The sequence below is a fragment of the Protopterus annectens genome, chromosome 4.part0 (assembly GCF_019279795.1).
Source record: "Protopterus annectens isolate FY-2018-M chromosome 4.part0, PAN1.0, whole genome shotgun sequence".
Lineage (NCBI taxonomy): Eukaryota > Metazoa > Chordata > Ceratodontiformes > Protopteridae > Protopterus > Protopterus annectens.
Window position 1 is genome coordinate 1,532,977,411 of NC_056733.1, and position 144,179 is coordinate 1,533,121,589.

Below are 144,179 nucleotides of genomic sequence, written 5' to 3' on the forward strand. Positions count from 1 at the left end.
CAAACAAAACTCACACACACATCTTACTGTACCTCAAACACACACATAGCAGACACAACACACACTTACACACACTAAACACCTAACCAACATACTTACACACACAAACTTTCCAAAACTAAACACAAATATCCACATTCCATACCACCGGAAGCAGAAATTCAAAATATCTGTGCTTCGATATTTTGAATTTCGCACTTCTGCTGGTTTCGGAAATGTAAGTATTCGGCTTTGTGATTTCGAAATACTGAAATTCGAGATTTCAGTATTTTGAAATTACAAAGTGGACCCATATATATATATATATATATATATATATATATATATATATAAATATATATATGGTTCCCTATCAGAAGCCTGAAACACTATAAGCCTGAAAATCAAAATCCTGAAACCAATAGCCTGAAAATTCAAAATCCCGAAAACCCCAAATCCTGAAACTCAAAATCCTGAAAACACAAATAATGCTAATATTTCACTATAAAGACACTAATATCTACCAACTGACCCTGACCCTAACCCTAACCCTAAGGTCTGTCACTATCGCACACTCACCTGACCCTGACCCTAACTCACTTAAACCGCCCCTAACCCCAATATTTGTCACTATTGCATACATGCCTAACCTGCGCCCTAACCCTAACTTACTTAAACCGCTCCTAACCCTAACATAAAACCAACCGCACTCTTACCTGAACCCAACGCATGACCTAACACCACAGGGCTAACAATAGCAAAGCCACAATGACGTCAGTATGTCCATTTTGTGTTTTCAGGATTTTGAGTTTCAGGATTTTGGGTTTTCGGGATTTTGAATTTTCAGGCTTTTGGTTTCAGGATTTTGATTTTCAGGCTTATAGTGTTTCAGACTTCTGATAGGGAACCATATATATATATATATATATATATATATATATATATATATATATGTGTGTGTGTGTGTATATATATATATATATATATATATATATATATATATATATATATATATATATATATATATATTAAGGAGTTGATGCAAGTACTTATCTAGTAATACTAGTATTATCATATAAACTAGGAAAATTATTTTTTTTTTGGCCAAGACATTTGACTTCTTTATTATCTTTCTATCTCTGTGGATATTTTAGATATCATGTCAAGTGAATTTCTGCATTATCCATTCCTCTCACATTAAATCCATCCATCCTCAACCCCTTTTACTATTTTGCACATGAGATCAGGGTGTTACTTCCACAGTGAGAATCATCTTGAGCCACGGTTTACACCACTGGGTGGCTAGCCCTGCCACAGTAGTCCAGTCACACCACTTACTCGCGCACACACTCACCTACGGTCAATTTAGAGTTTCCAATCCACCTACTGCATGTCTTTGGAATGTGGGAGGAAAATGGAACACCAAGAGGAAACCCACATGACTGCAGGTAAGACATGTAGACTATGCACAGAAGGCATGCCAGCCAAGAATCGAACCTGAGAACCTTTTGCTGTAATGCGGCAATGCTAACCGCTGCACCACCGCAGCCACTCACCTTCTCTCACATTAAATATCACACTGGAATGACCTGAAGGGATATTCATTCACTCTGGAGTCATAGATAGACTTATTGAATTAGACATAAACCCCTACATTATCAGATGGATAGCAAACATACTCACTGACAGGACACTTGTTGTCCAAATAGGCAAATCCACTCCCATAAGAAAACTATTACTAGTCATGTCCCACAGGGTTCAGTATTACATGTCCTTCTTTTTGGCATATACTTCTCTGAAGTGAAGGCCAATGTTTGGAGCCTCTTCCTCACAAATTTCACTGACAACTGTAAGCTGGCAGCAATCACTGAATCCACAAATGATTCTGACATCTTACAAACAGGCCTAAAAGTGACAAAAAAACCTGACAAAACCATGGTCTGAGACTAAATGGTAAATAATGTGTGCTCATACATTTCGGTAATCAAACATCCCTGAAAATTATGATATTGATAGCACACCTGTAAAGATGTAGTGGTGAGGGATCTGGGAACACAGACAGTAACCTAAACTTTGACCACCAGGTAGCTACAATAGTGAGTAAATATTTCTCTGTGGCTCAACTTATAAGTAAAGGCATGGCATCAAGATCAAAGGAAGTCATAGTGCCATTGTACTTGGCCGTCAACAGGCCCATTATCAAGTATAATATTCCCTTCTGCATGTACCTAACCAGGCACTTACACCAATTGGAGGAGCCCCAGAGGTTTCAAACTAAAAAATACAAAGTGTAAAACACATGTCTTATACAGACTGACTAAAGGCCCTATCCCTTTACTCCAGCTCGTATTGTTTATTGAGAGTTGGTTTATGCCTGACCTACAAGGCATTCTCTGATCTACCCCTGATGAAAATGTTACATATTTGCAAGAAAAAATATATGAGGGTTATGCATTCCATGGACATGAACCTTATTTGTGACTCTAACAGAACTTGCTGGAGAGACAGATTTGTATCCCAAAAGTTACCTCATCTATGGAATAAACTTCCCATCTTCATAAAAAAAAGCCTGTCCCTCACTCTCTTTAAAAATAATTTGGGTAAATTGGTTGGAAACTATTAATTCACTCCTACTGCCTATGTCCTTTATGAACAGAGGCAGTCTGTGTAACAACTCAGGGCTCCAACACCTAAAGACCCACTACACTGATACTACCCAATTCTGTATCTGGGGAATTAAGATGTAATATCTTTGGTATTATTGGCTAGGCTTCTAAATGCTCTTGTGTCATTAGCCTACTAATCAGCTATACACCTTTGAATATACTGACTGATTCTATTTTAAAGACACATTTTATGTGAGGTGTTTAGATGCAGCCTTTTTTCGTTGGTGTCATTTTTGTCAAGAGTTTTCAGGTAATTTTTATTTCAGCAATTCAGAAACATAAATATTGAATTTCAGTCTAATGGTTGTTCATTAGAACATTGATTAATTTTATTTTTTCTATCCTGATGTAGGAATAAAGCAAAGTCAGTGCTTGTGATGTACTTTGTTTACTTGAATGGATCAGCCATACTGCCAAATGACATTAGCAGGTATGTTAACTAATTTGTTTATCTCTTTGCTTACACCTTATGAATGAACAATGAAATGAGGATAGAAGTCATTATTCTTAATTACTTTATCTGAAAAAATCTGACAGAGCTGTATGTCACGTTGTATTTGTATTGGTAATGTTTGAATGGATATAGCTCAAGCATGCGTACTCTTTTCTGGCAAAGGATATATATTGCTTTCATGCTTTGTAGAATAGATGATTGTATTTCTTTTCTTTTGCAATTGACTTAAAAGTATATAATTCTTAAATTGTTATTACTGATGTAGTAGCAATCTCTATTTCTTTGAACAATGACAGATAATATACTCGTATTGCAAAAGTTGATAAATTTGCTGTGAAATGATATTTTCAAATCATATTGGGTAAAGTATGAAGTAACCTTTCTTGGGCTAAAATTCAGCTGAACATCTTGTGCCCTTGTATTCCCTGCTGTTCTTCAGTGGGTTCTACTATGGATCACTGACCAGCAGAACTGTGAACATCAGAAGTACCAAAAAACAATGGAGGTGGTCATTCCTTCCTGTATCACCTGATATGGGATGAAAGCCTCTGTTACTCTCTAAACCTATATATATATATATATATATATATATATATATATATATATATATATATATATATATATATATATATATATATATTAGTTCAGTGTTCACGGGTCTATATTATATGAACAAAGTTTTATATCTTCGAACACCATATGATCGACACCATATGGTTGAAGGTATAAAACTTCGAACTGTGAAAAAAAAAAGAAAAGAATAAACCATAAACTAAGGGTTGTAGGCAGGCAGGCAAGCCCCACTGCACCCCCTCCACAGCCCCCGTCATTTAAATATAACAACTCCGAGACTGCACTATAATGCGATAAAGAGAAGACTTACTTTTATTGCACTGTAGTGCGATCTTGGACTTGGTATATTTAAAGAGCGTGGGGTGTGTTGGGTTCACGGTGGCTTGCCCCCCTGCTTTAACCTGTTAGGTTACTTTTGTGTTTTCTCTTTTTTTTTTTTTTTAAGTCTTCAAAGTTTTATAACTTCGACCATATGGTATCGGTCATATGGTATTCGAAGTTATAGAACTTCGTTCATATAATATAGATCCATGTTCACAACATCTTAAAGAAGGGAGAACAATCCCACCACCACCAAAAAAGTGAATTACTACTGGTGCTCTCTTAGAAATCACAATGGCAATGATTTCCTCTGGAAATCAGTGACTGACTTTATGTTCCTTAGCATTTTTTATGTTGGGCAATTGACATTCAAGGAATTTCACTTTGACATTCTGTACTATAAACTCTTCATTGATACACTACCAAAAGGGCAATGACATCTCATTCTATAGCTCAAAATTTAACAGCTGAAACGGTACCCCAACCTCATGTAGAAAATGGGAAAAAAGGGGTTGCTGACAATGACAGCAATGATGATATTGTTGAGGAACAGCTAGTGTTCACAAGTGTTGGTCACATATGGTCTAGTCTCCGTCTCTAATCTCAGACTTTTGTCCTCTCCTCCAGATTGTCTGTGTTGTGTTTCTCCTGAGTCTGCATTTTTTTGCTGTATATATTACAGCTGCACTGTTCCTCACCAAAGATGTTCACAGTAGCATACTCATGTGGAGCACACCACTGCATAATGGTTGTGCTCATAATGATATATTTTATCACTGGTCCTTCTTTCCTTGGCCACCACTCATCTTTCTGAATCTGTAAATAACGTAGCTATGCAGACCAACTGACTTCAGCTATCACAGGGGTTTTTGTCCAACTGATTGCACTCCCAGTCACAATTCCCCAACTACACCATGAATTAACATGTTTACTTAGTCTGCTACCTGCATTGATATCTTCATGTACTCCCACCATCTGTGGGACATATCTCCTGCCAGGGGCTTCTGTTTATACAACTACCTCTTACTCCACTGTACCTTGTAATACCTCCACTAAAACCTCAATTCCATATGCAAACTAACCCCCTTACACAGTACTATCCTGCTCATCTGTTATTCCCCCACAGAGAAATTATTATCTCACAGTAATTTCATGTGTTATACTACACCACCATTCTAGTCATCTGGGCTCTCTCCCTCACTGATTTGCTCCTTCCCAACCTACCATGCCTGTAATCATTAAAGATTTAAACTCCACACATATCAATCTACCTGTTCTACCTCACCTTTATTCTGTACAATCTGGGTCAGGTCATACAAGTCTATTCTGTTTTTACAGCATCCATAGTTTAACTGCTCAGTGTATTTCACTCCTTTGCAATCCTGTGAACTCTACACTGCTCTTTCTATCTCTACAATTTTATTAACATAACTATTCTGCATTTTATACCATTTCTCCATACTCCTACTCTTTGTAATATCATTTTGTCCTATCCACTTCCACACCCTCCACATATTCATAGTACCTACCTACCTAAACCAAAAAATACTACCCCATTTTGTTCTTCCTGCATCAATTGCTAACCCACCAGAACCCACCCACCAGAACCCATCACTGTATAGCACTAAAAAGCCTAAATTGGTTAGAACTACACAATCAACTAACAAGTACACAATTTCTTACCACCTATAAAATTATCCAGAATCTATTTGTTTGTCCAGCACTAAATAATATTTTACACAACTATGTTCTCAGTCAGTCATTACAATCCAATAACCAAAAACTCCTGTTTGTCAACAAAACTTTCAAATCTGCTGGGCATTGTCTGCACTCAAACCATGTTGCTAAGACCTGAAATTCCTTATCTCTGTCCAGCAGGTCAATAGCCTCCCTCCCATCCTCCAAAACCATCCTGAATGACTTCCTAGCCAAAAGCTGGTTCTGTACTAGCTCAGCACCAGGATAAAGTACATCCTTAAATGTGAAAAATTACCTATTCATATCACACATCTCTTTGCTCTAACATTTTCCCGCACTTCCTTACTCCTATCAATTTCTCTCCCCATTTTTCTCTTTAAATATATTGTAAGCCTGCTTTTCTCTCACTTTGTATATATTGCAATTCCTGTTTCTGTTATACTAACTTACCTCTATTAAGTCATTAATGTATAACTTGCATCTATTCTTAACTTATGTTTACATTTTATGTCTAATTTGGTATAAATATTTAAAATGCAGTTGTTTTCTTGTATTTTTTTTAAAGCCTGTAAAATTATTGTTCTTAAAGTATTTTGTAATACTTTGGGGATTTTCTCCCTGGACTTATGACAATTCTTTGGATGATAAACTTCTTGTGATCCATTTTTTAACTGTAGTACACTTCTTATAGAACATCTTCAGCCACTTTTTGAAGGAGACAATGTCTGAAACTCAAACTCTAATAAGACAGTATATTTGAATTCTTTATCTGTTATTTGAGCTTTTTCTTTTCCATTAAGAAGTCCTTATCCCCTTGTAGTTTTTTGTTAGCGATTTTTTCTACCACATGAAATAAGAAGTTGGAATTTCTGCATCTCTGTTAATGTTTTGCAAGTGAGTTATCCTTACCTTTGAGCTTAATTTTTGACAGGTATTGTATGATTCTTAGTATTTAGTGTTTTTTTTTTATGTAGAAAAGTCTTACTTTGTGGTCAAAGGTTCATGAGTAAGTAGTAGGCTCCAGCTTTCATAGGTGAGAATCAAACCTTGAGTCAAACCCTGTTCCTTGTGTTTGTAAGGTAAACACCTTAACCATTATGCCAACCCCAACCCCTACAGGGTAAAGTTTGCCCTGTAGATAACATTTTACCGTTGAATTGCTTAAGAACTTCTTTTTTGTGTGTTGGGGTACTGGAAATGTGTTTTCTTGTTTGTAAAAATGCAGAATTTCAAATTTTTCTTTTGCGGGGGATGTGCCATTGTATAGATATATTGAGGTGGTTTGCTGTTGTTCTCAGTAAATCTCTAATATATATTTTGTTGTTGTTGTTGTTGTCCTTTTAAGAACAAAGTTTGGCCTAGAACCTCATACTTCGTAGATGGGGAGGCTACTTGTAAGAATACTTTAAGCTGTTTAGGATAATGTCCTTTATGGCACTGACATGCTTGGTGAAAGTTAAAATCATGCTCTATTACATCCATTCATTGTTGGGCTCTTTACAAATGCTTCTGTATCTACTGAGTTCTCTTCTGGGTTCAAATGTGAGATTTCACAAAATTTGACACTTCAATTCAGAACATGCTTTTGCCATAATTTTTGTTTATTTATTTTTTCTTATATTTATTACTTGCAAAAGTGCTTTGGTATTCAGAATAATTTTTATTTTTGCTTATATGCAGATACACATATAGTAGTCTTTTGTCTATCTGTCTGTCTGTCAGACTACACTCCCATCCCATCAGCACTATTAATCTTCTGTCAGCTTGGTTTACTGTTATGGCACTGAATGCCTTACAGAATTCAGTACCTTCTTACAAGCCATAGCTCTGTTTTACCTAGAGGACCTACCACCTGTGGAGAACAGGTCCTGTCTCTCTGTCACTTGAGGGTCCTGGCCTTCCAGACAAATGTGCAAGGGCTGTGCAATGTTCAAGCAACTGGACAGTGGAGTAGCTGGAGAGTGGTCATCACACTTTATTTGGACCTGGTCTTGCCTAATGTATTGAAGGAGGTAATGCAGCCATGTGATGGTACTCACTATAGGCTCTGTATACAGTAAGGAGTCATCTAGGAGCATCTCCATTGCATCCACAAAGGGCAACACAATCCAAATCCTATTCTTATACTGGCATTCTACCTTTCTCCTAATCCCAGCAGTGACTGAGAAAGAGGAAATAACCACCCTCTCCTGCATGTCACCCCTATCTTTTCTCAAAGACAAGGAAAAGACAAAGCCCCAATGCTCCTCTCCCCCTTCATGCCACGTCCTACAGGTAACTGTGTTACTGATTAAATTGAAATTACCTTGTTGGTGTTTTGTAATTAGAGCTTTATCCCTCTGTGCCATATTTGTTACTGGACTTTTTTTACAAGGCCCAAAATCAGACAAATCACAAATGCCCTTTAAAGACTGTTGAGGCAAGAGAAGCTGCATTTGCTGATAGTCCACAGCACCAGGACAGAATGAAGTGGACAGAATAGTCTGTACCTAGCCAATCCACCTGTGGCAGTGCCTATGGCACACATCTGTTTTTATTTCTTAGTATTTCAGTATACTCCCTAGAAGTTACAGTATAAAGTTTTAACTGGTGCTGTTCTCCACATATCCTTGTTAAGCAATTGTTCCTTTTGTAGGGACACATCTGTAACATCTCCTGTTATTAAAAATTTGATACAAATTCATCAATGTTAAAGATTTGCCAAACAATATGACTCAAGTAGTCATAATGACTGACTCCTGATATTTTCTTAGGGCAAGAGTTTTGTCAGTCAGCTCCTAGTCCAGTGTTACCGCCATCAGTGAGTCTGTTACAGTGGCAGTTGCATTCACTGAAGTGGACATATAGTCCCATCTTAGCAGGTAGTCTGATGTTTACTAACCTACAGTAACACTGATGCTAAAATAGTTAAGCCGTGTACCAAATCTGAAGACCCTTAATTTGATACTTACAGAACTTTCCCTCCCTCATAAAAATTATCTGTTTTTTGCATTATTATAAGATATCAGTGCCGGCAGCTGCAAATAAGTTCACTGACAGAACTGCAACATCTCAAACCTGCACTATATTTAGTATTCATAACCTATTGATTAATTGTGTTATAAGTATGAGGGATTAAGTTCTGCTATTAGACTGCACATTTGATAATAACACGGTTTATACATCGTTATTGCAGATAGTTTGTCAGATATTGAACAAGAAATTATCAGTATACATATAATTGTTAAATGAAGGGTTATCAGATCAGTTGTTATATAACATGTTGTTAAAAAAAAAGCTGTGCAAAAACTGCAACATCAACAGTTTGTTTTTCAGAGGTACCAAACTCCTGTCATATTGCATTGAATGTGCTAGAGACAGTGACCGGTAAATGAATATGCAGAGTAGTATAAAGTAAGATGGGAGATGAGCAGTTCAGATTTAGATCAGATGTTTGCTATGAGCAAGTAGCTGAGAAGTTAGCACTAAAGAAAGAGTCCAACTGGGCATTACTAGACTTTAAAAAAGCATATGACAAAGTCTCAAGAGAGCTGATATGGGTAGTCCTGCTTTGGTTTGAAGTTTAGGAAACATAATTAGTGCAGGCTATGCACAAGGACCCAATAACCTTTGCAAAAACAGTGCTCTGGCATACAGTAGATTTACCAGTGGGAGTGAGTGTGTATCAGGATTCAGCTTTGAGCCCACTGCAGTTCATACTGATTATTAGCTACATTAGCAAACAGGCTGGAGGGAACAGATCAATAAAGCCACTGTATGCAGATGATGAGGCATTACAAACAGACTCTGAACAAGAACCATCATGGCAGCAAATGGGCAACCTGGGTTCAGTTAGCAGCTCTGGTAAGTGAAGTGATGACAGGGAGGGATGGGCCTAAACATCCAAGGTGGGAGGGTATTCATCTAGGCTTTTCGTTTTGGGAGGCATATTACATATGGGTGTAGTCCTTGGATGGAAACATGGGATTGCAGTGGAGAGGAGGGATCCAAGAGGTAGATCATAAATGTAAAATATTCTTGTGGAATCAATCAGCAGTTTAACCCTCCAGGCCATCCTTGGGGTTTGTATCACCCTAGCCTTGGAATGGAGATAGTCAGGCTTTGTAGGAAAGGCTAGTAGACCTGATGATGAATGGGGACACAGAGCTAAACCAGAGGGAATGAACCAGAAGGGAATACAAAAATAAAATCAAACCTACCAACTTGTGTTTTCCAAGATCACATGTTTAGGTTTCTACTTTTTATTACTCTTTTTAATTTGGGCTGCAAAGATATATGAATTCCATCTTGATAGTAATAAAATGGTTGTATTCTGAAGTTCTGGATTAAAAAGATTTAGTGGATCATATAATTCTTTTCAACTCAAATCCCTCTTTTTAAAATGTCTCATACTGACCTTGTCTGTTTTGTGTAATTTTTATGTATTTTTTTATTTCCATTATTAAGTAACGATTGAGTCTCAACCATTCACACCCAACTGTCTCATTTGCCCTTCCCTAGATATGACAACTGTGTGGACCATTTATTCCTCTTAGGCCTGAGGTTTGAATAGTACGAGAAGTGCAAGATTCCTTCCTCAGAAACTTAGGGGATTTTATTTATAGCCAACCAGTTTCCTTGTATATATCACCATATTTCTGGAACCAAATGTGGCCTTTGAAACAGTAAATCGTGACCTTCCTTTCTAAAATCTTTCCTTGTATGGCTTTTCATAAGACATTACTACATGGTTTAAGAATAACCTGTATAATTGAACCTTTATAGTTTCAGGCAACAATTATTTCTCACCAATTTTCCACTTTATTAAAGAAGTGCCACATGACTCAGTGGTAGGACCACTCCTCGCTCTATATAAACAGTCTTGTGCATTGTTGAACAGACTCCAGTTGTTCCTAGCTGTAGGGTATGCATTAAGTGAGAAAGAATCATATCCTGCTTAAAACAACTGAGTAATACCTTATGTGGTTGGAACAACATGACTGTATTCCGAAGACTGGATTTTAATTTCTAGTGAGTGGCTTATTTTTTTCTTGCTTGAGGCCTGTAGTTTGGTATTAATGCACAGTGGTTGACACTGCTTTTAAAAAGCAAATACTATTGCTGCTTTTCATTAAGTTCTTTGATGTTCTGCGCTGTGCTATAGTAAATATTCTAGAACAAGGCAGAAATAGCAAAATATGAATGTTCATTATTAAATTAATAGAAAATTTGCACCTTATCATCCATTTTCTTGGGGGTATTTGGGTTGGAATTCCGTTCCAGAAGAAAAAAATTCAGCATACACAGGTAATTATAACAGACCTATGGTAATCAGTAGTTAAGTTAGTTCTTTGTAATATATACATATTTTTGTAAAAAGGTGTTATATTCTGTGTAATATGAATTATAAAATGTAATTACCTCTCTTGCTTTAATGTTAATAATGTTTATAGCATCCATGACTACTTCAAGTGCATAGTTAATCCCTTTGGAAATAAAGTACAATGTTTTTCATTTGTTTTTCTAAAGCTTGCAGTATTAGTTCAACATCTCCCTTTCAAGAATTTTGGTGCTTCAACACACAGTTTCATATCCAATGCAGTACTTTGATGAATGCTGTTACAGTTAAATGCAACTGAATTAAGCTCATCTTTTGCTATTATGTCCAACAAGTGCTTCTTGTTCATAGGTTAGTACTAGGCTAATTGCCCCTTGTGGGCTATTTTAAGCCTAGCCAATTACCCCACATGAGAATCAAACCCTGCACCTTGTGTTTGGCAGGTAAACACCTTAACCATTATGCCATCCTCCTACCCTTGTAGACTCATTTGCTCTGTGTTGAGGTGATTCTGCCATTCATTTAGGTCAAACTCTCCACCTTAGAAAATATAAAGTAACATTGACAAGGGAAGGTGCCTTTTTACTGTCATGCACTCTTAGTTTAGTAAAGTACTTATTAATGACGCCGATGCATGTAGAAATTTGGCAGCACAGATGGTTTGTATTCTTCAGAGACATGCATATAAGTAGTTATAAAAAATATTTCTTACTCATTTTACTTCTCTGTCTAAAGTCAAAGTTTTCTCTTTCAAAACTCCAGATCCTTCTCAAAAAAACTTTTCCCCCATGATCCAACTCTATAAAGTTATTGAATATTAATAAAGTTTCTCTGATCACTACTCTGGCCATCTCAAAATACTTGTCATTCCTGTTGTTTCACCTTTCACCTCAAACTTCCTGTAGAATAAGGCATCCAACCAAGAAATGAGGAGGCTGCTGGCTTGCATTAACTGTTGTTTGATAAGCAATCTCACATATAATCTGTTGTCCCTGTCACTCTTACAAAGTAACATCCAAGTATTACACTTTGTGATTATTTAACTTAAGAGAATTCCAAAAGACATTAATTTATGTTTTCAAATGCTGGAAGAAAGTGACATTCCTGTGATTATACCTTATGGTTAGTGGCCCATAAATCTATAAAAATATAATTATTACAAAAGGCAGTATACAAATATTGTTCATTTAAAAATATCCATACAATAGTTGCATATGGTTATATTTAAAAATATTCCCTATAATAAATAAGCTATATTCAGTTAGGCAAGATTGGAAAAATCAATGCTTCATATGTAGGTACTAGGCTATTGGCCCAAGGGCTTATACAAGCCTAGCCAAAAAAGTATCCTAGCTTTCACCACCCAAGAAAATTATTTTCCTGTGCCCCCGTCAAGCAGAACAACAAAGGGGGTTGGGAGGGTGGCCTAATGGTTAAGGTGTTTGCTACCCTAATGGTTAAGGTGTTTGCCTTACAAACACAAGGTACAGGGTTTGACTCTCACAGGGGATAATTGGCTAGGCCTAAAATGGCTCGCAAGGGCAATTAGCCTAGTACTAGTCTATAAACCTAAGAAGTGATCACTGGGGTGAATTTCCTATCTCCCATCCAATCATCAAGATTTTTCTTGAAGAGTGCTAATGAGGAGCTCTATTTGACATAAATAGGTAAAAGAAATCGACCAGGTTTAAGGGTCAGGATCTGCCCTTAACAAAGCCGAACTGGGTAGGATCCAGTGTCTGTAGGTCCCCAGTATTTTATTTATGAGGTCCATGATGATCCTTTCCATAGCTTTGCAGACCAAGCTAGTCAGGCTTATGGGGCAATAGTTTCCAGGATCCGTTGAGGCACCACCTTTGTGGAGAGGGACCACTGTTGCTGTACGGCACTCTTTGGGTACATATCCTGTAGTAAGGCTGAGATTGAACAGCAGTTTTATGTTTGGGTATAGCTCTTCTTGGAGTTCATGTAGGACACAGCCCGGGACACCGCCTGGTCCCATTGATGCTGTGTTTTTTGCTTTGGAGAGGGTGGCTCTTACCTGAGCATCTGAGATGTCAGGGGGGAAGCACTCTGCTGGGATAGATATTTGCCCTTTTGGTGGGGAGGGAGGGGTAGTCTGAGCTGAACCTGTCAGCTAGGATGTTGGCACTGTCTGTGGGTTTGGTGTATTTTTTGTCATTTTGGACTAATTCTGAGCATATCTGGGAATTCTCACCCAGGTTCCTAACATAACTAAAGAAAGTCTTGTGATTAACCTTAGTGTCCTGTGCAATTTTTCTCTCGAAGCTGGCCTTAGACGATTTTATGAGTGCCCGTAGTTTTTTGCTAATACTGATCAGAGATGCCTTCCCTTTTTGGGATTTTGCTCTATCATGTAGTAGCTTCCTCCTTCTATTGTATAGTTTGTTTATGGCTGGGGTCTACCAGACAGGACATCTGCCTTTGGAGGATTTGGTCTTGGTTTTATTTGGGATTGCATGATCCATGCATTCCTGAAGGTGTTCATAGAATACGTTTATAAAAGATTCTGCGGTCTGGGCGGTATTTTCCACAGGCCCGGGGGCTTTGAAGGATTCCACCTCGGTTTTGAGGAGTGTGAAATTTGCTTTCGAGAAGTTTTTCACTGTGGTTTTCTGGGCAGGGGGTGGGGTCAGGATGTGAATATCCAGTGAGATTAGTTTATGGTCTGATCTTCCCAGTGAGGGATACACTTCTGGTCTGGAGCGTAGAGTCCCCATGTTGGTGATGATCAGGTCCAGTATGTTTTCCGCTTTTGTGGGAGTGGTAACAAGTTGTTCCATAGCATTTGAGTTTATAAATTCTAGGAACCTTTGGGCTAGGGTGTTGGAGCTAGAGTAATGCTGCCAGTCTATGTTTGGGTAGTTGAAGTCGCCCAACATAATGGTGTTTGGAGAGACCTTCATATTTTCCAGTGTTCTCAGGAAGGCCAAGTGGGGTTCCTGGGTTTGGGAGAGTGGTCTGCAGCAGGCTATAAACTGGAAGGCAGTTTTACCCACTGTTAGTTGCACATGGATAGTCTCTGATGCTTCGTGCTGTGCCACCAACCTGGAGGTGTGGGTATCTTTGACGAATATTGATACTCCCCCTCCTTTTGTGGTTTGGTCCAAGTTTTGGGGCCGAAAAGCATGGTATAAGGTATAACCTGGTAGTGCTGGGGTGCTCTCGGGAGCCTTGAACCAGGTTTCTGTTACTGCACAGATATCAATGTTCTCCATGTTAAGGAGAGTTTCAAGTGCGTGCATCTTGAGGTTTAGACTTTTGGCGTTGAGGAGCATTACTCTTAGTTTCTTATCCCTTGTGATACCTATGGAGGTGGGTTTGTCTTAAAGGCACTATGGGGGTAGCAAGAGCCTTTGCCAATATCCGAAAGCCCAGAGGTGACAGGTGCAAGCCGTCCCTAGCAAAGCATCGTGGCTTGTCGAGCATGTCATCCTAGGCTGACAGGCATTGGATCCCCTTTGAATGACACCAATACTTAAGCCAGTTGTTGAAATTGATCATCTTGTCTTCATATTGTGGCATCATTCTTGGTGACGGTAAGATGCTACTCAAGGTCAGGGTCATACCGGCCTGAGCTACATGCTCAGAGAGCTCCTCTATGTCTCTTTTCATGTAGTCCAGGGAGGTACGTCTCAGGTCATTCACACCAGCATGGACAATGACTGAGTCATATTTGTACTTGCCTTGGAGTGACCTGAGTGCTTGTGTTATGTGGTGGATCCTAGCACCTGACAGGCAGCTCACCGTGACCTTCTCCTTGTTCAGCCTGGTGAGCGGGACGTCAGTGTGCCTGACGATAGAGTCACCTATTACAAGTGTATCAGCTGTGTTGTTTAGCCTTAAGGGCTGTGACTGTTTGGCACACTGGCTTTGTGAGCTATGTGTTGCACGTGTTTTGTTTTGGGGTAGCGGTTGCTTGGGTGTCTGCTTTGGAGGTCTCTGCTGCTTAGGCAGATTTTTATTTAGAGCCTCCGAGTATGTTTTTGTGCATTTATGTGTTTGGTTTGCTATCGTGGTAGGTCTATGTGAGACTGGAATTGTAGTGAGTGTGGTTTCCTTCTCCTCCTGACTGGTTACGCCAGTACTGAGTTGAGAGAGCTTAGCCTTCAGTTTGGCTATATGGTTGCATCTCTCACATGTGTTGGAATTTGTTGGGAGGAGGAGAGGGTTGTCTGTGTACATGAGGCAGTTGTAACATTGCCTCAAGATTCCCAGATTCTCTAGCTGGACTGGAGAGGAGATTGACAACTGACCTTTGGACATGCTAGAATAGTATTAGGAATTCTAGGAAAGGAAAGGAGAGACTACTGTCCACCTGTGTCTCAAGGTCTCTTATCAGACTTTTGGTGTTAAGTAGACTACTGCTTATGTGGTAGTTCATGGGTACAGAGTTTTTATCAAAGGGGATGACAATGCACTTTATGTCATTGAGCTTGAGACCATGGCTTTGACACCAGGCATCTGTCTCAGTGTGGCCCTTTTGTAGGATGTCCACATCGTTAGGCATTTAAATTATGGCTCCTAGTTTTTGTCATCTGCGAATGTAGTTAGCCAAAGACCTTCTGTGTTAGCCTGTACTTTAGAGAAGTAAATACCAAACAGGAGAGGACCCAGGACTGAACCCTGTGGTACTCCACTTGTCACTGGTCTGAAGTCTGATTTGGAGTCTGCTACTTTTACAATGTGGGTTCTGTTAGTAAGCCAGTTAGCAACCCATCTTGTGACATAGGGATTTATACCTAGTTTAGTGAGTTTATCTATAATTCGAGAGTGTGGGATGGTGTCGAACGCCTTGGAGAGATTTAGATAGACTGTGTGAACCACCTTACCCTTATCTATGACTTTGGTGACTGCTTCAGAGAAGTCTGTCAGGTTTAGGAGACATGATCTGCCTTTTACAATCTCAAACTGTGTGGGGTCCAGAATTTGGAGATCTCCATTGTCTTTGTTTATGAGTTCCATGCATGGCCTCGCAGACCAGGCTTTTCAGGCTAATGGGGCGATAGTTCACGGGGTCTATTGTGCCCCCCCCCCCATTTGCGGAGTGGGATAACCATCGTGGTGCGCCATTCAATGGGCTCAAAGCCTTAGGTGAGGCTATGATTGAACATGGTACTTAGGTGGGGTGCCAGTTCATTCTGTAGTTCATGTAGAAGGCAGCCTGGGATGTTGTCAGGTCCCATGATGCTGTGATCTTGGCTTTGCAGAGTGAGGTTTTTACCTGTGCAGCCGTGATTACAGGAACTTTGCATTACTCCGGTATAAAGATGGGCCCTTTAGGGGGCGAGGGGGGTAAAGTTAGCACTGAACCTATCTGCCAGGATGTTGGCAATATCAGTTGATTCTGTATATTTAGTGTCATTGTGCTGTAACTCAGAGCAGATCTGATTGTTGCCATTGAGATTCTTGACATAGCTATAAAATTCTTTGTGGTTGTCTTTAGAATCAGTGGCAATTTTGTTTTCATAACTAGCTTTGGAGGATTTTATGAGGGATCTCAGCTTCTTACTGAGGCTGACTAGGGAGCTTCCCCAATCGTGGGATTTTACTCTTTTTTTCCAACAGTTTCTTTCCTCTGTTGTAGAGTTTGTTTATGGCAGAAGACCACCAGATTGGCTTCCTTTTTTGGAGGATAGCATCTTGGTTCTGTTAGGGATAGCACTATCCATGCACTCGTGTAAGTGCTTATAAAGTGCATTTGTGTAGGAATCAGCAGTCGTACCTCTATTGTCCATCTGCATGGGTGTCGTGAAGTTTGCCACTTCTGTCTTAAGAAGCATGAAGTTGCCTTTGGAGAAATTCTTTTATGGTTGTTTTCCAAATGGGGGGTGGGAGCGGGATGTGGATATCGAGGATGACTAGCTTGTGGTTGGATCTGACCAACAAGGAGTTGACCTCTGGTGTGGAACACCGGTCACCCATGTTGATGATGACCAGGTCTAGGATATCGCTGCCCCTGGTGGGGGTGTGAATAAGTTGATCCAAGACATTGGAATTGATAATTTCCAGAAAACATTGAGCAAAAGAGTTGGTACACGAGTAGTTTTCCCAGCTAATGGTGGGGTAGTTGAAATCACCCATTATTAGGATGTTGGGTTGTACCTTAATATTTTCCAGTGTATCAAGAAAAGAGGAGTGGGAATCCTGGGGAATGGTGGGTGGTCTGTAGCAAGCTACAATCTGGATTGCGGTTTTGCCTAGAATTAGTTGAACTTGGATAATCTCAGATGCATTATGCTGAGCAACTAGTTTGGAGTTGTGGATATCCTTAATGAATATGGACACGCCTCCACCTTTAGTGTTTCGGTCTGGGTTTGGTGGCCGAAAGGTATGGTATGAATATAGCCTGGTAATGCAGGGGTGCTCTCTGGAGCTTTGAACCAGGTCTCTGTGACTGCACAGATGTCGATGTTCTCCATTTTAAGGAGGCCTCGAGTGAGTGCATTTTGAGGTTTAGATTTCTAGCATTGAGTAGCATTACCCTCAGATTTTGCTTGCTTGTACCTGTTATGGTGGTGAATTTGTCATTTGAACCTTGCCTAAAAAAGGCACTATAGAAGTGGCAAGAGCCTTTGCCAGTATCCAGAATCCCAAGGGAGACAGGTGCAGGCCATCTCTGGCAAAGCAGCGTGGTCTGTCGATCATGTCATTCCAGGCAGACAGATACTGGTTTCCCTTAGAATGACACCAGAAGCTTAGCCAATTGTTGAAGTCAATGATTTTGTCCTTGTACTGTGGTATCATTCTGGATGATGGCAGGATGCTACTCAGGGCTAAGGTCATACCTGCCTGGACTACAAGATCGGAGAGCTCCTCCATGTCTCTTTTCATGTAGTCCAGGGAGGTATGTCTCAGGTCATTCACACCCACGTGGACAATAACAGAGTCATATTTGTACTTATTGTGGAGTGACCTGAGTGAGTGCATTATGTGGCAGATCCTGGCACCTACTGGCAACTGACAGTAACTTTCTTCTCATTTAGCCTGGTGAATGGAACATCAGTGTGCCTGACTATAGAGTCATTTATGACTAGAGTGTTGGGTACATTACGCCTTATGGGCTGTAGTTGACTGACACACTGAGTATGTGGGCTATGTGTCATTTTGGTTGTGCTGGGGGGTGGAGGTTGCTTGCATTTCTGCTTTGCAGGTCTCGGTTGTTTGGGCAGATTTTTACTGAGAGCTTCCGTGAATGAAGGTGTGTATTTTGTGCTTCTGTGTGTGTGCTTTGGTGGTGAAGGTTTTGAGGGACTATGTGATGAGTGTGGTGGGTGCAAGTGTTTACCTTCTCCTCTTGTCTGTCTAGTCCAGTCTTTGGTGAAGAGAGCTTAGCTTCCAGTTTAGCTGTGTAAGTGCATCTCTCACAGGTCGTAGTGTTGGGTGGTAGGAGGAGAGGGTTGTCTGTGCATATGAGGCAATTGCTGCATTGTCCAAGATGCCCAGATTCATCAGGTAGACAGGAGAAAACACCAGGAGCTTACCTTTAGACATGCCTGGATAGGTGCTTATTTATTAAGTACTAAAACTGTTTTCCTCTAGACAAATGAGGAAAGTTGAGTGCTGTAGTAATTTGTAGCTTATTTAGTGCTTACAACGAGTTTTGAACAAGTGCTGAGCTCAAAGACACAGATTTGAGTGCTAAAACTAAAAAGCTGGCTTGCTGCAAGGGAAAATTTGAAAAGCAGACTTTATGGTGCTAGGAATCGTTAAACCCTAGTTAAGTTGGGGGGGGGGGGCTCAGGAGCTCACAAATAGTCCTGGACACAGCAAATCCGCACCTGGACAAGACCTGCCACAGGAAAGGGGGGAAGCAAGCTTGGAATTTTTTTTTCAGTAAATTTTTTTTTTTTTCAGTAAAGTGGAAATGGAGAAAGCTGGAACAGAAGTTAATTCAACGTTAAGAATCTGAGTGGGTTGGCCTTCACAAATGTTCTCTATTAAATTGAATGAACTAATGACACTAGACTGGGAGGAGCATCATATATCAAATATACAGTATGGGCGGGCAACTGCAAAGCCACCAAGTATAAGAACAACACAACACTAGGGACAGTGGGTGGGAAAAATTACAGTTCCTAGCTGTAGCCACTAAATGAAAGTTTTAAACAGATCAATGAGCAAGCAGACTCTAGAGAATGCTTTTAACTGTAAACAGTCAGTTATAGTAATGTACACTATTACAGTTCCTAGCTGTAATAGCATGCAATAAAGTCTATGCTTAAACCTCACTCCCTCCACCAAAAAAAAAAATCCTATTTCTGCAAGTCCACTTTGGATTTCTCTGCAGTAATGCTTAATAGCCAATATCACAGTTTTGAATGAACCACACAGGTAAGACAGCTATGTAGCTTGTGCCTTTTGTCTAGGAATTTGCATTTCTTTTAGTGCTGTTTGACTCATTAAGATAATGCAAACTGAATGGAAAATTTCTGCAGAGAGCTAGACTAGTATATGCAGCTGTGTATAATGCATACAGAAAAGTGTTCCTATTTCATTGATTATTTTTTATTTGTAGAATAATCCAAAATGATGTTCAAACTCAGGTGATGCTGTCAAATTTGGGGCTGCTATTGATTGTAAGTATAGCTATTTAAGCACTCTTTGGTACTGTTCTGTAAAATAGCACTAGCTTCTGTATGTAATGACTACTACATATAGAGTCACTTCCAAACAGTGATACAAATAATTCCTTTTTCAGCTATATTTTGATAGTTCAGGTGATAAATTCTAGAATAACACAATTTAGAAATAAGATGCCTACAATGATATTTGTCAATGCAGTATATAGTTGTTTGCCTTAACTTCCATGAGCTTTTTATAGATAAACAGAGAGTGCATGACTGGATGCTGGTATATACTTTGTGTTGCCTTACATTTTGTTGTGCTGTCTTCTGGCTGAGATGGACATTTCCAGCTGTATTGATTAATTTTTGGCTGTATAGCTGAGCACTGTAATAGTTTGCAGAAAATGTTTTGGTGTGAGATCATTGAACAATGACGTGAGGAAGTTTCCCCTTTTTCTTACTGTTGTGCAGTCTCAAGTTGGTATATAAAATTTACTTTTCAACTTTTCATGTTGTTTCTCATGCTATATTCCGTTGATGCTTTTATTTGAGTACTTGACACTCTTGTGCTCCTTTTCACTTCTATCCCTTCAAGAAGAATCGTGACTCCTCCTTATAGTGCCTCATCTGCGAACACCCACACCAACAGTCAGCAATTATACACATTCCAACTTTAAACCCAACCACATCTCACAAAACTAACCCTAACATCCACTCCCAACCCTCTTTTACTTACATTTGTCTCAATCAATGTTATTACTGGAAACCAGTACATTTTAAGTACTACTTTACTCTAACTTAAACTATGGAATTTTGTTAAAACTTGTGACTACCAATGAATATTGTACTTTATAACTTTAAAACTATGGAATCTTGTTAAATCATGTGTTTTCCTATGAATACTCACTTGCTATGTAGAAATCTCATAGTTGTTTGTTCCCCAGACCTCCTCTGAAAATGGACATGTATCCAGTTGGACTCTCCCGGTCAACAAATGTAAAATAAAGCAAATAAATAAATGAAATTGATGGGCTGTATATTGGTTGTTTGCTCTCATGATAGTAGATACTATATTCACATTTTGCACATGACATAAGAGGAGCTAACAATCGACAATCAATTAATGAACTTTGAAAGTTTTGTGCTGCCATTTGGTATATTAAAAGTATAAATAGATACATAATGTTAAAGCACATTTGGAAGTTAAAAGGAATATGTTTGCAAATGTGACAGCACCCAGCCCTTGGTTTAAGAACTCTTGGTGCCATTTCCCTTTATGGATGTCCAATTCCAACATATAGCAACAAACATTTTGGGTCCATAAGGACAATCAGAAAATAATTATTTGTTATGCAATCAAATTTCCTAAAGTAGCACCCGTATAAAGAGCCAGTTAAGGAATGTAGCAAAATAACTTATACTGTTTTTTTCCTAGATTAAGTCTGCCCTGAGAAAGTCTTACTGAGCAAGGCATCCCATTCATATCCTATACTGTGTAAGGTTATAGCAGTACATGGTAGAAACTAGGACCAATTCCTTCCATAGCTTTTATTTGTTCTAACGGAAGTTCCTTACATGGATTTACGTGGTTTGAACTGCTGAATGTCAGACACCTCCAGTGTATGTTAGCTATATCAAAAGAAAGCATTATAGGTTCATAGGTAGGTACTAGGCTATCTGCCCAAAGGCATTTATAAGCCTAGCCAGAATGTGTTGTCTTTTGCTGCCCCTTAGATTAGTTCCCTGTGCCTCTGTCCAGCAGAGCCATTGAAGTGATCCCTGGGGTAAACTTTCTGTTTCCTATCCACTCGTCAAGGTTTCTGTTGAAGAGGGTTAGCGAGGAGCTCTGCCTAATGTAGATTGGAATCTTGTTCCAGAGCATGGGAAGTCTCTGGGACAGGAATCTATCCCTTCAGCACGTCCTAGTTATTGTTGTGGTGAGGTTTATATCCCTGGAGCAAATGGCTTGAGGGGATATGGTTTTCTTTAGGTGGAGCATGTCCATCAATTCTGGGTTGGACATGGCCTTGTATGTCAGGCACAGATCACCTCTGAGTAGGCAGTATGCAACCGAGTACAGCTGAAGTTTCTTCAGTCGAGCTACATAGGGCATCTGCTTGAAGCCAGTGATCCTCTTGGTGAGGTACTTTTGTGGTCTTTCCAGTTGTTGCAGGTGTCTTGTATGGTACATCCCAAATGGGGCATTGTACTTTATGATGGGTCTGATGAATGATGCGTAGAGGGGCCAAATGACCTCTTTCAATCTGGATGCAAACCCTTTTGTGATTAGGTGGGCCACATAGAAGGATTTTCTAATCACTTTGGCAATGTGATTATCAAAGGAGAGGTTACTATCTACTTGGGTCCCCAGATCCCTTATTATGACTTCCGTATTTAGGGGGATACCACCTATGTGGTAGTTTGTGGGTACTTTGTTTTTTCCAAAGGGGATGACTATGCACTTTTTGGCATTTAGCTTGAGGCTATGGTTTTGACACCAGGTATCTGTCTCAGTGAGACCCTTTTGGAGGCTGTTTGTGTCAGCTGGAGAGTCAATTATAGCCCCTAGTTTGCAGTTGTCTGTGAACTTGGTCAGCTGCAGTCCTCCTGTGCTTGCCTGCTATGCTGAATAGGAGGGGTCCTAGGATTGAGCCCAGGGAAATGCCACTTGTAACCAGTTTAGAGTCAGACCTAGCTCCCACAACACTTATCATGTGGGTTCTGTCCATGAGCCAGTTGGCAACCCATCTCATTGCGTAGGGGGTTTATGTTCAGGCTGGTGAGCTTGTCTATAATACCTGAGTGGGGAATGGTGTTGAAGGCCTTTGTGAGGTCTAGGTAGGCTGTGTGGACCACCTTTCCCTCATCTATAGCCTTGGTAACTGTCTCAAAGAAGTCCACCAGGTTTAGGAGGCATGATCTGTCCTTAACAAAGCCAAACTGGGTAGGGCCCAGTGTTTGGAGGTTCCCAATGTCTCTGTTAATGAGATCCATGATGATGTGCTCCATAGTTTTGCAGATAAAGCTAGTAAGGCTTATGGGGTGATAGTTCCCAGGGTCCATTGGGGCTCCACCTTTGTGGAGCAGAATAACCGTTGCTGTGCACCACTCTGTGAGCATGTAGCCTGTGGAGATGCTGAGTTTAAACAGTGTGTTTAGGTGAATGGTTAGTTCATCTTTGAGCTCATGTAGGACGCAGCCTGGGACACCATCCAGTCCCATTGATGCTCTGTTTTTGGCTTTGGAGAGGGCTGTTTTAACCAGAGTGTCTGTGATTTCAAGGGCACTACATTCTTCTGGTATAATTATGGGCCCTTTTGGGGGTGAAAGGGGGCTGAAATTTGCACTCAACCTGTCTGCCAGGATGTTGGCTATATCGGTTGGTTCAGTGTATTTTGTGCCATTCTGCACTAACTCTGAGCAGATATGAGAATTGCCACTTAGAGTCTTGACATAGCTAAAGAATGCCTTGTGGTTTTCTTTGGAGTCCATGGCAATTTTTCTTTCAAAGCTAGCCTTGGATGATTTTATGAGGGAACGTAGTTTCTTGCTGATACTGATCAGGGATGTCTTCCCTTCTTGGGATTTTACTCTTTTCTGTACTAGACTCCTCCTTCTGTCATATAGCTTGTTTATGGCAGGGGTCCATCAGTCTGGTTTCCTTTTCTTGGAGGAGTGAGTCTTGGTTTTGTTTGGGATAGCACAATCCATGCATTCTTGTAAGTGCCTGTAGAGTGCATTAGTAAAGGATTTTGCGGCTTGGACTGCATGGGGGCTTTGAAACTTCCCACCTCGGTCTTAAGTAATGTGAAGTTTGCTTTTAAAAAGTTTTTCACAGTGATTTCTTTGACTGGGGGTGGTGGTGGAATGTGGATATCCAGAGTGATTAGTTTATGGTCAGAACTAACCAGCGAGGGGTTGACCTTTGTTGTGGAACACCGGTCACCCATGTTGGTGATTAACAGGTCCATTATGTTGTCACCTCTGGTGGGGGTGTTGACCAGTTGATCCAGGATGTTTGAGTTTATAAATTCTAGGAAATGTTGGGCAAAGGAGTTTGTACTTGAGTAGTTCTCCCAGTTAATTTTTGGGTAATTGAAATCACCCAATATCAGGATGTTTGATAGGACCTTTATATTTCCCAGTGTTTCCAGGAATGCAGAGAAGGAAAATACCACCTAAAAATTGTGACAGAACATTTTTCAGACCTGAAAGATGGGTTATATAATTACCAACAGCCTATAAAAAATATTCTTGGCTCACAGAACTCAAACCAGCAGATGAAGTACTAAAGCACCTCTACTGAAAATAAACTACTCAAAAAGTGGCAAGAACCTGTTGATGTTGTAGACAATATAAGTGAAGTGAATTATAAGGTGAGATGTGTAAAAAGTACCATCAGTTATACCACATAAATGTTCTGAAATGTTGGATAAAAAGTGGAATTTCTTTACTAGGTAAGTTTGCTTGAAGTTAATGCTTTCCACAGCCTGTCCTGGGGTCAAAACATGGGCAAAATTATCCATGTTTTAAAAATAGGAATTAAAATATTTTGCACTCAGGAATAAGGACAGATTGTCTGAGTTGCTTGGTAGAACCATTTTATGCCAGCACAATGAAGAAATTATCTCTGGTGAGAAACTATGTTTCAAACCATACTGGATACCATAATCCCAATACCAAGTAGTCAAGGGAAAGGAACATAAAATTGCTTAAAGTTGAAGTCCCAGACAGATCTGAAAATTAGTCCCTTTATACTGCTTCCCAAGCCTGATAGTTCAATAAAGTTTGTTAAAACTTCAGAAAGTGAAATAGCATAGTTTAAATGTGATCTATAACCCCTGACAAAAGTCTGCCAATTGATTGAAACATTGGGCAAGGTTAGCTTTATATTGAGTTTGTACCTAAACAAAGACTATTGGCAAGTTCTTCTATCACCAGAAGATTAGAAAATGGCAGCAATTTTTACATCTAATGGCCTCTTCCACCACAGAATCCAGTTTTTAGAATTCCATAGTGGCTGGCAACATTCTAGAAGCTGATGGGCATGTTAAGGACTCCATATTAGATAGGCCACAGCCTACCTAGATAGCATTGTCATATTCTCTGAAGATTAGAAAATCATTCTTACTAAAATACATGCATTCCTTCTTCAATCTTGATTGACCATTAACCCAGCTAAGAGCAAGTGAGGCATCGGAGAAGGCTACAGTTTTTGATATGTATAATAGGCCAAGGTATAGATAAGCCACAGGGTGAAAAAGTTGAGGAAGTTCAGAAACGATCACCACTGACCACAGAAAAAACAATTATGTGTTTTTGTAGACCAGGTGATGTATTATTACTAGTTCAGTCTTCAGGGGGAAGGCATGCCCGAAGAAGAAGAGGAGGGGGAAGGCATGCCCGAAGGCAGGAAGAGAGGAGGAAGGTTAGGAGTGTAGTACTGAGGGTAGGAACTTTGAATGTTGGCAGTATGACTGGTATAGGGAGAGAGCTAGCTGATATGATGGAGAGAAGGAAGATTGATATATTGTGCGAGCAAGACACCAGATGGAAGGGAAGTAAGGCCAAGTGTATAGGAGGCGGATTCAAATTATTCTATCATGGTGTGGATGGCAGAAGAAATGGGGTAGGGGTTATCCTAATGGAACAGTATGCCAATAGTGTTTTGGAGGTGAATAGAGTGTCTGATAGATTGATGTTTATGAAGCTTGAAATTGATGGTGTAATGATGAATGTTGTTAGTGCATATGCTCCACAAGTTGGGTGTGCGATAGATGAGAAAGAAAAATTTTGGAGTGAGTTGGATGAAGTGGTGGTGAGTGTACCCAAGGGTGAGAGACTAGTGATTGGAGCGGACTTCAATGGGCATGTTGGTGAAGTGAACAGAGGGGATGAGGAAGTGATGGGTAGGTATGGTGTTAAGGAGAGGAATGCAGGAGGTCAGATGACTGTGGATTTTGTGTAAAGGATGGATGTGGCTGTGGTGAATACGTATTATAAGAAGAGCGAGGAGCATAGGGTGACATACAAGAGTGGAAGAAGATGCACACAGGTGGATTATATCCTATGTAGGAGGGCCAGTCTGAAGGAGACTGGAGACTGTAAAGTGGTGACTGGGGAAAGTGTAGTTAAGCAGTATAGAATGGTGGTCTGCAGGATGATGTTGGTGATCAAGAAGCGGAGGAGGAGTGTGAAAGCAGTGCCAATGATTAAATTGTGGAAGTTAAAAAAGGGTGATTGCGAGGTGGAGTTCAGGGAAGAGTTAAGACAGGCACTGGGAGGCAATGAAGAGTTACCGAATAGCTGGGTAACTACAGCAGAGCTAGTAAGGGAGACTGCTAGGAAGGTGCTTGTTGTGACATCTGGAAAGAGGAAGGAGGACAAGGAGACATGGTGGTGGAATGAGAAAGTACAGGAGAGTATACAGAGGAAGAGGCTGGCGAAGAAGAAGTGGGATTGTCAAAGAGATGAAGAAAGTAGACATGAGTATAAGAAGATGAGGTGCATGGCAAAGAGAGAGGTGGCGAAGGCTAAGGATAAGGCATATAGAGAGTTGTATGAGAGATTGGACACTAAAGAGGGAGAAAAGGACCTGTACCGATTGGCTAGACAGAGGGATAGAGCTGGGAAAGATGTGCAGCAGGTAAGGGTGATAAAGGACAGTGAGGGGAACATATTCACAAGTGAGGAGAGTGTGTTGAGTAGATGGAAAGAGTACTTTGAAGGGCTGATGAATGAAGAGAATAAGAGAGAGAGAAGGTCGGATGATGTGGGGATAGTGAATCAGGAAGTGAAGCAGATTAGCAAGGAGGAAGTAAGGACAGCTATGAAGAGGATGAAGAATGGAAAGGCTGTTGGCCCAGATGACATACCAGTGGAAGCATGGAGGTGCTTAGGAGAAATGGCAGTGGAATTTTTAACTAGACTGTTTAATGAAATTTTGGAAAGTCAGAGGATGCCTGAGGAGTGGAGAAAAAGTGTTTTGGTACCTATCTTTAAGAATAAGGGTGATGTGCAGAGCTGCAGTAACTACAGAGGGATAAAATTGATCAGTCACAGCTTGAAGTTATGGGAAAGAGTAGTGGAAGCTAGGTTAAGAAGGGAGGTGATGATTAGTGATCAGCGGTATGGTTTCATGTCAGGAAAGAGCACTACAAATGCAATATTTGCTCTGACAGTGTTGTTGGAGAAATACAGAAAATGTCAGAAGGAGTTGCATTGTGTTTTTGTGGACTTAGAGAAAGCATATGACAGGGTGCCTAGAGAGGAGTTGTGGTATTGTATGAGGAAGTCGGGAGTGGCAGAGAAGTATGTAAGAGTGGTACAGGATATGTATAAGGGTAGTGTGACATTGGTGAGGACTGCAGTGGGAGTGACAGATTCATTTAAGGTGGAGGTGGGATTACATCAAGGATCAGCTCTGAGCCCTTTCTTATTTGCAGTGGTGATGAACAGGTTGACAGATGAGATTAGACAGGAGGCCCTGTGGACTATTATGTTTGCAGATAACATTGTGATATGTAGTGAGAGTAGGGACCAGGTTGAGGAGACCCTGGAGAGGTGGAGATATGCTTTGGAGAGGAAAGGAATGAAGATCAGCAGGGCTAAAACAGAATATATGTGTGTAAATGAGAGGGAGGGTAGAGGAATGGTGAGGATGTAGGGAGTATAGTTGGTAAAGGTGGATGAGTTTAAGTACTTGGGATCAACAGTTCAGAGTAATGGTGAGTGTGGAAGAGAGGTGAAGAAGAGAGTACATGCAGGGTGGAATGGGTGGAGAAGAGTGTCAGGCGTGATTTGTGACAGACGGGTACCAATAAGAGTGAAAGGGAAGGTCTACAAGAGGGTAGTGAGACCAGCTATGTTATATGGGTTGGAGACGGTAGCATTGTTGAAAAGGCAGGAGTCAGAGCTGGATGTGGCAGAGTTAAAGATGTTAAGATTTGCACTGGGTGTGACTAGGATGGACAGGATTAGGAATCAGTATATTAGAGGGTCAGCTCAGGTTGGACAGTTTGGAGACAAAGCAAGAGAGGTGAGATTGCGTTGGTTTGGACATGTGCTGAGGAGGGATGCTGGGTATATTGGGAAAAGGATGCTAAGGATGGAGCTGCCAGGTAAGAGGAAAAGAGGAAGGCCTAAGATGAGGTTTATGGATGTCGTGAGAGAGGACATGCAGGTGGTTGGTGTGAAAGAGCATGATGCAGAGGACAGGAAGAAATGGAAACAGATGATCTGCTGTGGCGACCCCTAACGGGAACAGCTGAAAGAAGATTTATTTTTATTCTATTTATTTATCATTTGTTGACCGGGAAAATTCGACTAGGTTCCACAGAGCCTGTTTTCAGCGGAGGCCCGGGGAGAAATGCTCCAGATGCATGTCTTTGGAATGATGATGATGATGATGATGACTCTTCACTATGCTGTCACTTCTTGACCCCTGACTGACCTAAGGGTTAGATGGCACTGAAAGTTCAATGGACAGATGAAGCTACAAACCTATATGAAACTGAAGTCTGATATGTTTGCAACCTATAATTATAGCTCCTGATTCTCCATCCAGTTACTGGTATACATCAGTGTGGTAGAAGTGTGCATCTATGCAGAATAATTTCAGATAGCAGAGGTGAGGAACACCCATGTATTACACTAGAAGACAGCTCAGCAATGCTGAAAAATGCCACTCAGCAATAGAGATTGTCTGCCAATCCAATGGACCCACAAAACAGTTAAGTATTACTTGTTAAGAAAGGTTTATACTTTTTACAGACTTAACATGTCTTCAATGTCTTTATAGACAGAAAGCCAGCAGCTCTAAACGGTATGATTGGGTATTGAACCTTTAGCCCAATAATTTTAAAATTAAACACCTTAATTCAGGATGAGATGTCTCTGGCATACAGCCCATCACCTGGAGCTCAAACTTATGACTCTACACTGTTGACTGCTGAGCCTAGAGAACACTGTGTCTTTAGTCTGAAGGCAGGCAGACAGCCAGATTTAGAACAGGAAGGTAATTGGAAAAAGCTGCAAGGAGAGGTATTTCTAGCCCATTGGCCTGATAGACCTCCATTTATTATATCTGAACATTGAAGAAAAATGAGAAGAAGCCACAAGGTTAGTGAGAGGGCAAGCTGAAAGGTGTTCCTGAAGGAAAGAATAAACACATATATATCTGAAGCTAAGAGAAATGAGGAATGGTGTCCTGTATGTTAAGATTTGCAAACCCAAAGTTAGACATGCTCGTTTTGTTTTTGGATTATGGAAATATTGTATTGAAGCACTTATTTTGTTTAGTCATTTCCCTGATTTTGTTTTGCAAGAAGATGAACTTCTGCTTATACTGCTTATATTCTCAGTTCTACTTATAACTACTCTCTACTCAACCTACCTCATTACCTTGATAGAGTACCCACTCCAGTGGCGGCTGGTGACTTCAAATCACAGGGGGGCTGCAGGAGACGCTGAATGGGTGGGGTCAAATGGAAGGGGTGTGGTCAACCATAAAGGGGAGGAGCTATGCACAAAACCACAAAAAACTAATTTTAATTAAATACGCTGCCCTGGGTGGCAAACCATCATTATGAAAGTCCAATCAAGACAAAAATAAGTGTAGAAGAATAAAAATATTTCAATGCATTGGCTGCATGACAGCTTACTTAATATCTAGATGGAAACAAAAGGTTGTGAGGCATGAAAAAATAAATTACTTTTTAAATACATTACTGGAATGCCAGTCAAAATCAAGTATAAGAAAAACCAGAAGCACTCAACTCAAACCACTTCTCCTTGCACTGCAGTTCTAATAATATATTCAGCTTTATTAAAGTACCAAGCAACATGCTGAAAGTAGAAATCTATGTGATGCCCCCACTTGTAAAAATGTTTCTTATCCAAAAAAGACCTACTGCCTGACAACTTGTTTCATGGGGAAAACATGATAAAAGTAAAAAATGAAAAGCAAACAAGAAACAAGCTCAAGATACATTGCTTAAAGGATTACTGTACAGGTTATGGACCACACATGATTGGCATTCTGTTTAGTTTACGGGTAAAGTCTGTAGAGATGACTGGAAGTCTCCAACAAGTGTAATGAGCTTTAAAATAATGGAATCCTGTCCTTTAATACCCAAGGCTTATACATTATCTAGTCAAGTATTCTCTGCATGGCAACAACAGAAAGGCTTTCAATGTTGGCAATTCTTTAACGGTATGCTTATTAAAGCTTACTTGCATCTTACGATGTCAGACAAGCTTACCTTATGGTTATTAAAGCATTGCTACTTAAACACAGAGCAACAGGCACTTTGAGTAATAAGCATAAATCAACAGTACAAAAATAGGACAGAAAACAGACCATTCTGCAAAATCAAGGACAGATGAAAAGCCACTGTAGTACTTATGCAGTGTGTCCTCCCCATCCAAGGTAGATACAACTACTCCTTGCCTTGCTTGGACACATCCAGAGTCACTACATGGGGAGTGGGGTGCAACAAGCATATCACAATTTGAAATCTCTCTGGCTGACTGTGATGGCCCTGACACATTTGTCATACCTCTCAACCTCAAGAGCAAGAAATCTGGACAAAGCCATACACAGAAGTGGGACAAAGGCACAACAATAAGGACAATTTTTAAATATTGCTCTAATAAACTTAGAAATATAATAGAATAGGTCTTGCATTAGTATGAAATTTCTGAAGGGTATAAAATCTGAAACTCAAATGTCTGTCATTTTCTAACTTCAGTCTTTAGTGATTTGTCACTAATTTGCCAAAAAACACAATTTTATGAAAAATGGACCAAAAATGTGATGCAAAAATATAAAATAGACACACAATACAGCTGCTACCTGTCAAAGAAGGGACACTTTAATATTAGTACTGCTACCTTGAGCAGCTGACAAAATAAAAGAATCTACATGTATTTCAAGTAATCTATAACTTTGATTATTACAGTTATTTCTTAATTGTAAACCCTCCATGTTTTCTTCCAAAATTGCTATTTTGGGAGGGATTATTAGGGGAAGAGCAACATTTTGAGCCAAAAATTGGGGACAGTTGAGAGGTTGGCTATGCCTAATTCTATAAAGCAATTTATTTGCATGTACCTCTCAACCTGTTAATGCAGTAAATCTGAACAAGGCCAAATATATTGGTGGCACATATAAACAGTACTAAAATTGCTCTTGTATAAATTGAGACAGTTGATAGAACGGCTCTTACTTTAACATGCATTTTTATGAAGGTTATGAAGTCTGAAACTTATTATTTAGTGACTTCTGGCAAATCATTTAGGAATTAAAACTACAAATTTTATGAACAACAAACCAAAAATAAGAAGCAAAAATCTATTCATTCTTTGAAAATCTGGACAGTTGGGAGGTATAGTTCAGCTGGGCCTGTCTGAGTTTGCTGCCCCGACAAAATAATGGTTGAATGGAGCCTCTGCAGCCATTCCAATGAACCATTACTTGGCTATTTCACTCCATTTACCATAAACACTAATGTGCATACTGCTTTACTTCAATGATGAGTTGGACTTCATTTGAAAGTTTTATTTTGTATTTTACAGCACAAACATTAAGTCATCTGTTAAACAAAGCAATGCAGTCTCACAATGAAAACTTAGCATTAAAACTTCTCTGCCCTTGAAACTCACATTCATTGAAACAGTATTGAAACCCACATTCAAAGAAAATACATTTTGCCAGTGGCAGATAAAGATGAATTTTGGGCTGTTTTCGAATCATAGGCCCCTTGCATATGAAACATACATGTGCTCTTTGATACACCTTCCTCATTGTACTAAAATTATATTCCTTGTACAATACAGTACACTTGTTAGAGGGTGTTTTAAATTTGTTTTGAACATTTTTCCAGTAAGCAATGAAACAAAACATATGCACCCATAATGGCAAAACTGCCCAGTTGAGAACATTTATCATAAAAAGTGTACTCAGACTTCCACAGTCCACCATTATTAGTAAATATACACAATTCTACAGTCCACCATTATTAGTAAATATGCACAATTCCACAGTCCACCATTATTAGTAAATATGCACAATTCTACAGTGCACCTTTATCAGTAAATATGCACAATTCTACAGTCCATATTCAGTGAATTCAGTTCTTGCCATAGCTGTCAACCTTAGCACAAAAACCTGGAGAAGCCAATAATGGGGAATACAGTCCCAAAAATAGGGACAAATTTAAAATATTAATCTTATAAACTTAGAAAATTGCTAGAAATTAGGTTGTGCTACTATGTATTCTGAAGAACATGAAGTTTGAAATTCAAATGCCGGTCAATTTTACTGCGGACAGAACAAAAACAATTTTCAGCAGAGACGAAGGGATTAATACTGCAGACACGTCTTTGTAAAATGGCAGGGCACCAGAGCAAATCCACACAAACACAGGGAGGAGATGCAGACTCCACACAGAAGCCACCCCAACCAAGAATCAAACCAGAAAACCTATAGCTGTGAGGCAACAATACTACCACTGCACCATGAAATCTGCAAGGAATTAAACATTCAGAAACCTGAAGTCTGAAATTCAAATGCCGGTCAATTTTACTGGACAGAACAAAACAATTTTCAGCAGAGACGAGGGATTAATACTGCAGACACGTCTTTGTAAAATGGCAGGGCACCAGAGCAAATCCACACAAACACAGGGAGGAGATGCAGACTCCACACAGAAGCCACCCCAACCAAGAATCAAACCAGAAAACCTATAGCTGTGAGGCAACAATACTACCACTGCACCATGAAATCTGCAAGGAATTAAACATTCAGAAACCTGAAGTCTGAAATTCAAATGCGGTCAATTTTACTGCGGACAGAACAAAACAATTTTCAGCTGAGACAGGGATTAATACTGCAGACACGTCTTTGTAAAATGGCAGGGCACCAGAGCAAATCCACACAAACACAGGAGGAGATGCAGACTCCACACAGAAGCCACCCCAACCAAGAATCAAACCAGAAAACCTATAGCTGTGAGGCAACAATACTACCACTGCACCATGAAATCTGCAAGGAATTAAACATTCAGAAACCTGAAGTCTGAAATTCAAATGCCTGTCAATTTTATTTAACATTTGTTAATCAGGACAGTCTGACTTGGAACAAAAAAACAATTTTCAGCAGAGGCCCAGGAAGAAATAACGCAGACATGTCTTTGTAACATGGGAGGACACAAAAGCAAACCCACACAAACACAGGGAGAAGATACGGACCCCACAAAGAAGGAACCCCAGCCAAGAATCAAACCTGAGAACCTGCAGCTGTGAGGCAACAATGCTACTACTAGACCATCAAATATCAAGCAATGTAACATTTACAAACCACAGATATTATGAGGAACAGATCAGATCAAATATGAGGCAAAAATCTGCAATTTTTTTACAAATGGTGGTGGGTAGGGAACTCAAGTCTTTAACACCTGCATACAGGGTACAGGGTTCAAGCCTGAGGTATTCCCTACCACACCACCATGAGCACCTGGGGCATTTTCACACACACACACACACACACACACACACGTTAAAAGCACCAACTAACACACACACACAAGTTAAAAGCACCAACTAACACACACACACACAAGTTAAAAGCACCAACTAACACACACACACACACAAGTTAAAAGCACCAACTAACACACACACACACACAAGTTAAAAGCACCAACTAACACACACACACACACAAGTTAAAAGCACCAACTAACACACACACACACACAAGTTAAAAGCACCAACTAACACACACACACACACAAGTTAAAAGCACCAACTAACACACACACACACACACAAGTTAAAAGCACCAACTAACACACACACACACACAAGTTAAAAGCACCAACTAACACACACACACACACAAGTTAAAAGCACCAACTAACACACACACACACACACAAGTTAAAAGCACCAACTAACACACACACACACACACACACAAGTTAAAAGCACCAACTAACACACACACACAAGTTAAAAGCACCAACTAACACACACACACAAGTTAAAAGCACCAACTAACACACACAAGTTAAAAGCACCAACTAACACACACAAGTTAAAAGCACCAACTAACACACACAAGTTAAAAGCACCAACTAACACACACACACACAAGTTAAAAGCACCAACTAACACACACAAGTTAAAAGCACCAACTAACACACACACACACAAGTTAAAAGCACCAACTAACACACACACACACAAGTTAAAAGCACCAACTAACACACACACACACAAGTTAAAAGCACCAACTAACACACACACACACACACAAGTTAAAAGCACCAACTAACACACACACACACACACACAAGTTAAAAGCACCAACTAACACACACACACACACACACACAAGTTAAAAGCACCAACTAACACACACACACACACAAGTTAAAAGCACCAACTAACACACACACATAAGTTAAAAGCACCAACTAACACACACACACACAAGTTAAAAGCACCAACTAACACACACAAGTTAAAAGCACCAACTAACACACACAAGTTAAAAGCACCAACTAACACACACAAGTTAAAAGCACCAACTAACACACACACACAAGTTAAAAGCACCAACTAACACACACACAAGTTAAAAGCACCAACTAACACACACAAGTTAAAAGCACCAACTAACACACACAAGTTAAAAGCACCAACTAACACACACACACACACACACAAGTTAAAAGCACCAACTAACACACACACACACACACACAAGTTAAAAGCACCAACTAACACACACACACACACACACAAGTTAAAAGCACCAACTAACACACACACACACACAAGTTAAAAGCACCAACTAACACACACACACATAAGTTAAAAGCACCAACTAACACACACAAGTTAAAAGCACCAACTAACACACACAAGTTAAAAGCACCAACTAACACACACAACTCTATCCAGTTAAAAGCACATAAAGTAAAATACACTTACCTGTCTGTTCTCCATATGCCCGCGCAATACTAGACCCGCGAGATCCCAGCAAAGCTCCTACCCGACGAGATCCCAAGCTCCCTCCCGAGAGTGTTCTGACTGCTGCTGTTGCAGTCCGGACGCGATCTATCCTTCCAGCATGTCTGTGCACTTTAAAGTGCACAGACGTCTCCTTGTGTCCTTCTACGGGTCCTGCCGGGCTGCGCCTTGCGCATGCGCATAGACCGACGGTAGTCGGGTCTACTGCGCATGCGCAAAGTCCGCGAAATTTAAAAACATAATTTTTTTTTGTTTTTCTTGTTTTTCTTTTTACTTTTAAGTTTGAGGGGGCTGCAGTCCGGCAGCCCGATGCCACGAGCCGCCCCTGACCCACTCCATTTTCAGCCTAAACATTCACAAACACTTACATCTTCCTTTTATACTACTCTCACTACTTTCTCTAATGTCAGTTCCACCCCTAATTACTACCTACCCAAATACCATAGGTGCTCTCACCTCACCTATACCCTACCCTCAGATAAAAAAATAAGAACTCCAACCCTTCTCAGAATTAAACTCACATCTAAGCCTAATGACCCTACCTTACAAGATGGTGACATTCACCCCAACCCAGGCCCCATATATCCTTCCTCTCAAGCATCTAAACCTTCCACCAAAAACACCCTCCTCATAGGACATCTAAACATACGAAGCATAAACAACAAAGTACCCTACCTACACACCCTCCTAGATACTCACTGTTTTGACATTCTCTGTCTCTCTGAAACCTGGCTAAAACCAGCCACTAAAGATACTGAAATTATACCACAAGGTTATAATATACTTAGGCTTGACAGGGTCTAAACGGAAAGGTGGTGGAGTAGCAATACTGTTTAAAAAATCATCTTAACATCTCTACCCTTTCAACCTGTCCAACCCAAGATAGTAAGGTAGAAGCCATCATCACTAAACTTCAACTTAATGCTAAGAAATCCCTTTACCTCATCTGCATATATATACCTCCTGGAAACAATATACCAATTGTAGAAGACTTTCTCAGTTGGGTTTCCATTAACTACCCCCAAGAAACAATAATTCTTGGTGACTTAAATATCGACTGGAATACTATCAATACTGACAATCCCACCTCTCACATTAACCTAAACGGTTTTATCCAAACCATTACCTCTACAACTAGGCTTAATATGTCAAGTATGAAACAAACTATTTTAGATTGGATTCTCATAAACAATGTTAACATCACCTACAAAGTCGGCACTATGCCTGATGACCTCAGTGATCATTGCTTAACTTACATTACAAGGGAGAAGACGGACTATCTCCATCTCCCTAATATAAGAAAAATACGGTCCACTAAACACTTTAAAATCGACCTATTTCAAAATGAACTCAGAGCTTGTAACTGGAACCCCTTAAAAACTCTTCCACTTAATGAAGCAGTATCATTCTTTAATTCTACTTTCCTTTCTATTTTGGATATACATGCTCCTGAGCGTACTATTAGAATGAAATCTAAAACAGCCCCTTGGCTCTCAAATGAAACTAAAAAACTAATCCTCTCCAAAAATAAGGCTTGGAACAAATGGAGATCCCATAGAATTAACTCTGACTTTTTTCACTTTCGCCAACTTAGAAATCTTACCAAAAAAGCTATACTCACCGACAAAAGAAAGTTCTACTATGAACTACAAGAAACCAACTTAAATAAACCCAAACAGTTCTGGTCCTCAATCAATAGACTCCTTTCACCAGGAACAGCTAAAACTCCCTCCCCACTAAATGCTGACCCAGACACCCCTCTCCAAACTGCAAACAATTTTAATTCATTCTTTACTGAAACTATTCAAACTCTCGCTAGACAACTTAACAATAATAACTTCTATCCTCCAAATAATCTAGTAAACTCTTCTTACAACTTCTCTCTACAACCTATCCCTACCTCTTTCATCTATAAACTTATTCACAAACTGAAACCTTGTACCCCCTCTGCTGACAAACTCCCTTCCCTTTTTTTTCAAAAGGCAGCCAAAGAAATTGCTTACCCAATTACTATACTCATAAACAGGACCATCCAAGAAGGTACCATCCCTGATATTTGGAAAATCTCTCATATTATCCCACTACACAAAGGCGGTGACTCTATTGACTACTCCAACTTTAGACCTATTGCTCTTCTTTCTCCTTTAGCAAAAATTATGGAGAAATGTATTCATCAGCAACTTCTACAGTACCTCTCTCTTCACAATATTATAGCTAACTGTCAACATGGCTTTAGACCTCACCATAGCACCACCACTGCCCTCCTTTCCTTTGTAGATACCATTAACAACAATCGCAACAATAATCTTCTCTCTTCTGCCCTATTCATTGACCTCTCCAAAGCTTTTGACATGGTCAACCACTCTTCTTTAATTAGCATTCTTGAATCACTCTCATTTGATAGCCTTGCCATCAAATGGTTTACATCATACCTCAGTAACAGACAACAAGCCATTCTTTGGGAAAACCACATCTCCTCCTTACTGCCCATTACCATTGGAGTCCCTCAGGGCTCCATTCTTGGTCCTCTCCTCTTCTCCCTCTACATAAATGATCTCCACTCTGTAATTCCTCAAGCTACCTGCATTCAATATGCCGATGATTCCACCATCATTTGCTCAGCATCCTCCTCCTCCTCAGATCTCATCTCACTAACTCAAACTATGTTCAACACAGTAGAAACATGGTTCACTAGACAGTACCTACTTCTCAACGCTAAAAAAAACAAACTTCTCCTCTTTACCCCCACCACTCGCACCCCTCCACTAAACTTCACCATCTCTTCAAACAACAACACTGTTATCTCTTCTGACACTACAACTAAACTGCTAGGAATAACCATTGATAACAATCTCTCATTTGACCAACATATAAACAATACTATCAAATCAGTTAACAGAAAAATAGGGTCTTTATACCACATTAAACCATTTCTCACCCCTTCTACAAGAGCTACTATTGCTCACTCCCATCTAATATCTACTCTCTTTTACGCCTCTCCTATCTTCACCAACCTCAAGAAAACTAACCTAAACAAACTAGCAACCTGCTACAATAACATTGCCCGCTTCGCCACTGGTAAACCTTTTAGAACCCATCACTGCCTTAATTTGAAACACTTAGGCTGGCTGGAACTACAAAACTATCTTATTATCTCACAACTCACAATTGCCCACAAACTGCTGTACCAACCTAATAACACCCCTATTCTATCACAACTTATACTCCCTTATAACAATCTCACCTCTTCGTTCCTCCTGTAAACTTATGACCAAACCCATAAAGGCCCATAACGTAGCTGGTGACTCCCTTTTCACAAACACTGTTGGCAGGGCATGGAATTTGCTGCCCAAAGACTTAACTTTAATCTCATCCCTACCTCTCTTCAAAACAAATCAAACTGTACTTCCATAACCACTGGCTTTGTTCCTGTACTACTCCAGGGTAACTTCCCTCTCCCCACCCACTCTGTACCTTTAACCCTTCTGTTTGCTTAATATTTAGCATCTACCCTGCTTCTTCACCCTTGCTGTCCTACTATGCTCTCTCACCTCCTCTTGACTGTCTTCCTTCTTTTCCTCTCTCATTTCCTGACTCCTGTCCCATCGCTATTATTTATCTCACATTCTCCTTCTACTTCTCTACCCCTCTGAGCTTTAACCATTATCTCTATGGCAAATGCCATATTGCACATCCTTTATGTACTAGGTAAAATTGTTTTCAATCTGATCGAACTTATGTATGATCTCTAACTGTTTGAGTTCCATAATGTATGTTGATTTTATTAACAAGTTGATGTTTATTTCTATTTTATTGTATGTTTTTATTAACAAGTCTGTTCATTTATGTTTTGTGTGGAGCTTTTCTCCCCGGGCCTCTACTGAAAATGGACATATATCCAGCTAGACTAGCCCGGTCAACAAATGTAAAATAAAAATAAAAATAAATAAAATAAACCAGCATAAACTGAAGAACAGAATAAATGCTAAGTACTGCTTCTTTTGAAGAATGCAACACATGCACATACCATATGTGCATCTATCTATCTATCTATCTATCTATCTATCTATCTATCTATCTATCTATCTATATATCTATCTACCAATCTATCTGTCTATCTATAGATAGCTAGACAGGCAGGTAGTGATAGATAGATAGATAGATAGATAGATAGATAGATAGATAGATAGATAGATAGATAGACAGATAGATAGATAGACAGACAGACAGACAGACAGACAGACAGATAGATAGATAGGTTCATGCTGAAGTACTGGGCAATCTATCACCAGGCTGTTACAAGCCTAGTCAATAATCTACATGTAAAGCTGGCTCCAGCTTCAAGCAGTGCAGAATGAAACAAACCTGGGAAGAATTTGCAGCTGCCCATCCAATTATCTAGTTTTACCTTGAAAAGGACAAAGGTGTTTATCTGTTTGACATGCAGCTGAAGTTTGTTCCAGAGGAGGCAGATACCCTGGGATATGAATCTCTCATGCCAACCTGTGAAGATTTAATCCCTTTAACCTGGTAATTGAAGGACCATTTGTTCTGTGAAGTAATAGAAGGTACATTTCAGTAGTGCTCGCCCCCATTATCAGAAACATGCTGTTATTAAGGGTCAGTTGGTTAGAGCGGCCCGAATGACTACTCTAATTGATGATTTTTAGGAAGAATGTTACTAACTTAAAGGAATGTTCATAGCACGGGGATACCCAGCTACTTTGATTGACAATCTTATATCTGAAGTTAGTAACAAACGTAATACGGGTTGGTTTAAACCCATTCTTGGTAAAACTGAAGTCACTAGTAGTGTTAATGTTGACCACTGTGGTAATGGATGTCCGAGTATGAATCCCTCTAATATAAATATTCTATCTAATGATGGTAACACATTTAATGCCTCATTGCACTTTATTACATCCTTTTGTACTGAGGCTGAAATTCTGCATGGTATTCTGTATAAGAACTGGGTGGTGTTGAAAGAGGACACCTTTATTAGAAATAGGATACCAGATATGCCTCAAATGGTTTATAAAAGAGGACGGAACCTTAAAAATATAATTGAGACTGTAATGCCTCCATTACAAAGAGATAGAGATATGTACAAATGTGGTTCCTGTAAAATTTGTAAACATATTAAAGTGACTAATAGTTTTACCATAGGTAGAAATAAATATAGAGTTAAGAGGAGATATAATTGTAATCTCACTGGTGTATTATATTTAGCCCAATGTCAAAACTGCCCCACATTTCTACATTGGTAAAACTGATAGGCATATTAGAAGGAGGTTATATGAACATTTATATAGTATTAAAAGGAAAGATGTAAGTAACGCTTTAGTGAAGCATATTATTGAATGTCCTGAACGTTCATTTTTGTTTCTTGTCATTGAACAAATACATATCAACATTAGAGGTGGGCCAGTATCTATTGAATTAGAAAAAAGAGAATTATGGTGGCAAATATTAAGTAATGCTTATACCTATCCAGGTTTAAATTAATACAGTTCCATTAAATGCTGAAGCTGAAGGCTCTAATTAGATGTTAAATGATAAATTGTGCACTAGTTTTAACACAGTTATATGTTTTATTATATTTGAATTTACATATTTAAATATTTTAAATAATTATAGTGAATTTAGGATTGCTTGAAGGTAAAATTAATTTTATTCAGGTTGATTATGTCTGTGATTATACTATGATTTAATGAAACACTATCCTTTTAAATGTTTTACAGGATATGATGTCATTGATGTGAAGGGTTATTTAAACTTGGTCAGTTATTAATTACATGTTTGTCTGAAGAAGTTTGCAAATTTCTACATTCGAAAGCGCTTACAATTAAATTAATTCTAGTCTGGTGAATGCCTATTGCCTGTTTGTTTCTTTTAGACCAATACATGCTAAAGGGGGCATTATATTCAGTAATGGGTCTGAAGAGATATGAATTAAGGGGAATTAAGATTTCTTTGGACCAGAAGATGTCTTTGGAAATTAGATAGCCAAATAAAATGCTTTCCTACCTATTGCAATTACATGTTGATCAAATTATAAGGAGTTGTCAACAAGAGAGTCTATGTATCTTAGAACAGTGTATGACTGGAGGAGTGTGCTACATGTATGGTATGGGAAAATGCTTGTTTACCAAAATTAACAAAACTGTTTTTTCATATTTAATTTGAGACCATTTTTAACATAGTAGTCTAAGCTATTTTTGAACAATTTTGAGTCACAGAAAGATCAAATGATATCTCCCAATTTACAGTAGTCTGCAGACTTGGATAACTTTAGGCAAGGTTTGTTAACATGATGGCCTGTGAAATAATGTCCATATAGGAGAGGACTCAGAACTGAGCCCTGTGATACACCACTGAGATTTCAATATTTCTTTTGCTTTGAAAAATGATGCCTGCAACTCTAACCACAATGGTTCTGTCAGACAAACAATTATTTATCTTTCCTATACACAACAAAAGAATTTATGTCTAGATTAACAAGTTTGTCAATAATGCCTGAATGGGAAGTAGTGTCAAAAGCCTGGCCAGTTCTGCTGCATAGCAACTATCCTCTGATCCTGCAACATTTTTTCAAAAAAATAATGAGGTTAAAGAGAAAGGATGTTCATTTGACAAAGCTGAATTGATGAGAGTCCAGGGTTAACAGATATTCAGTGTTTAGCTTAATAAGATCTGAGATATTGCATTGCATAGCTTTGTATGTGAAGATACATGGACACATGAATCTATTGTTGCCAGAGTCTGTTGTTTGGCCACCCTTGTGCTATGACATTGCAATGGCTGTTTTAACAAATTTGAGAATGTAACCTATGGATAGGCTTAGATTAAAGAGGTTAAGTAGAGGTTCAGAGGAGGCCATAGTTGGCACTAATAATCAGACAGTCTGTAATATTATCTGTGCATTGATTAGATGTTCTTAGCTTTTCAGAGAGTTGAGAGCAATTGTTATAATTAATGGGATGGCTGCAGATGGGGAATATGTCTAACAGTGATTAGTGTGGATCAAGTAAAGTTTGCACTAAATTTGTCAGCTAGGGTATCAGGCATTTGTTTTGGGTCTTAGTGGGAAGTATCAGAGTGGACTAGCCTTGAATATCATTGGGTGTTACATCTTAACTTTCTGACTTCGTTAAAGAAAGATTTTTAGTTATTTCTGGTTTTAGTGGCTATTTTGAGTTTATATTTAGCTTTCATCTTCCAAAGGGTTTACTTAAGCTCATTACTGGTTCGATTAAGTGTGAATTTAAGGAAAGTAGAATGAGACCTCTTATAAGTATCAATTTATTTTGTTCTCTTATTTTATCATTTATTTGTGCAGGTATTTCACCACAGTGGTTTGTTTTTAAATGTCTCAGTATATTTGGTGCAGACAGGGACAGCCTTATCTATATAACTATTTCAGTGGAAGTAGAAGTCAGAGGTGTAACAGTGGTTTTTACAATGGAATCCATCAGAGGAAAATTACAGCAGAATTTGTTTCAGTCATCAAGTAACTGAAGAAGGTTTGCTTTTGAGAAATCTATATTAAAAAGAGAAGTTCCACCAGTTTTAAAGGAAAATATCACTTATTTATGGTTTGATTTAACAAGGGAGATGATACTTAATGGTGGTGTACAAGAAGTGGTAATATTTGTGAGGATAAGGTCAAGGGTATCGGGGCCCATAATAGGATGGCTAACTAAATGTGCAAGAGAGTTAACATTTATAATGTGAAAAAAGCATCAGGCATGCTAACAACTCATAGTATAGGTCAGACAGTTTATTGATGGATAGTAAGTCCCCTGCTACAAAGATGTTAGGTCTAATGGGGATTTCACCTAAGGAGTTAAAAAGCTACCATTCTTAGAATAGAAAACAAGAGGGGTTTCAGTAGCTAACTATGAAGTGGTAAACATAGGTGTAGATAGATATCTATAATTTATATATTTATATTTTATGTGTGCATGTGTGTATATATACTGTATAATAGATTACATCGAGTAATCAGGTCTGCCGAAAATATCATTGGTGCTAGTTTGCCCTCCTTTTAGGACCTGTACTATTCCACAGTCATGAAAAGGGCAGGGAAAATCATCACTGAGCCTTCACATCCAGGCCACCATCTTTTTGAACTATTACCATCAGCCAGGTATTACAGATTAATATGCACCAAAACAAGCAGATATAAGAACAGTTTTCTTTTTCCACAGGCCATCAAGTTCATAAACGGTTAACTCAGCTTATTAGGCTAGGGTATTTGTTTTCCCAAGCCTCTGAGGATTCTGCAGTATTGTTTACGTATTGTTAATACCTGTTTCTTTAATAATTTATTTCAGTATTTCATGTACTGAGTTGCACTTTGCACCTTGTATGTTTATGTATATTTACTTTTTTGTCTTGTTTTTAATAGTTGCATGTATGTCATTTGTCCTGTTCTTAATAGTTGTATTTATGTTGTTTATGTAATTCATACTTGGAGAGTCACTGAAACTGGAGTTAAATTCCTTGTATGCATGCATACTTGGATACTTGGCCAATAAATGTCATTCTGATTCTGATTCTGATATACACACACACACACACACACACACACATACACACACACACACACACACACACACACACACACACACACACACACACTTAGATGGATAAATAGATAGATATATAGATAGATAGATAGATAGATAGATAGATAGATAGATAGATAGATAGATAGATAGACAAATATAGATATATTTTACAATTTACAAATATCTAAACATGTGTACATATGCAAATGTATTCAGTTAGCAAATATGATTACCTCATTAAATGTCAATGAAAAAAAGAAATGTCAAATTGTCAGACACAATTAACAATATGCACAGTAATAAAGGGCACAAAATGCCAAACAACTACACAAAAACTACCTGACAGATCCAAACATGCTCATAAAACACAATGACTACCTATAGAAGTCACTCACTTCTGCTCTGCTGCTTAATGTATTTTCTTACAGTCACATTATTTGAATTTCTGATACTCAAACTAATGTGCAGTAAGTAATGATCTTTTTTATGCATTCCTACTACCCTCCGATCATAATGTCAAACAAATACTAGTTAGGATGGGGTGAAGGGATAGGCACCCCAGACTCAATGAGTTAGGGGGCGCAGTCAGGAGATGCTAATCAATCAGTAGTGTAGAGCATGAGTAATTTCCATTTGGGAGTACAGTAAGGGCCATAGCTTGCTCCTGTGGTCAGTAGCACTAATCAGAACTGGCTATTCATGGAGTGAAAGCTGTGTCACTGCCAATATCCTGACTACTTCAGAGTATGTGGTCGTCACTGTCTTATTTAGTGACATTACGTATTATTGCTCCTCCCTGATTCTTTATCCTTTTCATTATCAACTACATTACCTTCTACTACTCATTATATTGGTGATAATAACCCATAGTGAATGTGACTCATCGTTGTTCATTTTTAGATTTTAAACTGTGATTGCCCTTTATGTATTTCTCAGACATATCAGGACCAAGGATAAGCAGTTCTATGCCTCTGCAAGGAAATGTTGTAGTGGATGATAATGCTTTCTTGTTGTGAAGCTCTAATAGGTTGCATACCTTAAAAAAACAAAGTGAAACTGTCCCCACTAGAAAATAAAAGTCACCAATAATAAAACCATATAATAAAAATAAAACTGCTAAGTTAAGAATAGACACTTTACTAAAATTTTAGGCATTTTCATCTTTCAACATACAAAAGACTTCATCAGACTCTGTTTTATTTTTATTTTAAGATAATAAACTTTATATACACTGACAGTATCTTTTGTTTGATAGAATGACATTAGGAAAGAAGTATATTTGTTACTTGCCCAGTGTGAGTGACATTAGTCATTCTTTGAAAGTGAGAGTGAGAGACACAAATAGGAAACTGCTTCTCTCTCTCTCTCTCTTTATATATATATATATATATATATATATATATATATATATATATATAGCCCTCTGCCTACACTAGGTGAACAAGATGGCATTCATCAGATAGAATTTGTCTTACTGCATCACTGATGAGATTTTGAATCCTCAGAAAGCAAGCCACTGGTAGACAATAAATGGGAATGAAAACCCAGTTACTACTTTCATTTGAAGAGTCACACTAGCATTATAAAGCAGCTAAAATGGATTTTGATTGTAAACTCTGACTTTGCTGGGCTGCATCAAGAGTTACCACTGATGCGTCTGAACCATTTTTGTGTTGGGTTCCTCCAATTACATTTTATTGCCTTTGCCATTTCCTGTGGCGCACATCTGGATTGCAGATGTTTAAAAATATTCTAGGTTGCTGATGCACATGGACCAAATATAATGTTATGTTACCTCATCACATTCCCTGCTGTAATAAACCAGAGTCATTTATCCAAATGTGATTTCCATAGCATGGCCTACATTTGTGAATTAGTAGCTAAGAAACTTCTAGCAAGATGGAGAACAAGTTTCACTCACGATGTGCTTTGCCCAGCCAGGTGCTGCTGATAAGGATGTTTCCAAATTACCCTACTACCTGTTCTGCTGCTGCTGAAACTGATGTGGTTGATATATTTTATTATAACTGCTGTGGAGAAATGAATTATGCTATTGTTGAAGCAATGCCTTCAGCTCATCCAGTTGGCAATAGACTAACATAATTGAGTGGACAGATAATTTCTTATTTGCTGTCAAAATCTGATTTTTACATTAGGTGAAAAACTGTGTATAGCAGAATGAGGAAAACATCTGTGATATTGAGTAAATATCACACTTGAGGGCAGCACAGACATGTCAGACAGAGGGGGCATTCACACACAATGGCAGCATAGACATATCAAACAAAAGGGGATTCACACCCGAGGGCAGCACAGATATATCAGATAGAGTGGACATTCATGGCCGAGGGCACCACAGGAATATCAGCTAGAGGAGACATTCACATCTGAGGGCAGCACAGACATATCATCAGTGGGGGGATTCACACCCCAGGGCAGCATAGACATATCAAACAAAGAGGACATTCACAACTGAGGGCAGCAAAGATGTATCAGTCAGAGGAGACATTCACATATAAGAGCAGCACAGACACATTAGACAGAGGGAACATTCACAACTGATGGTAACACAGACATATCAAACAAATGCCACACTGCATGAAATTGCCAGAGAATGCCATCAATAAAGTAATAAGTAGAGTAGTAGAAAATAAGATGGGAGATGAGCATCTTTGATTCAGTTCAGTATGTAGCACAAATGACCCAATGTTTTCAGACAGATACGGAAGAACAAGCTGGAAATGAGGACAGAGTACAACTGGGCATTCCTAGACTTAGAGAAACATCCAACAAGGTTCTAAGAAAGGTGTTTTGGGTATTTTTGCGATGGTTTAAAGTCCCAGAAATATTGGAAGAATTAGTACAGGCTGTGTACAAGGACCAAATGCCATCAGTATGAACAATGCTTGGACTCACTAAGGGCTTGCCATTAGGAGTGGGTGTGTGTCAGAACTCAGGTCTGAACCCATTGCTGTTCATAATGGTGATAGATTACATTAGCAAACAAATAAAAGGGGACAGATCAATAAAACTGCTGTATGCAGAAAATGTGGAACTACAAACAGACTGGAATTCAAAACTGAGAGCACCTGAAATGAAGGTGATTACAGATAAGGCAGTTGTCATAGCAGCAAATAGGTCGGGTGGGTCAGAAGGAGCTGAACAATAACAAAGTGGTAAAACTGATTAACAACTTCAGATATCTTGGAGGAGTGGTTGAGAATGAAGACTGAATGAGGAGGTCAAAGGAAGAATCAAAGGGGCTGTAGCCCACTGTAGCAGAGTGTTAGGGCCATTGTATGACAGAAGAATGACAAAGAAACTGAAATGTAAAGTGTGCAGTACGAGATGCAACCAATCCTTCGGCATGGTACAGAAACCTATGGAAGCTTGTGATGATGGAGATGAAATGTCTGAAATGGATAGTAGGAATCAGGCAATGGGCAGATGACAAAATATAGATATCAGAGCAGAATCCATAGCAGTCCCAAGGGCAGAGATGGTCAAAGAGAACAGATTATAGTGCATGAGTGACATGTACAGGAAAGCAGATGATTTTTTGAAGAATATTTGGGAGAGACAAGAAAAAAGGTAAGAGTAAACAAGGACATCTGGCCAAGACATGGACAGATTGTATAAGATAAGACCTAGGACAGTCAGGCATAATGGTTGAAAGAAGGTAGGAGAGTGGTATTGAATAAAGAGAGATGGCAGCAGTTGATAAGACTCCCCACTCCATGAAGAATAATAAGAAAAATGGGGGTGATCATGATGAAAAACATTTATGATAATGACAGAAAAATTCTATTTGACAGGTCAAAGTAATGTGGAACGATATTGCCAGGCAATGGGAGTAAAGTATAAATAATGAGCAGTGAGATTCTTCAGATAAATTACAGAGTATATTTATTTATTATTTATTTGTTTGCATTTGTTTACCAGGATGGTCCATTGGACCATTGTGAGCCCATTTTCAGTGGAGGCCCGAGGAGAAAGCTTCACACTAAAGTACATAAGACTTACAATATACAACATGCAATACATTCAGTATAATAGATCAACATGGCCAGTACATACAATGCATATGTTGCAGATTATGATAGAATGAGCAAGGTGAAAATCTGAGTACAATGATAGTTTGCAATATTGAGCATCAAGTGGTTTACACAATCAGAATATTATAAGTTAGGATAACTAAGTTACCTATGTGAGAAGCTTTGGTTCTTGACATAGTCTGAATAATTTAAACTTATAAACTTCTAAGCTTAAGTACAGTTGAGCAAATATAACAGATAGTAATAGCACTGTAGTTAAATAAGTGTTTTGAGATATGAGAATAAGAGCCGAGTAGGTATTAGAGAAGTTGTAGGATAATAGTAGAAGAGGGAATCAAGTTATGGGAAGTGCAGTTTTGGCACACATGCACTGCCATCGAGAGGAAAGGCATTGTCTCAGGGATTTCTTAAAGAGAGCTGCATTGCCATTAGACCTGATAGATGGTGGGAGGGTGTTCCATAGTTTTGAAATAGTAAAGGAGTAGAGCATCTGACCAGCTGAATGGCTTGATTTTTCTTTGTTCAGGAGCAGTTGATTATTGGATCAGCGAGGTCTATTTGGATGATACAGAGTAAATAGAGCAGAAAGGGCAGGGCATTTTGATGGATTAAATATAAACTTGTGTGCAGTAGTTAATTCAGTATTTGTAAGATAATGGGAGAGTTCCAAGCAATTTAGTAGGCATAATGAGGAACAATGGTCAAATGAGTATTTTGCATTGGTTACAAATTTAGCAATTTTATTGTAGCGTGAGTCAAGTTTGGATTTCAGAGAAGACTGAGTATTGGTAAGGAAAGGTGCACTATAAAGAAGAGATGGTAGAAGAAAGGAAGACCCTAGGGATAGTTTTACGGTGTGGTTCAGGCAGTACTTGTATCTATACAGGATGTCAGTTTTTGATTTTTTTTATATTAGTCTGAATATGCAAAACAAATGTCAGCTTTTTATCTATGATGACACCTATTAGTTTTATATTTGGTACAACCTCAGTGATAGTGTTATTTTGAGCATGAATTGTGAATTCTTCCTTGTTTAGGGAAGTAGTTTTTTGAGGAGCAAAAAGCACAAGTTTAGTTTTATTGGGGTTTAGGGTGAATTGATTATTGGTCATCCATAATTCGGTGGAAGGGAGGGCACTTTGGTTGAATTCCTGTAGTTCAGATGAGGAACTGGCAGCATAGATATTGGTTGAGTCATCTGCATATTGGATGACAGTTCATTGACTAATAGTGATGTGGAAGTTGTTGATAATAATATCCAAAGAACGAAACCAGGAATACACTGTCAGCAAATAAACTACGAACAGAAATGCAAAGCTTTTGAGCAAACCTCTTTCTCAATGCATAGACACATAGTTGTAAAATTTCAATAAATATCAGCCACCAGCCTATCAGAACCCATAAAAAAATCACATGATGCAAAAAGACATGAATAAAACAAGTCACATGATTTATATTACTAAAAAAATAAATATACAACTATATGAAACAATCATAAACATGCATCCTAATACATGTAAAAAGAACATGTACAAAAACAAATTTTCACACATCCTGGATTATAAACAATCATGTCTAAATTTTAACATAGGTTTTAATCTATTCTGACAATTAAGCTCTGGACTAATGTCTGATCTGAAATAATTGGGTCTACTTTATGCGCTTGAAACATGAAAAACCCGAATCGAAATAGCGCGACACATAAAGAGCGAACCGCAAATACGTCAAACGTACTAAAGTGTGAAATTTAAAACCTCGAACTGTCATAGTCAGCCAACCCACCACCCGCAACACACTACCTACCCAAACACAATAAAAAAAACACATACATACACTAACCAATACCTTACTTCTAACCCTAAATTAAAGCACCAAAACCTTACTGCTAACCCTACACTAAACCCCACATACACAACTATCTATGCACTATCCTTAACCCCTCCCTAACCCTAAGGTCTGTAACTACCACACACTTCCCCTAAGGAGCTATACCCAAACAAACTAAATATTCCACAATCATACACTTAACAAAACCGTACACTAAACCTTACATACATTACCTACACAAAACCTTACATACACTACCTACCTATGTACTTACCTTAACCCCTCCCTAACCCTAAGGTCTGTAACTATCACACACTTACCTTACAGAGCTATACTGCAGACTGGCCAACTATGCAAATTCAATATTTCCACTTTCACAGTTTCATTCGTTCAATGTATTCACGGTTTGCTCTTTACGTGTCGCGCTATTTGGATTCAGGTTTTTCAGCTTTCGAGTGTATAAAGTAGACCCAAATAATTAAGCCATCTATACTCTGCCATCTTTATTAATGTCTTAATGTCACCCCCACATCTCCATAAATGACCAATCTGCATAACACAAAATTTAAATTTGTTATTACCTCCCATCATTTGTATATGTTTAAATAACACATTCATTTCAATACCTCTCCATATCTCTGACATATGTGAACAGATCTGTTGTTACAACTTCAAGTTATTTTTCCCATATTGAAGCTGTTTCTGGCTACACAATTCACAAAATGTATACCATTTCCAGTTAGGCAGGTAGCATAAACCTTAAATTCAAACATTTTTTTAGAAATAGGATGTTGTAAGATAAGACATGTAGTTATCTCACTGCAAAAGGTACAGTTATAACAAGGATGTGTGCCTCTCTTAGAACTAATTTTAATCTTACCCCTAGAACACAGATTCTTGTAGCATATTAACTGTTTCAGATTCTTCTCCCTTTTATGTGTGAACATAGGCTCTTGCCCTATAATATATCTAATTTTAAAGATGGATAATAATATAGACCAATTCCTATTTATAATCGCTTTAATGTCCTTTGTATGCCTATTATATTTCATGGTATATCTAATATAGTTTGCCTGAACTCTGCTGTTGGTTCTACTACTAGACGACATACTAAAATCAGCATTTAAGAAAGGTTTTCCTATTCCTTTACGCTCATTAATGGCTACCTGCCTAGCCTCACTAACTAAGCTCTCATTATAACCTCTTTGTGTAAAGTCAGATGCCATATTATTCAGTTCTAGATGGAAGTCTTCATCTCAAGTATTCAATCTGCTTGCTCACAAAAACTGGCTATTCACTACACTCTTAGACGTATGTCTAGGATGCATACTTCCAGAGTGTATGTATCATGTGGCCTGAACATCTTTCCTATAGATCACTCTATCAAACTTTTTATTTTGAAAAATAACTGTAATATCCAAAAAAAAAATTCTATCAGTAGAATAGCTCAACTCATATATCAAAAATTCCATGCTTTCTTGTAGGTATTTAAAAAATGCTTTTAGCTTATCAACACTATCAGTCCAAATAAGGAAGATATCATCAATGAAATTTGTTTTTGGTTTTAATTTTGTTGATAAAAATGCTAAACAGAAGGCGCTCTACTATGGATCCTTGGGGAATACCTGTGGTTATGATAAAGAATGGAGAGAGAATATTGCCATTTGGTTGATTGTTTCTTATTTGTGGGGTAGTTTGAGAACCAGTCTAGGGTGGAGGTGTGATGCCTATGTTAGAGAGTTTAGTGAGAAGAAGGGAGTGGGAGAGTTTAGTGAGAAGAAGGGAGTGGGAGACTGTATCAGAGGCCTTACAAAAGTCAAGAAAGAGGGAAAACACTATTTTCTAGCATGTTGAGCCCAGTTAACTTTATCTATGAAGAATATAAGAGCTGTAGTAGTGCTGTGACCTGGCCTAAAGCCATGCTGAGTGGGAGAAAGGATTTGGTTGTGAAGCAGATAATGAAGAAGTTGAGTGTGATTGCATTTTTCTAGAATTTTTGAGATGGGGAAGAGGATAGCAATAGGTCAAACATTAGAAATGTCTGTGTTGTTGACTCATTGATGAAGAGGCAGAATATATGTTTTTTTCCACATTGTGGGTACGTGGGACTCCCGAATAGATCTGTTAAGAAGTATGCTGGGATAAGCAACACAGTTGGCAGATATTTGTAGGAATTCAGTAGGTAGGTTGTCAGGGGCATTGGTGCCAGGTTTGAGTTTAAGAAGCAGCTTTTTTACAGGGGCAGTAGGTATAGGTGAAAGAGAAAAGCTGGGTAAAGGAGGACTAAAGGTATTTTGTGTGGCTGGATTAGAAGGAGCTGAGCTGGTCTGTGGAAAGGTGGCAGTTATATCAGCTATAATGTTGATTCAAATTTGAGTTAAAGTGTGAGGCTATTTTAATGGTTGTTTTATCTGGATTTGGACAAGGATTATAATTTGTGCTCAGATTTAGTAAAGAACTGATGGAGTTCCAGCATTTTTTGGGGTTTTGCTTATGGTGGTTCTGTAGACTAAGGTAGTGTTATTTTTTAGAATCATAGAATCATAGGAGGTTACAAGGCTAATGGCCCTGGGGCCCTTAAAACCCTAGCCAAGAGTTTATCCCCAAAAAAGAAATCTCAATCAGCACCTGTAGCCCCTGTCAATGAGGAACAAAGGTGGAACCCCTGGGACAAATTTGTGGTTTCCCATCCACTCATCAAGGTTTCACTTGAAGAGGGTCAGCAAGGTACTCTGTTTGACATGTATGGGAAGTCTATTTCAGAGAGGGGGAAACCTCTGGGAGACAATCCTGTCTCTCCAGCAGGTTTTTGTTGATGTTGCATGTTAGATTTAGGCCTATCGAGCAGGTAATGCGTGAGGAGTTAAACCTACAGATATGGAGCATTTGTAGTAGGGTAGGGTCTGATGTTGCCTTGTAGGCGAGAGACAGATCATTTCTGAGCAATCTGTATGATACCGAGTAAAGTGATAGCAATTTGAGCCTGTCCACATAGGACAGGTATTAGAGGCCATGGATTCTCTTTGTGAGGTATTTCTGTGGCCTTCCAGTTGGTGTAGGTGTTTGGAGAGGTACATACCAAATGGGGTGTTTTACTCAATTATAGGTCTAATGAGGGAGGGGTACAGAGAGGTAATAACCTCCTTTTATCTGGATGCAATCCCTTTACTTATGCAATGAGCCGAGTAAAAGGCTTTTCTGACCACTCCCGCCACATGATGGTCAAATGTGAGTACCCAGGTCTCTTACCCCAGGTTGTGTGCTTAGGGGGTTGCCATTGATGTGCTAATCAGTAGGGGCTATGTTTTTGCTGACTGGTATGATAATACATTTTTTGTGTTTAACTTAAGGCCATGACTTTGGTTCCAGTTATTTGTAGATGTGAGACCCTCTTGCAGTATGTTAACATCATTTGGGGAGTCAATGACAGCACTCAACTTACAGTCATCTACAAACTTGGTCAGACACAACTCCTTTATCGTTGCCTGGACCTCTGAGAAGTAGATGCCAAACAGTAGGGGACCCAGGACAGATCCCTGGGGAACACCACTAGTGACAGGTCTGCTGTCAGAGGTGGTGGCACCTATTTCGACCTTGTGGGTTCTATCTGGGAGCCAGTTGGCCACCCATCTGATGAGATAGGAATTAACACCAAGTTGTGTTAACTTTTTTTTGTTGTTGTTGTTCAAATATTTTTATTAAATTTAAACACATGAAAATATTACAGGCAGTCAAATGTAATTTTTGATTAAGTAACTATATACAGTATTTACACTTGGCCTAATATGAGAAATATTTCACAAGAAAGAAATAATAAAACTTTTCTGTGTTAGCTTTTTAATGATGCTCAAGTGGGGGATTGTGTCAAAGACCTTGGCCAGGTCAAGGTTAGCTGTGTGTACTGAATTTCCCTCATCCAGGGCTTTGGTGACAGTCTCAAAGATGTCAGCTAGGTTTAATAGGCAAGATCTGCCTCTGACAAATCTGAGTTGGGTGGAGTCCAGTGATTGGAGATTGTTTATGTCTTTATTTATGAGATCCATAATAATATGCTCCATGTCTTTACAGATCAGACTTGTCAAGCTAATGGGGTAATAGTTTCCCGGGTCAATAGTGGCACCACCTTTGTGCCAGGGGATGACAATGGCGGTTTTCCACTCTTCTGGAATGAAGCCTGTAATTAGGTTGTGGTTGAATATGGTGCTCAATGGCAAAGCTAGTTCTTGCTGGAGATGGTGCAGAATACAGTCTGGGATACTATCAGGTCCCACTGAAGCTGTGTTCTTTGCCTTGGATACGGCCTTTAACACTTGATCTACGGAGATGTGTGATGTGGGACAAGTATCAGGGATGTCGACTGGGCCTTTGAGGGGTGTTAAGGGGATGAAGTTTTCATTGAACCTATCAGCTAGCAGGTTGAACAAGTCATCAGGATCAGTATAAGTGGTACCACTAAGTACTAGTTCAGAACAAACTTGGGCTTTGTCATGGAGATTCCTAACGTAACTGAAGAATGACTTGTGGTTTCTCTTTGTTTTGGAGGCTAGTTTCAACTCATAATTGGCTTTGAAGTTTTTCAATAGTGAGCTAATTTGCTTGTTTAGGGGGAGGATGGAATTTTTCTGATTTAGAATTTGTTCATTTTTCCCCTCTGAAAATATTTTCTTCCTTTTGTTGTAAAGCCTGTTGATAGAGGATGTCCACCAGACAGGTTTGTGTTTCCTTGAGGAGCAGGTTTTAGTTCTGTTGGGTATGGCTGAGTCCATGCAGTTGTACGGGTGCTTTTATACTGCACCGGCATACTGTTCAGCATAGTTGTCTGCATCCTGTGAGGGGACGGTGGTGTGAAGCTGCTGATATCCTCTCTTAGGAGGTTGTAGTCAGCTTTTGAGAAGTTTTTTAGCCTGGTCATGGCTGGGGAGGGGTTTGTGGGATAGAAACTTTGAAATGAGACAGACTGATGATCTGATCTCACCTGTGAAGAACATACTATGGAAGTGGTGAAGTGGTTGCCCATGTTGGTCAGAACCAAGTCCAGTATGTTATCTCCCCTTATGGGGGATGAGACCAGCTCATCTAGTGATTAGAGCTGATGAAGTCAAGGAATTATTGGGTGAGTGCATTAGTGCAGAAATAGTTTACCTAGGCTATGGTGGGATAGTTGAAGTCACCAAGGATCAGGGTGTTAGGGGGTACCTTAATGGAGTCAAGTAGGTCCAGGTAGGAGGAGTGGGTGTCCTGAGACAGGGAGGAGGGTCTCTACCTGGCTATAACTTGGATGGGTGTCTTGAAATTATTTTTAATGACCAGGTGACTAGGTGCTTTACTTGATTATGGAGTTGTTTATATTGTGTGAGGCCAGAGGGACTTTTTTTTTTTTTTTTGCCATAATTTTCATGCTTTGTCCGTGGCAGTCATGAGTTGCTTAGTGGATCTAGTAAGCCAATTGGCGTGATTAGTTTTTTCTCTCTTTTGTTGGAGTGAAGCTAGATTTTTTAGGATCTTGAGATTTGTTGAGTTGAAGAACTCAATAGCCTCATCTAGGGGAAGGAATTTTAATGCTTTTCAGCTGATGCTTTGTAAAGTTTCATTTAGTTTAGTTGGACAGGAATGGGATAAGTCTCTAGTTTGCTTTTACTGGTGTTTACTAAGTGTTGGGGTAGTTTTTCATAGTATGAAGGCACGTAGGTACGTATACTATTAGAGAGTGTTCCCATGGAGGCAGTTCTATTTGGGTTCGAGACCATAATGCAGTCCAAAACTGGGGCCACTATCATTATTTTTGTTGGGTCTAGTTATATTGTTAATTAGCTGGGTAAAGTTGTATAGGTTGATATTGGAGGCAGGATGGTGGTGGGAGACATTAGCCAGTTAATATTTACATCGCCCAGAATGATTGTTTCATGTTTTATATTATTTGTTGTCCAGGCAAGGATTTCTTCTAACACAGGAATGTTATTACCTGGAGGGATATATAAGACTACAATAAAGAGGTTTTTGCAATTATTCATTTTAGTGGGGTAGACCTAGTATATTGGACTACAGTAAACGTATTTGTGTATATCAGAGCGACACCTCCAACTTTTTAATAGGGGTCTATCTGATCTAAGACAAGCAAACCCTTGGGGTAGGAATTCAGCATCTTTAATGTATAGTTTTAACCATGTCTCAGTAGTGACTATAATATCAGGGTTATTTTGAGCTATCCAGGCATGTAAGGTTAATGGTTGTACATTTTAGTGATTTATAGGAGATAGGGGGGGTTAAAAGGGGAGGAGATAGGAATGCTAAGTATAGAGGGAATCAGACAAATATTACATTATTAACAACATTTAGGGAAGGGTTGTGTGAAGCACGACAAAGTTAAATCTTTTTTAATACAAAATGGTGAGCACTTTCGCAATGGTGACCATTACTTCATCAGACAGTTCATTCAAACAGCAACAGCACTTAAATACTTTAATTCATTACTAGAACAACCAATCCTACCACTCAAAGTTAATTCAGCACTCACCAATGAATTAATTACTATGGTTATGTTTTGCCCTTAGTTAATTGCTGAAGTCAGAAAAACTCTGTTTAAAAAACACATGCATAAAATGTAAAGACAAGGACATGTGGATAAATATAAATAAAATACATAAAACGTCAATGAATAAATACATATACTCATATTCCCCATTTAGTAACTACTTATGTGCATAGATATAAATATAAAAATATATATATATATAAAATATATATATAAACGTATAAGTAGTACATACTCAACAACTTAATGAATACATATATTCTACCTAATAAATGCACATGTTGTCCACCTAGTAAATACATATGCTTTAATACATACATCTCAACAAATGCTTGTCTTTAATGATATCTGTGCTAAAAAACAGCTCAAGAAATACTGCATTAATGACCCAAAGCCCTGCATGTGTTTATGTTTTCTTCTCTTGTTAAAATAGTGTTATTATTTTTTATTTTATTTTAGCCTTCTAGATTTTAGCACTGGCTTCAATGCAACACTATTATTCAAACCCAAACCTCTATGTGCTCCTAAACGCAAAATCCATTTTACTTTCATATTTTCAGTAGTATTGACTATGTCCCCCGTCATATTGCTGACATTCTGGATGTGTAAAACCTGAAACAAAAATATATGGTCATCCCCCTTATCCAATGTATGATTAGCCAAAGCACTATACAGTTGCCCTTTTCTAGTGCAGTAAAGGTGATCCCTTATCTGTTCCCTAAGGTGACGGTTAGTTTTGCCAACATAAAAATGGAAACGTTGTGCATAGCTGTTTAACTAAGGGCAAAATATAACCATAGCAATTAATTGATTGCTGAGTGCTGAATTAACTTTGAGTGGTAGGATTGGTTGTTCTAGTAATTAATTAAAGTATTTAAGTGCTGTTGCTGTTTGAATGAACTGTCTGATGAAGCAATGATTACCATTGCGAAAGCGCTCACCATTTTGTATTAAAAAAGAAGATTTTACTTTGTCGTGGTTAAGCTTCTTTATTCCAGCTACCTTCCTACTGGGCACCTGTGTTTCAACATTTTCAACTTCTGGGCTGGTTTGGATTCAAAAAGGTTAATAAAACTTAATCTGATAAAACTTTTGCTTTGTGTCAGGAACATAATATAAAGTATAACTTTCCATTGGCTATTGTACTTTTTTGCATTGTCCGTGTGAGGTTAAAGTTTTGTGAGAGAACTTGATCCATCCACATTACAATTTGATTTGTACTATGCATAAGAGAAAAAAAAATCAGAATGTACATTTTAAACATCAGTAACTGAATGGTATTTCAAGAAGAATTTCAACCAAACTTCTACTAAGGGCAATTTGCTGCTACAAGATTATGGTAGCATTTAGAAAACACATAACCCCCCACCAAAGAACAAATAAAAGGCTTGTGTAAAATGTATAATGATGAGAAACACATGCATTTATGTTTGAAAATATTCTCTGGGAGACTCCAGAAGCAGACTTCAGAGGAAGTGGTACTTTGTAGTACATGACTGAATATTCAGCTTTGGTGTGCCATGTATATTAATAGGATCCAGTAGTGACAGCATGCCAACACCCTGAGTACCACAACAGAACACAACAGCTGATAAACATCACTCAGACATGCATATGCAAACATTCATAAACACAGCTTTTACGACATACAAACACACACACACGCGCGCGCGCACGTGTATGTGTGTGTGTTTGTGTGTATGAGATATTTTGGATCAAAACTTATTTCATCTAAGAGAAAAAGTTGGTATGTGTACTCAAAAATCATCTGATCGTGCATATTTGATGGATTGTCTGGGTGAGACAGTGGTAGAGTAGAGACTGGGTAATTTATCCTTTCCCCATTATAGTTAGATTTTAGAAGTGGTATATGTAATTAGCAGGCGTGGTGGCGGTGTGACAGTGGGGTGTGAGTTGCCCCTGCAAAAACATTATAAAAAAACTGGTTTCACCACTTGGCATCATCAGTGTGATCTATTGTACTCTTCACATAAGCATCTCTTTGTAACTTTTAAAACTAGTGATACATTCCTTCTAAAATAACTTCTTTAGCCACATTTTTTTAAATTAATAATGATGTTTTTTAAAGACATTCGTTACAAATCACTTTTGCAAGACTGCAAACCTATTCAAATAAAATAAAATCATTATTATACATATAATATTCACATTTTATCAAAGGAAATGAACCACATTAGTTCATTTTATATGACCATATTGCCATCTAGTGGAATTATACAGCAACTGTAACCATACCTCTAGGGTCTATCACTAGGTGGCAGTACACATACATTACATTTGTATCAACCACCCAACGCCCCCCATCAGCCCCAACCCCCTCCCACGCATCTATTTCAGTGTCCCATTAATTGGCTATTTCTCACCACTTGCCATAAACATTGTTCAAAATTCTCAGTGTTTTCGTACTGTTTTCTGCTTTACTTCTACAATGATTACAGATATTTGGATTTAATTTAAAACTTTTATTTCAAATTTTATAGCACAAACACTAATAGACATCTGCTAAAGCTAAACAAAGCAATATAGTTTCACAATGAAAACAGACTTAGCATTAAAACTTCTCTGCCTTTGGAACTCACACTCATTAAAACAGCTTAGAAACCCACATTCAAAGAAAATGCATCTGGTCAGTGGCAGATTAAGTTTGCCTTTGGGCTGTTTTCAAAACATAGGCCCCTTACAAACATGTTTAGGACCATGCAAAAGTTCTTTGATTCATTTTCCTGATAGTATAATTAAATTTTAATATACAATAATAAAATTGTATCCCTTGCATAATACGGCATCACTTGGTACAGCATGTTTTTTAGGTTCATAGGTTCATTGGTGTGTACTAGACCAACGGCCCTGGAGCCTTTCCAAGCCTAGCCCATAGAAGTGCCCTGACATCATGCCGTCATTAGTTCCCTGTGCCTCTATCAAGTAGAGCCACTGGAGTGATCCCCAGGGTGAACTTTCTATTTCCCATCCACTCATCAAGATTTCTATTGAAAAGGGCCAGTGAGGTGCTCTGCTTGACATGTATGGGAAGTCTATTCCAGAGCATGGGCAGTCTCTGGGCTATGAACCTGTCCCTCCAGTATGTTCTGTTGATTGTGGTAATGAGGTTGAGGTTCCTGGAGCATGTGGTGAGAAGGGATTAGGACTTCTTTAGGTGTAACATTTCTAACAGGGCTGGGTCAGACATGGCTTTGTAAGTCAAGCAGAGATCACCTCTCAATACATGATATGAGACAGAGGAAAGCAGGAGTTTTTTGAGTCTGTTCATGCAGGGTATGTGTTTAAGGCATAGGATCCTCTTCATGAGGTACTTTTATGGCCTTTCCAGCTGTTGCAGGTGTTTAATGACATACATGCCAAATGGGGCATTATACTCAATGATTGGTCTAATGAGGGAAGAATAGAGAGAGATGATGACCGCTTTCTTCCTGGATGCAAAACCCTTGATAATGAGATGTGCCACATAGAAGGACTTTCTGACCACAGTGGCAATGTGGTGGTTGAAGGAGAGGTTGCTGTCAACCTGTGTCCTCAAATCTCTTATAACACCTTCAATGTTCAGTGGGCTACCATCAATGTGGTAATTTGTGGGAACTGAGTTTTCCCAAAGGGAATTATGACACATTTTTTGACATTAAGCTTAAGGCCATGGTTTTGACACCAGTTGTTGGTCTCAGTGAGGCTTTTCTGTAGGGATGTCTACATCACTTGTGGAGTTAATAATGGCTCCCAGCTTGCAATCGTCAGAGAACTTGGTCAGCCAGAGTCCCTCCATGTTGGCCTGGACTTCTGTGAAGTAGATGCTAAACAGGAAAGGACCCAGGACCAATCCCTGTGGGACTCCACTCGTGACTGGCCGGCAGTCTGACTTGGAGTCTGCTACTTTCACACTGTGATATATATATAAATATATATATATATATATATATATATATATGTGTGTGTGTGTGTGTATGTGTATGAGATATTTTGGATCAAAACTTATTTCATCTAAGAGAAAAAGTTGGTATGTGCAGTCAAAAATTAGCTGATCATGCATATTGGATGGATTGTGTGAGTGAGACAGTGGGACAATAGAAACTGGGTAATTTGTCCTTTCCCAAATATAGTTAGATTTTAGAACTGGTATATGTAATTAGTAGGCATGGTGCAGGTGTGGGGTGGTGATTGCCCCTGCAAAAACATAAAAAAAAAATAGTTTCACCGCTTGGTATCATCAGTGTGATCTATTGTACTCTTCACATAATGGGACACTATAGATGCATGGGAGGTGGTTGGGGTGCTTTGCTTGACATGTATGGGAGATCTATTCTGGAGCATGGGCAGTCTCTGGGTTATGAACCTGTCCCTCCAGCATGTTCTGTTGATTGTGGCAATGAGGTCGAGGTTCCTGGAGCATGTGGTGTAGAGGGATTGGGATTTCTTTAGATGTAACATTTCTAACAGGGCTGGGTCAGACATGGCTTTGTAAGTAAGCAGAAATCTCTTCTTAATAGATGATATGTTGGTGTGAATGACCTGAGATGTATCTCCCTGGACTACATGAAAAGAGACATGGAGGAGCTGTCCGATCTTGTACCCCAGGCAGGTATGACCCTAGCCCTGAGTAGCATCCTGCCACCACCCAGAATGGTACCACAGTACAAGGACAAAATGATTGACTTCCACAATTGGCTAAGCATCTGGTGTCATTCTAAGGGGATCAAGTATCTGCCTGCCTGGAATGACATAATCAACAAACCACAATGCTGTCGCCCATGGGATTCCGGATACTGGCTAAGGCTTTTGCCATCCCTATAGTGCCTTTTTAGGCAAGGTTCAAATGACAAATTCACCACCGTAACAGGTACAAGCAAGCAAAATCTGAGGGCAATGCTACTTAATGCTAGAAGTCTAAACCTCAAAATGCACTCACTCGAGGCACTCCTTAAAATGGAGAACATCTACATCTGTGCAGTGACAGAGACCTGGTTCAAGGCTCCAGAGAGCACCCCTGCATTACCAGGCTATAATTCATACCACACCTTTCGACCACCTAATCTGGACCAAAACACTAAAGGCAGAGGTATGTCCATATTCATTAAGGGTATCCACACTTCCAGGCTAGTTGCACAGCATAATGCATCTGAGATTATTCTAGTGCAACTAACTCTAGGCAAGACCACAATCCAAATTGTAGCTTGCTAAAGATACCCCACCATGCCCCAGGATTCCCACTCCTCATTTCTTGATACACTGGAAAATAATAGGGTACCACCTAACACCCTAATAATGGGTGATTTCAACTACCCCACCATTAACTGGGAAAACTAGTCATGTACCAACTCTTGTGCTCAATGTTTTCTGGAAATCATAAATTCCAACGCCTTGGATCAACTTATCCACACCCCTACCAGGGACAGCAATATCCTAGACCTGGTCATTACCAACATGGACAACTGGAGTTCCACACCAGAGGTCAATTCCTTGTTGGTCAGATCCGACCACAAGCAAATCACCCTAGACATCCACATCCCACCCCCACCCCCCATTAGGGAAACCAACGTAAAAAAATTTCTCCAAAGCCAACTTCACGCTTCATAAGACAGAAGTGGCAAACTTCACAACACCCATGCTGACGGACAATAGAGGTATGACTGCTGAATCCTATACAAATGCACTTTATAAGCCCTTACATGAGTGCATGGATCATGCAATCCCTAACAGAACCAAGATGCTATCCTCCAAAAAAAGGAAGCCAATCTGGTGGTCCCCTGCCATAAACAAACTCTACAACAGAAGAAAGAAACTGTTGCAAAAAAGAGTAAAATCCCATGATTGGAGGAACTCCATGGTCAGCCTCGGTAAAAAGCTGAGATCCCTCATAAAATTCATCAAAGCTAGTTATGGAAACAAAATCGCCACTGATTCTAAAGACAATCACAAAGCATTCTATAGCTATGTCAAGAATCTCAATGGCAACACTCAGATCTGCTCTGAGTTACAGCACAATGGCACTAAATATACAAAACCAACTGATATTGCCAACATCCTGGCAACTAGGATCAATGCTAACTTTACCCCTCTCTCACCCCCTAAAATTCAAAGTTCCGGTAATCATGGCTGCACAGGTAAAAAACACACTCTCCAAAGCCAAGAACACAGCATCCATGGGACCTGACAACATCCCAGGCTGCGTTCTACATGAACTACAGAATGAACTGGCACCCCACCTAAGTACCATGTTCAATCATAGCCTCACCTCAGGCTTTGTGCCCACTGAATGGCACACAGCAATGGAACTACTGCCCCATTAGCCTGATAAGCCTGGTCTGCAAGGCTATGGAACATATCATCATGGAACTTATAAACAATGACATTGGTAATCTCCAAACTCTGGACCCTACCCAGTTCGGGTCTGGAAAAGGCAGATCATGTCTCCTAAGCCTGATAGACTTCTTTGAAGCGATCACCAAAGCTATCGATGAGGATAAGGTGGTTCACACAGCCTATCTAGATCTCACCAAGGCTTTTGACACCCACTCTGGAATTTTAGATAAACTCACTAAACTAGGTATAAATCCCTATGTCATGAGATGGTTTGCCAACTGGCTCACTGAAAGAACCCACACTGTGAAAGTAGCAGACTCTAAATCCAACTTCAGACCAGTGACAAGTGGAGTACCACAGGGTTCAGTCCTAAGTCCTCTCCAGTTTGGTATCTATTTCTCTGAAGTACAGGCTAACACAGAAGGTCTTTGGCTAACAAAGTTCACAGATGACTGCAAACTAGGAACCATAATCAAAACTCCTAATGATGTGAACATCCTACAAAAGGGCCTCATTGAGACAGATGCCTGGTGTCAAAGCCATGACCTCAAGCTCAATGCCAAAAAGTGCATTGTCATCCCTTTTGGTAAAAACTCTGTACCCTTGAACTACCACATAGGAGGTAGTCTACTTAACACTGAAAGTGTGATAAAAGACCTCGGGACACAGGTGGACAGTAGTCTCTATTTTGATAATCACATCACCACAGTAGTCAGGAAATCCTTCTACATGGCACGCCTCATCACAAAAGGTTTCTCATCCAGGAAAAAAGAGGTCATCGTTCCCCTCTACTCATCACTCATTAGACCCATTATAGAGTACAACACCCCTTTTGGTATGTACCTTACAAGACATCTACAACAACTGGAAAGGCCGTAGAAATACCTTACAAAGAGGATTACCGGCCTCAAACAGATGCCCTATGCAGACCATCTCAAAAAACTCCAGCTTTACTCTGTGACATATCGCCTACTCAGAGGCGATGTCTGCCTAACATACAAAGCTATGTCAAACCCAGAGCTGTTGGACATGCTCAACTTAAAGAAATCCCAATCCATCCGAGCTACACGCTCTAGGGACCTAAACCTTGTCACCACAATAAACAAAACATGCTGGAGGGATAGAGTCCTGTCCCAGAGACTTCCCATACTCTGTAACAAACTACCTATCTATATCAAACAAAGCTCCTCATTAGCACTCTTCAAGAGTAATACTCAAGTGTCATAGCCATTTCTGTGTATTTAAAGTGTTTTTTTGATTGTATCTGCTTTATTTTCTGAAAAAAAACAAAAAAAATATAATTGTTTTCCCGCCTTTCTCAGCTAGTATAGTCCAGTTTTCAGGTTAGTGCTAAATTCAGGGCTGTGTTACAAATCTCTGTGTTTGCCCATACCTTACTTGGATAGAAGGAAGTTTCTCTGTTCACTGTGAGAGAGGGAGCTTTGAGCAGCCTATCTGTCTCTGGAGGAGTGGTTTCAGCCCAGAAACTTGTAGTTTATTGGCCATTTTGGGCTAATTTCTATCTCTTTAATTTCCCTGCTATAAAACCCACATTTGCACGGTTTTGCACACCGAGCAGCACTGGTTAACTAGGGTATAACTATTCCTGGCTCCACAAAGTCTACTCTTCAATTTTTCCCTTGGAACTAGATAAACTTTCAACTTATGCACTCAAACCATTCACTTCTCATACTGGCATTTGCTCAAAACTCATAGCAAGCACTAATAAACCTTAGTACAAGACCCCCCCCCCTATACTGTAGAGAAGGACAAGGCTCTCTATTCGATCTTACCAGCCAATCAGTAAAAAAGTTCACTGTACATATCCAGGCATGTCCAAAGGACAGTTTCAGGTGTACTCTCTGGTCCAACTGGTGAATCTGGGCATTTTGAGGCAATGTTACAATTGCCTCATGTACACAGACAACCATCTCCTCCTTCCACCAAGCACTAATACATGCGACAGATGCAATTATACAGCCAAACTGGAGGCTAAGCTCTCTCAACCCAAGAATGGACCAGGCAGTCAATGGGAGAAGGGAATTACTTGCATCACACCACCAGTCTCACATAGTCTCACATAGACCCATTAAACCACCACCGGCAAAAAACACACATAAATACACGAAAACATACTCGGAGGCTCTAAATAAAAATCTGCAGAAGCAACAGAGACCTCCAAAGCAGACATCCAAGCAACCTCCACCCCCCAACACAAACCATGAAACACATACTTCACAAAACCAGTGTGCCATACAATCACCTTAAGGCAAAATAACATACCCAACAAACTAGTAATAGGTGACTCTATAGTCAGTCACACTGATGTCCCACTCACTAGGCTGAACCAGGAGAAGGTTTCTGTTAGCTGCCTGTCGGTTGCCAGGCTCCGCCACATAACACAAGTACTCAGGTCATTCCAGAACAAGTACAAATATGACTCTCTTTGTCCATGTTGGTGTGATAGATCTGAGCCATACCTCCCTGGACTACATGAAAAAGAGCGATGGAGGAGCTTTGTGATCACATAGCCTAGGGCAGTATGACCCTGACCCTGAGTAACATCCTGCCCTCACCAAGAATGATACCATAGTATAGAGAAAAAATTATCAATTTCAACAATTGGCTAAGCTTCTGGTGTCATTCAAAGGGGATCCAGTGTCTGTCAGCCTGGAATGACATGCTCGACAAGCCACTCTGCTTCACTAGAGACAGCTTGCACTTGTCACCGTTCGGCTTTCGAATACTGGCCAAGGCTCTTGCCACCCCCATGGTGCCTTTTTTAGGCAAGGCTCAAAAGACAAACCCACCACCGTAAATAGCACAAGTAACAAAAACTGAGGATAATGCTTCTCAATGCCAAAAGTCTAAACCTCAAAATGCACGCACTCGAGGCACTCCTCAGTATGTAGAAAATTTATATATGTGCAGTAACAGAAACCTGGTTTAAGGCTCCAGAGAGCACCCCAGTACTGCCAGGCTACAATTCATGCCATACATTTCGGCCACAAAACCCAGACTGAAATACAAAAGGCGGGAGAGTATCCATATTTATCAAGGATACGCACACCTCCAGGTTAGTGGCACAGTGGGAAGCTTCAGAGATCATCCACGTGCAACCAACAATGGGCAAAACTGCTATTCAAATGATAGCTTGCTACAGATCACCCACCATGTCCCAGGACCTCCACTACACATTCCTGGAAACACTGGGAAACATAAAGGTCCTACCAAACACCCTGATATTGGGTGATTTCAATTACCCAAACATTAACTGGGAGAACTACTCAAGTACAAACTCCCTTGCCCAACATTTCCTAGAATTTATAAACTCAAATGCCCTGGATCAGCTGGTCAACATCTCCACCAGAGGTGACAACATATTGGACTTGGTCATCACCAACATGGGCGACCAGTTTTCGACACCAGAGGTCAACCCCTCACTGGTTAGATCTGACCATAAACTAATCACTCTGGATATCCACATTCCGCCACCGCCCCTGGTCAAAGAAACCACTGTGAAAAACTTTTCAAAGCAAACTTCATGTTGCTTAAGACCGAGGTGGGAAGTTTCAAAGCCCCTATGCTAAAGGATAACACTGTCCAAGCTGCAAAATCCTTTACTAATGCACTCTATGGGCACCTATAAGAATCCATGGATCATGCTATCCCAAACAAAACCAAGACTCACTCCTCCGAGAAAAGGAAACCAGTCTGGTGGACCCCTGTCATAAACAAGCTATACAATAGAAGGAGGAAACTAGTACAGAAAAGAGTAAAATCCCAAGAAGGGAAGACATCCCTGATCAGTATCAGCAAGAAACTATGTTCCCTCATAAAATCATCCAAGGCTAGCTTCGAAAGAAAAATTGCCATGGACTCCAAAGATAACCACAAGGCATTCTTTAGCTATGTCAAGAATCTAAGTGGCAATTCTCAGATCTGCTCAGAGTTAGTGCAGAATGGCACAAAATGCACAGAACTGACTGATATCGCCAACATCCTTGCAGACAGGTTGAGTGCAAACTTCAGCCCCCTTTCAACCCCAAAAGGGCCTATAATTATACCACAAGAATGTAGTGCCCCTGAAATCACAGACACTCAGGTTAAAACAGCCCTCTCCAAAGCCAAAAACACAGCATCAAAGGGACTGGATGGTGTCCCATGCTGCGTTCTACATGAGCTCAAAGATGAACTAACCCCTCACCTAAAAACACTGTTTAAACTCAGCCTCTCCACAGGCTATGTGCCCACAGAGTGGTGCACAGCAATGGTTATTCCACTCCACAAAGGTGGAGCCACAATGGACCCCAGGAACTATTGCCCAATAAGCCTGACTAGCTTGGTCTGCAAAGCTATGGAGCACATCATCATGGATCTCATTAACAGAGACATTGGAAACCTCCAAACACTGGACCCTACCCAGTTCGGCTTTGTTAAGGGCAGGTCATGCCACCTAAACCTTGTGGAATTCTCTGAGACAGTTACCTAGGCTATAGATGAGGTAAAGGTGGTCCACACAGCCTACCTAGACCTTACAAAGGCCTTCGACACCATTCCCACTCAGGTATTATAGACAAGCTATCCAGCCTGAACATAAACCCCTACATCACGAGATGGGTTGCCAACTGGCTCATGGACAGAACCCACATGGTAAGAGTTGCGGGAGCTAGGTTACAAGTGGAGTTCCCCAGGGCTCAGCCCTATGGCCCCTCCTGTTCTGCATATACTTCTCAGAGGTACAGGCAAGCACAGGAGGACTATGGCTGACCAAGTTTGCAGACGACTGCAAACTAGGGGCTATAATTGACTCTCCGGCTGACACAGACATCCTCCAAAAGGGTCTCACTGAGACAGATACCTGGTGTAAAAAACATGGCCTCAAGCTAAATGCCAAAAAGTCATAGTCATCCCCTTTGGAAAAAACAAAGTACCCACAAACTACCACATAGGTGGTAGCCCCCTAAATATGAAAGATGTAATAAGGGATCTGGGGACCCAAGTAGATAGCAACCACTCCTTTGATAATCACATTGCCAAAGTGGTTAGACAATCCTTCTATGTGGCCCACCTAATCACAAAAAGGTTTGCATCCAGATCAAAAAAGGTCATTGGGCCCCTCTGTGCATCACTCATCAGAACCATCATAGAGTACAATGCCCCATTTGGGATGTACCTTACAAGAAACCTGCAACAACTGGAAAGACCACAGAAGTACCTCACCAAGAGGATCACTGGCCTCAAGCAGATGCCATGTGCAGCTCGACTGAAGAAACTCCAGCTGTACTCGGTTGCATACCACCTACTCTGAGGTGATCTCTGCCTGACATACAAGGCCATGTCCAACTCAGAATTGATGAACATGCTCCAACTAAAGAAAACCATATCCCCTCAAGCCACAAGCTCCTGGGATCTAAACCTCACCACAACAATAAATAGGATGTGCTGGAGGGATAGATTCCTGTCACAGAGACGTCCCATGCTCTGGAACAAGATTCCAGTCTACATTAGGCAGAGCTCCTTGCTAACCCTCTTCAAGAGAAACTTTGACGAGTTGATGGGAAACAGAAAGTTTACCCCAGGGATCACTTCAATTGCTCTGCTGGACAGAGGCACAGGGAACTAATCTAAGGGGGTGATGAAAGCCAATACATTCCAGCTAGGCTTATAAATGCCATTGGGCAGATAGCCTAATACCTACCTATGAACCTATGACTGGATGGGAGATAGAAAATTCACTCTGGGGATCACTTCTGTGGCTCTGCTTGACAGGGGCACAGGAAAATAATTTTCTTGGGTGGCAAAAGCCAGGGAACCATTTGGCTAGGCTTATATAGGCCCCAGGGCCAATAGCCTAGTACCTACCTATGAACCTATGATATGAGACAGAGAAAAGCTGGAGTTTTTGAGTCTGTCCATGTAGGGCATGTGTTTAAGGCCTAGGATCCTCCTTGTGAGGTACTTTTGTGGCCTTTCTAGCTGTTGCAGGTGTTTAGTGAGGTGAATGCCAAATGGGGCATTATACTCAATGATTGGTCTAATGAGGGAAGAGTAGAGAGAGATGATGACCTCTTTCTTCCCAGATGCAAAACCCTTGGTAATGAGTTGTGCCACACAGAAGGACTTTCTGACCACACCGGCAATGTGGTGGTTGAAGGAGAGGTTGCTGTCAACTTGTGTCCTCAGATCTCTTATAACACTTTCAGTGTTCAGTGGGCTACCATCAATGTGGTAATTAGTGAGAACTAAGTTTTCCCAAAGGGAATTATGATGCATTTTTTGACATTAAGCTTAAGGCCATGGTTTCGACACCAGTTGTTGGTCTCAGTGAGGCCTTTCTGTAGGATGTCTACATCACTTGGGGAGTTAATACTGGCTCCCAGGTTGCAATCTTCAGTGAACTTCTTCAGTCAGAGTCTCTCCGTGTTGGCCTGGATTTCTGAGAAGTAGATGCCAAACAGGAGAAGACCCAGGTCCGATCCCTGTGGGACTCCACTTGTGACTGGTTGGCAGTCTGACTTGGAGTCTGCTACTTTCACACTGTGGATTCTATCTGTGAGCCAATTTGCAACCCACCTAGTAACGTAGGAATTGATGCCCAGTTTGGTGAGTCTATCAGTAATTCCTGAGTGAGGAATGGTATAAAAGGCCTTGGCCAGTTCGAGGTAGGCTGTATGAACTCCTTTACCCTCATCCACAGCTCTGGTGACTGACTCAAAGAAGTCAACCAGTTGAGCAGGCATGATCTACCCTTCACAAAACCAAATTGTGTGGGATACAGAGTTTGGAGATTCCCTGTATCCTTATTAATTAGGTCCATAATGATGCACTCCATAGCCTTACATATCAGACTCGTCAGGATAATGGGGCGATAATTCCCAAGGTCTGTATTCGCTCCACCTTTATGGAGAGGGATGACTGTAGCAGTGCGCCATTCTGTAGGGGCAAAGCCTGAGGTGAGGCTGTGATTGAACAGGGTACACAGGTGTGGTGCCAGTTCACTTTGTAGTTCATGTAGAGCACAGCCAAGGATATTGTCAGGTCACATGGAAGCTGTACTCCTGGCCTTGGACAATGCAGCTTTAACCTGTGCTCAGTAATGCTGTGTTTTGCACATTTTTCCAGTAAGCATTGAAACAAAACACACAAACCAATAATGACAAAAACTGCCCAAGTCAGAAAATTTCAACCATAAAAGACCACTCAAACTTCTGTCATTAGAATCCACCAGTATCAGTCAATATATACAATCTATGCAGAAGTAAAAGTCATCTGAATAATTCCACCTTATAGGGATCTGTAGCTAAATGAAAAGGTTGCTGCTCGCAAACAGCTTTACATTTCAGTGTTTATTCTACAAATTCAGTTCCTGCTGCCCTTGAAGAATAAACTGCCTACTTATGTTACATTTAACAAATGGTAAGCTGGTAATGTTGCATGGATGACAAACTGAAAACAGGTTCATAGTTACTAGGTACCTCATCCAAAGCAGGATGTACTCAGAACTTCACCACCCCCTGAAAATGCAACCCAGTATCTGCCAGCATTGTGCTACTAACATTGCTTTAAAATTCTGTACCGTAATAGTGATACCATTTGATAGCTAGCTAAACAAAACAGCTGCACATTGTAAACAGACCACATTAGTAGCAGTAATCTTCTCTTCCCTTGAAGCTCACACTTCTTTGAAAATGCACTTGAAACTAAATTCCTTGAAAAATGCACCTGAAACTCAGTTCCTTGAAAAATGCAGCATGGTAATTGGGGTAGAGAGGATTCAGGCTCTAGTTTCCTGTAGCTAAGGTACAAGATTTGAAGCTAAGCAAATTACTAACCACATGCTAACCCTAACTAGGGCATTTCTCTCTCACACACACCTCAACCTCTTAGTGCAAGAAATCTGGACAAATCATAAAATAAATGGGGATAGACTGGGACAGACTATAAATATTGCTCTCATGAACTTAGAAAATTTCTGGAATAACAGAATTTGTGTCAGTATGCATTTTTCTAATCTAAAGCATTATAAGTCTAAAACTCAATGTCTGTCTGTCTGCCATACTTAGCAAATTCAGTCATTTTTATGAGGAACAGATGAACATACAGGGCAAAAATTTAGACATTCTGCAAAAACCTGGACAGCTGTGTGGTATCCTTCCTCCCTCTTACACACAAACACACACACATATACACCACTCCTTCCCTCTTATGCATACACACCATACCTCTCACCCTCTTCAGCACAATAAATCTAAATAAAGCCTTTCATGATAGGAAGACAGAGGGCCAAAACTAAGGGCACATTTTAAATATTGCTCTTACAAACTTAGAATGTTAATAGAATAGCAAGATCTGTATTACTACAACTTTTCAGAAAGATATGAAGCCTAAAGCTGAAATGTCTCCCATTATTTTTTTACTTCAGTCCTCAATGATTTGCCAGGGATTTTCAAGAAAAATACAATTTTATTAGAAAGAGACAAAAATATGAGGCAAAAACATGGGAAGCTGAAGGGTATGATGCTTACCTCTTTTACACACCTCTTTCGGTCTCACACAGATATACACACCTGCTTCCCTTCCCCCCCTCTTACACTTATAACCCCCACACATACACACACTATACCTCTCAACCACTTCAGCGCAAGAAATATGGACAAAGCCTGCCATAATGGGGGGGGGGGCACAACTAAGGACACATTTTGCCAGAAAAATATTTTATGAGAAACAGACCACATAAGACAAACATCTGGACATTCTGTGAAAATCTGGAAAGTTTAAAGCTATGTTCTCAACAGGCGCCACTTCTTATTTAAATCTTGATTAAAAAAAATACCTTCAGGATCTTTCAACAAGATCATCTGTATCAGCTCTGCAGTAATTTCTATTTGCTAGTAAAAGGGAAGAGAAAGCATAACTATACAATGACCAACATGAATCCAGGACTAGTCTTACTTATAGGGAATAGAGCAGTTATTTAAATTTCCCTCCAAGTTCTAACTGCTGGCAGAAAACACAGGGCCAGTGAGTAGCTGCTCAGTGTCAGCTGCAAATGCAGTTGTTCCTTCTTTAAAAACTCAGGGCAAGCAGCTGCTTAGCCGCGAACATGGAAATTAAGCTGATAAGCCGCAAACAGGGAATTTTCTTTATTTTCTTTTTTTTTTAATATATTTTGGATGAGTGGCTCAACTTTTCTTTTTTCATTTACAAGGTCAGTCGCGGTTTATGCCAGAAATCCAGGTGAGTGCAAGTGAGCTTGCAGACCTGTAGAATTTACTGTACAGACCCCCATTTTGGAACAACTGCTCTAAACAGCAGGACATTCATCAAAATGTTTCTTTTAAATCAGGCTTGTATATGGTGTTGAGATTTATTATGCATATGTTTTTGTTTTTATCTAACAGTTCATACTTTTGTGCTAAAGACAGTCCACCAACAACAATCAAATCAATCCCAGCAAAAAGTGATATATGCATTAACATGTTCAATAGAATGTTTAAATAATGCACTTCAATCTTGTCTATGTTTTAAATCACTCAAGTGGACTGCTATATGTTGTTCCCAAGTTAATGATGTCTAACCAACATAAAAAGCCCTACAGTGGCACAAGGCAATGTATAGTAACCATTCAGAATTGCAGGTAATCAGCATATGTTCTAGATGTAAAATGTTTGGTTTTAAAAATAACATTAAAATAAACACAATTGTCACAGATGGTGCATTAGGTTTATTGCCTAAATGGTTTTGTTGCTCTGAAATAAAGTTAAGTTTCTTAAACTATGATAAATGCTTACTAATATTTTTGACACATCAAAAAGAGTCCCTACTGAAATATTGAGTCAAAAAGACTCGCTGTTGAAATATTGGCACTCAAAATGCAGAGCGTCAAAAAGCCAAAAAAAAACTGAAACCACAGGAGAAGAGGGAATCTCAAAAATCACTCTTCTCCTTTAAACTTCTATTTGCAGGGGGAAAAGCCCCCATACACACCCCTGGGGGAGGGCAGGTCCCCCTTACCTCCTTAACTGATATACTAACTCTAAGATCACCATACCTCAAATAAAAGGATTATTACAGGAAAATGCATCTTGGAATTAGTATATGTAAGTTTCCTCTTTTCAGGACTGGCTCTTGTGGGTTTCCACATTTCAAATGATTAGCCCTTGGAAAACAAATTTGCATGAATCAGCTATATATTAATAGTAACAAAGGATACCTCTTCAAAGTATACCATTACCTGTAATTATTTACAGTCTGCCTGGTTTTAAAGGGTCTATATTAGATAAATGAATGTTTATCTAATCGAATGCTCACATGAGTGAAAAATCCAAGAACTCGAAACTGGAATGTTGGGGGGGCTGTACCCCCCACACTCCCCACTAAATATATATTCCAACTCCGAGATCACACTACAGTGAGGAAAGGGCAAATATTCCCATCTTCACTGTACCGCAATCTCAAAATTGCCGTTTAAAGGTCCACAATTTTCGCACGTGAGCATTTGATTAAACTTTCGTTTATCTAATATAGACCCATTTTAAATGTATCTGTACCATAAATTGTAATTAACCTAAGATGTGGTTTTGTGTCATTTACACTGAATGAAATTACACATATGAAAGCATATTTGAATGCTACTATGACCCCTCGAGGTCTTAGAGTACATGGTGAGCCTGGTGTAGGGTTGTGTAATAACAACAAAGCCTTTTATCTAATAAACCTAACGGCTGCACCATTGCTAAACAAAGGCAATTCTAAACAGCACTGCTGTATTACTTTTACATTTCCTTATTATGCTAACCATCAAGTTATATTTTACAGGATATTCCCACAACACCTGAGGATAACACGCTGACAATTGTGATCATCGGCTTATCTGTTGCATTCATCATTGTCTTTGTTGTGATGACTACTATTCTTGTCTGTGAAACTAAAAGGTAAAATATATTTACTGTTTTTACTCTGCTTTCAAATCAGTCCTGTAGAGATTCTTCATTCATTGTATACTAGTGAATGTCACCTTTTCTTCCTGTACACTGGTATATATTCTATATCACAAATGTTTTTCTCATTATATAATTCAGAACTGGAATGGTCAAAGCTTTTAATCATATTTATTAGAACCTTTCAGTACAATTGTAAAAAATTTGGTAAACAGAGGTGGTTTATAGACAAAGAAAAAGTAAGGTATATTGACCTCCCTAGGACACAGTCCTTACTATATTTCAAATACTGTTTGTACTCATTAAACAGTATGCTATAATCTATTTGTATGTTTTTCTTATCACTAAACATGGTACTAAAACCCAAGCGAAGGAAAACAACAACTGAATCAGTAAATGAGACTGCAACCCATCTCTGCTAGGTTAACCAGTTCAAACAGTGAAACAGGACTCGAACAGGGATAAAGGCAACAAATTTATTGTAGCACAAGAAACTAAACAAGACAAGTAAGCGCTTTCATCTGCAATGCAGACTTCATCAGACAAAATACCTCCTAATTAACACCATATTTAACAACTTTTTGGCGCCAACTTGAATACAAAAAATCATTTCAAATAGTTGACGTCAACTTTTAAAGTGCCAGTGCTTATAATTTATAAAAACATGAAATTCAGCACAATAAAACACTCAAGGATGCGTTTTGAAATGTAACATAACTGAATATCAAAAGTACTAATGATAAAAAAGAGATCACAGTACTTCCAAAAAGCAAAACGCTGCCACTCACAGTATGAAGTCAGCTCAGGAGAGGAATAAAAATAGCTGAACCACAATACATGGACTGTTCCATTCTCTAAAATGTGCTTGGACAAAGCATTTTTTGTGTCATTCTTTTTAATACAATACAAATGAGAGTAAATCCTCTGCCTAAATTGCCTTTCAGTCTTTCCTATATAATAGGAAGAACAGACTGAACATAAAGCTATATAGACTAACATACTAGATCTACAATTTCCCTTGGATAAGTATAATTTAGTTTGATTAATATTATTCAAAATTACACAATTAGACTCACAAATGGAAGAACATTGATGACAAGCCCCACACTTTGTAGTATTTAACACACTTTTGTCCCTAACAGATTTCACCCCTACTAAAATGCGCTTAAGATTCCTGCCCATTTTATACACAAAATGTGGTCTAGGACCTACTATGTCTGCTATATCCTGTGCATCTATTAAAATATGCCAGTTTTTAACCAAAATATCTTTGATAACATGACTAAATGGACCATATTCAATAATATATGCTCTCTTAGAATTTCTATTTCTGTCAATTTTAGAACATTCACCTGTTGTTGTTTTGTATTGTATTAAAAAGAGTGACACAAAAAATGCTTTGTCCAAGCACATTTTAGAGAATGGAACAGACCATGTATTTAAATTTGCCATTTTAGAGAACGTAAAAAGGAACCCTAGGGGTGGGAATTTTAAGAATTACTTAGCCTATAGGGAATTATGGTGGCAGGTTTTCACTGATGCCACAACACCTCCAGGGATTAATGATTATTTTTCTATTAAACCCTTACTTTTATTAGATGGGTGATAATTTGTATATATTACATTTTCATACAAGTTTTACTTTTTCATCTGTTTTAAGATGGACATGTCAGTATCACTTTAAGCTTAGCGCTGGTTTGGCGCCAATTTGGGTATTTAACTGGAGTGTATATAATAATTTAACTGTTCTGATGAAGCTCGCTACGTCGAGTGAAAGCGCTAAACTGTTACAGTTATTAAAAGTACTTGTTTTTACAAGTGGTTCGGCTATTTTTATTCCTCTCCTGAGCTGACTTCATACTGTGAGTGGCAGCGTTTTGCGTTTTGGAAGTGCTGTGATCTGTTTTTTACGTTTGTGGATCCAACTCGCTTCAAAAGTACTAATGATCATAATGCCCACTACTATGAAAAATATTAAAAATATAAATATATATACATATAAATAAACAAATGAATGAAATAAATATATAAATATATATATAGATAAAACATAAATATATATATCAATGAAGCTAATCTGCTAAATTCATAACATATCAAATAGCCTGTGTATTTGGCTACATATTGCTAAGGGACAGCAATAATATCCTACAAGGTCAGATCTACATATACATAAAATTTCCATGTACATGAAAAGACAGAAAGGTAAATCACATCCAGCTTATAATAATTGTAATAAAGGTTTAATGGAAATAAAATCATTAATACCAGAGAACTTAGTGGCATTGGTCTTCATCTGCCACATACTTTCCTTTTTTTCTAAGAGAACTTTAAAATTTCCTCCCCGTGGGGATTTTTGTACGTGATCAATTATGGCAAATCTAAAGACATGTGCAACACCATACTGTTTTATATGTCTATATAAGGCATTGTGAGTGTCATGAACCTTAATCTTATACAGATGTTCATAAATCCGTCTCCTAAATTGCCTTTCGGTTTTTCCAATATAAAAAGCTGTGCATAAATCACATTTTGCAAGATATATTATGTTTGCGCTATGACAATTCCCTTTTATAAACTTTATATATGTTCTATTTATATCATCCAGTTTACAGCCCTTATTTTCATTTATAGCAAAACATTGTCTACATGAACCACACTTTTTTGTGGAAACATCCTGCAACAAAAAGTTATTACAATTGTTTGTAGCGCTCTCTAGCAATCTTTTAATATTCAAGCCCACCTTGTATACGCAGCATGGTCTATTACCAACTACATTATTTACTTCCTCATCAACAGTTAAAATGTTCCAATGTTTTAATAAAAGACTTTGCCTTTATCCCTGTTCGAGTCCTGTTTCACTGTTTGAACTGGTTAACCTAGCAGAGACGGGTTGTGGTCTCATTTACTGATTCAGTTATCACTAAACATGTTTTTGAAGCTCTTCTCCAATGAAAAGGGGTCTTACATGACCCAGTTGGATCTTCTCAGTAACAAGTGCAAATAAATAAACAAACAAATAAATAAATAACAACTAAATAATAAATAGCTAAATAAATAATACTCAGATAAATACTTTTGTGGTATATTCCCTTTTGCACATCTTCCCAGTGCAATCAATATTAGCATATTAAATAAAATAATTTTTGTAGAAAATTATTATATTATGTTATAAAGCTATCTATTTATTTCATTTCAGTGTTTTAGTAAAACTTTAGAGAATTGCCCTTACTGTCAGTGAGGGGTCTCTATAAAGTGCAATTCTTGGTGAAGTGTGGAGTCTGAAATTCATATGTCACATTCAGCATCTGAAGCTGAATGTGTGGATGATATATTTCATAAATTGGAAGACCTTCAAGAGAGTGAAATGTATCTCAGTGATATCCAGAGATGTGTTAAATATGTGCTTCTATTCCATTTCATTGAGATATAACTTGTTTTAAAGTTTAAACCAAACAAAATGAATTGTCTGAATCATCTGCTCCATAAAGAAATGATAAAAAGTACTTTATGCAGGGAGAAACCACCATGGACTGTGTGATGAATGTGAGGTATTGCCATTTGTACTGGGAGAACAGGGTAGTGCATGTGTAACATATGCCAGCATAGTTATCTGGAATTTTATAAATAATTTTGTGTCATTTGACTATTACACTAACTTAAACAGATGCTTGTGTTAAATGTATCAACAGTGACATTATAACTGATATATATGTTTAAACAAAGAATTCTGGAAGGGAAGAGTATAAGTTTTTGAAATTATTCTGTAATTTTCAAATACGACAACATATCTTAGCAAAGCTCTGAATGTGTATTATACCAGAGTAATGTGATAAAATGTGATGCCATTCTGTAACCCACATTGAGAGGATGGAACTCTCACAGCAGCTTGTTTTGTTTTGTTTTCTTTGGAACCTGATATAAAGATCTATGACACTTATCACAATCAGTTCAGTTGAGTTCAGCTGAGTTCAATTCAGTTTAATTTGAAGCTCATCACCTTGCCTAGTGGAAGTAAGCATCTCAGCATCTCATCTTGCCTTGCTGTATTAAGTTAGTTGGGGAACAGTATTCTTTAGACAGTCAGGAAATACAATGAGATTAGTTAAGTATTGATTTTCTGCATCTGTGTGAATCTATCCAACTGTATTATTTTATATCTCCCATAATTGAAACTATGGTGTTAATTGTACTTAGATAATTAGTATTCTTATGTTTTCTGTTTTATTATTTTTTGTTAAATATTTTTATACCTTTCATTGTGGCTGGTCTTTTAGAGAATACTTTTAATATATTGTGAGTGCTTTTGCTTATATTAGCAATGTCTTGGCCACTCCAAAAAGCCTTGCTGCTTTGGTTACACTTTACTATTTATGATAGTACTGATTTTTCTCAGTATCATTGGATAGCCTTGTAAGAGTCTTAGAGTGGCTAACTGGTGGCAGTGCGGTTATTTTATAGTCTGGGCGCCAGCCTTTCCCAGGAGTGTGTGTGTGTGTGTGTGTGTGTGTGTGTGTGTGTGTGTGTGTGTGTGTGTGTGTGTGTGTGAAAATCAAATACAAAAGTGTGGGTGTGTCAGCTACTTGGAATTGGGACACAGTGCTCTAAAGTGAGGCTTGCTTAGTATTTGGAGAGACAGAGATTCCAGTGCCGGTATGGAGCATGTTCCCTGGGTGCTCTTGGAGGAAATTGTGCTTGATGCAGTGAACTGCATCTTAAAATACTGTGTAAATCCAGTGCTGTTCTTAGTGACCATTTCTCACCAGTGTCAGTGGTGAGGATTGAGGCTCCTTGATTAATGGCTCAGGGTACAGAGGCCATCACACACCAATATGTCTTTACCTCCACATATTTCCTTAACTGTTTACACTAGCTCCAAGACAGCACAATTACATAAAAAATAATTTGAACTAAAATAGCTGATAATTTAAATAAATGTTGAAAATGTAACCAAATCCTGCTTACATTCAGTCAAGTGCAGGGAAGCCATATGTGTAAGACTGCAAATGGTGTAGAAGATTCTTAGACCTGTTTTGTTATTTCAGATATGCAGCTAATTTTGTAGCCTCTGAACTACACACTGGATGTAGATAGCAGGGTTTTAATAGTACAACAATTATTAAGGCACAACAGCCAGTTCTCTTATATGACAGTTGTGATCTTATAGGATAGATGACCAAATTGACAGTAAATGTTTTGTATATATGTTGCATTTACCCTTCCCTTGTGGTCTAGTTTATGGCTGAAGCCAGTCAAAGAAAGACCAAATAAGCATGTAAATAAATAGAAAAAAAATGTCAAGAAACAGTCTGAGGTACCAAGTGATTTTCATGTTTGCCTTAATTCTAGTGGAATGAAAAGGGTTCTTCGTTGTTTTTTATGACCCCAATTAACATGTGGATATTTTTGGACACAGGTCAAGTCAAAAAGCAGAAAAGATGTATCCATATTTGTAATGCTCAAAACAAAATATTTGCGGGAGTACTATGGTGGATAAAAATGGTGTGCTACAGGACTTTTGGTTTCATTCAAAAAACAGACATTGGTTTTCCTTATCTGTCCTTCAGAATATTTTTAAAAAACTTGATAAAATGTAAAATTTAATAATAAGGACAATATAAAATGGTCCACATTCTGGAACAGACATTTCCATGATTCACAGACTCTTACATGGAGCCCTCACTACACTAAATAGTGAAATGTAACCCTCCCCCAAGAAGACATTATCACATAGCTCTGTATCCATTGAATTCAGTACCCCGGCATGCTGAGGTACTGAATTAAGTACAGAACTGCTCCACCATGGTGCATTAATGTGATTTAAAGGGATTCTGTGCTAATGTACTACATTACCTTGTCTAGGTATAGTGTGACACTGTCTGAGGACTTGTCAGGGCCACTGAGTGCACTCAAAACTCTTCTGAAGAGCAACTCCATCTGTATGAGGCAACTGGTATTACAGGCATGGAGCCCACCTGCAGCACAAGTTTCGTCATAGTGATACAGCTGATCTGCCTAGGCCATTCAGTGCTACAGCTACATCTGTAGGGTCAAAAGGTCAATTCTGACATAATGTCCAGCATAGCTGTCATGCCTACATTTACCACATTCAGAAAGAGAGGTATGGAAGCAGGACATTATAACACCAAGGAATTACATCCAGCTTCAAAATCTTAAAACTAAAACAAAAGTGCAGCAGGGGTGTTAATGACAAAAAAATCTACATAAAAACACCAATAATTTACATATAAGAAGTCAGGTAATTATAAAAACAACTGTTCATCTAATGCTTTCATCCACTTTCAAATAAAACTTTAGACTTTATCTGAATCAAATCCAATTATCCATGAGATTGATCATGTGACATTGCACACAAAAACTTATAGAAGTATGCACAAACTATATTAAAAAAATGACAATGTTGTTCACAATTTTATCTTAAAAATTTGTGATTCTAATACTAAAAAATGTCCACCCCAATGTCAAGGTAATACTTCTATGTATCTCTGCTAAAAATGTCATAATAAACAAACCATCTTTCTATACCATACATCAGTGCTATGATATCCACCCCAAGTCAGGTCCCAATCAAACCCCAAACCATAGAATGAACCCTAACAGTTTAAAATAGTCACTCTAGACATTATAAGCATTGGGCAGTTTTTCTATCTCTTTCAACTTTCTGGTTTCAAAGCCCATGCTTGCACAGGCTTGCATTTGTTTAAGCTCCATGGATCCTGTTTTGGCATCCTGCAGACTACAAGAGCAACAGAAAGGAGAAGAAGACCCTTTAAGTGTCTCCATTTTGATTTTTTTCTGATTATACTGCTTTCTGCACTTGATTTAAGTCATTTTTTTCATTTAACCACATTTATTTTAACTGTATTTGCTTTAATATTGCTACACACGTGTGTGCTAGCTTCCACTACATTTAAAGCATTTTTGTTACTGTTTTAACTGTTTTTTCTGCAAAAACAAAATCAAAAAAAGTTCTAAACTTATTTCCTGCCTTTTCTGTTATTGGAGTAGTTCAGATACAGATTTGCTGTATCCAGGACTGTTTTCTAAGTTTCCCAAACCTTTCTGTGTTAGAAAGAAGACTTCCAGATTATCAGTGGGAGTGGTAAGCACTAGGTAGCCTATCTGCCACAAGAGGAATGATTTCTGTCTCTGAAATTGTAGTTTATTGGCTGTTTGGACAGTTTTTCTATCCCTTTCAACTTTCTGGTTTAAAAGCCTCTGTTTGCGCAGGTTTGCATGCTGTGTAGTGCTGCTAAGCTGGGGTAAACTATTACCGGTGCCAAAAAGTCTGCACTTCAATTGTTCCCTTAGATCTTGCTAGTTCTCTTCTTCATTAGCTTATTCACCTATCACTTCATCAAGCTTTTTGTAGCAATTATTGTAGCACACATTTGTGCTATCAGCACTAGATGTTCTATAAGGAAACAGCTCCAGTACTTTGTAATGATGACCTTCCCTCCTGGCATGTCTAAAGGTCAGTTCCCTGTGCTTTCTCCTATTGACCTGGTGAACTTGGGGATTCTGAGGCAGTGTAGCAACTGCATCATGAACACAGACAACCTTCTCCTCTTATCTCCCAAAACCCAGACTTGTGAGAGATGCACTTATATCTCCAGATAGGAAGCCATGCACTCTCCAGCCAAGACCGGAATAGCTGGTCAAGAGGAGAATGTCAACACCTGCACCACACTACCTGAAAAACATAGCCCGCCAGAGCACCCACCACCAGAGCCCTCACATAAAAACATAAACCACACACCCACCTTTGCAGAGGCTCTCAATAGAAATCTACCCAAACAGCAGAGACTTCCAAGGCAGAAATCCACTCGACCACCACAACACAGCACAAACCACAAGACACATAGCTCACCTACACAGTGTGCCCCTCAACCTAAGCCCCTGAGGAAAAACAGCTTGTCAAATACAATAATCATAGGTGACTCATTAGCGAGGCACACTGATATCCCACTCACTAGGTTGAATAAGGAGAAGGTAACAGTTAGCTATCTGTCAGGTGCCAGAATCCGACACATAACATGTGCACTCAGGTCACTCCACAACAAGTACAAGTATGACTCTGTCATTGTCTGTGTGGGTGTGAATGACCTGAGACACACCTCCCTGGACTACATGAAAAGAGAGATGGTGAAGCTCTCAGATTATGTGGCCCAGACAGTTATGACCCTAGCCCTGAGCAGCATCCTACCATCATCCAGAATGATACTGCAGTACAAACATAAAATAATTGACTTCAACAATTGGCTAAGTTGCTGGTGTCATTCTAAGGGGATCCAGTATTTGTCTTCTTGGGATGACATGATTGACAGACCTTGATGCTTTGCCAGAGGTGGCCTGCATCTGTCACCCCTGGGTTTCTAGGTACTGGCTAAGGCTCCTGCCAGCCCTATAGTACCTTTTTAGGTGGTGTTCCAAAGACCAAATTACCACCATAACAGCTATAAATAAATGCAATTTGAGGATAATGATGCTCAAAGCTAGAAGTCTAAATCTCAAGATGCACTCAGTCGAAGTATTCCTCAAAATGGAGAACACTGACATTTGTGTTGTAATGGAGACCTGGTTTAAAGCAGCACCCTTGCAGTACCAGGCTATAACTTATTCCACACCTTTTGGCTAGAGAACATGGACCAAAGCTCCAGTGGCAGTGGTGTCTCCATATTCATAAAAGATATGCAAACCTCCAGACTAGTAGCCAAGCATAATACATCTGAAATACCCCAGGTACAACTAACATTGGGTAAGATGGCAATTCAGGTCATAGCCTGCTATAGGTCCCCAACCATGACCCAAGACTCTCACTCCACATTCCTAAGCATCCTGGAAACTATTAAGATCCAACCCAACACTCACATACTAGGTGACTTCAATTACCCCTACATCAACTGGGAAAACTACTCATGCACCAATGCACTGGCCCAACGTTTCCTGGAATTCATCATTTCCAATGCCCTGGATGAGCTCCTTCTTACCCCCACTAGAGGAAGCAACATCCTTGACCTGGTTATTACTAACATGGGCAACCATTGCTCTACAGTAATAGTCAATTCCTCCCTGGTTAAATCCAACCAAAATAAGTACCATGGAAATCCACATCTCACCCACACCCCCGCAAAGGTATCCACCATGAAAAACTTCTCCAAAGCTGACTTTGGACTCCAAAAAACAGAGGTGGCTAACTTCACAGCACCCATGCCAATGGAAAGTAGATGCATGACTGACAAATCATACACCAATGCACTGTACGAACACGTACATAAATGCATGGGACTAGCCATAACCAACAGAACCAAGATGTTCTCCTCCAAAAAAAGGAAGCTAATCAGGTGGTCCCCTGCCATTAATAAACACTACAACTGAAGGAAGAACTGTTGCAGAAAATGGTGAAGTCCCAAGACTACAAAAATTCTCTTATTAGCCTCAACAAAACATTGAGATCTCTCATCAAAACTTCCAAAGCCAGCTATGAAGGCAGAACTGTGGCATGCACTAAAAACAACCACAAAACCTTTTATAGTTATATCTAGAATATCCACGGCAATATCCAGATTTGCTCTGAGTTACTGCACAATGATACCTCCTATACTGAGCCAACAGATATTGCCAGCATACTGGCCAACTGGGTCAGTACTGCCAACTTTACCCCCCCAAAGGACCAATCTCAATACTGGAAGAATGCCAGGCACACTGCATTACTGCAGCACAGGTTAAAGCTGCATTGTCCAAGGCCAAGAATACAGCTTCCATGGGACCTGACAATATCCCTGTCTGTGTTCTACATAAATTACAAAGTGAACTGGCACCACGTCTATGTGCCCTGTTCACTCACAGCCTCACCTCAGGCTTTGTCCCTACCAAATGGTGCACTGCTGCAGTCATCCCTCTCCCTAAAAGAGGAGCAACTACAGACCCTGGAAATTATTGCCCCATTAGCCTGACGACAAGTCTGATATGTAAGGCTATGTAGCATATCATCATGGACCTAATTAACAAGGATATAGGGAATCTCCAAACTCTGGATCCCATGCAATTTAGTTTTGTGAAAGGTAGATCATTCCTGCTCCACCTGGTTGACTTCTTTGAGTCAGTCACCAGAGCTGTGGATGAGGATACTCGATCTGGCCAAGCCCTTTTATACCATTTCTCACTCAGGAATTATTGATAAACTCACCAAACTAGGCATCAAACCCTATATCATTAGGTGGGCTGCAAACTGACTCACGGATAGAACCCACAGTGTGAAAGTAATGGACTCCAAGTAGACTGCCAACCAGTCATGAGTGGAGTCCCACAGGGATCATCCTGGGTCCTCTCCTGTTTAGCACCTACTTCGAAGAAGTCCAGGCCAACACAGAGGGAATCTGGCTGACTAGGTTCACAGATGACTGGAAGCTGGGAGCCATTATTAACACCCCAAGTGATGCAGACATCCTACAGAAAGGCCTCACTGATATCATTGACTGGTGTCAAAACCATGGCCTTAAGCTTAATGCCAAAAAATGAGTAGTCATCCCCCTTGGGAAAAACTCAGTTCCCACTAATTACCACATCGATGGGAGCCCACTAAATACTGATGGTGTTATAAGAGATCTGGGGACACAGGTTGACAGCAACCTCTTTTTCAACCACCACATTGCCACTGTAGTCAGAAGTCCTTCTATGTGGCACATCTCATTACCAAGGGTTTTGCATCCTGGAAGAAAGAGGTCAAGATTTCTCTCTACTCTTCCCTCACTAGACCAAAGAGGTCAAGATTTCTCTCTACTCTTCCCTCACTAGACCAAACACCCCCTTTTACATGTGTCAAAGTGGTAAAGGTAATTTCAGCTGTTTGCTGCTGTGACTGATAGCTCATAACAAAGTTCATGTACTGTTGCCTTGCACTATCGCCTTACTTACGATTGGACACTTATTTTTGCTGCACCACAGCCTCTTTCTGTCCTCAAATTTTAGTCCTTCCTACCTACTAATTGGTAACACATTGTTTGGCAAACCTTCAAACTTTACTTTTCAAGGATTCCTGAAAAAGAAAAATTGTTAAACAATTGTGTCATAAAGGTCATACAAAATAAAACATTTTGTTTTTATATAGCACTGTGCTGCACTTAAAATAAGACTTTTTGCATCAATGTGCATTTTCTAAACAACAGTACTTAACAGCAATCACCACTGATTACCTGAGAAAGTATGAGGAGCAGGTCAAAAGTAAGATTAAAAAGATCATGAACATTCTGCAAAATCAGGGACATTTGAGATGTATGGCCTTGGGCCAGTTACCTGTTATTGTACTGTTGACAACTGTTGCCTGTATTTTCTCCCTGTAATTTGTTTCTTGCTACTGGAGGATTTATCCAAGTTGTCTGCAGTAATTTTCCTAAACCAGTAAATCATTCTTAATGTATCATCTCTGATTTATTTTTCATACAGTATAACTCAGTATGCAGCTTCCCTGTACTGTTTTGTTTCTGATTCCAGTCACTTCAGTTTTTCATTCCTCTTTATAAATCCATCTGACATATTACTATTTTTTGTGCTTATGTAAATATATTTATTTCCTTCCCTTTATAATTTCAAGAAGCTAGCACTGGTGTTTCTTAAAGTTTCCATGTCACTTATTACAATTAAAATTATTATAAAGACATCCAGTTTCATTTTCCTGCATCAGACAGCAGACGAAAGAACATGCACTGATGGCAAATACTGCATTGCTTGGACAGATTGAGTAATTACCCATTTTGAGCGCTTCCAGTATGGCAACAAACCCTACCTGTACTAAATGACAGTGGTAAGTACTGAATCACAATTGCTTACTCCTGGAATGTCTGTCTTACAAAGGTTACTAGTATACATTTCTTGCAATGAATTTTAGGCAGTGACTCTGGTACCAATTATTACTTTAAGAACAACTGAAATTTGAATGAAGGACCTGAATAAATGGCACTAATAAACAAAAAACAGTTCGTGGATATGGACTAAAAACACATTTTTATTAAAAAAACACAAAAGTGCACTGTGGTTAAGCTCTTTCATCCTATAATAGTTATACAAGGACTTTATCAGAACAGTACACTCACAATTACAATCATTAAATAACAATTAATGCATGGTGTCATCAGCGCCTTAATTAATTTTGCACATCTTAACACAAAATTACCTAATCTCGTGAGCTTGTCTACGATGCTTGAGTGGGGTATGATGCAGAATGCCTTGGCAGGTCAAGGTAGGTCATATGTACTATTTTGCCATCATCCATTGCTTTGATGACTTTCTTAAAATCCGCCAGGTTGAGCAGGCATGATCTGCCCTTGACTAAATCAAACTGGGTTAGGTCCAGTGTCTGAAGGTTTTCAATGTCGTTATCTATCATATCCATGATAATTCTTTCTATACTTATACTCAGTAGCAAAAAGTGAACTCCTTACCTCTAACCACCAGAACTATTTCTAACCTACCCACCTTTAAATGCTCCCTTACTAGAATTGTCTCAGGTCTTGCTTATCAAATACTAGTCTATGTAACAAGTAATATGACTATTTAGTTTTTCCTCACATATTTTCTTCAACTCATGTTATTGTTTTTCATTGCCATCTACTGTGAAGCATATGCTCTGTTTTTCTCATTGCAACCTTTTTTCACTCTTATGTTTTGTAGTGTAACATGATACTTTTGAAACATATGCAGTATGTTTTTCTCGTTACATTTTTTTACTCATGTTTTGTAGCATAACATGATACTAATGATTTAAAATATTTGTACGTGATGTTATGTAATGTAACTTTGTAATTTAAAAAATATATATGTACTTGATTTTTGAAATATTATGATTGTGGACCTTTTCTTCCTGGGCCTTCACTGAAAATAGGTTCATAGGTTGGTACTAGGCTATCGGCCCTAGGGCCTATACAAGCCTAGCCATAATAATTCCCTGGCTATTTCTTCCCACAGTATTTACTTCCGTGGACCCCTGTCTAGCAGGCTGACTGACATGATCCCCGGGGTGAATTTCCTATCTCCCATCCAGTCATCAAGGTTCCTTTTGAAGAGGGCCAAAGAGGCGCTCTGCTTGACATGTATGGGCAGTCTATTAAAGAGTCTGGGGAGTCTCTGGGCCAGGAACCTTTCCCTCCAGCATGTTTTGTTCATTGTGATGACAAGGTTTAGATCGCTGGAGCATGAGTCTCTGAGGGATTGGTATTTCTTTAAGTGTAGCATGTCCAACAGCTCTGGGTTTGACATGGCCTTGTATGTTAAGCAGAGATCGCCTCTGAGTAGACGATATGCGACAGAGTATAGGTGGAATTTTTTTTAGACGGTCAGCATAGGGCATGTGGTTTAGGCCTGTGATTCTTTTAGTGAGGTATTTTTGCTGCCTTTAAAGTTGTTTCAGATGTCTCGAGAGGTACATACCAAATGAGGCGTTGTATTCTATAATGGGTCTAATGAGGGATGAGTACAGTGGGACAATGACCTCCTTTTTCTGGATGAAAAGCCCTTAGTGATGAGGTGTGCCACATAGAAGGATTTACTGACTGCTGTGACGATGTGGTTATTGAAGGTGAGACCATTGTCCCCCTGTGTACCTAAGTCTCTTATCACACTTTCGGTGTTTAGTGTACTGCCACCTATGTGGTAATTCATGGGTACATGTTTTTTCCCAAAGGGGATAACTATACATTTCTTGGCATTGAGCTTGAGCCCATGGCTCTGGCACCAAGCATCTGTTTCTGTAAGTCCCTTTTGTAGAATATCTACATCATTTGGGGATTCAATAATGGCTCCCAGTTTGCAGTCATCTGCAAATTTTCTTAGCCAGTGTCCCTTAGTGTTGGCCTGTACTTCAGAGAAGTAGATGCCAAACAAGAGCAGTCACAGGACTGAACCCTGAGGTACTCCACTTGTCACTTGTCTGAAGCTGTATTTGGAGTTGGCAACTTTTACATTGTGAGTTTTGTCAGTAAGCCAGTCGGCAACCCATCGAGTGATGTAGGGATTAATGCCCGGCTTAGTAAGTTTATCTATGATTCCAGAGTGGGGGATGGTGTTGAATGCCTTGGAGAGGTCCAGATAGGCTGTGTGGACCACCTTACCCTTGTCCATGGCTCTGGAGACTGATTCGAAGAAGTCAATCAGGTTGAGGAGACAAGATCGGCACTTCACGAACCCAAACTGCATGGGGTCCAGTGTTTGAAGGTTGCCAATGTCTTTGTTTAAAAGTTCCATGATAATACGTTCCATGGCCTTGCAGATCAGGCTCATCAGACTGATGGGGCGGTAGCTCCCGGGATCCAAGGTGGATCCCCCCTTGTGGAGTGGGATAACTGTAGTTGTGCGCCATTCAGTGGGCAGGAAGCTTGAGGTGAGGCTATGATTAAACATGATACTTAGGTGAGGTGCCAGTTCATTTTGTAGTTCATGTAGTACACAGCCCGGGATGTCGTCTGGTCCCATGGATGCTGTATTCTTAGCTTTGCAGAGTGCATTTTTTATCTGTGTGGCCATTATTACCAGAATTTGGCAATCTTTTGATATTGAGATGGGCCCTTTAGGGTGTGAGGGGGGGGTGAAGTTTGCACTGAATCAATCTGCCAGGATATTAGCAATATCCTTGGGATCAGTATATTTAATGCCATTATGTTGTAGTTCAGAGCAGATCTGAGCATTGACATTTAGATTCTTGACATAACTATAGAATGCCTTGTGGTTGTCTTTGGAATCTTTGGCAATTTTATTTTATTGTCTAGTTTTGGAGGATTTTATGAAGGATCTCAGCATCTTACTGAGGCTGGTAAGGGAGTTTTTTGCATCCTGGGATTTTCCTCTTTTTTGCAAAAGTTTCTTCCTTTTGTTGTAAAGTTTGTTTATGGCAAGGGACCACCAGATTTGCTTCTGTTTTTTGGAGGACAACATCTTGGTTCTATTGGGGGATGGCACGATTCATGCATGAGTGGATGTGCTCATAGAGTGCCTTAGTGTAGGATTCAGCCGTGAAACTTTCAGTTCTCATCTGCATGGGTGTCATGAAGTTTCTCACTTCAGACTTGAGTAGCATGAAGTTGGCTTTGGAGAAGTTTTTTATGGAAGTTTCCTTACTGGGGGGTGGGGGTGGGATGTGGATGTCAAGGGTGATTAGCTTATGGTCAGACCTGACCAATGAGGAGGTGACCATAGGTGTGGAGCTTCAATTTCTCATGTTGGTAATGACCAGGTCTAGGGTATTGGAGCCCCTGGTGGAACTAAGGATTAGTTGATCCAGGGCATTGGAATTTATGAATTCCAAGAACCATTGGGCAAAGGTGTTGGTACACGAGTAGTTTTCCCAGTTAATAACAGGGTAGTTGAAATCACTCAGCATTAGGGTGTTTGGTTGTATTTTAATATTTTCCAGTATGTTTAGAAAGGTGTAGTGAGAATCTTGGGGCATGGTGGGGGATCTGTAGCAAGCTACAGTTTGGATTGCATTCTTACCTAGTGTTAGTTGCACCTGGCAAATTTCAGATGCATTGTGTTGGGCAACTAGCCTGGTGTTGTGAATATCCTTGGTGAATATGGACACTCCTCCACCTTTAGTGGTTCGGTCCTGGTTTGGTGGCCAAAAGGTGTGGTAAGAGTTGTAATCTGGTATTGCAGGGGTGCATTCTGGCCCAGCCATACTTTCTTGGTAAACAATTGTCAAATAAAATAAATAAATAAATAATATATTTCTTATACTAATCTGATCATTAAGAGTAGGGCTGTGTGATGCTCGTGCTTTGGCCCAGCAATCAAGGAGCCTCAATCCTCACCACTAACACCAGTGAGGGGAGTCTCATATAGGAGGAAAGGATAACAAATACACACAGTAAAGTGCAATTTCCCTTAAGAGCACACAGAAATCACAGTCAGTCCAGGGCTGGTCACTCCCTTGCTCTCCACGTCCCCAATAAGACTCCCCACTGGCACAGCTATAGGGTCCAGATCTCAGCCTAGTGGGCAAGCTAAAACCTCCAGCACCCTCTCTGTCCAACCAGTGCTTCATGTCCCTGCCCAGGTAGCTGACACACACACACACACACACACACACACACACACACACACACACACACACACACACACACACTTTGAGAGAGTTTATATAACCACACAGACACTCCTGGGGAAGGCTGGCACAGGTTCTCCAGCTGTGCCCATTTTCTGCCCAGTCTAAAAGGTAGTACCACTTGCCACCACCCACTAATATTTATCAGCTACTCAAAGGCCCTTAAAAGGGTGTCCAGTTATTACTGTGCAGTATTATTATCCAATTGGTAGTATAGCCAATGGTTAAAGCTATTGGAGAGGCTGTGTACAATTTTACCAAAGGCATGCAGGTAGTCTAAAGAGCTTAAATTGTCTCTACAGCACCGCCACAGTTGAAGGGGTTTAAAAATATTTAATAACAAATAGTCAAAACACAAGACAATACTTTTTACTGCACAGTGCTAGTCAAGAGTTCAGAGATCACAGAGAAATACTTAAAATAATTCAGTAGTACAGTTCTGACATCACAGAAAAACATTTAGTTCAATCTTTGTAGTTTCTAGCTATTTCTAAGAGAAAACACAAATCTAAGATAAACTTACATATAGAACAAGACAGTGCTGGTCAATTGGGTGGTCAAGACAAAAATGCTTAATGCTCTCTGATTCTTTGTTTTTAAAATCACATTCTTGGTTCACATTACATCATTCTTCACACTTTCCTGGGGCTCCCAGGCTAACAGGCTACATTCTTTAGTAAGCTCACACCAGATCAGGAAGCAAAGCCATTAGGGACATTTATACATGCAAATTCTGGCCATTACTATGGCCTTAAAACAATAGCAAGAATTCCTTCATCTAGACAGGCTGGAGCCATGTTTAAATATCAAAGACAGTTATAAAATGCTTGGCTTAGCTTCCTTACAGCAGAGTGCACTGTTGTTACATTTTTGCAGTTCCACATGTAACAGTATTTTTTCCATTTAAGACAACAAGCCTCTGGTTTACATTAATATTTACAGATGACAGAATTATCTTCATAATTCTATCTGGCTAGGCTGGCAGCCATCACCTATCTTCACCCAATCTTTACAGGCTCTACCGAATATTTGCTTCATATTCGCTTTGGTTACGAATAGCAGGCCGAATAGTCTATTCATATTCGGCCAAATAATGGTGGTCAGACTGAATACAAATAGTGGTCATGTGTCCACATATCTCTGTATATACAGTCCTGTACATGAGTAAGCTCACAGGCACAACCAGTCTGTAGCTGTAGCAGCAGCATGGTTCATGTCAACTGGTGGGCCGTCCATATTCTGTAATGTTGTACCGGTAAGATTTTACCTACCTTAACACGGAATCAATGGGATGCTGTGCAAAAAAAAAAAAAAAAAAGCTGTGGTAGAATGTATCGAAGGGAGATGGCTGGCATCATGTTAGATTTTTTATGCCTGTGCATGCTAGTCCGTGGTTGCACCAGTGAGTTTATTGATATACAGGACAGTCATCAGCATGGTATTGACACGAGTTACCTTGTAGCTCATTTTTGTATGATCGTATTATAGCTGTAACTTAAGTGAAGTTTACATTTGGGTAGTTCACTGATGGATAAGCGAAGTCCAATTTGGAATTATTTCAAGATATGTGATGACAAAATGAAAGCAATGTGCCAGTTGTACAAAGCAGTCATCTCTCGTGGAGGTGGATCAGCAAAGTCATTTACAACATCTCCACTAAATAATCATTTGTCCTTTAAGCATCCTGAGGAATACAACAAAGTCATTAACAAGAAGAAAGCAGCAACAGCAAGTGGGACGTCTGACACTCAGCAGACTGGCAAGGTTCAGCAAACACTGAATGACATGATTGGCAAGAAAAAAACATGGTCCATTCATAGTCCTGATACGAACAAAATACATTATGCCATTGCAAAAATGATTGCCATTCACATTCAGCCATACTCAATTGTTGATGATAGAGGCTTTAAAGAATTGATTGTTGTACTTGAGCCTAGATATGTGCTACCATGCCGCAAATACTTCACTGAAAAAATCATACCAGAGATGTACAGCACAATGCGGGGCCATGCCCTAACTGCTATCAGTGAAGCACGATTTCTCTGTCTAACCGCAGACACATGGATGGCACAGAAAACAGCAGAATCTTTCATGAGCTTAACTGCACATTGGACTGATGACACATTTGCATGCAGATCTGTCATTCTTCATTGTCAAAAATTTGATGCACAGCACACTGGGTCTCGACTAGCTGATGCTCTACTTGACATGATGAATTGCTGGTATACTGACAAAGAATGCGTCCACTTGGTCTTACGTGATGGAGGTATCAACATTGTCAAAGCTTTATGGGATGCCGATTTGCCCAGTGTCAGTTGTTTTGCCCACATTCTGCAGATGGCTATGAATGATGCAATTCTGACACAGCCATCTTTGGCTGACTTGATAACATTGTGCCAGAAGAATGTGGGACATTTTCGACAATCTTCAAGTGCTACCTCATGCCTTCATGCCATCCAAGAAGAACTCAGTGTACCAAAACATCAGCTTCATCAGGACATTGTCACCAGGTGGAATTCAATGTATCAGATGTTGGATCTGTTGTTGGAGCAAAAGAGAGCTGTGTCTGTGTACGTTGCTGAATGTGACAACTGCAACAATTCTTATTTTTCAATGTTCAGGCTGTCTTGTTATATCTGTGGAAAGATGTAGCTGATAATGGAATCAAAAAGACAGTCAGCAAACTGATAACATCCTTAACAAGGAGATTTTCTGACTTGTACGAAAATGGCATTTACACAGTTTCAGCAGGCTTGGATCCATGCTTCAAGCTGCATTTCTTGACACCTGTGCAGCAAATAAAAGCCAAAACAGACATTGTTACTGCAATGTTACTGTGTCAGCCAATGCCACTTCAGCCTACAATCAGCCATCTGAAGTTGTTTCTCAAGTGACTGAAGTGAATGAATAATCACCAACAAAAAAAAAACAAAGACAGCAGCAGAAGACTTTTAGTAATCTTGGGATGAGTTGCAGCCAGTTCAGGCACTGAACAGTGACAATTCTGTCTCCATAGAAACAGAACTGAGCAATTGTCTGACAGAGCCCTGTGTTCTGAGAGACACCGACCCACTGAATTGGTGGAAAATGAACATGTCCAGATTTCCAACATTGTGTCATATGGCTAAGCGTTACCTTTCTGCACCACTTACAAGTGTGCCAAGTGAATGTCTTTTTAGTATGGCTGGTGATACTTTCAGTGAAAAAAGAAACTGTTTTAATGCTGACAACATGGAATGATTGGTGTTTTTGAAAGCTAATGCAGTATTTCTGAGTTAAATGCACATCAGTAAAAAAAAAGTTTCATTGATTCAAAATCAACACCTTTCAATTTGATTGTTCATAATCCTAAACAGACAAGATAAATGCCTTTAAAGTTTTACAAACAACTGTATGCCTATATAAGGCAGGTAGAATTATTCATTTTAATGTCATACACATTCTTAAATCCCTTTGTTCAACTAATAATTTTACTAGTATAAAAACATTAACATGGACATGGGTCAAATCAAAAGCTGAAAATAGGATGCCGACATATTTATAACGCTCAAAAGGAAATGTAAGCCTGACCATATTTGAGACAAATATGTGCTAAGTATTGCACTATGCACAATGGATTTAGTGTTATAACCAATGAATTATTTTTCAGATAAAGCCCTATCAAGTGGTAAACCAGTTTTATAAACTTTCTTAATCTGTCAAGGCATTTAATACCTCCATCCAATCTTGAAAGTGAACAGCAAATTGTTTTAGTGAGTGAAGTACTGGCTGGGCATTACACCTTATCTTGTTAAAGAAAAGTGAACAATTTAAAAAGATATATATGTAGGAGAATCGGAAAGAGAATTATATGTATCTGTTGTCAAGCAGCCATAAGGACATGTCTAAGTATGATGCCGGTAGGCACAGCAGGTTTATTTAAGAAGGCTTATTACTGTATTAAACTGCGACAGGCAGTTAACTGTAAACGTTTTTTTTTTTAATTGTACTGGTGAATTCATTATCTTCATTGTAATATGTACACACTGTTGATGCTTTCATATTAGCAACATTATTATACAGCGGGGAAAAAAGATTTGTGAACATATGTAGGAATTTAACAATCAGAATTCTGCTTATGCCTTATGACAAGCTGTTGTTTGAATGGTTTTAAAACATTCATCTTTTCTGAATCTGATTTGTGTGAATCTAATTCTACAGAAGAGTGATCCTGAATCTTTATTAGAGGAAAAGGAATTATATTGGAGATGTTTTATTACATTTTGTCCTAATTAACTCTGCTGTTTAATGTGGATATCAAGAAAACCATTAAATTAACTATTGTTTTTATAATCATTCAGCAACTTACACACTCCCTCCTTAGCCTCAACAAGCAAAGTAGTTGACTAGTGAAAACCTCCAAGGTCAATTATAAATTGAAACTAGCCTCCATTACAAAGGGAAACCATAAAGTCTTATTTATTTTTATTTATTTTACTTTACATTTGTTGACTGGGCTAGTCTGCTGGATACATGTCCATTTTCAGCAGAGGCCCGAGGAGAAAAGCTCCACTATATACTAGTAAATAATAAAAAAACAAAAAATAGCACAATAAGATACAAATTATAAGCATGAAGAGAAATATTCCCTTGTAGCATAGTAACAGTGCAAAACTATAACATAGAGTGAGGATTTCTATTTCAAAATCTTTGCAAGAGTAGGAATAGTACAATTAAAAAAGAAATAAAGCAGTAATTCACACAAGACTCTATTCAATTATTTACAGTATTAACAATTTTGATAAACATTTTGTGCCAGGGCACTAGTTTTAAGAAACAGATTTCATCAGCTGGGTGATTTAGATACAAGGTGAGATGATAGGTTGCAGTAGTAAAACAAGTGTAAAGGTTGCAGTAATATAACAAGAATAAAGAGAAGTTGAATTTATAGGAAAAAGTAATATCCATGTGGATGGTAGGTGAGCTACAGAGGAGGGGTAGTACTAGTGATAAGGACAAGTTGAAGAGTAATGGAGAGAGCTGAAAAGAGAGATGGATGCTGAGGTCAGTCAGGATTCGAGCAAGGGCATAGCCAGTGAGTTTTAAAATAGTTCCTTAGCTGTTTTTTGAAAAGTTGTGATGAGCCTAGAGTGGTCAGTTCTATGGGAAGTTTATTCCAGTATGAGCCAATGGCATTTGTAAACAAGGAGTCCCCAGCTTTATTGTGTGTTTTGAGGGTGGCCACTAGTAATTTGTTAGCTGAGCGAAGGGAAGCAAGATTCCTGTAAGGGACAACAAGGTTATTTAGTATGGGTGTATTAGAAGGGTAATGGAGAATATTATAGGTAATAACTAATTGATGTAGGAGAATGCGATTTTGAAGTTCAAGCCAGTCAAGCTTTTTGAGATTAACACAATGATGGGTGAGAAATGGGGAACCTGTGGCAAACCTGGCAATGCTGTGGTAGGCTGTGGTAAGTTTCTGAAGTTAGATTTTGAAAGGTTTATAAAAGATGGGGAGGCATATAATAATGTAGAGATAAGATAAGTTTGGGCTAAAGACACCCTGGTAGTTGCTGTTAGAAAGGGCTTAAGTCTATAGTCTTTTTATTAACAGCTTTGATGGTTAGGTCAATGTGGTAATCATAGTTTAGTTGATTATCTATTGTAACACCTAGTAGTTTAGTGGAACTATCAGGTGTAATGATAGTGCCATTGTCAGACACAATAGAAAAGGAGAGAGGGGCAGATTTAAGGGTTGGAGAGAAAAGTAATAATTTAGTTTTTTTGGGATTAAGGAGGAGACAGATATCTTGGAACAATTTTTCTGCTGCTGTAAAGACTTTTTAGGAGGAAGAATGAAGTTCAGCTGGAGATACAGCAGAACAGAAGAGAGTTGAATCGTCTGCATATTGAATACATGAGGGTGTTGGGAGTGAAATAGACAGGTTATTTATAAATATGGAGAAGGGAAGGGGTGTGTCCTTATTTCTTCAATTATGTCAGGAACCTCTGTGGCAAAGCCCAGGTTTGTTCTGAATTAGTACTTACAGTATCACTTACACTGATCCTATTGACTTAGCCAACCTGCTAGCAGATAGGTTCAGTGCAAACTTCACTCCCCCTGCTTCCCCCCAAAGGCCCCTTTGACATCCCCAATACTTGTCTGGCACCTTACATCTCCATAGATCAACTGCTACAGGCCCTATCCCAGGGAAAAAACACAGCCTCCATGGGACCTGATAGTATCCCAGGTTGTATTCTGCATCCTCTCCAGAAAGAACTGGCTTCGCCACTGAGCACCCTTTTCAACCACAGCCTAAGTAATGGCAGAGTGGAGAACCACCATTGTCATCTCCTTGTACAAAGGTGGTGCCACTACTGACCCTGGAAACTATTGCCCCATTAACTTGACAAGTCTGATCTGTAAAGCCATGGAGCATGTTATTATGGATCTCATAAATAAGGACATAGGCAATCTCCAAGCATATGACCCAACCCCATTTGATTCGTCAAGGTCAGATCTTGCCTGTTGAACCTGGTTGACCTCTTTGAGTTTGTCAGCAAGGCCCTGGATGAGGGAAAGTCAGTACGTACAGCTTAGCCTGACTTGGCCAAGGACTTTGACACAATCCCCTACTTGGGCATCATTGAAAAGCTAACACAACATGGCGTAAATCTCTATCTCATCAGATGGGTGGCCAACTGGCTCACTGACAGGGCCCTCAAAGTCAAAATACACACCTCCATCTTTTATAGCAGACCTGTCACTAGTAGAGTTCCCCAGGGATCTGTCCTGTGACCCCTACTGTTTGGCATCTATTTCTCAGAGGTACAGGCAAAGACAAAAGGCCTGTGACTGACCAAGTTTGCCGATGACTGTATGCTGATCTGACTTCATACAATTATGAGAATTGACTAAAATTCAAAGAATATTGACTTTGATAGGAAAGAAGTGAAGCAGTAAGGCAGACATTTAACAAGAAAAACTTAAAAACAATCTTCTGAATGTTCATCAAAAAAGTCCTTTTTTTATCACTACATATCTAACTTTTGTGTGCATACATAATGGCGTATTCCCCCACCTTGTTTGTTTTATATTGTATTTTAATAAAAACTTCAAAACAATTCATTTTAAACAATGACATGCATAGTTACAACACCAGTGGCTAACTCTATCCAGAAGACAATATTTACTCAAACTAAGTGGGGTGATACGACCCCACACCCTCCTAACTATATATACTAACTCTAGAATAGCACTACAGTGGGGAAAAGAGCATATACCTTTTACTTGCCTTACAGTACTCTACACAGTGCCATATATACTAACTGCAGTTCAGTGAAATGAGATTCCGTGAAATGAGATTTCAGTAATTTGAGTTTTCAGCAAAGTGGTCGGGGTGAAATGAAATTCAGTGAAATGAGATAAAAGTAGACCCATATATACATATACACACACACATATATATATATATATATATATATATATATATATATATATATATATATATATATATATATATAGGTTTCCTATCATTATCTCAACACACAGGCAGTTGAGTCCACCTGTGCAATGCCCACATTGTGAAAGTCAGAATGTTGAAAACCAATACTACTGAGAATCCAAACATGCCCTGCTTCTCAACCCATGGTAATCCTTGTTCTTGTATCCAAAGCAGTAGGGAGTTTTGGTGAACAGTGTTTGTGCTGGGTATACCAGTATTTGGTAGTCTGACTTGCTCAGAATGGTTTAGGGCATTGGTAGACCATTTAATGTAAAGGCAAAAAGCACCAGGAAGCAAATCATGGTTCATTTTAACTAGACAGAAGGTCAAATATTAGGCAAACAAAGATGAAAGGAATCAAACCCTCTAGTCTTAGCAGTGGAAGGTGCTTATTAGCAGCTCAGAACTTTAGTCCTCTCTGTTTACTGCCAGACAATCTTTCAGTGATTCTGGGGGGGGGGGGGTGTAAGCAGTTATTTAAACTGACCTGCAGTTATATTCCTTAAAATTCAACTCAGTCTCTTCATCATCCCACCTCAAAATTTATGTAAACAAATTCTTACATCTAAAGTTAAAAAAAAATTAAAAACCTAAACATGACTTAGAATGCACATATAATACATTATTGGAATTCCTTACTTGTATGTTTTACACTTACTCATGAAATTTTTCTTGCAATCTTCTAATAGTTTTTCCAACATAAAATGCACCTCAGTGAGTACAAATAGCTGAATAAACTAAATTCCTTGCCAACCAAGTAATCTGGTATATCATACTGTTCACCATTTTTTAGTACAAATATCTAAGTCAATATTTAAAAATTCTCATTGATGGTAACCCCCATATCTAAACATTCCCTTCTTCTTGGCCTAAACTCAGCAGTAGATATTATTGCATAGTATTTCCTTTAAAAACCCGCAGTAGTGGTGCTGTGGTAGCGCTGTCGCCTCACAGCAAGATGTTGTCCCGTTCGATTCTCAGTTAGAGCGTCTTCTATGTGGAGGCATGCGTGAATGGGCATGCCTTCGTTGAAGGTTGTGTGTCAGGGCTGGTAACTCGCCACGTAAAAATCCACTACCAAACATTAGCGGACCGGAGTTCCGCTGTGGCAACCCCTAATTGGGATAATCCTAAAGACACAACAACATTTTCTTTAAATTTCTACTGTAACTATGCATGATGAACTTATACATATCCTGTCCCTGGTCCATAACATCAGCAAAAGAAGAGTGCTCCATACCTGCAGGATAACACCTTTCAAAATATCTGTTTGCCAGTCTCTGATTTTCCTTTTCACCCACTGTTAAGCTATTGAACTTAGAATATTTAAGATGGGGAATTATACACTGCTGTTCAACAAAAAGAAATATCGAGTAACAGTTACCTGTCCTTTGATAGCATGCATCTCTATCTGCTTATGAAAAGTATTGTAAAGGGCCAGGTAGTTGGAGTCAGTAAATCGCATGCATTCATGCACCAGTACTTATTAGTTTGCAGTAAAGATTTAAAGGAACCATTGCAAAATAATAACAATCAAGTTAAGCAGACGAGAAAAGGAATATGTTCAGAATAGACAGATCACTAAATGTATTTATTTATTTTTATTTATTTGACATTTGGTAACCAGGAAAATCAGACTGGGTAGAGATTATCTGTTCTCAGGGTAGGCTTGGGGAGAAAAGCTCCACATAAAGACAGACAGAGACGAGTAAATGATCTGTTATCTTTACTGCTGGTGGTATTTTACAGAATATTACAAAGCATACTAATACCTAAATATCAGTACTTAGTGGACTTATGTGAACTAAATGTAGAGATGGTTAAAATTGTTGACAACTTACTTATATAACAGAGTACTGAAGCTGTCCAAGTATTTTCTTTAGCTTTATGTAAGATGGGAATTAGAGGTATATACATTGATGGAATATGCAGATTATAGTTATATTATTTATTGGGTTAATTTAACACAGGCTCATGGGCCCTTATTTAGGTATGCAATAATGACAGAAGACATATTTGCACAATGAGGCTATTTACAGTAATGTCTAGCTTTCTCAGTTTGAAAAAAAGTGGTTGCGGTCTTGTGGATTTAAAAGTTTGTGGAAGTACTGCTGGGCTGGATTTAGTAACTTATCAGCAATTTAAAAAAGAAGTTTTAGCTTAGAAAATGCGTATACACATTATGCGCAAAACAGAGCTGTAATCAGGGTCACAGTATTTTCTCCTATTGATCAACATCTTGTTCAGAATCATAGTTAGGGCAGGACTAAAGGGGCAGCTTCCTTTAGCACAAGGTGTTAGAGGCCATTATCAGCAATTGCCATTGGTGAACTTTTGCAGTACCAGCATTCAGAACTGAATGCTGATACTGTGGTTGTGGTCAGAAATGAAGCCATTTGTGTGCAGTAGTGTAAGTGTAGCAAGCTGCTTGCTACAGTTTCAACACAACAGAATTTTGTATTTTTAATTAATTTATTGATTGATCGATTGTAGCATTGAGGGGAGCTAGATTTGGGAACTGCACTAGGTGGTTTATAAGATAGTTATGGCTCTAGTATTATATGTACATATTCAGTTTCACATGCTGCAGACTTGTCAACTCTGCTGAGCATTTAAATATGGCCAAATCAATAAATGTGTTGTGGAAGAATGTGAATAATAAGTCAGCCAATCCCTCTGGAGCCTTGCTTGCATGACAACATTAATGAGGAAGTTCAAATTCACATTTTACTAGTTTGTAAAGTATTTTTCCTGAAAAGTGCAGTTTTCAGTTTGAATTTATGTTTTGTGCCATCCCTGGAAGGATCTACAGTACAATAAAATAAGTATATTCAGAGCTAGTTTTCTGTATCTTAAAGAAAATTATTTATGAACATAGTTAAGATTGGGATGCTTTTTCTAAACAAAAACTCATACCTTTTCTATTCTACTCTCTCTGTCCCCACTACTAACATACCATACCCTCATTTCCTCTACACGTACTCTCCTGAGGTTATACTCATATCTTTTCCACATCTATTCCTACTATCACCTCTATCACACCCTACCCTTCTCTACTCATACTATCCTACACCTTCACCAATCTAGTCTGTTACCATATTTCATGATCTCCAAAACATTAATAATCAGGATAATCATATGTTATGTAAATACTGCTGCATCTTCCTATTATCAGGCTTTCCATATAATTTATGCTTGGACATTATCACTTAATTATGTCTGCTGAGTTTTATTCTGACAAACTAATGTGAAGTTTTTCAAAATTTGTGCTTGACTGTTTTGGCTTTATTATGTTTGTTAAGTTCTCATTCTGACAAACTAATGTGTTGTTTTCATTTTTGTGCTTTAATGTTATGACTTTATTATGTCTGTCTAGTTTTCATTCTGTTAATCACATATATCTGGAGCTTTTCCATCCAGACCTCCACTGAACATGTTGACCTCATGTCCTAGCTCAACTTCCCTGGTAAACAAATGCCCGACCAACAAATAAATAAATAAATAAAAAGAATATGTATTTTTTAAATGTTTATTGTTATGACGTGTAAACTGAAATATAGTGCATACATTTGTATATCTATTCTATCAATTACTGTAACACAGTAAAGACTTAATTGATGCTTGTGACCCCAACATCCTCCTACTGTCCAGAATGACTTTTTCACACCATCCTGATATGAGTTTATACATCAGTATCATAACCCTTGTCTTTTCTGGTATTATGAGAGATGACCTATAGCTTTGAGCTTCTGGTCACATTGTGTCTATTCTGCAACATGAATCTCTCTTATACATTTCCTTAGGAATAAGTCCAGTAGACTTATATTATTTTCCTTATATGGTCTACAGATTTACACAAATTACAGGAAACTGGTCAGATCATAGCTTAATTAGAATAGAAGCATTATTTATTTCTTCTGGCATTTATCCACCTGAACATATGCACCCTATCATTCAGTTTGCTAACCCTACTGCCATTTCTGTCTGCTCACAGTCATGCAGTTCACGTGTGGTTAACATCCTAGATTTTTTTTCACTCCTCCCTACTGATACCTCACAGAGGGATCGCTGTGGCCCAGATGTGTTGCTGTGCATTTGTTTGCACTGAACTTGAAATGCCACCATTCTGCCCTGTTCAGACTTTCCAAATCCTTCAATGGACTGTCCTCCACTATATCTATCTCTGTGTCATTATGAGAAATCCAATCACAACTACTATTGCCACTAATTCGGCATGTCCATGTAGAATTACTCTGGTAATTGGTAATGCCATCTTTAGGAGCAATGGCTTTACACCAATTAAGCCAGGAAAAGACAAGGTACCTTTCCAGTGCTAGCATGCATGCCTGCAGCTCTACAAACAGGAAACATATGACTATACCCCAATATTGGCTCATGTGGGTGTGAAGGAACTGAAGTCCACCGACCAGACAGTCATGCAAAGAAACATGTTGGAGCCTGCTTATGCACATGTTAAATGCGATTTCATGTCTGGCCAGAATTCTGCCCTCACGTGGACTGATACACAAAAGTAATGAGATGATAATTGGATATAACAAGCTGTTATGTAATTGATGCCATTCCAGGGGATCCAAAATATTTCAGCTTAGAACAAGCAGATCACCAGCACAATTTACTTAGCCAAGATTAGCCAGGACATGCCATTCCACATGTTCCAGATGCTGCCACAGCACTTGTTGCCTCCATAGTACCTTTTTTGTCAAAGTCTACCTTCTGATCACTCCTCATAACAAAAAGGTTTGTAGTTTATATTCTAAATCCTGACCACATCAGGGTTGCTGTCCTCAGTGACAAAAGTTTTGACAGTAAATTGATGGATCTTGAGGCTTTCCTGAAACTTGAATCTATCCATATCTGTCCTGTAAAAAACATCACTTCCTCTTTACTGATTTTCAGATTTTAGTGCATGTCACATATTCAGACCTGGAAGAAACTGTGAAGGAGTTTTAATATATGTCAGAAATCAAATTATCTGTAAATGTATTCATGTGACCTTCAAGCAGAAAATATTGAACCTTAAATTACTCTAAATAAGACAAATTGTCCACTCCTAGCTAGCTATATGTCATGTCATGTTCCCTGTCAGTAAAGAATGAAAGGTGTTTACGGTACTCTCCATAAATAAAAATACCTTTTTGATAGGTGATTGCAAATATTCATCAATTAACCACAGTATGTATAGCTGTGTATTCCCTAAGATTCTTATATTTATTACATGAAAACTCATACAAATAGTTAAACAGTCCACAAGGAATTGACGCCTTCTTGATTCCTTTCTTACTAACATTGCACATACTTGCACAATTCTTACAGTAAGCTTATCTGTGATCAGAGCTGATCAGAAATTAGTGATCTTCTTTATGGCATATACATCCATCACAACAAACACATCCGATTTAAAGAACACAAATTTATTGCAACTATATGATGAGTTCTCAGAATTCAGGTTCAGGACTTCAGGATTTCTGTGTTCCATGTAACCTCTGCTCACACTTAGACCAATGAATTTTGCTCCTTTATAACAAAAAACATAAATGAACCTTAACTGAACGCTAGTATTGATAAGCTGTATAAGAAATCAAAAACATAATTGTCATATAGTAATTTCTACCCAGGTCTGAGATACTATCAAAAATACCAGCAAAAATCTGAAAGATACCATAAAAAAGTTCAAAGCAGATCATGAATTAAAATTAGCATCCAAAGCTATATGTAATCATAAATCCTTCTTTAACTACAATTGACATTTAAAACAAAATAACACATAGCAATGCTGTGAATTAATTCAGGGTGTTCTACAAGTGCTTCAGTCCAAAGAGCTCAGGATTTCCAAGATGGCTGCACACTGATCAGCAGCATAGCTTCAGCTCTCCCAGTGTGCAAAGAATAACTAAGAAAAAGGAGTGCCATTGAACATGCATGTCTTGAAAATCAGATAATGGCTAGTAAATACATTGCCTGGATGCCAGCAAAAAAATCAGATAATGGCTAGTAAATACATTGCCCGGATGCCAGCAAAGAAGAAATTTTGAAAACCTGAAAGAAAATCTACCAGAAAGGGGGAAGAGAAAACACTATCTGGTAAGAATTCTGCAGCTGTTTAACAAAAAGCAATTCAAACTTCAACTTTGGTTCAAGAGATAACTTCCTGTAGTTTAGAACAATAACTAAATCAAATTTACTGAGAGGTGATTAAAATAAATGAAACATTGAAAGAATATATCAGTTCAAATAACTGAAGGCTAGAAAAATAGAAGTTTTAACTAGCCGTTCAGATGAACTGATAAAACTGCAAAACTCAGAGGCTGACATTTAGAAAAAGCTGGCTGAATATGTAGTTTCTCAAGAAGAACTGTTTAAAGAAGACAGAGCATTCAGAGAAAACCTGAGATTTTGATTTTCTGCTTCACAAGAACTGGAAGGAATAGACTTTATTAATTTTATGAAAGCAAAAATAATCAAATGGATTGGTGTTTCATGGCAGAATTTCTTAAATGAAAGGGCACATTGAGTGCATGCTCCAAACCTGGCCTTGAGAAAGCAGTGTCAAGACCTTATATTAGTAAACATGCAATCATACCAGCAAAAAGAGATGATCCTGACAAAATTCTGGAAGAAGGGCAAAGTATTAAAATTAGAAAGAGCAGAGTGTTTGTAGAAAGTGATTATTCAAAGTGCACCAGGCAGAAGAGAAGCAAATTTATTCCAGTAATAAGGGAATGTGGAGAGGCAGGTGTGAGATTCAAGCTGCTCTATCCAACTGTCTTCAAGGTGTTTTTTTTCCCTGGAGGAGCAAAGTCGTTTTCTGAACCAGAAGAGGCTAAGGAGGAAATAAAAAAGTGTATTCATCAAAAAGTGAGTTAGCAAGCAGAAGGGGACCCTGATTTTTATTCTTCTGAAGGTAAGGAGACTTTGCAAGTGAAACCTTGTCCAATGTTCCAAAGGAAAATTCTCTAGAGCAGAAAAAAAGCATAGGAGTTGACTAGAAGAATGAGCAGTAACTTGGACTTGAACCAAAGTCTGGTTTTGAAAAATGGAAAAGAACGGGAAAATGAACAACAACTCTGAAATTAGCAAATACATGGAAGACTATAAAGCATCTTATCACATTTGTGAAATATGGTTTTGCAAGAAAAAGTGAAAGGAAAACAGTAGACTTCTCTTGATTTTGCTAATCTTGTGGATGGACTGTAAATAAGATACACTATTTGATATTATTAATGATTAGAAGAACACTGAAAGGGAAAGGAGGAAATGACTGTAAGTAAAACAATTTTTGTTTTTATCAGTATTTGTATAAAACACTTCATGATATACACTGCATGTTATATAAAGTAAAACAGTTTTGTGTAGTGTGTAGTCAGGGGGTATTATAAATGTGAGGCAAGTATTTTCAGTAACTGTTTTATGTGTTAAAGATATTAATGTAAACAAATACTTTTTTGGTTATAAGAATTGTGGGTTTTACAGTACAACAAGAGAGGAAAGAGGCTGGATAAAAGCAATTTTAATGTTCATGTGCTGTCATCTTGGGCTGCTGGGGTGGGGTTGGGGTATAAAAGTGCTCTGATATGTTATCTGTAGAATTAAGATCTTTTCTCTTTTTATTTTACAAGGGTGAATGTCTGGATTACAACTGTTAGTTTAGGCTGCAAACAGTTGTTTTTGTAAGCATGTATGTTTTAAAAATAAAACAAAATGAAAGTCATGAAAATGCTAAGCTTCTTACAACTACAAAGATATTAACGTGCTTGTTGCAGCTGAAGACAGCTGTGTATACTTTTCTGAGTAAAATGTACAAAGACTCATTGTTGAGTAAATTTCCATGGAGACAAGCTGTCTGAAGATGTAAGCAATAAATTTTTAGAATTTATGCTTTGCTGAGGGAAATGCAAATTTTAAATGTGCAGTGGTAAGTAATTCAGTGATAAGATTAAGTTTGAAATTATGGGAAGTGAATAAGAGGAACCAACCTCCCTAGTAGCCTTAATATGTTAGTGCAGTTAATAGAATAGTGTACAATTTATTTTTATTTAAAGATAGCCAGCACAATTTTTCTTAGGGCTAAAAGTTATTTTTTTCTGAAAACATACAAGCTGTTTTTCATATCTGGGAGGAGTAGAAATTTAAGAAAAAAGCAGACAGTAGTCAGCATAAGCAGGAGCAGAGGAGATAGTATGCACTCTAGCATGGGTAACCTTACATTTAGGTTAGATAATGCTTGTAGGCGCAGCCATCAGTTTGGGGCAACTGTTCCTTTCTGGAGGGTTAAACTTCATGTTTTGAAGATGTACATATTTGTGTCTGTTTGTTCCAAGTTAATACGAGGTGGGGTGTTTTGTATTTTGTTTTCTGTTTGAGGACATTCATTAAAACAAAATGTCTTGAAAAATGTGATATAGGTTTAAATAGAGATGAAAAAAAAAGAAAACAACTGTATAAAAAATCGGCCTGACGAACATTAGAATGTGCATGTAACACAAAGGCTGTGAATACACATTAAAAAACAACTCATGTATAATAGGTAGAAACAATAGCTTTTTATTATGATGGCTATGCTATTCATATTATTCTGGAACATAGATGGCCTTACCAGTATAGATAAAAAGGAAAGCATATTAAATTATACTAAGAAATGCAAGGTGCAAATAGCAATGCTGCAGGAGACATGAAAGAAATGAGCATGTGAGTTTGACAAAAAGGATTTCAGAATGGATATTCAGCAGAATATCAAGGACAGAAGAAAGTGGAGTAATTATACTAATTGCTAGTGATAGATGAGAAAAAAAGTTAAAAATGCTAGATTTGTGGTAGTAAGGGGCTACTGGCAAGGGAGGATTACAATGGCATATATTTATATTCCACACAAAACTGCTATTACAGAGCTTATCAATTTTTTGGAGCAATAATGAGCTTTCAGTAAGGAATATTATTTATAGATGGGGACTGGAATTTGATTTGCAATAGTGAAGATGTATCAGGGGTACTTAGCTGTGACAATATAACAAAAGAGAGTAGACTTCTGAAGACATTTTTGAAAATATATGGTATGCAAGATGTGAATTCAGTAGCAGGAACTCAAACAAAAATTATATAATTATTCCCCAATGTGCTATAACTGGGCTAGACTAAATAAAAATGATATTTCACTGGAAGACATGTATTTAATTGAAAGCATAGCACATATCCATTAATTATTTCTGATCATGCACCAATAAAAACTAAGGTAAAAAATACAGGGTAATGAAGTGAAATTAAGACACTGGTGCTTTATCACCTACCTGTTAAAAAGAGAGGAGTTTAAGAAGTGGTTAGTCGAAATTGTTTGAGAGTTATTACAGAAGGCAGAAATATCTTCAGAACTTATAGCTAGTGACTGGGACAAAATAAAAATGGAATTTAAAAATAAAATCAAAATGAAATAGAAATATATATTGATTAAGAGGTAATAGAAATTACTTAGAAGGACTGACAAAGATTAAAGTATTGCAGAATAAGGGAAAACTCACACAAGAGAAGAAGCAAATGCAGGGTGCTAAAGAGAAAATAAGGGAGTATCTGGATAATATGCATGAGTTTAAAAAGTGTGCAGTTAAGCAACATTTTTATAAGAAATCTAGAGCACAAATTTTTTTATCACAATGACTTAAGTAGCAGTGCATTAAAAGGGTTGTTGCCAAACTTAGCAGACCTATAAAACAGAGATCCTGTAAAGGTTTTTGAGATATTCCAGAAATGTTATGAAAGTTTGTATAAAGCAGAAAAATGTGGAAATCAAGAAAGAGTATAAATGGAAATATTTATGGAAGACTTAATTAAGCCAAGGTTAGAGGCCGATGAGGCTCAACAACTAATAGTTAAGATAGGAGGAAATGACATAAACACAGAGATTAATAATCAATCTTCAGGAAACTCTCCAGGAGCAAATGGCATTACTGTAGAAGTTTAGAAATTAGGAGGGGAAGAAAGTGATATAAATCTGGAAGACCTTGCTTAACAGTATTTTAAAAGGAAGTGAAGCAACAATATCTTGGAAAAAATCCTTTCAGACCCATGGCCATATACCCATTTTAATTTTAAAGCTTGACTATAAAGTATTTATGGCTATACTAGCTAAAAGAATGGCAAAGGTGATGCCAGAAGTGATAGATATGGATTAGTGTGGTTTTTGTGAAGGGGAGGCAAACATTTGTCAACATTAACAGAACAATTATGATCCAGAGGGAAGCAAAATATAAGAAAATACCTCTGTTGTTGGTGGGTCTTGATGCAGAGAAAACAATTGACAAAGTAAGCTTGGATGTTATGAGTGGGGGCTTGAAAGAATTTGCATCCCCATAATAAGGTTAAATAGAAGGATATATGAAGGATTGTATTCAAGAATTAACAAGAGAGGGCTCCTCTCAGACAGGCTGTGTTTGAAGAGAGAAGCCAGTTAGGAGTGTCCTCTTTCCCCTTTGTTATTTGTTTTATATTTGGAGTCAATGTCAAATAAAATAAGTATGATAAAAATAAATAACTGCAAAACTCAGAGGCTGACATTTAGAAAAAGCTGGCTGAATATGTAGTTTCTCAAGAAGAACTGTTTAAAGATGAAGACAGAGCATGCAGAGAAAAGCTGAGCTTTTGATTTTCTGCTTTACAAGAACTGGAAGGAATAGACTTTATTAATTTTATGAAAGCAAAAATAATCAAATGGATTGGTGTTTCATGGCAGAAGTTCTTAACTGAAAGGGCACATTGAGTGCATGCTCCAAACCTGGCCTTGAGAAAGCAGTGTCAAGACCTTATATTAGTAAATATGCAATCATACCAGCAAAAAGAGATGATCCTGACAAATTTCTGGAAGAAGGGCAAAGCATTACAATTTGAAAGAGCAGAGTGTTTGTAGAAAGTGATTATTCACTGTACAAAAGGCAGAAGAGAAGCAAATTTATTCCCGCAATCAGTGAATGTGATGAGGCAGGTCTGAGATTCAAGCTGCTCTATCCAACTGTCTTCAAGGAGTTTTTTTTTTCCCTGGAGGAGGAAAGTCATTTTCTAAACCAGAAGCGGCTATGGAGGAAATAAAAAAAGTTTATTCATCAAAAAGTGAGTCAGCAAGCAAAAGGGGAACCTCCTTTTTATTCTTCTGAAGGAAAGGAGACTTTGCAAGTGGAACCTTTTCCAATGTGTTAGTTTAGGCTGCAAAAAGTTGTTTTTGCAAGCATGTATGTTTTAAAAATAAAGCAAAATGATGAAACTCATGAAAATGCTAAGCTTCTTACAACTGCAAATATATTAACTTGCTTGTTTGCCACAAATGTTCAGTGGAGTCAAGATGTCTGCAGCTGAAGACAACTGTGTATACTTTTCTGAGTAAAATTTACAAAGACTCATTGTTGAGTAAATTTCCATGGAGACAAGCTGTCTGAAGATGTAAGCAATCAATTTTTAGAATTTATGCTTTGCTGAGGGAAATGTAAAATGTAAAGATACAGTGGTAAGTAGTTCAGTGATAAGATTAAGTCTGAAATTATGGGAAGTGAATAAGAGGAACCAACCTCCCTAGTAGCCTTAATATGTTAGTGCAGTTAATAGAATAGTGTACAATTTATTTTTATTTAAAGATAGCCAGCACAATTTTTCTTAGGGTTAAAAGTTATTTTTCCTGAAAACATACAAGCTGTTTTTCATATCTGGGAGGGGTAGAAATTTAAGAAAAGAGCAGAAAGCAATCAGCATAAGCAGGAGCAGAGGAGACAGTATGCCCTTTAGCATGGGTAACATTAATTTTAGGTTAGATAATGCCTGTAGGTGCAGCCATCAGTTTGGGGCAACTGTTCCTTTCTGGAGGGTTAAACTTCATGTTTTGAAGATGTACATAGTTTTATGTGTTTGTTCCAAGTTAATAGGAGGTGGGGTGTTTTGTATTTTGTTTTCTATTTGAGGACATTCATTAAAACAAAATGTCTTGAAAAATGTGACATAGGTTTAAATAGAGATGAAAAAAAAAGAAAACAACTGTACAAAAGATCGGCCTGATGGACATTAGAATGTGCATGTAACACAAAGGCTGTGAATACACATTAAAAAACAACTGTCATGTATAATAGGTAGAAACAATAGCTTTTTATTATGATGGCTATGCTATTCATATTATTCTGGAACATAGATGGCCTTACCAGTATAGATAAAAAGGAAAGCATATTGAATTATACTAAGAAATGCAAGGTGCAAATAGCAATGCTGCAGGAGACATGAAAGAAATGAGCATGTGAGTTTGACAAAAAGGATTTCAGAACGGATATTCAGCAGAATATCAAGACTAGAAGAAAGTGGAGTAATAATACTAATTGCTAGTAATAGATAAGGAAAAAAAGACAAAAAGTGGTAGATTTGTTGTAGTAAGGGGCTACTGGCAAGGAAGGATTACAATGGCATATATGTATATTCCACCCAAAACTGCTATTATAGAGCTTATCAAATTTTGGGAGAAATAATGAGCTTTCAATAAGGAATCTTATTTATAGATGGGGACTGGAATTTGATTTGCAATAGTGAAGATGTATCAGGGAGACCTAGATGTGACAATATAACAAAAGAGAGTAGACATCTGAAGAAATTTTTGAAAATATATGGTATGCAAGATGTGAATTCAGTAGCAGGAACTCAAAATTTATATAATTATTCCTCAAGATACTATAACTGGGCTAGACTAAATAAAAACTATATTTCACTGGAACACGTGCATTTAATTGAAAGCTTTAGCACACATTCATTAACTATTTCTGATTATGCACCAATAAAAACTGAGGTAAAAATGCAGGGTAATGAAGTAAAATTAAGACACTGTTGCTTTACCACCTACCTATTAAAAAGAGGAGTTTAAGAAGTGGTTAGTCGAAATTGTTCAAGAGTTATTACAGAAGGCAGAAATATCTTCAAAACTTATAGCTAGTGACTGGGACAAAATAAAAATGGAGTTTAAAAATAAAATCAAAATGAAATAGAAATAGATATTGATTAAGAGGTAATAGAAATTACTTAGAAGGACTGACAAAGATTAAAGTATTGCAGAATAAGGGAAAACTCACACAAGAGAAGAAGCAAATGCAGGGTGCTAAAGAGAAAATAAGGGAGTATCTGGATAATATGCGTGAGTTTAAAAAGTGTGCAGTTAAGCAACATTTTTATAAGAAATCTAGAGCACAAAAAGTTTTATCACAATGACTTAAGTAACAGTACATTAAAAGGGTTGTTGCCAAACCTAGCAGACCTATAAAAACAGAGATCCTGTAAAGGTTTTTGAGATATTCCAGAAATGTTATGAAAGTTTGTATAAAGCAGAGAAATGTGGAAATTAAGAAAGAGTACAAATGGAAATATTTATGGAAGACTTAATTAAGCCAAGGTTAGAGGCCAATGAGGCTCAACAACTAATAGTTAAGATAGGAGGAGATGACATAAAAACAGAGATGAATATTCAATCTTCAGGAAAGTATCCAGGAGCAAATGGCATTACTGTAGAAGTTTAGAAATTAGGAGGGAAGAAAGTGATATAAATCTGGAAGACCTTGCTTCACAGTATTTTAAAAGGAAGTCAAGCAACAATATCTTGGAAAAAATCCTTTCAGACCCATGTTCATATACCCATTTTAATTTTAAAGCTTTACTATAAATTATTTATGGCTATAATAGCTAAAAGAATGGTAAAGGTGATGCCAAAAGTGATAGATATGGATTAGTGTTGTTTTGTGGAGGGGAGGTAAACATTTGTCAACATTAACAGAACAATTATTATGAGTGGGGGCTTGGAAGCATTTGCATTCCCCTGATACAATAATAAGGTTAAATAGAAGGATATATGAAGGATTGTATGCAAGAATTAACACAAGAGATAAGCTGTGTTTGAAGAGAGGAGCCAGTTAGGGGTGTTATCTTTTCCCTTTGTTATTTTTTGTTATATTTGGAGTCAATGTCAAATAAAATAAGGGACTCAGAAATACAAGGATATAATTGATATGATAATTAAGGAAAGTTGGCTTCATTTGTAGATGATATTATTTTCTTCCTGATAAATCCAGAAAAGGAAATTTCAGTGCTGTGGAACATTTTGAGATAGTTTCAAGTCTTTTGGAGATATAAAATTACTGAAGATAAACAAAGGCTACAGTCATACATTATGTACCCACACACAAATTGGTTCAGAAATACCTATATTTATTGGGACATGATAAGATGAAGTATTTTGGAGTATGGATTAAAAAGGCTTCTGTTGTGGCAGCTAAGGATAAGTGGGTAGAAACACAAAGGATAAAACATAAACTGAGAAAATGGAAACTCTTATTTATGGATATGGATAGTAAGATACAAGCAGTGAAAATAATTTTCATCTCTTTAGTCTTGTATAGAGGTCAGGCTTACTTTTATCAACACAAGGAGAAGTTGTGTACAATAATTAATAAAGCATTAATATCTGGTAGGGAAAGAGGGTAAGAATTAAGTGGGATAAGTTGATATTTCCACTAGAACAAGGTGGTTTAGGTTTACCTTATTTTAGAGCTACACAGTTAAAGATCATGTACAAAACACAAGTAGATGATGAAACAAGGAGGAAGTTCAAGAAATTGAGAGAGTGGGCTTTTGGGTATAGATCCTTAAGAAGAATAACAACAGCACTAAAGAATATTATATTCATAAAGTAGCAGAAAGTATTCTAAGAAATAAGCGAACACGAGGATGGAGAAATGAGATTTTGCCAATAGGGATGAATGCAAGTAAGGGTACAGAAAATAGGCAAGAGGGAGCTGGAACTTACTGGAAAAACCTAACAAAGTAATCAAGGTACTGGAAGCAAATAACTCAAGCAGGAAAGGTAATAGTATGCGATTAGGTCAAGAAGGCATTTGGACTGCAGGCTAGAGAATGAGTTCCCTACCAGGGCTAGGTCTCAGGGTGCAGGCAAGGAGGAAAAGATAAGGGAATTATGAGTGAAAGACCTGCTCTGGTAAAGTTTTATTTGAATCTAGAACAGAAGCATATGTTAAAAAAGGATAATTTATAGGGAATATTAAATGCTGCATGATAACTAAAAGAATCAATCAGAAGATGCAAAAACTAATAATGAATATCTCTTAGTAACTCTTGATATAAATTCACTATTTATAGTAATTCCCAATGATTATGGGATAGATGCTGTGTGTGAATTCCTATGTAAAAATACTAGAATGATTGGAACAGAAATAGAAACTGTATGTAGTATGATAGAGATGACTTTAAAGAATATTTTTTTTGTTTAATGGACGCCCATATTTACAAACATCAGGTGTAGCCATGGGGACACCCATGGCAACCATCTATGCAAATATTGTTTTACATCAATGGGAACATGAATATGTATATGGAGTATAGAACTTGCATAATCATAATGTTCTTTTTTAGCAATGCTTTGGGGATGACTGTTTTTTTAATTTGGGGAGGTGATGAGAATGGTCTCTCTGAATTCTTGAATATTTAAATAATAGTACAACATTTTTAATGTTTAAAATGAATCATTCAAAACAATGAATAAGCTACTTAGATGTATTGTTGTATAAAAAAGGAGAAACACTTGAAACTAGTGTATATGGAAAGGCAGTGCAAGTCAACAGGTATACTCATACTATGAGTATGAATTCTAAGCATGTATTTCGAGGTATAATAAAGAGTCAATTATTAAGGATAAGTAGACTGAATACAGATATAATAAAGTGTAGAACAGATGGAAATATTGGCACAAGAGCTGAAGGATAGGGGGTGTGATGATACCCTTATATATACTAGTATGTATGAAATATTAGAACAGAGAGATATAGTAGCACTGACTTTATTTAGTGATATTATACAAATGAATATGGACAATCATGCAAATGTAGATCATCTTAGATATGTCACCACCCAAAATAATATATCAAAAGACATAGAAAAAATAATATGTAAAAACTGGTGGGTCTTAACATCAATGCCAGAACTAATACCCATTTTAGGAAATAAACCAAAGTTTGTAGATAGGAATTGTACAAGTTTGAAAAGAGAATTTTGTTATAAAGACTTTAAATTAAATAGAAAAGAGATAAATATGCTAAATAAAAGTGGTACAGTACCATGCCACAACTGTAGTTGTTGTAAAGAAATATGTGGTAATACAGAATTTAAGCATCCCACTAGTAAATAAGTATATAAGATAGATTGTCATGCAACTTGTAATACTAAATTGATTGCCTATCTGGCTACTTGTATGCAATGTGAAAGTTTCTATTTGGGAAAATGCTCAAGACATCTTAATGACCGTATAATTGAACACAAATTAGAAATAAGAAGAATGATTGTAACTAAAGCACTAGCAAAACATCATAAAGATAAGGGGCTGACACATATTTAAATTTAAAGTATTACAGGTACTATATAGAGACATGAGGGGTGGGGATATTAATAACAAACTCGAAATAGCAAAATATAAATGGATAACTATCTTAGAAGCAGATTGGTACTCGGGACTTAATAACTTAGTAAGCATAAAACCTAAATTGGTAGCTAAGCAGAAGCAGTACAAATAATAAATAAAAATAAAAATATATATAGAAGTGTTTAGAAACGTTTTATGACGTTTATGTCTCCCTAATTTTATGCATATATCTTTTAAATGTATTATATAGGTTGAATATATTGTAAACTTTGTAAATGAACAAGTTACACTGAATTGATTTTATGTTTGATTGAAAATGGTTCTTTATTTGTTGGTTGTGTCATGTGTTCTATAGAACTGATTATTTAAAATGTTTTTTTTTTAATGAACTGTGTATACTGATGAAGGGTGGTACCTGAAAGCTTTATTCCATTTTATGTGAATAAATTGAGCGTTTTTTTCATCTGTTTTGTTACTGTCTGAGATTTTAAAAATTGCCTACAGATTACTCTATCAGAAATATTGTGTGACCAGATGGCTGTAAATAATGAAATGATTCTTTTGAACTGGGATTCAAGATTTGTGTTGCCTAGACACAGTAAGGCTTTTTTAAGTTTAATTTTGCTGGATGCCAAAAAAAGCAATTACAAGAAAATGGAAATCTAAGTATACACAGACTGTATTTGAGGTGCTGAATATTATAAAAGTGATAAAATAAGGGGAAGAGGGATCTTTAGAAAAGGGAAGGAGCTGATAACATAGAAGTAATTAAAATTGGAAAGAATACATGCATAATAATGTTCAGGATGATTTTAGGGAAGGTGTTGAGCTGGAGTTCAACAGTTTTTTATAATGTTGGAGTGACAATAGTAGCAAAATATATATATATATGTGATGTATATTCTTTTTAAATGGAAAAATGTTAAAAAAGTTTTACTTTTCTGGTGATGTATGCTTCCTATCCCCGGGATTCATGAAGCTTGCCCCAGGTGCAGGTGTAGCGTCGGCGATCTAAAACCAAATGGGGCTGCCGAGCAAGTCAGGTATGAGCTGTTTCCACATGCGCCATGCCCACACAGCTCCCAGCACATGTATGCTAATCACCCCATGCGCAGCAGCGTAGCATACAAATGAAGGTATACTCGGAGGCTCTAAATAAAAATCTGCCTAAGCAGCAGAGACCTCCAAAGCAGACACCCAAACAACCACTACCTCAAAACAAAACACGTGCAACACATAGCTCACAAAGCCAGTGTGCCGAACAGTCACAGCCCTTAAGGCTAAACAACACACCTGATACACTTGTAATAGGTGACTCTATCGTCGGGCACACTGACATCCCACTCACCAGGCTGAACAAGGAGAAGGTCACGGTGAGCTGCCTGTTGGGAGCTAGGATCCGCCACATAACACAAGCACTCAGGGCACTCCAAGGCAAGTACAAATGTGACTCAGTCATTGTCCATGCTGGTGTGAATGACCTGAGACGTACCTCCCTGGACTACATGAAAAGAGACATAGAGGAGCTCTCTGAGCATGTAGCCCAGGCCGGTATGACCCTGACCTTGAGTAGCATCTTACCCTCACCAAGAATTATGCCACAATATGAAGACAAGAGGATTAATTTCAACAACTGGCTTAAGTATTGGTGTCATTCAAAGGGGATCCAATGCATGTCAGCCTGGGATGACATGCTCGACAAGCCACGATGCTTCGCTAGGGATGGCTTGCATCTGTCACCCCTGGGCTTTTGGATATTGGCAAAGGCTCTTGCTACCCCCATAGTGCCTTTTTTAGGCAAAGCTGAAAAGACAAACCCACTTCCATAGGTATCACAAGGGATAAGAAACTAAGAGTAATGCTACTCAACGCCAGAAGTGTAAACCTCAAGATGCATGCACTCGAAACTCTCCTTAGCATGGAGAACATCGATATCTGTGCAGTAACAGAAACCTGGTTCAAGGCTCCCGAGAGCACGCCAGCACTACCAGGTTATACCTCATACAATGCTTTTCGGCCCCAAAACTTGGAACTTGGACCGAACCACAAAAGGAGGGGGAGTATCAATATTCGTCAAAGATACCCACACCTCCAGGTTGGTGGCAAAGCACGAAGCATCAGAGACTATCCATGTGCAACTAACAGTGGGTAAAACTGCCTTCCAGTTTATAGCCTGCTACAGACCACCCTCCCAAACCCAGGAACCCCACTCGGCCTTCCTGAGAACACTGGAAAATATGAAGGTCTCTCCAAACACCATTATATTGGGTGACTTCAACTACCCAAACATAGACTGGGAGCATTACTCTAGCTCCAACACCCTAGCCCAAAGGTTCCTAGAATTCATAAACTCTAGTACTATGGAACAAATTGTTACCACTCCCACAAGAGGGGAAAACATACTGGACCTGATCATCACCAACATGGGGACTCTATGCTCCAGACCAGAAGTGTATCCCTTACTGGTAAAATCAGACTATAAAGTAATCTCACAGGATATTCACATCCTGACTCCAACCCCTGCCCTGAAAACCACAGTGAAAAACTTCTCTAAAGCAAATTTCACACTCCTCAAAACCGAGGTGGAATCCTTCAAAGCCCCCGGGCCTGTGGAAAATACGGCCCAGACCACAGAATCCTTTATAAATGCATTCTATAAACACCTTCAGGAATGCATGGATCATGCAATCCCAAATAAAACCAAGACCCAATTCTCCAAAGGCAGACGTCCTGTCTGGTGGACCCCAGCCATAAACAAACTATACAATAGAAGGAGGAAGCTACTACATGATAGAGCAAAATCCCAAAAAGGGAAGGCATCTCTGATCAGTGTTAGCAAAAATCTACGGGCACTCATAAAATCGTCTAAGGCCAGCTTTGAGAGAAAAATTGCACAGGACACTAAGGATAATCACAAGGTTTTTTTTAGTTATGTTAGGAACCTGGGTGGAAATTCCCAGATATGCTCAGAATTAGTCCAAAATGACAAAAAATACACCGAACCCACAGACATTGCCAACATCCTAGCTGACAGGTTCAGTGCAAACTTCTCCCCCCCCCCACCAAAAGGGTAAATATCTATCCCAGCAGAGTACTGCCCCCCTGACATCTCAGATACTCAGGTAAGAGCCGCCCTCTCCAAAGCATAAAACACAGCATCAATGGGACCAGATGGTGTCCCGAGCTGCGTCCTACATGAACTCCAAGAAGAGCTAAACCCAAACATAAAACTACTGTTCAATCTCAGCCTTACCACAGGATATGTACCCAAAGAGTGGCGTACAGCAACAGTGGTCCCCCTCCACAAAGGTGGTGCCTCAATGGATCCTGGAAACTATCGCCCCATAAGCCTGACTAGCTTGGTCTGCAAAGCTATGGAAAGGATCATCATGGACCTCATAAATAAAGATATTGGGGACTTACAGACACTGGATCCTACCCAGTTCGGCTTTGTTAAGGGCAGATCCTGCCTCTTAAACCTGGTCGATTTCATTGAAACAGTCACCAAGGCCATTGACGAGGGGAAGGTGGTTTACACAGCCTACCTGGACCTCGCAAAAGCCTTCGATACAATACCCCACTTGGGCATTATAGATAAGCTCACCAGCTTAAATATAAACCCCTATGTCACTAGATGGGTTGCAAACTGGCTCAAGGACAGAACCCTCATGGTTAGAATTGCTGGAGCCATGTCAGACTCCAAACCAGTTACAAGTGGCGTCCCACAAGGCTCAGTCCTGGGACCTCTCTTGTTCGGTATATATTTCTCGGAAGGACTGTGGCTGACCAAGTTCGCAGATGACTGCAAACTGGCCGCCATAATCAACTCTCCAGCCGACACAAGCATCCTCCAAAAGGGCCTCATAGAAACAAACAACTGGTGCCAGAGCCATGGCCTCAAGCTAAACACCAAAAAGTGTGTAGTCATCCCCTTTGGCAAAAACAAAGTGCCCACAAATTACCACATAGGTGGTAATCCATTAAGTATGGAAGAAGTAATTAGGGACCTGGGGACCCAAGTTGACAGCAATCTCTCATTTGACAACCACGTGGCCAAAGTGGTTAGAAAAACATTTTATATAGCCCACCTAATCATGAAGGGATTCACATCTAGATCAGGGGAGGTCATCGTGCCTCTTTACTCATCCCTCATCAGGCCCATAATTGAGTACAATGTCCCTTTTGGGATGTACCTTACCAGACACCTGCAGCAACTGTAAAGACCCCAAAAGTACCTCACCAAGAGGATCAAAGGGCTCAAACAGATGCCATATGTTGCCCGGTTAAAGAAACTCCAGCTCTACTCAGTGGCATACCGCCTGCTCAGAGGCGATCTGTGCCTGACGTATAAAGCCATGTCCAACCTGGAATTAATGGACATGCTGCACCTCAGAAAATCCAAATCCCATCGAGCTACGTGCTCGATAGACTTGAACCTCAGCACTGAAATAAATAGGACATTCTGGAGGGACAGATTCATAACCCAGAGGTTCCCTTCACTCTGGAATAAAATCCCAGTCCAGGTTAGGCAGAGTCCCTTATTAACTCTCTTCAAGAGGAATCTTGATGAGTGGATGGGGAATCATAGGTTTACCCCGGGTATCACTTCTGTGTCACTGTTAGACAGAGGCACAGTATACTAACCTTGAAAAAGGGCATAGCTAAATTAATTTAAAATGGGTGGCGAAAGCCAAATACACTCTGGCTAGGCTTATAAATGCCCTAGGGCAGATAGCCTAGTATGAACCTATGAACCTATGATTCAGGAAGTGGTGCAGGCATAGTGTAAGCATGCAGAAATGTAAACAGAAAAAAAAACAGTTAACATTTTTCAAACATAAAATCGGAGCCATGACAGTGGACCAAACTCACGTATTATACTGTTAGTATATGCCAATGGCTAAATATATAGCCACTGGCATAAAACAACATGCACAAAATATGAAAAAGAACATTTAATATTATGCCCACACTAACGCAAAGTTAAAGCGCTGGGCATTGGTGCGCAAAGGGGATGGCAAGAAATATACATAAATATCGAATAAAACTGCAATGAAACACATATCACAATTTCCCCATAATAGTCAATGGCAGGCATGCTACACCACACTCATGGCACAAAGGTTGCTAAGGGGCAAGTGTTATGCACAGTAGCTAGGAATTAGTAGGCAATACCATGCAAATGAGAGGAGTAATACTGAATCACAGATTTCCCACTGGTGTAAGGATGCACAAAACAGCATAGTGTTATAACACCGAGGTGAGCCCTTGAGATAAAAATGACATCAAGAGAGGGGTGGGTTGCCATTGAGTTAAGCACATTGGAATATTGCTAACCAGGTTTGCCTGTTGCTAAGCAAAGCTGCAGGATAGGGGTGTGTTGAAGTAGCCATAGCTTGGATTAGCTGAGAGCACACAAGGTAACTGAATGTGCATGTGAACCTGGATTTAAACGTGCTATAAACCCGGTAAGCAGCTGTGCGCGGCGCGCACTAGAGTGGAAACAGGAAGGATATGGGAAAAAGATAAGGAAATGCTGCAGCATGGAAATAGGAGTACAGATGAGTAATTAACACCTAGGATCCCACAGTGGGTCATTAACAACAGCTAACAAGGCTGGTAGCAGCTACCTGCAGAACAGGAAAGGGGAGGTGCCGTACTGCAAAGAAAACAGAACTGTCACAGCAGAGCAAAGCAAAATTGCAGTAGAACAGCTACAAAACACATTTCACAATGCATTCCTTGGTAGGGAAATACAAAACAAGAAAGCCAGCAGCTGGATGTATGCCTGTCAATGGGAGGGGATTCAGGTTGAAAAGAGAAATAAAGGGCAACAGATTAATCACGTCAGACAAGTATAATTTAACACCAAAGGCCTCACAATTGCAGTACTCACTGTAAAACCCATAATTAAGATACCCTGCAGCTGGATTTGCACATACACACCCAATGACATCAGCAGTATCCAAAGCACAATAGTATAAAGTGTGAAAGCACCTCACACACACTTCTGTATTCCCAAACACTCTGCACCATTGGTGTAAACAGACGGGGAACTTTTAAAATGTACATGGTAGGGGCTGCCATAGCTTTGATTCATCAGCATGTGTTGGAGACTGAAGGTGGTGTGGAGAATGATGCTGAAAACCACCTCAGGCACTGGAGGAGGAGAAGAGTGTTCAGACCAAGGGTAACCTAGGGTAACCTACCAGGGGCTAAATGATCTGGAAAAAGTAGAGCATTACAGGGTGGACAGGGTCACCACACAGCAACTTGTTGAGCTGTGCCAGCCATGCCTCAGAGCAAGAAATAACAGATGGGAACACATCCCAGTGGACACGAAGGTATGTGTAAGCTTGAGAATACTAGCCACAGGTACCTTCCAAAGGCCAACTGGGGATATCATAGGGGTCTCACAGGCATCAGCATCCAGGATACTCCACCAGTTCCTGGATGCCATGTTACCACATGCCAATGAGCACATATACTTCCCCAAATGCAGGAGGAGTTGGCCAGCAATATGCGTCTCTTCCACCATGTGGCAGAATATCCAGAGGTACTGGGTGCAATAGACTGCACACACATATACATCAAGTCACCACCCAGTGAGCAGGGTAGGCACTACATAAACTTGCAAGGGATACCCCTTCATCAACTGCCAGGTTGTGTGCAATGCCCAGGGCATTATCATGGATGTGTGTGCTGGCAGCCCTGGAAGCTATCATGGCTCCCACATCTGGCATGCCTCACAGCTGTATCAGGTATTTGCCAGGGGGGACATCCCATATGGCCACCTGGTAGGAGATGCTGGCTATGCACTGGAACTGTGGATGATGCCTCCCATCAGAAATGCACACACACCCATGCAAGAATGCCATAACGAGGCACACGCACAAACTATAATCATCATAGAGCATGTGTTTGGGATGCTGAAATCACGGTTTTGTTGCTTGGACATATCTGGTGGAGCCTTGCAGTACTCTCTAGGCATGTGTGCCCACATCTTCATCGTATGAGCCATGCTACACAATATGATCCTGCGGAAACAGCTGCAGCAGGGACAGAATGGTGAAGGCCGTCACAGCTCACCACCATTGCCAAGGGTCCCACAGGCACAGAGGTACTCAGTCCACGAACACCCTGAGCCAGCCCCACTAGGCAGATGGAGGCATGCCCAGTATGCCCATGCCTTGGCAAAGAGGGAATGTATAGCACACACACTGACAGTGTAGGCACATATGCATTGACACCCTTCTCCACCTGCACACACAGTAAACATGGATGGAACACACACAAGACCAACTGTAAATTGTCATGTGTAGGTGGTCTACTGTGTGCATCCTACAGAGGCAGCCCTCAACTATTGCACACACAACCACTACTGGTACAAGATAAGTCAACACCTGAACAGTAAATTAAGCTATCAGCATGTGCGGATACTGTATGTATAGGTTCATAGGTACACAGGTAGGTATGTGACTAACTGCCCAAGGTCATTCATATGCCAACTAAAATGGGTCAGCTGTCGCCACCCCATTGATTAACTAACTGTCCCTCTGTGAAGCAGAGCCAATTGCGGGAACCCTGGGGGTGTACCCACTGTTCCCCATCCAGTCTGCAAGGTGTCCCTGGAGTGTTAGGGAGGGGCTCCTTATCATGTAATCAGGGATGTAGTTCCAAAGCATGGGGAGTACCTGTGACAAGAATTTGTCACTCCAGCATCTTCCAGTTATGGTTGTGGCAATGTTTAGCTCATTACAGTGTTTGGCTCACTGTGACATGGATTCCCATAGGTGGAGCATATCCATTAAGCCTGACTTGGACATGTCTTTGTTTGGCAGCAGAGATCATCTCTGAGTAAACGAGATACCACTGAAAAATGCAAGAGTTCATGCAGTCTGGCAGCATAGGACACATGTCTGAGGCCAGTAATGCTCTTGGCGAGGTATGTTCGTGGACCCTCCAGCTGTCGGATGTGTCTTCTAAGGTACATTCCAAATGGGTTATCATACTCGATGATGGGATTGATGAGTGATGAGTAAAGGGGCACAATAACCTCAGTATGTCTAGATGCGAACCCTTAAGTAATCAGATGGCCTATATAGACAGATGGCCTAAGTACTTTGGAGATGTGATTGTCAAAGGAGAGATCACTATCTAATGTAGTCCCCACATACCCATTACCTCATCTGTATTAAAGTGGCTGCCACTCATGTGTTAATATGTGGGTGTTTAGTTTTCCCAACATGGAATGTCCATGCAGTTCATGGCCTTTAGCCAGAGGCCATGACTGTGACATCCTATGTTGGTCTATGTGAGGCCCCTTGAAGGATGTCTGTGACAGCTGGACTGTCAATTATGGCCCCCAGTTTGCAGTAATCACCAAACATGGTCTGCTGTAGTCTACCTGTGTTTTCCTGTACCTCTGAGAAGTATATGACAAACAGTAGGGGTCCCAGGACTGAGTCCTGTGGGACACCAGTTGTGACTGGTTAAGACTTGGACCTGGAGGCTGCTAGGCTCACCATGTGGGTTCTGTGTGTAAATCTGTTGGCAACCCAACCTGTGATGTATGGGTGTATGTACTGGCTGGTGAGTTTATAAACAATACCTGAGTGGGGAATGGTGTCATAATCCTTAGCGAGGTCCAGGTAGTATGTGTGAACTACCACACCCCACACCTAAAGTCTAGGTGACTGTAAGACATCAAACAGGTTCAGTAGGCATGATCTGCACTCATCAAGCAGACCTGGGTTGGGTCAAGTGTCTGGAGGTTCCCGATGTCTCTGTTAATGAATTCCATGATGATGCGCTCCATAGCCTTGCAGACCAGGCTAGTCAGGCTTATAGGGAAATAGTTCCCGGGGTCTGTTGTGGCGCCACCTTTGTGGAGTGGGATCACTGTTGCTGTGCACCACTCTGTGGGTATGTAGCCTGTAGAGAGTCTGTGTTTGAACAGTGTGTTTAGGTGAGGGGTTAGTTCATTTGGAGCTCATGTAAGACACAGCCTGGGACACCGTCCGGACCCATTGAGGCTGTATTTGTGGCTTTGGATAGGTCTGTTTTATCCTGTGTGTCGGTGATTACCGGGGCTGTATATTCTTCTGGTATGGTTAAGGGCCATTTAGGGGTTGAGAAAGGTGTGAAGTTTGCACTGAACATGTCAGCCAAAATGCTGGCAATATCAGTCGGTTCAGTGTATTTTGTGCCTGTCTGCACCAACTCTGAGCAGATCTGAGAGTTTCCACTTAGGTTATTGACATAGCTAATGAACACTTTATGGTTGTCTGTAGGGTCCTTGGGAAATTGCCTTTTGAAGCTAGCCTTGGATGATTTCATGAGGGATTGTAATTTCTTGCTGATACTGATCAGGGATGTCTGTTCTTCTAGGGATTTTGCTCTTATCTGTACTAGTTACCTCCTACTATTGCAGAGCCTGTGTATGGCAGGGGTCCACCAGACCAGTTTCCTGTTCTTGGAGGAGTGAGTCTAGGTTCAACTTGGGATAGCACAATCCATGCATTCCTGCAGATGACCATAGAGTGCCTTTGTATAGGTTTCAGCATCTTGGACAGCATTGTCCATTGGCATGGGGGCTGTGAACCGTTCCACCTTGGGCATAAGCAATGTGAAGTCTGCTTTGGAAAAGATTTCCAGGGTGGTTTGCTTGTTTGGAGTTGTGGGCGGAATGTGAATATCCAGAGTGATTAGTCTATGGTCTGATCTAACCAGCGAGGGGTTGACGTCGGGTGTGGAACACCGGTCGCCCATGTTGGTGATGACCAGGTCCATTATGTTGTTCCCTCTGGTGGGGGTGTAGACCAGTTGTTCCAGGGCATTAGAGTTGAGGAATTCTAGGAAGCACTGTGCAAGGGAGTTAGTACTCAAGTAGTTCTCCAAGCTAATGTTTGGGTAGTTGACATCACCCAGTATTAGGGTGTTTGGTAGGACCTGCAAATTTCCCAGTGTCCCCGGAAATACGGAATGTGGGTCCTGGGTCATGGTGGGTGATCTGTAGCAAGCTACAATTTGGATTGCAGTGTTGCCCATTGCCACTTGCACTTGGAAGATCTCTGATGCATCGTGCTGCGCCACTAACCTTTAGGTGTCAGTATCCTTGATGAATATGGCTACACCCCTACCTTTTGTGTTCCAGTCCGGGTTCTGTGGCCGAAAGGTGTGAGTTATAGCCTGGTGGTGCTGGGGTGCTCTCTGGAGCCTTAAACTGGATATCTGTTACTGCACAGATATCGATGTTCTCCATACTGAGGAGTGCCTTGAGTGTGTGCAATGTGAGGTTTAGACTTCTGGCATTGAGCAGCAATACCCTCAGTTTCTGGTTACATGTGCTATGTACGGTGGTGGGTTTGTCTTATGAGCCTTGCCTAAAAGTCCACCTTGCCTAATATCCACCTCTCTACTATTGTTTGCAATCAATGACAGCTGTGCATGTGTACATGTTCTGCAAATGTGTACTGACCCTTGTTACAGGGCTGTGCCAAACGGTTATGTGCACACCTACATACAGTGGATATTGACAGTAGAGACACACTGGTTGAACGTGTAGATTTGTGTAGCCTAACCTCTCATTGCCAGACTAACAGCTGCTTGGAAATTTGTTGACAGTACTGGTAATGAAACAGGGTGCATATCATCTTTAACTCCAGTGTGACATCTGCAGTAGGCGTGTAAGATGTAGGAAACTGCTGCTCATGTGTAATAGCAGCTTCATAGGTGATGGCGTACACTATCTGATTATATCCTGATCATGTTGATAGTGGCAGCAGTCTATTGATATCTGACTCTGTGTGGGGAGTGGGTGTCTGTGCCCATCAGAGCTCATGGTTCTGCTGGGTATGTGTGTTTATACCCAGATAAGGATACAGCCCTGTTCACACTTGCATCATCAGTAATCAACTATCAGGATATGATGTGGCCCTTAGAGGGGGAATGCTACTAAAGGTAGCTACCATGTTTCTGTAATAGCTAGTGTTGCCACGTCCATAACTCAGATATTTACATGTGAGCATCACTGTCTAAAACATCTTCATAAGCAGTAAGTATACTAAATACAGTACGTGGTACTTGTAGTACTGAATGCTCATACAGGCATGTCCACTAGTCAGCTACTGGTGTTTACTAATGTCAGCTTTGTGTATGTGGCCATCCTGGGGGAATGCAATCTCTATGTCACGTACACTGCCAAACCCGCCTAACACTGCACCCCACACATTGTCTGGGATGCAACTACAGGGGTGATCTTGGAGGCAGTCCATACTACACCCATGACTGGAATAGACAGTCAAGAGGTGTAGGTTAATACATGCATCTCATCACCACAACCAACACATACCCTTACCAGAACACAATAAGGACACACACACACATTCTACCAGATATCACACACATCCACAAAGGCCTCTAAGTATCTGGCCAAGCAAGAGGCCTCCCAAGTTGGAATAGACAGACAACAGAATACAAAGACTGTATGACATAGTTTGCATAATTGTATCACACCTCAGAACCTGTGGCCAGAAACATGGCCAACAGTACCCATTTGTGAACGCAAACCCTAGCAGTATGTTACACACCAAGCTATATGAAGGCAAACATACTGTCAACTGCCTGTATGCCATGATTAGCCACATACCCATACATTCAGACCACCTTTAAAACTATACACATGCCACTGGCATATGCTATGTTGTTGTGCAGGACCTGTGATGCAGTAGCCTGGACTGCATAGAAACACATGTAGGAACTGTCAGGTCATGTAGCCCATGCGGGTATGTCCCAAGGCCTGGGTAGCATTCTGCCAGTGGCGACAATGATGCGGCAGTACATGGACAAGGACTGAATTCCACAATCATGACATTTACTGGTGTAATTCAAAGAGTATCCAGCATCTCTCTGCCTGGGATAACATGGTTGATAGACCATGATGCTTTACCAGACAGGGTCTGCACCTGTCCCCCCTGAGAATCTGGATACTGGCAACAGCCCATGTGTCCCCTATAGTGCCCTCATCATGCCAGGTTCAAGTGAAAGTCCACTGTTGCAACAGGGACAGCCAAGAAATAAACTGTGGGTCTTTCTACTCAATGATACAAATCAGGTACTCAGTATGGACTCACGGCAATCTGAAACATGAAGAACATATCTGTGCAGTGATTGTGATATGGTTCAATGCTTTGGAGAGCACCCCTGCATGACCATGTTATAACACATACCTTACCTCTTGGCCAACATCCTTTATTGGAACACATAGGCCACAGGTGTGTCCAACTTCCTGAGGGATATGTACGCCCCCATGCAAGTTGCACTTGCACAACGTAAGATGCATTATGCTGAGCAACTACCTTTGTGCCAAAGTGTAATCCAAATTGCACCTTGTGACAGATCATCCACCATGCCTCAGAAATCTCAATTGTTATTGTGCTGTAATGGAAAATACCAGCTGTGAGACAGGACATCATAATCATGGCCACTCAGCTATCCCATTATGAACCGGGAAGACTCATCATGTACAAACACATGTGCTCAATGCATGTTGGATGTCATCAACACCAATGACCTGGATCACCATAGTCACACCAACAGGGCTAACAGTATGCCACACATGGTCAGTCTTCAAAGCCAATGTTATGCTCCTTAAGAGTGAAGTGGTGGCTGTCATGGCACCCATGCAGATGTACAATGCATGTGCAAATGCTGGGTCCTACACAAATGCACTTTAGGCACTCACATATGTGCAGTGATCATGCCACTGAAACAGAAACAGGAGAGGAAGGCTCAGTATGGGTCATGTAACTATGGATTAGAAGGCAATCCTATGCAAATGAGGTAAAGGATAGTGAATCCCGGTTATCCCAATGGTGTAAGGCAGGTCCCAAGAGTGTATGTGTATAGGTAGCCGGGTGCAATACTCGGCTATGGGTGACATCATGGGTGGTGTTTCAGGCATACTGTACATGGATTGGAGCCCTGTGGCTTGGGGTTGCTCTTAGCTTAATGTGGCTAAGCTAGGGGTGTGTCTATAACTGCCTAGTGCAATTGGGAGGGACAACAGCAGTAGGAGAGTAATCAAGGTGAACTAGCTGAGCTGACAGGTGATAATTATCACAATCAGCAGATTACAGGGGCAGCAGACCAGCCCAGCCCAGAACACTACTATAAACTAAGTAAACACCTTCCACTCTGGTTTTCCCACACTCTACACCACCGGTGTATACATGCGGGGAAATTTTAACAAACAAACCTATGAAATGAAAAGGGCTGCAGCAGGCAACATAGACAACATGTGCAAGAGGCTGAGGGTGGTGAAGATGTGAATGCTGCTGAACAACCCTCAGTGAGGAGAGAGGGAAGAGTGTACAGACTCAAGGTAACCTACCAGGGGCTATAGGGTGGACAGAGACCTCCTACAGCAGATTGTTGAGCTGTGCCGGCCACACCTGACACATCAAACAGGCCAAGGGGAACCCATCCCAGTGGATACCAAGGTATGTGTAGGCCTAGGTATATTAGCCACAGGTACCTCCCAAAGCACATCTGGGGATATCATGGGGATCTCACAGGCATCAGCATCCGGAGTATTCTACCAGTTCCTGGATGCCATATCAGCACATGCCAGTGAGCATGTATATTTCCTCAACACCCGTGAGGTGTTGACCAGCAATATGCGTCTCTTCCACCAAACAGCAGACTACCCTAGGGTAGTGGGTGCTATAGCCTGCATGCACTTATGCATCAAAGCACCACCGGGTGAGCAGGGTAGGGCCTACATCAACCGCAGGGGCATCCCCTCCATCAACTCTCAGGTCATACGTGATGCCCAGGGCATTATAATGAATGTGTGTGCTGGCTGCCCTGGAAGCTATGACGACTCAGAAATATGGCCTCTGATGCAGCTGTGCCACAGCTTTTCCAATATGGACATCCTCTATGGTCACCTATTCTGGGATGCTGGGTACCCACTGGAGCCGTGGCTGATGATACCCATCAGAAATGCACACACACCTGAACAACAATGCCATAATGAGGCACATGCACAGGCCAGACATATAATAGAGCATGTGTTTGGGATGCTCAGGTCACGGTTCCAGTGTCTGGACACATCCGGTGGAGCCTTGCAGTATTCACCAGCTACATGCACCCAAATTGTTATGGTATGTGCTATGCTACACAATATGATCCTGCGGAAACAGCTGCAGCAGGAACAGCATGGGGCAGGGCCACACAGCCCCCCACCAATGCGAAGGCCTGTACAGGCACAGTGTAACTTAGAGGAGAAACAACTTGAGCCTGATCCAGTAGGCAGAAGGAGGCATGACCAGTATGGCCTGGCCTTTGCAAAGAGGCAATGCATAGCATATGCACTGACACAGTAGGGACCCAGGGAATGTCACCCTCTCTGACTCGCACAGACAGTAAAAGGGATGCCAAACATGACACTACCTGTTCTCAGCCATGTATAGGGAGTGTAATATGTGCATCTGACATAGGTAGCCCTCCAACACCATCCTCAAGTCTGGCACAGCCTCATGGTAAGTCAATCAACCTACCAATTGCTAAATGTAGTAGAATGTGTTAGTACCTGTAGCTATGGTACGGATGTGAGCATGCAAGGGAATTGGGTGGCTGAATGTTAAGGCAGCAAACAGTAGACACCCATAGTGGCACCATGACATCTGTAATACATACCAGAGTCACCATAGTAGCCAGTATTACACAGGCTGATAAAACCCACTGCAGGTAATGGGCTGAGCATCATGTGTGTTCATAAGACCAACACAAGTCTCAACCAGCTGGACAGGTGTAGACCGACACAAACAAATGCTGAACTATGGCCTCTGAATGTGCTCTATGGGTAACCCCTCCCACACACCCACACAGACAGACTACAGCAGGCCAGGCAGTTGGATGTAGGTTGTGAAGGCTAGGTAGTCAGAAACTAATATGTTGGTAATTAAAGCTAAGATCTGTAGTACACTGGTATGCCTCTAGCCAGCACAGTGGGTAAAACTACACACTGAAATGGAGTGCCTGACATACCAGTACAGTACTAGCAAATGTGTACAAGTGTCAGGTGTGCCCCACATCCAACGTACATTTATAGCAACAGTCAGGTGTGCCCCCCTCTCCTGTGTAGGAATGTAGATACAGTAAGGTGCCCCCCACTATACAGAAATGTAGCAACAGTCAGTGTCACATGATCGATGGATACCCTGCAGAAACAGCATGCTACCTGTCGGTGTACAACACAAAGGTCAGCACCATAGTACAGACTACCTGGACATGTAACACATGCGATACAGATGGCTGTACTAGGCATGCTCACACACTTGAAGGTATGAAGGCAATGTCAGTCGACAACATACTGAATGGTCTTACTGGGCATGCTCACACACAAACACATGAAGGCCATGTCTGCAAACACCAGTGGTCTGGGCATATCTGGCGGTCACAGTTCTTAGTGCAGACACATGTCAGTATGCACCACGCCTGCCTTGCACACACAGTGGATAGGAATACAGGCATATATTTAAGGATAACACACTATAATATGTCTAAGGTAGACGGACATAGATGTGTGGTAAAGGGTGATTGTGACAAGAAACCATCCATGCCTGTCTCATCCAGCACACAGCCAAAGGGCCCCAAACACATGAGGTGCAGATGTCATTCACTGCAGATACTAGCCACCTGTATCTTTCAGCATGCCAGACTATGTGGTGCACGTGCCAGCTGTGCAACATGACTGTACAGGGAAGTAGTCATCTAGTAGCCCTATACACGTACTTGTGACATATGGCCCTGTGTGTGCCCGCATGTGGCATGTCAACCCCTACATGACTGGGTTATGGCCCATGCACACACTGCCCGCAACATAGCAGTATTATGACAAGCCTGCTGAGGTCATCCATTGTGAAATACACCTTTGGGATAGCTGTAGCTCAGTAATCTGTATGGCGTGTCCCCTAACTGCATACTGCTGTAGTGTTATACTAGTTAAGTAGTAGTTCTAACCCCAGACTTGCCAATTGTGTGTGTGAATGTGTGCGCATCTGTCTGTCTCAGACTGTGTAGAGAGAAATGGTTTATATGTTACCCACAGTCCATACAAATCGTATACTCACCTTTGGCAATGCTGCTGATGTCACTCACCTAGAAATACACCTCTCGGAACATCGTAGACCAGTATTCTCTGTTGTGCGTTCTGTAACTGCATATTGCTGTAGTGTGATAGAGTAGTTACGCCAGTGCTGTAATCCCAGACTTGCCAACTGTGTATGTGTGTGTCCGTCTGCCTGAGGACAGACCAATGCTTTTAGAGTACTCACACTCTGTACAAGTCATATACTCACCCTTGGCAATCCTGTTGATGTTCCACACCTAGAAATGCACCTCTAGGACTGCTGTAACTTGGTATTCTCCATAGTGCGTGCCGTAAATGCGTATTGCTGCAGTGTGATACACTAAGTAGGTAAGAGTTCGAATCTAGGACATGGCAGGTGTGTGTGTTTGACTGTCAGAGCCTGTGTGGGGGTGGCTGTGAGTATCTAACCACTGCACATGTTGGGGAGCAGATCTTGTAGTTTTCATATATGGTGTCCGTCTTATGACATAATGCCCACCTCATGAGGCGTACAGATGTCAGTCAGCCACGGGACTGTGTTGGCAAGCCATACCCCTACATCTGGCAAAAGGCCTGGTGAACAAATTTTGCAACCCTAGTAGTACCCGGTATATGTCCTGAACCCATGTGTCATACACAAACAACCTTGCCTAGGATATCCTGCTATGTTGCTAGTACCATGCACATTGATGACAGATAGTAGGCATGGTGTGATTGCAGTGCTCTGCAGAGGACATGGCACCCTGTACAGTGGTACAATAGGCACATGATGGCGGACAATGTGCCTTCACTATGTTCTCCACTGGATGCCTGCAATATATGTGGTGCCATCAAGTGTGATCCACAGAGGCCATACAATGCCGTACACATGTGCCCTGTATGGACCAATACCACTGACACTAGGGAATACTTGTATCATGCTATCAATGCAGGTGCAGGGTCGACCTCCTGACTATAAGCAGGTTTTGCCACAACAGGCCAGTATTGGCATATCAGAGGATAACAGTCTGTGTACACAACATGTGCCTGCCATACCAGGTACACCTGTACATGTCACTGTACAGTATTGTGGGACATGCACATCCCAGGCAATGTCCATGTCAAGGACTATCAAACACAGACATTTCATGCATTGCAAAGCTATGGCCATACACAATGGTAACCAGGATGTCAGGGCAGTTCATGCAGTACCATCTGTGTGGGACATTGCAGACACTACACCACTGCACACCATTGTCGGGTGGTGCAATGTCAAGGATTACCCCTCACCCAGCCTTGTACAGCCATCTTGCACAGCCAACCACTACACACCCATGAAGCAATGCATACATGCATGTCAGTACTGGTACCTTGTGTCTGCATGTGGGTTATGATGCTCCCAACCACAGTTACTCCCAGTATAACCCCCATTGGCATACCAACAGATGTCAAACACATTCACATGCCCTAGCCCATAGAACCTCCAGATATCCCCTGTGGTGCATGTAGTACCTGTGCATTACTTCAGTGTGGCAAACTAAGTAGTTAGGGAGTGTATTTGTGGCCCTGGCAAAGAGTGTCAATGCGAGTCCATTAGAGAGTATGGTTGTGGTGACAATGGCATATGTTCATGTGGACAGCCATGTGTGCTACACCTAATGTATGTCTACTATATCTCTGTTGCACATGTCTCTCACCAACACACATATATATTCTTACAGCATAGCAACATGTCGGCTTTGTGGCACATGTAGTAACTGCATGCACTTGTAATAGTAATGACTAGTTAGCCAGGGGTTTGACCCCTGTACTGGTAGGTGTGTGACAGATGATGCTTAGGTTTTAGTCTCCAAGCCCTTCTCTGATGTACATCGTCTGTCCCTCCCACACACTCTCTGGTGGTGGATGTGGAGGTGTACACCTGCTCAGCGGCAGCATGTGTATTGTAAGTGATGGACTTTATCAGGTGATGACCTCTGCACCTATTGCAGTCCTCCTCTAGCTAATTGCATGTAGAACAGCTTTGATGATGTTCCCATAGCCATTCACATGATAAATACAGTACAATATCTAGGAACATCATGTTGGTGTTTGGCCATGACAGTTGCTGTGAGTGGTACCTGGATGTGGTGTTTGGAAACAGCATCACAGATTATATCTGGATGTTCCTCAAACATCATACACAGTGGGAAATAGCCTAAAGACAGGAGGGTGATGTGCCAGACATGACTACAGCATGTAAGTGTAGCTATACTTCATTGAGACTACTGCCTGTTTAACATGTGTGTGGTAATGGCTATTCTGCATGTTTAATAACAGACATGACAGTGCTCTGTTCGTGAGGGACTCCCATCTGTAGGGCCATCTGTGGACTTGTCAGTGTGTGGAATCATTTGTTTCCTGTGTTACACACTGAACACACATCTGTGCACAGCAGGAGCATAGTGTGAGGATTACTGCCAGTACATGGTGATATGGATGTGTTGTTGCCATCGTATTCCTGACTGGATATATGTCACATGACACAGTGGCATGACAGACACTGTCTAGGGTTCTCAGTGGCAAGCCAATAATGGGCCACTGTTCATAGCTGCAGTCACAAGTCTTCTACACTTTGTACATATGTCATGCAGTATATATGTGTGTGTTGTGCTCCCTCTGCAAATGTATACCATCTGTTGTGTTGGGTTGATGGTCATATCTATGCATACTGCTGTAAGTAATCCTGAATGCTGTTGTCTATTACTAAACCATATCTGTGTTTAAATTGCAACACCATAGGCTGTATGGGTTTGGAGGTCCCGGCAGAACTTCCTGTCCCACTTCAGCTGACCATGGCACCGGGCACCAGCACATCTGGTGCCCAGCCTTGGACCTCAACCTCTGTTTTCTCTGCACCTCCTTCTTGTGGTACCACCACTGAGGTTGGGGACTGTCCCCCACTGGGAGCAGGGCCAGACAGGAACATGTCCACTGTCATGCAGTCCTGGACGTGGTGCATTGGGGGCTCAATAAGGGGTTCCGAGGCCAGATACACAAGCTCAAGTGCAGAGTGTCACATTTACAGGGTGAGGTCGCCCCTCCTGGACAGCACCCAGCACTGCCTCCTCTGCAGCTGTTTTGGTACAGTGGTAGATGCCCATTGCTGGGAATCTCCGTCCCACTGTTCCCATGGCCTCGTGAATGCCAAATACCCTTCCCCATCCGAGGTGTATCCCCCCACATGTGTCATATACCAACCCTGTATTATGTCTTGTGTGTGATCCAACCCTACCTATCCTCCACGGGCATACCTACTCTCCTTCCCCTACATCCCACTCTCACCCTACCGAAACATAAGGCCAATCAGTTCCTAGGACAACATTTGCCACATACATAGCTGTCCATTTCACACACGTACCCACTGGACATATGTAACTCTTGTAATATGCATCACAACATACTCCTGTTATCCTCACGACCTCACCCCTGTCCCTCAGGTGCACGATCCTGGTATGCGCATCACTCCAAAATGTTCCAGGTACATGTGATGCGGACGACCCCATTGTACACACAACACTACTGGTCCCTCTCTGGTTACCCCATTTACCTTTATCATCATGATGGTGTTGCACACAGCACCTTGCAAGAGTACTGTTCTCACATAATGATTGGACAGTTACTGTTGTGTTAATATACATCACATGCACAGAGTGATGCATACGGCCAATGTACAACTGTTTGCGTGTATGACTGACACATGTCTGTCTGAGGGAGTCTTGATATTACATAGGACAACACCACTACATAATGCAGGTGCTGCTGGTGTTTCCCTTTTCATTCATTTGGAATGTTTTGTTGTCACATGGTATGTTCCTGATATATCTCTATATATGTATGTACCTATATGTTGGACATAAACACTCACACATACATCTACATGATGGAATACATTCCTATACTGTTGAATGACTGCGCTGTATGCTATGTTTGTGGTAATGTCCGATGTTTGTATATATGCCATGACATATTGGTAAATCACATTAGCTGTGTGTGCAGGGTCCTGATTCTGAGCCTTGCAGAGGCCATTTATTTTGTTACAGGGCAGAACAAGGTCATTGGATACGGAGGGCTTAAGGCACATTAAAGCAGTTGTGAGCGGGTGTGCATGGGTTTGCGCAGTGTTATGCAATGCTAACCTCTGGTTACAGCTTCTTACACTCAATTAGCCTCTACATTGCTTTACCAGTGTAATACTCGCATACTGGTGGCCAAACAGGCTTATACCCGCTTGCTCCTGCACTCGCAAATGTACTGACATTGGTTCTTGCATCTGACACTCACACCCCTGGGTGGGAGCGAGGGTCACAATATTACCTTGTGATGCCTATTACATCGGAATACATGCCTACAGTATCGGGAATGGCTGCCCATTAGGCATGTCATTCGATTGTATGGAACAAGCGGCCTGTCCAGTGTTTTATTCATATTATTTGTGTGTTCCTCTTACAATCTGCCCCCGTCTGGCAGATACATGGAAACTGAGACTCTTCAATACAGACAAGTAATTGGGTTTTGGGACCCACATCCATCAGCTGAGTCATGCTACTGCATACCTATTATTCTATCATCTTTCTAAGGTAGTCAGTGGAATATGTGCTTTCTGTCCCTATCAGACCTCTCATACGATTGGGGAAAAATGAAGAATGAGTCAGGGACATGGCATAACATCAGGGACACATTTAAATTATTAGTGCTATCAACCTTACACACTGACAGACTCAGAGCATATGTATTCATACACATTGTCTGAGATACATGCTGTTTATGACTCTTAATTGTTGTCATTATTCATTACGTGTAATCCACCACTTTTCCTCCTAATATCACTAGTTCAAGGAGGGTTTAGGTTGGACAGAGTTAGAATCTGAGTCGAAATCAGGGAAGTCCATGGTAATCGGGGACAGTTCAATGGTATAGTCCCTATTTGTTCCCCCAATGGTTTACAGCCTATCTAGTGGATGTGCTTTTAGGGGTTGGGAGGTATGGGTGTCAGCTATGCCCATATTGGAATATTACTTACATCCCCGGGGCAGTCCTAATGTGGCTCTGCCAGCTAACACCTATATGCCTAGGCCCATAATTGCATACCCATAGTTCCCCCACCTGCCATACCTCTACAGCAGTCATCCTTACTTTGGGTGCAGGTAGGGTATAAAAACACCACTACACACTGCCACTCTCCCCGTGTCAGGACACATGTCGTACGTTGTGTTGACCCATGGGTTATGAGGCTTGCACAACCTACTGGTCCGTGTACTTCTACAGCCTGGTTTGATAAATCATTACTGGGACTGGCTCCGATAACTAATTTTTGCTGTCCCACACGGGACATCAATGTCTATGTTTCAAGATTAGACCTTACAGGTCTCTCCCACTGGTAGTATCCTGCAGGTGGTCTGGGAAGCAGTGGTGTGTTTACCTTTATTGTGTGTCTGTATGTCTCATTGGCCTAGCTGGGGGTGGGGGTTGGGGGGTGATGCTACGTGTTACACGTTTGGTTATTGGACCTTCCACCACCATATGCACGGCCTGTGAACATATGTTACTCGTAACTGCTGTATCCTATCCTAGCTATATGCATGTGTATATTTACTGTCATATATATATATATATATATATATATATATATATATATATATATATATATATTTACATTAATATATACAGATATATCTGTATATGTATGCGTACATGTATATTTATATCTTGCTGTGTATAAATGTATATATATATATATATATATATATATATATATATATATATATATATATATGGGTCTACTTCTGTTGGTCGACAACCCATATCATTGACACTCATTTGGTCGACAGCTCATTTGGCTGACAAAAAGTATTCAAGGCAAAAACCTGGGATTTGCCCCCCTCCCCACTGTTGTGCGACTGTGGAGTTGTTATATATAGTCGGGGGGGTGTGGGGGTGTTGGGGGCAAAGCTCCCCACCTAGAATGTTTGTCGATCAAATGAGCTGTCGACCAAATGAATGTCGATCAAATGGTCTGTCGACCAACAGTAGACCCATATATATATATATATATATATATATATATATATATATATATATATATATATATATATATATATATAAAATTTAATGACATATGGATCTATGGTTGTCTGCATATGTATATGTTTATATGTGGGTATGTATCTGTATTCTTTCTCTGTATGTATACATTCGTACTATGATGAGGGAGAGGCATATCTCTATGTCGCTATGGGTAGATATACACATACATACCTCTACATATATACGTCTAGATCTGGTTATTCCATTCCTTGCCATATAGATTACACTTTGCTTTAGTGGGTCTCGCAGTGGGTGTGGCTGCTCATTGGCCAATGCCTCTGCCCAATGAACATATTCGCTTGCATCCCTAGGGTTGTCCATATAGGCCCACATCAGCAAACACCTGCACACCTAGACCCATAAGTAGCTACCCATAGTTCCCCCACCCTCGCCAGGTCAACAGCACCAATCCTTACTCTGGGTTCTGGTCTGTTCTGGACACACCACTACAAGATGCCCACTCTCCACTTCACGGGACCCATTTCATGCAATTGTCTCGGCCCATGGGTCATCAGGGTTACCCACCCTTGTATTCCGAGTCTGTATACACTGCGGACAAAATGGCTGGTCTATCGCCTTTATTTGGTTTGTGCAAATTATGGGGTGTCCCACAAGGGATGCTACAGTCTGTATTCCAAGATTACAATCCATGGGAGCACAGTGTACCCCTCCCTGGTTGTATCCTGCCAGTGGTCTGGGGAGCAGTGGACTCTTTACATTAAAAACTTCCAACGAACACCCAAATTAGAACTAGTAAACCAGACAAAACGGCTGCAAATTGCTGGAGAAACTAAACTCAGGAACCGGCAATTGCGTAAAACACAAGTTTAATTTCCGCTTTCGTCACAACTTCATCAGAAAACACATGATGCTTTGAACTGATCAGTATAAATAGTCAAATAAAAAACAATTAATTAATTACATATGCATATAATTCCAATAAAAAATATATTATATGTTAAAACATGCCTTTAGATCAAGTTCAAAGTTGTTTTTGTTTTTATTTACATGTAACTTACGATGTTTTAAAAAACACTTAAAATTGATGCTCTCATTTAAACCAGGAATAACGTCAGATTTCAATTTGATTTGCCATAAACATTCCCGCTGTTCTATATAATTCTTATAATCCCCAGCCCTACCATCTAATTTACATTTTTCCAAAACAGAAAATAAAAAATTTTTATAGTTAGGGCATGAAATAGAATGTTTGTACAATGCATTGTTGAAATCTTTTGCTTTAATGGCATATAAATGTTCCTTAATCCGAGTAGCTAATGACCTGTAAAAACAACAATTCCAACAAGAGCCATAATGATGTAGTATGTTCCTTTGATATAAGTAGTGATTGTGGTCATATTAAAAATATTTTACAGAATAATTGGAAAGTTATACAAGGTAACAGGGACATTTTGCGTACTATAGGGCCTGAACCTAGTTTCGTTTTTCGCAAATGGAACACTCTTAAAAACATTTCACAACTATCCCTCCACACACCTTATAAGTAAAAAAGGCATGTACCGATGCCAACATTGCCAAGTGTGTAGGTACATTTCTGAGGGTCCCTTTATTAACATTGTTAGTTCTAATAGGGTTCTAGAGGTTAGTGATTACATTGATTGTAATACTGAAGGAGTGGTTTATGTGAGCTTATGTTCCTCATGTTCAACTTTTTACGTGGGTATGACCACCAGGTCATTAGCCACTCGGATTAAGGAACATTTATATGCCATTAAAGCAAAAGATTTCAACAATGCATTGTACAAACATTCTATTTCATGCCCTAACTATAAAGAATTTTTATTTTCTGTTTTGGAAAAATGTAAATTAGATGGTAGGGCTGGGGATTATAAGAATTATATAGAACAGCGGGAATGTTTATGGCAAATCAAATTGAAATCTGACGTTATTCCTGGTTTAAATGAGAGCATCAATTTTAAGTGTTTTTTAAAAGATCGTAAGTTACATGTAAATAAAAACAAAAACAACTTTGAACTTGATCTAAAGGCATGTTTTAACATATATTTTTTTATTGGAATTATATGCATATGTAATTAATTAATTGTTTTTTATTTGACTATTTATACTGATCAGTTCAAAGCATCATGTGTTTTCTGATGAAGTTGTGACGAAAGCGGAAATTAAACTTGTGTTTTACGCTATTGCCGGACTCTTTACATTGTTGGAGTGTATGTTTCCCGTGTCCGGCGGGGGGGGGGGGGGGTGGAAAAGCATGCTACGTGTTTCATGTTTCATGCCTGGGCTCCTCACTTCCATTGGCATAGCCTGTGAACATATGTCATTCCTGTGTGCTGTTTCCTATCATAGCTGTATATCTCTGTATATCTACATACACACACACACACACACACACACACACACACACATATATATATATATATATATATATATATATATATATATATATATATATGTATGTATGTATGTATATATATGTACACACATATATATATATATATATATATATATATATATATATATATATATATATATATATATGTGTGTGTGTGTGTGTGTGTGTGTGTGTGTGTGTGTGAGTCTGTAAACCAATACATACCCCACGTACACATGCTTAGTGGTGTTTATATATGCTTCACATGCATACTAGTGCCTTATTCATTATGACATTGACACTTCACTCCAGTTATCTTGTAATCGATATTTAGCAGGTTATACAGAGGACAGATGTCGCAATATGTTCATGTATGGATTACCGATGGTAATTGGAATGTGATACAGTGGGATTCGGTACAAGAATGTCTGTTTGTTAGGGGGTTGCTGTAACAAATGCACTATTGCTGTGCTGCTCCATATGCATATATACCCATATACCCATGGACCCTGGTTCCCCAAACACACACCCCAATGCCTCCTTAACACTGCTGTCATCCATTTTCCTGTTGGATTCATGGTGTATCAACACCACTACACACTGGCCACTCCCTACTCCTATAGAGCCATCCCATCTGTTTACTCACACCACATATCCTCAGAACTCCTATACGTTTAGTCCACAAACATTGGTGAAGTGAGTGACCAAAGGAATACTATTCGCAATTATTGGGTTACCCCACATGGAACACATATCTGTTTATGGCAAGATTAGACTCATTACTTCATTACATCCTTACTCCCGTTAACATGACACTACAATTAATTTATATGTATGACTATGTGGTAACGCACACGTTACACATGGGAGCCTAATTATGTATGCGTTCAGCTTATTTCTTTTACAAATAGACCGGTTTAGCACTTGGCGTTGCCATAGCGGGCAGATCACATGAATTTTTCCATGTATGTAGAAGCCCTCACATTTGATTATCGTAAAAACTGCACTGACTTTGGACACTGTACACACCTCTGCGTTTTAGCTGTTTCATCCTGTCCCTCTTCTGCACAGCCTATTATTCCATCTACTGTTGATGTTTGTATCTGCACATTCCTGTTATCTATGTCTACATATGGAATGCATGTGTTACTGAGAATGTGCTTCTATATATTAATGTCTGCATGTGTGTATGCATATATACCTATTACGAACTCGCCGACCTCCACAGGGCGGTCCAATTAGAACCGGGCATCCAACCCTGGTACACCTGGATCCATAATTTCATACCCGTAGTTCCTCCACCCCACCCGTGTTCAACTTACACACATAATTTCCAATATCCCCTTATTAACGCAGCCATGACACACCTCCAAACAGTGCCCTCTCCAGAGCGTTAGGGGCCCTACACATATGTTGTCCCACCTCGTGTATTCTCTGGCTCTCCCACCATTTAGTCTGAACATACCTGCCCTTGCTTGTGTAATGGATGGATGCACAAAAGCGCCTTATAATTTTTGGTAGTCCCAGCATGGACTACTCTCTGTCTGTGTGTAAAGTAGACATAGCAATTCAACCATGTTACTCCCACTGGTAAAACCCTGCCTGTGGTATGAGTAGCAGTGCTTTGCTAACTCCTGGCCAGCTTGTTATGACATACCCTAACAGCACTCTATAATACTATAGTTACTGTTTTTTCCCTTCTCATCCCTTGTCTATGCTTTATTGTTACGATGTTCATTCTTCACACACGTGTGTGTGTGTGTGTGTGTATATATATATATATATATATATATATATATATATATATATATATGTGTGTGTGTGTGTGTGTGTGTGTGTGTATATATATATATATATATATATATATATATATATATATATATATATATATATATATATATATATATATATATATATATATATATATATATATATATATATATAAATATATATAGATAGATATATACGGGTCTACTTGAAAACACCGACACGCCAACCAAAAAGCTCGATGCTGAGAACATCGACATGTTAAGGTAAGTGTGCGATAGTGACAGACTTTAGGGTTGGGGCGGGTTAAGTGAGTTAGGGTTAGGGTGCGGCTAAGCTAAGTGTGCGATAGGGACAGACGTTAGGATTAGGGGTGGGTTACGTGAGTTAGGGTTAGGGCGCGGGTTAGGTGAGTGTGCGATAGTGACGGACCTTAGGATTAGGGTTTGGGTTAAGGTTAGTGCATAGATAGTTGTGTATGTAAGGTTTAGTGTAGGTTTGTAAGGTTTTTGGTGTGCTTGTGTTGTGTGTGTGTTTTTTGGAAAAGGTATTTGTTTTATTTTGTTGATTGTCGGGATTGTGGTTTGTCAGGCATGTGAAGTTTCATGCTTTTAAGCTGTCAGTTATCTCAGTTGTCGATCTTCCGGTCTCAGAGTTCTTGTCATCGTTGTTTTGGCGTGTCGGTGTTTTCAAGTAGACCTATATATATATATATATATATATATATATCTATATATATATATATATATATATATATATATATATATATATATATATATATATTACATCTGTACATACTTATATATATTACCTATGCTGGGCGCTGCTTACACCCGCGCAAGTGCACTCGCATATGCATACAGTGTGTTACATATGTTTACTGCCGCATATCTGTGCTTACTTGTGCCTTATTCATTATAACAGTACCACTTTGATTGAAAGGATCTGGTTAAATATCCCATGCGATACTCAAGTTCACTTTTACATGTTATTATGTCGGTTTTACAGCAGAACGACATTCATTCCACATGGAACATTATATGTGCTATAGTCAAAATTGAACCATGAATGGCTATTTGTTAGGCAGATGCTGTAACTGCTACACTACTGGCATGCTGCCTCATTTAGATGTATACACATGGTTGATAGATACCCGAACACATGCCTCAACACTTCACTAATACAGCAGGCATCCATTCTCCAGTTGGATTTGCGGTGTATCTACACCGGTACACATTAGCTGCTCCCTACCCCTGTAGACCCATCTCATCAGTTGACTTACTACACGTATCCTCAGGAAACCCTAACATTTAGTCTATAAACATTGGAGACATGAGTGACCAATAAGACACTATTCGCAATATATGTGTTATCCCACATGGGACACACCTGTCTTTATGTCAAGATTAGACTCTTACTTCCTTACATACTTACTCCCGTTAACATGACACTACAATGAATTGATTAGTCTGACTATATGGTAATGTACACGTTACACAAGAGAACTAATTATGTACATGTTCGGTGTGATTCCTTTACAAATAGACCGGTTTATTGATTGGCGTTGCCGTTGCAGGCAGATCACAGGGATAATTCCCTATGTGAGACAGTCCTCACATTGGATTTATTCAGCACAGCAACGACTTCGGACATTGTACACACTTCTGCGTTTTAGCAATTTCGTCGCTTCCCTCATATGCACTACCTATTATTCTATCTACTGTCGAGGTTTGTAAGGGCACATTCATGTGTTTATGTCTGCAAATGGAATGGTTATGTTACAGGGAATGTACTTCTACATATAGATGTATGCATGTGTGTATGCATACATACATATAACTAACTCACTGGCTATAATGAGGTGGTCCAGTTAGAACCAGGCCATCCAACCATGAGACGCCTGGATCCATAATCACATACACATGGTTCCTTGACCCCACACAAGTTCGACATTCATGCAATCCATCTATTATCCAGTTGCTTTCACAGCCATGACACACCACCACACATTGCCCTCCCCCCCAGCGTAAGGGGCCCTACACCTATGTTGTCCCAACACATGTGTTATAATGCTCTCCCACCATTTAGTCCTTGAATACACCTACCCTTGCTTGTGTAATGGACGGAAATCCAAATATGCTGTCAATTTTTGGTAGTCTCAGTGGGGACTACCATCTGATTGTTTCCAAAGTAGACTTATCAGATCAACAATGTTACTCCCACTGGTAAAACCCTGCCTGTCATGTGAGTAGCAGTGCTTTGCTGACTCCTGGCCAGCTTGTTATGACATACGCTGACAGCACTCTATGATACTATAGTTGCTGTTGATTCCCTTCTCATCCCTTGTCTATGCTTTATTGTTAAGACATTCATTCTTCATATATATATAGATATATATTACATCAGTACATACTTATATACATTTCTATGCTATATGCTTACTGTGTGTTACATATGTTTACTGCCGCTTATTTGTGCTTACTTGTGCCTTATTCATTTTGACAGTATCACTTTGATTGAAAGGATCTGGTTAAAAGTCCCATGCGATACTCAAGTTCACTTTTACATGTTATTATGTCGGTTTTATAGCAGAACGACATTCATTCCACAAGGAAATGATATGTGCTATAGTCGAACTTGAACAGTGAATGCCTGTTCGTTAGGCGGATGCTTTAACCACTACACTATTGGTGTTCTGCTTCATTTATATGTATACCCATGGCTCATATTTAGCCAAACACACACCTCAACACTTCAGTAACACAGCAGGAATCCATTCTCCTGCTGGGAAAACCGCATCACTACACATGCCCCATTCCCTACTGCTCTGGACCCGTCCTGCATGTTGACTCACTCCAAGTATATTCAGACTTCCCAAGCCTATGGTCCTGGCACATACGTTCATATGATGGTCAGGGTGTTCATATAGTCATCTGGGTTTAGGCTTGTCCGACTGAGGACTGGAACTGCCCTGTACCTGTTTGAAAGTCAGACTTATCACGTGGACAAAGTTACTCCCACTGTTAGCATCCTACCTGTGGTTAGAGACGCAGGGGGTTTGCCCACATCTGGCCAGCTTGATATGTCAGCACTAGATACTACAGGTGTTCCACTGCTGTTTTCCTTTGCATTCATTGTGAATGCTTTCTTGTGCCCATGTTCATTCTGTAGTTTATATATATATATATATATATATATATATATATATATATATATATATATATATATAAAATATCTGTACGAAAGCATGCATATACATGTGCATGATTAATTACTTTGATCATACTGTTGAATGACTGTGCTGTCTGCTATGTTTGTGATAACATCAGAGTTAGGTATAACTGCCGTGGCTTAGTGGTAAATCACATTGGTTGTGGTGTGTAGGGTCCTGGCGTCGAGCCTGCCTGAGGCAGTTTATTGTGTTGCTGGGCAGAACAAGGGCCATTGGACAAAGGGTGAGTACAACACTTTTCACCAGCAGTTTTCCATTTTGCCATGTTAAACACCATTTTCCATCATGCAAACACCTTCTGCATTCTTACTGTGATACATCACCCCAGTTCAGATTTCAATGGTATTATATCATTATACAGCATAAAATTAGCAGGATATGCTCGTATATGGATTACACATCGTAAATGGTGTGTGCTGCAGTCGAACTGGCAATGTCTGCTCGATAGGCGGATGCTCTAACCACTACACTATTGCTGTGCTGCATCATTTGCATGTATACCCATGGTTCATAGTTACCAGAACAAATACAGCAAAATATCACTAACACAGCAGTCATCCATTCTCCAGTCGGAAATAAAACACACCACTACACATGCGCCACTCCCTACTGCTCTAGACACATCCCGTATGTTGGCTCACTCCAAGTATATTCAGACGTCCCAAGCTTATAGTCCTGGGACATATGTTCATATAATGGTCAGGGTGCTCATTTAGTCTTATGGTTTTCGGCTCATCCGAATGGAGACTGAGACTGTCCTATACCTGTCTGAAAGTCAGGCTTAGCACGTGGACAAAGTTAGCTCCACTGTTAGCATCCTACCTGTGGTTGGGGATGCAGGAGGTTTGCTCACCTCTGGCCAGCTTGATATGACAGCACTAAATAATACGGGGTGGTTCTGCTGCTGTTTCCCTTCACATTCGTTATGACTGGTTTATTGTGACCATGTTCATTCTTCATGTATATGTCTGTACATACGCATGCATTTACACCTACATACTTATTTACATTTCACATACTGTTGAATGACCACCACTTACTGCCGCACATACCCTCTTAAATCAGCTTGTAAGTTACTTACTCATCCTATATCTGATGGCCATTATTCTGGGCATCATATAAAATTAGCAGCCCTTGCATGGTTTGGACCCAGGAATGAAAACACCTTAGTCACTGGTTGGACCACTACACCATCCTTGGTACATTCTACATGGATGGTAGTTAGGATATATGCCTTTACTACAGGCATTCCGCACTACTGGCAGAAAATGTGACAGTCGGTTGGTGTACATATGTATAGTACATGTTATTGTTCATATGTTTCTGAGAGACATATGTATACATTTGCAAGTATACATATTAATAAATAGGACACATACTTGACAACTACTTATATGCATGTATGTGTGATGTGTAGCTGTAGCTATGCATATATAAGTATGTACATTTATATATGTATGACTACATATCCGGGGTTGTACATGGCCATGTATATGAATACCCGCAAATGGGAGGGACGTGTGCCATTTTTATACAGGGGTTGTGTGCATCATTACAATGTGGAACCTGGACAGGTTATACAATTTGTGGACGTGTGCTGTTTGGACAATGGCTATGGGGAAGCTTCTAGGGAACATGTGA

At 39.7% G+C, this 144,179-nt stretch overlaps 1 long non-coding RNA gene across 1 annotated transcript; it reads left to right on the top strand.

Moving 5' to 3' along the window:
* Positions 1–2,995: 2,995 nt before the first annotated feature.
* LOC122800186 lies at positions 2,996–72,881 on the top strand. Its single transcript, XR_006364548.1, has 3 exons — positions 2,996–3,075; positions 19,548–19,608; positions 72,774–72,881. It is a non-coding gene; the product is annotated as an uncharacterized LOC122800186 (long non-coding RNA).
* Positions 72,882–144,179: the final 71,298 nt, after the last annotated feature.